General features: G+C 35.5%; 13 protein-coding genes and 1 long non-coding RNA gene across 16 annotated transcripts; 7 read left to right on the forward strand and 7 right to left on the reverse strand.

Moving 5' to 3' along the window:
• Positions 1 to 7,615: 7,615 nt before the first annotated feature.
• LOC145581730 (uncharacterized) lies at positions 7,616 to 12,746 on the reverse strand. Of its 2 annotated transcripts, XM_081638762.1 has the most exons (10): positions 12,511 to 12,746; positions 10,853 to 11,202; positions 10,729 to 10,762; positions 10,283 to 10,403; positions 10,182 to 10,216; positions 9,714 to 9,803; positions 8,891 to 8,953; positions 8,692 to 8,783; positions 8,542 to 8,589; positions 7,616 to 8,074 (listed from the first exon to the last, which is right to left on the reverse strand). In XM_081638762.1, exons 2-10 carry the CDS (start codon positions 11,173 to 11,175, stop codon positions 7,957 to 7,959), a joined length of 924 nt encoding a protein of 307 aa, XP_081494888.1. In that variant the 5' UTR covers positions 11,176 to 11,202; positions 12,511 to 12,746; the 3' UTR covers positions 7,616 to 7,956. The 2 variants fall into 2 exon arrangements, with proteins under 2 accessions (XP_081494888.1, XP_081494887.1); XM_081638761.1 differs by having other exon boundaries at positions 10,182 to 10,403.
• A 1,371-nt stretch (positions 12,747 to 14,117) lies between these two features.
• On the reverse strand, positions 14,118 to 19,924 carry LOC145582813 (CRS2-associated factor 2, chloroplastic-like). Its single transcript, XM_081639837.1, has 6 exons — positions 19,109 to 19,924; positions 18,426 to 18,553; positions 17,542 to 17,767; positions 16,640 to 16,767; positions 15,121 to 15,262; positions 14,118 to 14,719 (listed from the first exon to the last, which is right to left on the reverse strand). Exons 1-6 carry the CDS (start codon positions 19,833 to 19,835, stop codon positions 14,325 to 14,327), a joined length of 1,746 nt encoding a protein of 581 aa, XP_081495963.1. The 5' UTR covers positions 19,836 to 19,924; the 3' UTR covers positions 14,118 to 14,324.
• A 15,529-nt stretch (positions 19,925 to 35,453) lies between these two features.
• Positions 35,454 to 37,031, forward strand: LOC145580676 (axial regulator YABBY 4-like). The gene is made up of 6 exons (XM_081637802.1): positions 35,454 to 35,534; positions 35,749 to 35,883; positions 36,257 to 36,422; positions 36,541 to 36,589; positions 36,734 to 36,809; positions 36,930 to 37,031. The coding sequence occupies exons 1-6, from the start codon at positions 35,454 to 35,456 to the stop codon at positions 37,029 to 37,031; spliced, it is 609 nt and encodes a 202-aa protein (XP_081493928.1).
• A 4,399-nt stretch (positions 37,032 to 41,430) lies between these two features.
• LOC145581731 (uncharacterized) lies at positions 41,431 to 43,367 on the reverse strand. Its single transcript, XR_014099671.1, has 4 exons — positions 42,953 to 43,367; positions 42,496 to 42,601; positions 42,203 to 42,280; positions 41,431 to 41,791 (listed from the first exon to the last, which is right to left on the reverse strand). It is a non-coding gene; the product is annotated as an uncharacterized LOC145581731 (long non-coding RNA).
• A 12,316-nt stretch (positions 43,368 to 55,683) lies between these two features.
• LOC145580677 (uncharacterized) lies at positions 55,684 to 56,922 on the reverse strand. The gene has a single exon (XM_081637803.1). The coding sequence runs from the start codon at positions 56,920 to 56,922 to the stop codon at positions 55,684 to 55,686; it is 1,239 nt and encodes a 412-aa protein (XP_081493929.1).
• Positions 56,923 to 73,914: 16,992 nt separating this feature from the next.
• LOC145582814 (E3 ubiquitin-protein ligase BOI-like) lies at positions 73,915 to 79,277 on the forward strand. Of its 2 annotated transcripts, none has more exons than XM_081639839.1 (5): positions 73,915 to 74,195; positions 74,351 to 74,406; positions 75,861 to 76,047; positions 77,875 to 78,218; positions 78,483 to 79,277. In XM_081639839.1, exons 3-5 carry the CDS (start codon positions 75,939 to 75,941, stop codon positions 79,020 to 79,022), a joined length of 993 nt encoding a protein of 330 aa, XP_081495965.1. In that variant the 5' UTR covers positions 73,915 to 74,195; positions 74,351 to 74,406; positions 75,861 to 75,938; the 3' UTR covers positions 79,023 to 79,277. The 2 variants fall into 2 exon arrangements, with proteins under 2 accessions (XP_081495965.1, XP_081495964.1); XM_081639838.1 differs by having other exon boundaries at positions 73,922 to 74,195; positions 77,857 to 78,218.
• Positions 79,278 to 82,719: 3,442 nt separating this feature from the next.
• LOC145581732 (uncharacterized) lies at positions 82,720 to 84,440 on the forward strand. The gene is made up of 6 exons (XM_081638763.1): positions 82,720 to 82,842; positions 83,056 to 83,195; positions 83,319 to 83,427; positions 83,510 to 83,579; positions 83,981 to 84,043; positions 84,133 to 84,440. Exons 1-6 carry the CDS (start codon positions 82,751 to 82,753, stop codon positions 84,208 to 84,210), a joined length of 552 nt encoding a protein of 183 aa, XP_081494889.1. The 5' UTR covers positions 82,720 to 82,750; the 3' UTR covers positions 84,211 to 84,440.
• A 682-nt stretch (positions 84,441 to 85,122) lies between these two features.
• On the reverse strand, positions 85,123 to 87,055 carry LOC145581734 (DNA (cytosine-5)-methyltransferase DRM2-like). Its single transcript, XM_081638764.1, has 2 exons — positions 85,948 to 87,055; positions 85,123 to 85,856 (listed from the first exon to the last, which is right to left on the reverse strand). The coding sequence occupies exons 1-2, from the start codon at positions 86,782 to 86,784 to the stop codon at positions 85,413 to 85,415; spliced, it is 1,281 nt and encodes a 426-aa protein (XP_081494890.1). The 5' UTR covers positions 86,785 to 87,055; the 3' UTR covers positions 85,123 to 85,412.
• A 15,794-nt stretch (positions 87,056 to 102,849) lies between these two features.
• On the forward strand, positions 102,850 to 118,100 carry LOC145582816 (putative polygalacturonase At1g80170). The gene is made up of 14 exons (XM_081639841.1): positions 102,850 to 103,004; positions 104,362 to 104,689; positions 105,626 to 105,730; positions 105,838 to 105,885; positions 106,668 to 106,751; positions 111,439 to 111,609; positions 111,717 to 111,845; positions 111,990 to 112,160; positions 112,276 to 112,296; positions 112,548 to 112,755; positions 113,013 to 113,094; positions 113,214 to 113,322; positions 113,684 to 113,800; positions 117,494 to 118,100. The coding sequence occupies exons 2-14, from the start codon at positions 104,438 to 104,440 to the stop codon at positions 117,809 to 117,811; spliced, it is 1,815 nt and encodes a 604-aa protein (XP_081495967.1). The 5' UTR covers positions 102,850 to 103,004; positions 104,362 to 104,437; the 3' UTR covers positions 117,812 to 118,100.
• On the forward strand, positions 108,531 to 111,558 carry LOC145583403 (pentatricopeptide repeat-containing protein At3g13880-like). Its single transcript, XM_081640649.1, has 2 exons — positions 108,531 to 110,489; positions 111,431 to 111,558. Exon 1 carries the CDS (start codon positions 108,531 to 108,533, stop codon positions 110,481 to 110,483), a length of 1,953 nt encoding a protein of 650 aa, XP_081496775.1. The 3' UTR covers positions 110,484 to 110,489; positions 111,431 to 111,558.
• LOC145582815 (FT-interacting protein 1-like) lies at positions 114,119 to 117,487 on the reverse strand. The gene has a single exon (XM_081639840.1). It carries the CDS (start codon positions 116,613 to 116,615, stop codon positions 114,141 to 114,143), a length of 2,475 nt encoding a protein of 824 aa, XP_081495966.1. The 5' UTR covers positions 116,616 to 117,487; the 3' UTR covers positions 114,119 to 114,140.
• Positions 118,101 to 120,358: 2,258 nt separating the features above from the next.
• Positions 120,359 to 125,116, forward strand: LOC145580679 (uncharacterized). Its single transcript, XM_081637804.1, has 7 exons — positions 120,359 to 121,675; positions 121,781 to 122,078; positions 122,861 to 123,914; positions 124,050 to 124,263; positions 124,400 to 124,453; positions 124,495 to 124,704; positions 125,087 to 125,116. The coding sequence occupies exons 1-7, from the start codon at positions 120,359 to 120,361 to the stop codon at positions 125,114 to 125,116; spliced, it is 3,177 nt and encodes a 1,058-aa protein (XP_081493930.1).
• Positions 125,117 to 126,168: 1,052 nt separating this feature from the next.
• On the reverse strand, positions 126,169 to 128,026 carry LOC145580680 (putative receptor protein kinase ZmPK1). The gene is made up of 2 exons (XM_081637806.1): positions 127,271 to 128,026; positions 126,169 to 127,170 (listed from the first exon to the last, which is right to left on the reverse strand). The coding sequence occupies exons 1-2, from the start codon at positions 128,024 to 128,026 to the stop codon at positions 126,169 to 126,171; spliced, it is 1,758 nt and encodes a 585-aa protein (XP_081493932.1).
• Positions 128,027 to 139,416: 11,390 nt separating this feature from the next.
• LOC145582817 (polygalacturonase At1g48100-like) lies at positions 139,417 to 144,171 on the forward strand. Its single transcript, XM_081639842.1, has 7 exons — positions 139,417 to 140,073; positions 141,464 to 141,595; positions 141,782 to 142,012; positions 142,095 to 142,139; positions 142,248 to 142,455; positions 143,048 to 143,238; positions 143,483 to 144,171. The coding sequence occupies exons 1-7, from the start codon at positions 139,642 to 139,644 to the stop codon at positions 143,873 to 143,875; spliced, it is 1,632 nt and encodes a 543-aa protein (XP_081495968.1). The 5' UTR covers positions 139,417 to 139,641; the 3' UTR covers positions 143,876 to 144,171.
• Positions 144,172 to 144,179: the final 8 nt, after the last annotated feature.

Raw genomic sequence — 144,179 nt, forward strand, 5'->3', positions numbered from 1 at the left:
CATGCCAAACCTTAAAGTCATCAGTAAACTTCTGGTTTACTATAGCATATGATTCAATTGTATTGATTTTTGTATAGTACAAACCAGTGGAGAATGTAGGTAATTTCTCCATAATAAGTTTATTGCCTTGAGCTATACTCGTGATTTGAAGGAATTCATCATTTCCTTCACTAATTGTCTCAATATGGTATCCATTTTTTCGAATATCTTTAAAACTTAGTAAATTTCTTTGAGACTTAGGGGAGTATAATGCATCAATAATTTCCAATTTTGTTACCCTTGGCAATAAAACACTTGCTCTTCCGGAGCCTTCTATAATTTTTGTACTACCTGATATAGTACTCACATTAATTTCTTTCATCATCAATTGCGAAAAATATTTCTTATTCTTAAGTATGGTGTGAGTGGTAGCACTATCAACTAGACATAAATCTTCACCACTGGTTGATGATTGAGCTCCAAAAGAATTCATATTCTAATAGAATTAAAGGAACTAAAATAAGATTCACAATATTAAATAACTTAAATTAATAAATGATAATAATGAAATATCCGAAAACATAAAAATGTCCAAAAACATAAAATTGTCCAAAACAAATATCCCATAAAGCATAAAGTCATAGTACTATGATAAAATTATAAAATAAATGCAAGCTAATTAACAGAGTTTATTCGTCAGTGGATCATAATTTATTCAATTGTTTTCTTCAAGATTAGGTAAGAAATCAGCCGCTTCTAGGTGAGTTGTATCACCGCAATCAAAATCACCTTCGCCATCTTCATACACCAAATTTGTTTCCACTTTCTTTCCTTTCTGTTTGATTGATTGTTGATAAAGGTCTACTAGATGTTTTGGTGTACGACACACACGAGACCAATGGCCTTTTCCTCCACAACGATAGCATATATTTTCATTTTTATCCTTCTCATTCTTATTTCCATCTTTGTTGTCCCACTTCTGGTGGGAGTATGAGTTCCTAAAACGACCACCTCGACCACGACCATATCCACGTCCGCGGCCGCGACCACGACCTTGACCACGGCCTCGACCACGACTGCTGGCGTGATCTCTAGCCTTTTGCTCTTTCCCACTATGGGATGTCGCATTTGCTTCAAGGAATGGAGTAGAGCCAGTTGGCCGTGATTCATGATTTTTCATTAATAGTTCATTATTTTGCTCAGCTACAAGGAGACAAGATATCAATTCAGAATATTTTTTAAAGCCCTTTTCACGGTATTGTGTCTGCAGGACAACATTGTTTGCATGAAAAGTAGAGTATGTTTTTTCTAACATTTCTGCATCCGTGATTTTCTCTCCACATAATTTCAATTGTGATGTAATTCTAAACATGGCTGAGTTGTATTCACTCACAGACTTAAAGTCTTGTAATCTTAAATGTAACCAATCATAACGAGCTTTTGGTAATATCACAGTTTTCTGGTGGTCATACCTTTCCTTTAGATTACTCCAAAGGACTTGTGGGTCTTTAATAGTCAAGTACTCAGTCTTTAGGCCTTCATGAAGGTGATGGCGAAGGAATATCATAGCTTTAGCCTTATCTTGGCTAGTTGCAGTGTTGTTTTCTTTGATAGTGTCACCAAGTCCCTTTGCATTTAAATGTATTTCAGCATCTAACACCCAAGACAGATAGTTGTTTCCAGTAATATCAAGGGCAACAAATTCGAGTTTTGCAAGGTTTGACATGATTCACTGATATATAAAACAATATTATAAATTAGGAACTATGATATTATAATAAATATGTACTTCGCATATGCCAATTCAAGTTTTGATCAAAACAAAGTTCTAGCTAAGTATTGGCGTAAAAGATCTCAAATTTTGCAAGTTAATATTTGACAGTTATATAGCTATGTATATAAAAACTTTACCAAGAAGATAATTATACTATATATTCTATCTAGAGGGAATTAATGTTCATGAAACCACAACTAATTTAAGTTAGTTATCATAACAAACATACTAATATAATATACGAAGCATTATCTTTCTGATGGTTACCTAACTTATCATTCTAGTTGCCTAACTTATCATAATAGAACATAGCATCGTAAACATTCGACTCTAAAACTCAATACAGTAATATTGCAGGACCTATATTTCATCGTCAAACTTCAATACGAAACGAAAATTCCATGGGTATTTATTCAATAATGTTAGCTCATTAAAGTTTTTGGCTTAAAAAGAATTGACGTGTGATGGTCATTCAAGGTATAATAATTTACTCTGTATTAAACAATATGGAGAAAATGCATACTCTTTAATAATAGAATTATGGATTATAAACTTATAGCCTGAGAAAGAGTTCAATTCAAGAAGGGTCTGACTAATTTGTTAATTCATTAAAACACCAAATCCATAACTAATGGGTAATTGATATCATACAAAACATTGATCAAACATTATTAAGGAAATAAATTATATGTAAATTAAAAGATTTAATTAGTAATATTATCGAGCCATCGGTGTAAATAATTGGTGACGCAAAAATATAATTGATATTGATTAAATAAAATTAAATCACAAAAGATAATTAAGAGGTGATCGATAAAAGGTATGTGATCAAATAAACAAACAGAGAATTGCAAATACAAATATTGATATATGAAAACATATGACACGGGGTATATGATCACCAATATATAATCAAATTTATAGAATTGTAAAAGTATATACTATGATAGTCAAGAATGATCAAAACAAATAATCCTATGACAGCAAAATATAAGGCCAATAATTATGTCATTAATTTGATCAATCACAAAAGTAAGCGACATTATCCAAAACTATTGATTTAATGAGTTCAATTACCCAAATAAATAATAGTATTATGCAAAGAACTTGTAAAGAATAGTGACTCTATTAATGCAAACTATAGCACTAAAAAATCAATATAAGTTAGGCACGTTGAATCCTTGTGCATCAAAATTTACCAAACAAATTATCGGTTGTTATGAAGTATAACTTATTCAATCCAACTTGCATACATATTTATATATCTACACCGATCTGGGGAAATCAATTAATAATTATGCATAATTTGGAGTATATGCGTACCTTTGTTTATCCTTGATATATGACTATAATCAAATGCGTGTATTCGTATTGTATGCTCAATAGGCTAGAGTGGTGCTGATAACGTGTTAAATATAGAAGAGAATTATAGAGAAATATAGAGAGATAGAGAAATATATTTTACGTTGTGTTTATTCTTCCATACTGTACGGGATATATATACATGAATAATATCTAGAGTTTCATCAACGGATAAGATCAAATACCCAACTCTAGAGTATTCTAGATGGTACATGGGATAATAGTCATCCATATTTTAATATTTTCATAACAGTTAACTCTTAATTTATAGTATAAATTTATTTTCTAATATAAGTGAAAATAATAAAACGAATAAGTAAAGAAATGATGATGATAATTAGCTATTATAAATTATAATGCATGTTTGCTATGCTTGTCAGTTTGCCATGTGTAATAGATATAGAAATGCATGCATTATTATCTTACATTTGAATGTGCACCTAAATGGCTAAATATAGATAAAATCCATATTCTCTACATATTTATATTTTTTATTTAATACACAGCTCTATGATTTAAGAAAATCATGAAATAATTTAAAGTACTTCCTCCGTTCTTTTATTATTGCACCACTTGTCCTTTTAGAAAGTTTCACAAAAAAATTATTTGTGTTCAAACTATAAATACCCAATATACCCTTGCTTTTTTCACACTTAGGCCCTGTTTAGTTTGCCTTATATTTGCTTATCTAAACTTATCTGATTTGGTTTGGTCTGGTCTGATCTGATCTGATCTGAATGTCAAATTTGACCAAAATTTGACCTTAAAAATATCAGGTGGGGTCTTATTAGATTCATAATAATATGTATTTTTATTAATATGTGATTTTAAGAATTTTTTTTAATTACGAAACTAAAGATATTTAGCGATAAAAAATTGCAGATAAAACGATGATCTGATTTTAACTTATTTTTTCTGATATAATCTGATCTGAACTTATTTTTTCTGATCTGATCTGAACTGAACTTATTTTTTCTAAAATAAGTAAAAATAAGATGAACTAAATAAGACCTTACTTTTTAGTTTATTAATATATCATATGGACAATTTTGTATTTTTACCTTTCTCTCTCTTACTCTTTTTTCCACTAACAAGATATTTGTACCGACTCCTATGGTGTAATAATAAAAAAAAGGAAGGAAATGTATAATATAACTCATAATGTAACGTGGTTTGATGAATATCCAAAATATGAAAGGAAGAGAAAATGTCACTCGTGGGTCGCAAGGTGCCGATAACAAAAGGAGCTCCCTCGCGCAAAACGTGCAAAAACTCCCTTCTTAAACTGCAAACCTCCCATTCGTTTATTATCTCGTGCGCAATAGTTGATTTTTTTTTATATTTATTGCCATTTAATATCTACCATAATTAGAAATTGTCAAGACAACGTTAGTATATAGATGTACGAGTAATATACATAAATCATAAATTTGAAAATATAAAGTATACTTAGAAGCTTTCATAAATAATGACTTAGAATAGATATAACAAATTACTACTCCGTACTTCCCTCAAAAGAAAAAAAAAAAAAAAAAATACACTCCATATTACATAGTTGTTGTTTCTTGAGTTTGCACATAAGTAATTGAGAATGTTAATATCTAGGGATGAGCAAAAATTCCGGATACCCGAAATTAGAATTGAAATCGCAACCAGTTAGAAACCGATGGGTCTGAAATTGGAAATTGGACCCGGTGGTTCCAATTTCGGGTAATAATTTAAGGACCTGATTGCAACTGGTTTCAATTCCAATTCTCAATTTTTTGGAACCGGAACCGGTTGGGTACCCGGTTACCCAACCTACATTGAACTAAATATATTTTTAAAAAACAAAAATATGTCAATGTAACTAATTAGTAAAATTAAAAAAATAATATTACTATTTAACATAAATAAAACAGCTTAATGGATATAAAAATATAAAATACTAAACGCTAAAAGTGAAAATAAACCAATAAAATATTATGATTTGTATTACGAGTATATTTTAACACTTATGTATATAAGTGGGTACCCGGTGGAACCAATTCCAATTCCTAAATATTAGGACTTGGATGTACCGGTTCCAATTCCGGTTACAAATTTTAGGACCCAGTCCCAACCAATTCCAGGTCCAGATCCTAAAATTTTGATCGAGTACCTGATTTGCTCACCCCTAATAAAATTAAAAGATCGAATTCGCTTTGGAAAATATAGGTAGAACTTGCAGAGGCCATAACTCCGGATTGGGTGATTCTTGTGCCTAAACTCAAGGATTTATCAAGAGGAACAACATTTTGTGAAATAGTAAAATGGTAAAAATGAGCATAACTTTAAAGGTATACGGGCTGATTATTCTACGAAAAAAGTTAAGAAAAGTAAGAAAAAGTTTAGGGAAAGAAACTTAAGAGAAAATAAAATTATTATTATTATTATTATTATTATTATTATTATTATATATACATATCCGGTGAGAAGTTGTCCATATGTGAGAACACATACTTATATGGGAAATATCTAAAAATTTTAACATTAGAGTAAATATTAAGAAAATTTGCTTTATCAAATTTAAAATATTTGATTTAAAGTTTGAACATGTGAGTAAAAATTTAAAACACGAGTAAAATTTAGAACATACGAGTAAAAATTAAAACATATGCTTTAAATTCTAGAACATATTTAATGATTAATATGATATAATTTAATAATTATCATATCAAAAAATCTAAAGCATCATAATTTTTATTAACCGAAAATGATTAGCTTTGACTTGCACGATAAAAATATTGTAAAAAGCCCAACATATTTCAAAATAATTAATTAAAAATTTATTTCAAAAGATAAAATCACTTTGAAAATCAGAAAAATAATTTCTCCATACTTAATAGTTTAATAAAGTTTGGAATTTATTAGGTAATAAATTATAAAATTATACATTAATAAATTAAAATCCAAATATAATTAATAAGGCTATAAAATCCGAAAGACATAATAATAATTATATATACTCCAATATTTTGGCGTCTAAATTTGAATTCTTATTTTGATTATTATATTTAAACAATATAAAATCATTATAATACCCTTTTTAAATTAAAATAATTAAGAAATTAATTCTTAAAATTACGAGATATTACACCTACTTTTGATAGTAGGAAAATACATTTTTGAGTGATGAAAATATCTTTAAAAGCATACTGTCGACAATGTGGATTCAAATAATATAAACAAATTATATAACTATTATTCATAAATTAACAAATTACATGAAAATATAGGTTAATGCTAATCAATAAATGGTTAATGAGTTCTGAAATGATTGAAGTCATTGAGAGTTGTCCATGCATGTGTTTGGAATGTTGTATAATTGATAACTATTTTAAAACCGCTCATGGTGGAAGTGTCTACCATATAAAATACTCTCTCTATTGATATTTGATATTATATATATTTTTATTACCTTATTTCATACTGTTAACGATGGATTGAAATTTTCAATCGTTATAACTTAATATGAGATACATTTTGTATGCTAGAAGTTAATGGCTGTATATTTTTCTTTTTATTTTTTTTTATTTTAATGTACAAATATATATGCTATAAATAATATCATGTTACATCTAGACAGAGGATTAATAAGTTATAAAAATTTATAAACGGAGATCTTTAAAAATGTCATATTTTTTTCAAATACGGATATGTATACAAATAAAATATGAATAGGAGAAATGTCACGTCGAAAAGACACACAAGATATTACAAAATCGATCTTTAAAACCCATATTGTTATACAAATATTTCAAAAGCACTTGATTTTCTCTATTTTCCAAAATTATTGAGTATTATTATTGTGACATAAAAATTAAAAAGCTATAAACAATGTCATCAAATGTCTCAAAAGTATTCTACACGCCCTATAACTCTACAAGTATCAACATAAATAACTATACCCATATCACTGTATGATAGTCATTTGAAGTGTCAAAAACTTGTTAGGACATGTCCAATGAGTGACAATGTCTAATATGCGTCCAAGCGTCCATTATGCTCCCCAAATGATAAATGTATAGCATCATTTATATCACATTATATATAAAATTTATTTTTCTTATAGAAATTGGGTATAAATCACTAAGTCCATTGTGATACCAGATTTTCAATATATGACAACAAAGTGAAAAATAATTAAGAACCCCATAACGAATTCAAAATTTCCAATTTCCACTGAGTCTAAGCACAGTGACTGTCACTTTTGCCCGTACAAAGTTTAACATGCAATAATTCTGAAACTACTTATCACATCAATAATTTGACTATTATGTAAGTCATCAAGAGTAATAACAATAGAGTAATATAGCTCTTATTAGACTTGCAGACTTCTTCAACAACCAGCTGCCGGTAGTCAATTTCTGGACACTTGAAAACACAATACTAACTTGACTAATCAAATGCCCCGAGAAAGGTCATGAGGCTATGAAAGATGGCGCTTCTGAGGTGCTCATAAATAAGAAGTACAAGTCATTGAGAATGTTAAAATAAATTAATCTTGCTGCAATTAGTCTTGATACTACAAAAAAACTACTTGCTGCAATTAGTCTTAATACTTCAAAAAAAAAATATATTTAAAAACTGATACTTACAGCCAGTTTTAAGGGGGGGGGGGGGGGGAATAAAAATCGGCTTTACAGGGAGAGTAAATATGAATCAATGATACTATCAATAATGAAAACCTGACAAGGATGGAGAAATCAGATTTCGAGACTATCCATCTCAAGCGCACAGGCTGATTGGAGGAAAACTGTGTAATCACTCTTTACAGGGTGATGTATATTCTTGCACGAAATGGACAGAGCGAATTCTTATCACCTTATACCCTGATAGGACTCTGAAAATGATCTTGAAAGCCATAGGTGCTTTAATTTGACTATCAGAGCAAAGGCTCCAAAGCATGGGATGTGCAACAAACCCACTGCGGCATACCTGTACCACAGAAACATATGTTGATTAGCTCTAACCCAGTAACCCCAACCAATATGATGATGATAAAAAAGAGAAACTCTGTCATCCAATGCCACAAATGAATATTCAGGGCACTGAACAACTGTCAAAAATAAAATTCACTTAATCAAACTAAACTAAAGAAAAGAGCAGGCATCATTGACAATGATGCAATGAAATTCTAAATTTAGGAGATATTCAAGAATCCACTACTGAGCTTTCAATTCAGCTGCCTTGTTCTTTTCTAGCATAAAACAAGGTAATAACAACTTGCATAAATGGAAGATTCAAAAAAATGATGCTTGCAAACATTTTACTTAAAATACAAGTATACAACAGATAAGGCAAATGCAGTCAGCTTTGCATAAGCAAAGTAACCTTAACTCTCAATAAGCAAAGAGATAATTGAAGGGCAATAAGGCATTATGATATAGGTGGGAGCTAATTACCATATCGGAGCATATGGAGGTGACAAGTCCATGAATGGATAAGGCCACCTACAAAATGAAGAAATAAGTGATCAGAAGGTTTTTTTTTTTTTTTTTTTTTTTTCCACATAAATGAATTGTGAAAGACACCAAATAAAGGTGACAACTTACTTGAGGGAAACACAAGCATGGATTATCCATTGAACAACAACAAACACTCCGGTCCACAAGATAAAATAGGCAATCCGGAACATAGGGAACTTCTGAAAGATCAGAATTGGTAATCCAATTAAAGATGGCAACAAATGTATCCAATGTCTCTCAACCCCCAAGAAAACAACAAAGCTCTTAATAACAAGGTAGATCTTACCATGCAATTCAAAATTGAGTCCCCAAGAATGAGAACGTTGATAGAATGCAAGCTAACATCAAACTGCATTCAAATTAAGAAAGGCAATCAGAAGACCGGAAAAGAAATCCATGAATACATATTACATATCTGCATTCAATAAAATTGCGTTTAAAACTGTGCAACTGCGTACATCAGATAATTGGTTAATTAAAATTCCATACAAAGAATACGCTGATTTGTTTCCTTACGCTCTGCCCACTTTGTGCTCAATTTCACAACCTTACTTCCTCTTGGTTAAAAAAATTCCAATAATTGAGTTTGAGAAGAGCAAAATTCCTCAAGCTTTTCCAATCATTCAACATAATTAGTTATCTTAATTTTTTAATGCTCAATTTTGCAATTTACAATTACTAAAGCCTACAGTGTTTCACTAGGTACTTCTATTTGAGAAAAGAAACTCATACTGTCTGTTCATTTTGCTGAAACCCCCCTCCCCCCCCTAGTCCTACATTCATGATTCATCTATGTTAGTACGTTACTTAATCAACCCTTCAAAAGTATTGGACTACTAAAAACATCAATTTTCTCTAACAATACTTATCCATTTTAGACCTAGCTATATATGATGAGAAATATCAGATTGTTATTGTAGCATACATCCGCAGAAGGGCAGATACATAATTTCAAGACCATGCATGTGGTGCCTGTATCACTGTATGCGATTGCTATGTGAATATACAATTGGCACACCTTTACATATTGATATTGCAAAGAGTGCAGATATAGACATACAGTAATTAATGAAACAAGATACAGCAGAATCAATAGATTTTGCACTCACAAAAGCAAGTCTATAATCTTTGCCTGTTAGAAATGGGTAAATTAAGAGCCAAAATACAACATCAGTGAGCAGCACAGCACCTGCAGCTACCTGTGTAAAATGTATAAGAGAACAAGAAATTAGAAACGAGCTCCTTATAACTAATGCAGATGCACAATTGTATAGATGCAATCATGCAGATATTTTTTTTTCCCAAAATTGAATACAATAATGTAATCCAATAGTAGAAAAGTCTTCTCCGTATACAACAACCACTATCCAGCACAAATCCCACTTTAAGCAAGGCTTGGGAAGATACAGATGTACATAGTCTTGCCTCAAAATAATGTGTATTAATAGAGAAATCGTTCCCAAAAGAATCACTTGAATTTCTTTTCTATAGTAGATAAACAGTTAACGTAGAATACAATATTCTTGATTGAGGGGGGAAAAACTATAAGAAAATGATAAAATAGGAAACTGACTAACCTGGTACATGATTTGGAGAAGATAACCCGTACAACCTGCAACGTGGTGAACATGAACTTCTTGAATAATCAAGCTGTTTAACAAAGATGTGTTCGCACTACCTTCGAGCTTTGGAGCAACATTAGTTCCTTGCTCTGCATCAATATTCTGGGAAGCAGCCTTGGACTGACAATCTTCGCCACAATCACGCCAGCATCCATAAAGAGAGAATGCAGATGCAAACTATAAAGTCAAATCACAAAACCAACACAGGATGTAAACATTGGGAGAAGATCAATGCACCTTGAAAGAAGGGTTAATTGCATTCAGAGATATAATAATAAAGGTAAAGAAACAAGAAAAAATCTGCCTAAACAAGAAAAAAAGTTTCCTTCAAAATTGTTTCTTATGCAGGATTCAAGTTATTTTCTACTGGTAATGTGCTCTTACTGCCATCAAGGCTAAAGAAACCTTCAGTTTAGGAGTACATAAGAAAGTCTTTATGTAGATTTCTCTTTGCTAATAAGCTTTTTGGAAAGGTACTTGCGGTTGTTAGAGTAGAACATACCCCAAAGTATATGGTGGTCAGCGTAAAGGTCCATCTGTTCGTAGAAAAAAAAAAAAAAAAAAAAGAGCAATCAGCAGAAAGTATGAAATTCAATACAAAACAACAGAAAGTCACAAGAACTTACTGAGTGTAGTAGAAAAAGATTCCAGGCCCTTTGGCAATAGTGTTGCTAACGATCACTGCCAACAGCAAAACAAAAGCAAATAATCTAAAAGCAAGCAGAAAGGCAGGATGAATGCTTTTCAGACATGTTTTCCAGACTTCATCCTTGTATAGAACTCCAACTGGTATAATTCCGTATTCTCTCCTCTCATTGTCTAATTTCTTTTTGCCTTCATATTTCCATATAAGAAAAGTACTAAACACCGTGATGCCCAAGATATATAAAGCACAAATAAGAAACCTCCAGTTCAACCAATAACTAGGGTCTGTTGTATCAGTAGCCATGGTCTACTTGCCTAGTCGTTAACAAGCCTGCATAAGAAGGATCATTACTGTCGTAAGCTCTATATATACTTCATACATCATATCTATTTGCAAATATCTGTTTTAGGACAAGCAGTATAGTTCACGCAAGAACATAACATTACAAGAGATCGATTACATAATTGGTCCTATATATAGATTTAACTATAGTAACCTGATGATTAAATCATAGATTAAACTCCTTCCGTCTCAAAATACATGTCATGTAAACAAGACACACGTAGTCCAAATTTGATAGTTAGTGACTTAGTGTTACCAACAGTTCAGAAACAGTACAGTCAATGTTCGGTTCTGAGTTGAATTTGTCTGTTAATGAGCCAAGCTTGAGCTTAAAATAGTAGTTTGAATGTTTATAGAGCCAAACTCAAACTCTGCATTTAGCCTGAAAGCTCGTGAAAGTAAATAAATTATATATATTGTATGAGATTGTTAAACATATATTTTTAATCTCAAATAATTTCTTAATCATCATTTGAATACAAAGATAAAAGATACCAGGACTAAACCCACACGACACTACTATAAAGTCGAGTAACAACATTAGCATGTTTCAGCACCTACTGTTGGAACATGCTTAATTAAGCAAGCTCAAACTCGGAATATTCTTATTAAGCCAAGCTCGAACATGATTTTAAAGATTAACCTAGACTCTAGAGAGACAAGTGACAAATCACAAATCACAAATCACAAATGACAAGATTCTTAATTAAGCAGGCTCAAACTTGGAAAATCCTTATTAAGCCAAGCTCGAACATGATTTTAAAGTTTAATCTAGAGTGACAAGTGACAATTCACAAATGACAAGTAATTGTACATTGGCATTCAAACAACAAATTACTAAAAATGAAAAGAACAATAAAAACCTCGACCTAATTGTAGCATTTCTTGTGTAAGACAGTTGTATGATAAGACAACTAACAAATTTAGGGACGACTATATTAGAATATTACAGTACATAACACTTGTCTCATATAAGATTTTGCCAATACTGTCAAAATAAAAAATAGGATACTTAAAACTGTTATATTCGTATTAACGCCCCTAATAATGCGACTATATCGAAAATTACAAATGAATATACTCCAAAAATCTACTGTACTCTGTATCAAATAAACTAACCAAAACAGCGTTAGAATTAAAAGGAATAATAAATTTCACTACAATCAACCATTTTGAGCAAAAGATGAACAAATTAAATTCTGGGTTCTTCATAAAATCTCATATCAAAAAAGAAATCAATAGACAAAATAAAAAAAATTCACAAAAATAATGCTAAAACAAGAAATGAAAAAGTACCTGATTAGATAATTAATCTGAAAACACCAAATAAAAAGTGGGAATTCAGAGGATTTGGAGGAGAGAGAAAATCGGAAGATGAACAAGAAAAGTTAAGTGGATTGTTGGCAGTAACAAACAGTCTATCACACAATCACACCCCCAAATTCCCCCGCAATTTTTTTTTTTTTTTTTTTTTGGGTGATATTTTGGGGAGGAAAGAGAGAGAAAAGGCAAATGAAAATACACCAATGAAGGAGCCGTGGGTCTATTTTTGCAGCGTCTAAAAAGTTCACGTAATATCGACTTATTTTTGGTTTCTAGTGTCTCACAGAATCTTTGTATAACACGTGGAATTTATCATGAGGTGTAAATTATTGGTGTGCATTAAATTAAACTACCAAGAGTGTTTATTGTTTATTTTAATGTAAAAAAATACGGGTGTGGGTCGCAATTTGTAGTTCCATGTGGTTTAAAAATTGAGATATGGTTTTCAAAAATTATCAACCTGTGATTTGCGGTTTGGTGCAATTTCCAAAAGAAATTAGACAAAATTACACGCGGTTTGAGACTGTCAAACCGCAAACCGTTAAATCATTTCTAATAAATTATAAATATGATGTAATTTTGACTATTATATAATTAAAGGTTTTAAAAAAGAGTTTAATATTTGAATTATAAATTAATAATCACAAAATAAAATAAAAGTTTTTTTTTAAAATAAAGTTATAATTTTAAAACAATGTGGTTAAATCGCAAACCGCACTTGCAACAAAACGCAACCCTAATTTAAATCTGGGACACTTACATGTATTGCTTGGAAAGTTTATACTACAACCTCTATCAAAGAAAGACGTCAATTTTAATTGTACATTTTGCTGATTTTGGTTCATCTGATCATTCGAGAGAGAGCAAGGTTGAGTAAATAAGTCAATTAAACAACTTTGATTGAATTATGGACATTGTACAACCAATTACTCATATTTTACAGATAAGTCAAACTTCGTAAATTATTTGTTGGCGGTTGAGATTGTGAGCATGTGATAAACAGTTTATCTCATATGTTTGCTCAAAATCAAGTACCAATATCTCAAAATCCAAACCCAAATAGTGGGTCTTTCCTAGGATGGCTTGTTAAGGAGATTAAGGCCACCAGTATTGAGTTTGCTCATATTTTTAGGGAAGCTAATTGTTTAGCTCACGTTATGGCTCACCTTAGCCCGCTCAGGTACTCGAGTAGAGTGTGGGTAGGGGGTTGTCCAAGTGTGGTTGAGGAGGCTGTTGCTTTTGATTATTGCCTATTTGCCCAAGTATGAATGAATAATAATTAGTCCGTGTGCGGCTTTCTCAAAAAAAAAAAAATCCAAACCCAAATCCCAAAATCCGAGCCTCAACATTAAGAGTACCAAGCAGGGTTTCAAAAAAAAAAAAAAAAAAAAAAAAAAAAAAAAAAAAAAAAAAACTAAGCAGAATTTTGAAAGATAGCAACTTCAAAAATTAACACATCACTATTATGTCTGAAGGATAAACAACAAAAACACCCCTACTTGCATAAGCTTCAACTCTTCAAGCCTTCAACAACAATAGAGGAGGCCGTGGCCCAGCATTTTACTACAGAGCAAGCAATTTAAATAAACTTCTGTATTACTTGTTAATTTCTTTTGTTTTAGAAGTTATTTCACCAACAGTAATTACATAATCAGTAGTTTTTTCATTCATTATGTACAAATTGTTGTTTACAACCCAGTCTATGCACAAAATATAAGAGGACACTTACAATCTTACATTGGTATCACAGTATCAGATTTAGTGTAAAAATTTTAATCCCCACATAATTATAGATTTTGCCGATGCAATCTCTCTGCTATCAGATCAACTGATAACGAGCCTAGAGGGCCAGGTGATTCTGCCTCCTCAAATAGGTCATCTCCATAATCTTCGAACTCGTCGTCTTCATCATTGGAGTAATCATTAAATTCTTCATCGTCATTGAAGATCTCATCTTTGGCTTCCAAATTTGATAATTCACCTGCACCTGCATGGACTAGAGCAGGATACGAATGCTCAATTGCTTGTGTCATCCTATCAAATTCCTCCACCCTATCTAAAAGAGCATCAGGACCCAGATCAGTCTCGTCGAGTAAAACTGCCTTATTTGACTCTATTGCACGTTTCCATAGTGACATCATTCTTGGGCTTGAGATAACAGTTATAGGTTTGCCTGATTTTCCTGAACGTGAATAGAAACAGAAAAAATTGGTCAGTAAGTGCATCAGATCTGACAAACACTAGAATACAGCTCAACTAGAGACGCCTAGGAAAGACCTCTAACTAAACACAGCACTTGGGTGTAATTCATTTTTGTTGCCTACTTTGAGGCATCCAGCAACTATATTTTAACTTAATAAATCTATGTTACTTGGACACTGGTAAGTATGTCAGACATGTGAATGTGTCCAAGTGTCAGCTAGCTATGTAATGAAAATTACCCTTGTTAATCGTCTAAAATGCAGTGTGAAATGTCCATACCCCTGTTGGAGTGTGAGGATCCGACATGCACACTTGTGGTGATTTGAAAAGTCGATCAACATAAAATACAATCAAAATGATGGTAGTCTTAATCATACATACCTGAAGCACCAAAACCATTTACAGTAGCATCCAGGGTCAGCAAGGCTGTTGGAGTGTCCGGGTACATAGACTTCCAGTCGTGTCCCCTCCACATTAGTATCTGTTCATCATCAAAAGAAAGCAACACACAGGGAACCAACTCCTGTTGCACACACAGGAAGAATGTCACTCTCTGCCACTTTGCAGTTGATTTCATGTTTGCAACACAATATGGCCAAGTTCCGTCTTTTTATAATTGAGGACATATATATAGAGCCAATGACATATGACCATCACATAATCCATTTCACCAGCTATTAACCATTGCAAAGAGCTAAAGCAATTCAGAGAATCTTACATTTTCAAATTATGAATGCACAGTCAATTGAAGCCAGCCAGCATTATCATAATTATGCCATGTTTAGCAATAAAATTACACAGCGAGTAATTGACTGATAGAAGATGTCAGGACCAGAACAAGAAGGAACCTTTCTAAGCCTAAGTGAGTGGACAAAAGGGTTTTGAATAGATATGACAAGGGTTTAGGTCAACAGGATGCCTATGCATCTATAGCAGGAAAAAAATTGATCATATTTGTAATTGAGAGGGAAACCTGCCTACCTGATTGCCCGTTCCAGTCTCAATGTAAGGTTCATATTTGAAAGCAAGCATTTTGTTTACTTGGACAGTTGAAAAATTTACAAAACAAAAGACAACTAAAATGCAAGTTTTGGTTAGAAATTGCATTGACTAATATGTGACACCTGAATAAATATCATCTCTAGGACTTGAGAAAAAGTGGCCATTAACAGCAGATCCAAACTGTAGGCATAAGTTTTCATGATCAATCCCTAATTTGAGATAGAAAAGGGGGGGTGGGGGTGGGTTTGGCAGTCCAGTCCCAATAGAATCTGACCATGTCCCTCTGTTGCGGCAACAGCAAAGCTGTGATGTAATCCGTCTATACTAGTATACTACACTTGGTTCATATAAAGAAATTAGCTCCTTCATCTTTGCAAGTCTTATAAGGCTCAAAATTTCTTATTTGCAGTTATTGAACAGAAAGTGATACTAAGTTAGCCCTTCAAGTTAATAAGTCTGCCTTAATTCTATATAGAGAACAAAATCCTCTTAGCCTCTCTAAATCAATTTAGCACCAGCAGTACTTCCTGTATAACTGCAAGCTATATCAAAAACTTCAATGCAAAATTGGAAACTTTCAGCACTGCATTGCATAAAAGGAACTAACCCTCCACCAGAAAAGGAATTCACACATTCCAGGACTAACAAACATAAACCAAATGGGCAGGAGTAACTACAGGAAACCAGAACAAGAGGTGGTATTGAGAGGTAATAAAGATTTTTGAAGAAAACACATACTCCACTGGGGGTTTAGTTACTCTTATCCATTTACTTTAGAGATAGTATAAATAATGAGACCAGGAAACCGTAGCAATGGATTATAATGTTGATCAGCTTACTAGTGTAAGCGAAATCGTAAACTAAATGTGGCCATACTATAAGGAAGCTGTATACACACCATTAGTTTTGCCCCAATCTTCTTGTAGTCACTGGGTTCTAGTCCTCGGCAATCAACCTTAACAAGTTCACTTCCTTCAAAAGCTTCTCTCACTTCATTGACAAGGTTATTGTAGACTCCATTCTTTGCTGCAGCATAAGAAAGATATTTAGACACGCTACATTACACAAAACAAACTAAGATGATCCAAAGGGGATGGTAAATGAGCTTGGCTAAATGCAACAGGTGAAACTGCTCCCTCTTTTATATTCTGTAGTCCATCCAAACCTTTTGTAATAACTAGATAATAAAAATTAAAACTGCAGCACTACAACAGGGATTGTTAAAATTTGCAGTCAACACAAAAAATCACCAAATAGCCAAAGTATTTGACACATGAAACATGGGAGTAGACCATATTAAGAACAGCAGAAATCCAGAAAGCATGAGGCAAGTATCAGGATAAATGAGCTCAAAAAAAAAAAAAAAAAAAAAAAAAAAAAGCACGCCTGAAGCTAAACAAGTTGTTTACCAGACATCATTGTCTAGACAGCAGAACCTGACAATAAAATGAAACTGAACCAAATGTTGATTTATACATTGCCATTGGGTGTTCTACATCAAAAAGTAGTGGGTTAAAGTATATTTACAAAGACATTATAGATTTGTAGAATAGACAAGGACAGGGTAACCACAAATAATCACCATTTTGTATGCAGCAAACCAGGCAGATTAACAATGGGGTCACATGGACTCAATAGTGGGTACAGGAACGATAAAGAGGTGAAGACTGGAAAGTGAAGAATGAATAAACTATGTGATGTCGTGTCTCTTTAAGTATCAAGTCCCAAACATCAAAAGCGTCAAGATAAGAAGCAAATTAACTACAAATTAGATCAACAGTATGCAGAATCAAACATTACCTAGTTTACATATTGCCAGAAGGCTTTTTCCTTTTCGTCTAAACTCATCAGCCTCCTTTTTTGTCAAGCCTCCAGGAGCATCTTGAATAAGTTTCGGATAAACTGGGGTAGCTGGCTTCCAAAGCATTAAAGGGTATTGTGGGCGAGTGCGATAGTTATAATTCCGTCCACGAAACAGGTAAACTACACCACCGGCGCGATGTATAATCTTACCCCCTGTTCTCTCCTAACATTGTTAAGAACAGTCTGAGCATCAAGAAAATAAACTCATCTCAAACTGATTGCTACAGATACCTCGGTAACTATGCAAAAACGAACATCTAGTCCAGAGATTGTCCAAACTTTGGAATAAACTATTAGAAGATTTAGGACCTTATAGTTATAGACAAAAACTGATCATCTTAAAGTCTAACATACTCAACAATCCGGAATGTTGTAAGCTAATCATACAATATCTAACATTGGTAGTATATCATATGCTTATAGACCATAGCCTATCCACTTCATATAATAATGTAATGGTCTCCATGCCTCCCCCTCTTGTTTGTTCTTTTAAAAGAAGTTCATGCATGTATAATCCCATACTGCAAATCCTGATACTATCAACAGATACAAAAACTATGTACATAAACGTATCAATTCAATTCAGTAGAAACCTAAATAGGGTATATATGACGGTTAAAGCAGGATATTTTTATGAGGGCAAGTTGTTTCCTAACTCAAAAGAGGATAAGGTTGCAATTTTCAGCAGTATGATAAAATTCAATGATTGTCTAGAGATAGCTGAAAAACATACAAAATCAAAGGATACAATTCGTTAACTCAATTCAAATACAATGGATACCCGAGAATGAAGTGGGGACATGGAATTTCAAAGAACAAACCTCAAGACATTTGCAAACATTATCCATGTCAACAGTTGGGACACCTTTGCATTTCACTTTACAGACTCGCCGTCTCTTCCAATGAGTATGTACCAACTCCAACATATTGTGTGTCAATCCATCTCTTCCTAAAATAAGATTATACTTTAAAGTTTAGACAATTATCCATTGATGAGCAATATTTCATCAAAAATAACACAATATATCTAGTCTAGCTTAAAAACTTTAAAGTCCCACTAACAGCAACCCAACAGGCATCATACCCATTTCCTAACAAACCCAATTCAAATATGCCATATCTTCTCATTCACCACAGATTGCAACATTCTTCTTTACTTCCGACTATACACTTAAAATAAAATGGTCTAAATTATCATTCTAATTCGATTACCCATCGAAAATTCCCATACAATTAACTCATCACTAACAACTCCTTCACCTCCAAAGCTATCATAAATTCAAGAGTAACATCCACCTAAGAACTAATTTTTCAATAACCCACATAAAATCTTACCAGTTCATCAGGTAAATCAAGAAATATTCTCATTGTAGTAAAAGAAAAGGAAAACAACAAATTCATTATATCATACAAATGTAAAATTCAATAAAATGCAAAATTCAAAAAAAGTAAGCAATAATTAGATAAAATCAAAGATAATGGGGCATAAAATCTTCTGAATTACCAAGATTAACCTGACGATTATCCTTAAGAAGAGGTTGAACAAGAGCTTTTTTCTCAGCCCTAGACAAGGGTTCCCCAATAATCTCCTTCCTACTCATCACTTCTTTAGGAAAATCCCCAAATTTATAAGGACCAGGCATATCAACTCTCTTAACACCCTTCATACCAGGAGGAGGAGGATTAAAAGAATCAAACAAAGGAATCTTCTTATTCTTGTTCAACAATTTCTCAGCTTTTGTCTTCAATGGCGCTTTCCCAGTCCAAGGGCGCGGCATTGATGGTGGAGCAAATGGCAAAAAAGGCGGTTCTCGAATCGCCAATGGTTTCGCTTTTGGGGTTTCGGAATAGCTGAATTTGTACTCAAATGGAGCTCCGGGAAGATGGTAAGAAACCCCGGAATCCCCAATTACAACTGCTCTATCAATACCATTGTCATCATCAATGTTTTCGGTAGCGGTATCGGGTTCGGGGGAAGGAGGGGGGAGGATTATTGGGGTGGAGGATGAAATGGGTTTGAAGAATTTGGTTTTGTTGTGGGGGATTTTGGAGAAAGCAGGGTGATTTTTGGGTTTTGATTGGGTTTTTGGGAAATGGGGTTTTTGCTTTGGAGGGTATTTTGGGACTGGGATTGGTGGAGAGAAAGATGGCGGTGGTTGTGCGGTGGTTGGTGCGGTGGTTGGAAGAGGGGAGAAAGGGTTGTGGTTGGGAAGTGAAGCTAAGATTGCCATTGAAGAATCAAGATAGAAGTGTTGTTTGCTTCTGCCTTCTGAGGATATTGATATTTTTAGCGCCTTTTTTGTGGATTTGGGTAAGGAGGAAAGTGGTTTATAAGCTTTGGGTTTGTATGAGTACTAAATACTAATGTTGGGCTATTGTCCTAAACTTTTGGGTCTTTTTGGTCCCTTCATTTTGATTTGTGAAGATTCTAGAATTGTGTTGACGGTTTCTTATGGCGATTCATGTTATGTTACTTTCGTTGTGTTATTATAATCTTGGAATCTCACATTGGCAAACTAGACATATTGAAAGTGGGGGGAGGATAATATGGATTTTCAAACCTCAATGATCTAATAGGGATTGAACTTGCATTCTAAAGGTTAGACGGCATGATCTTTACTATAGGTATTAGTAATTGGCCGTATGATACCTTTCGGTACATGATGTGTATGGAATTATTTAATATACTCGGTGACTTCTTTAGGTATATTATTCGAGTAATTTGTGTTGGCTAACGAGGTTTGTGGCGCATTGAACATACCATATAACCATACACCATGCATAGTGTTTCTTTGTTTGTTTATATATAAGGAATTTGCGCCTGCAAACCAATTTTGTAGTGCAATGTGCATTACAAGTAGGTATTTACTACCTCCACAACTCTATTTTGTCACACACCCTATATGTGTTTGTAATGTATCACAATCCTTGTGTTGTTGTGCATATATGATTTTATCCAATCTTAGAGATTGATATCATCTCTCTTGTTAGATACTTTTGTGGTCAGTGATAAACTTGATTGCAAACTAACAAAGCTACAATGCTAGTAGAGCCAATTGTTAGTAACAAAAGGCCAAACTTGATCTAGTAAAGAAGAGCATCTTTGAACTATGAGGTTGGAGGTTTTAATCCCTACTAGTTAGAGACAATTTGAGGGAAGGAGGTTCCCTTACCTTCCCTCACTCTCTTAAATTGTCTAGTCCGTCAACTTAGACCGAGTTGACTGGTGAGGGTTGGAAAACTGGCTCAGCAGAACCCTTTTAAAAAAAAAAAAATCTTATATACCAAAAAAAAAGTGACAAAATAATGAGAAAAGAACAAATGATGTGACCACAAAATACATACAAATCCAAAAAATTGTCTCACATGAGATGCACGTGCAACAATAGACTTGGTTTTGCCTAGCAAAAATTGTAGGTAGTTGAGAATTAAATTTGGGGATAAATTTAAAAAATAGATAATAGAAAGAAACAGAAAGAACAAGACATAAAACAAGGTAAAAATAGAAGGTAAAAAATCAACTTGGGCCAATGGCAAATACCAGTAATAGATAAACTTAAAAAGCTTGCAATTTCTTCATTCATAAAAAAAGATAACCTACAAAACTTTCTCCAAATTTAATTAAGTAAACCAAAAACTTAAGAACAAAAGCAGAAGTGTTTATCCGTGTCATCATCACAGTATCAACACCTTGACACCACCACATATTTTGCACCACAAAGTCTTATATGTAGTTGGTCACACGGTGTGGCCAGTCATTATAGGGGTCACTTCGCTAGTGTAATGAAAGTCAGTGTTAAAAGGATTACTTCATCATTTTATAGAGTTACTCGGTCAGTGTTATAAGGGTTACTCAGTCGGTATTAAATGAGTTACTTAATCAATGTTATAGAGGTTACTTTAAATGGTCACACGGTGTGGCCGACCGCTCACAAGACAGGCTGATTTTGCACTAATTACATTATTTAATTAATTTTAAATCCTATAAAAGTTTATTAACCAGTAAAAAAAAAAGGGACCGTCAGCAAATAGAAGCGTTGACATCACCGACGTCGCGAGAGACACCTTAAACATTAACAAAAGTGTTGTCATCACGGCCCACAGAGCAACACCTTAACGACCACCACCTTGAACATCAGCAGAAGTACCGGCATCACGGCCGTCACGAGGAACACCTTGGGCATCAGCAACAGAATCGCCTTCAGTATCATCAGAAGTCATCAAAGGGCAAGACAAGATGACTTTCGCCTGCCGAACGACATACCAGGGACACCAAGATTTGCACCCACCAATGCACATGTACCATAGTGTCAAGTTTGGTCTTCATTGTAAGCATGGTGAATAAAACACTACATATCTAAGCCATCACTCCCATAAGCCTAATCGCTATTCCTGATATAGCTGTTATAGCAATGATATCCGCAACTGAAATCATATCTCCAATCTTCAACTTACGATTAGGAGCTAGAAACACAAGTTAATCAAAAAATTATCTAGGTTTAGAGAAATATTCCTCCGCCCTGTAGTCTCCGGTGGCGCGCCCGGTAGGACGCGAGAATAAAGAAAAATTATATATGAATAATCAAGCAACATATAATTATTAACAAATTATATATGAATTATTTGTAAATTAACAAATAGTTTTCGGATGATTATTATTTTAATTTTGCTTATGTGGCGATTGAATTTTTTACGGTTTAAAAGGATGGTTTTCTTAATTATATCCTATAATATTTAATTAACTTGTTATTACCGGTTAGAAAAGAATAATTATTATTTTTATGTAATTTAAAATGCAACAGAATATGACAATTTTTAGTTTTTATATTAAAAATCTAATAATTTATGATCGTTCACCAAATGTGCCGGATAACATTTTTCATAATGTAGACACCCATTTGTGTCTCCCCAAAACCAAACCCAGTGATGAATGCCTTTCACGTCGAACCATAATCGAATGAGGTGAAAGTGGTTGAAAGTCAAGTGTTGCGGTTTAGTTTTTATTAAATTCTTTTCTCTCTGTTTTTGAAAATAACTCTATTTATTTGAAAATAGCCAAACCAGTTTAGTTTGGTCCATGATTAAGGTCCAATAATAGTGTAGTTGGATGGAGCTCGAAAAGACCTTTCCAACGATATATTATAAGCCCAATTCCGATGAATATTGAGGAAGTTATGGCCAAAATACTAAACTGGGTCCGGTTAATTATTTACATACGGCCCAATGATTTAGAGGAGGGCCCAATGTTAATTATTATTCCTAAAATCATTAGGATTAATTATAATTTTCTGGAAGTTTCTAGAAATTTCTTTTTAATTCTAATATTATTAGATTTAATAATTATTTGTTTTAAATAGACTTTTATTTGGAGTAAAACATTATTTTATTATCTTAAAAAATACGTATTTTATCTTCTGTACGGATTCCGTAGATCAAGTTGATTAAAGATCGGATTCTGTGTGAAGAAAACGCGCTAATACAGGTTGTCGCCAAACGACAAGTCTGTCGCCATGCGACAGACCCTGTCGCCTCGCGACAGAGTCGATTCCTGGCGACAGCGTGTAGTTTTATTCCTTATCAAATTCTGTATTTTTCCGGACTATTTTCATTATAAATAGGGTCCCGAACTTCTGTTTTGAGATCATCAACTTTCATCAACTCTCATCATTAATTCTCTCTATTCTCTCTCTAAGCAATATAGCTTATTCTTTCTCTCTATTTCTAAACCAACCTTTTTACAAATAATATTCCGCATTCACAAGACTTAGAGTCTCTTAGCCAAGTTCGAAGTTGCCTTCGCCCTAGACGTGCGAGGTTTGATAACTTCTGAGGGTTTGGTCCAAAACTAGTCAAAACTTTATTTAATTTGATTTTGGTTTAATTCTTTAATTATTGTTTATTATTTTCATTGAAGTTTACTAACTTGTGTATTTTGTTATTAGAAAGAGGTACGAGGCTTCAAAGTAAGTAGATTAGCTTACTCCCTATTTCTTTCACAATGTAGAAAGCATGTTTATTATTATTCAATATTCCTAGTATCATGTTAGGATGTATTTGATTCCTAGTGTCATGTTAGGATGTTATTTTATGCTTTCTAGAATCATGTTTAGGATGCTTTTACTCTTTCTAATATCATGTTAGTACCATGTTAGGTTTAAAGCTTTGATCTTTATTGTTTAGTGACATGCTAGGATTTGTTATTAATCTTGTTAGTATCATGCCTAGGATCTTGCTATTATATTTAAGCTTTATTATTAACATGATATTATTATTATGATGCTTATGTTGCTTGATATATTTTATATTGTTATTGCTTGATCACACCTTTTATGATTGTTAAAGGGAATTTGTACTTGAAGTCACGCTTAATAAGATAATTAATAATTTTGTTTAGGCTAATGTGATTTTAACTCAAGTGATCGCCAATAATAGAATTATTTGTGCATTAATATTCAACCAACATAGATAAACAGGGTAGGTTTAATATGATGTTTGTATGTTATTCGAAAAGCGCGTATGAATACGAGCAGAACAAAGTAGAGGCCTATTTTATAGGGCGGGTCCTTTCTTTTGTAGATTGGATTCGTACCCTCATCCCCGGACCCTGTTTGGTTCAAGACCTTATGGAGTAGTTGATGGTCCTTTTGGATTATCTTTTGGGTTTACAAGTTCCTAAAACTTGTTGGCGACTCTTTTGCTCTCTTTTCCTTCCCTTTGGAACGCTGCCATGCTTAAATGTATGATCACGGTGGGGTTCAAGTTTGGGGTCATAATGCTTGAAATATTCCCTACACATAAGAAAAGATTTTTTTTTATTTTTTTCAAATAATTTAAATCCTAAATCATATATACTTTTTAATTCTAAAATAAAATGTGAATTTTATATCATTAATCAATTCTTATATGGCTTTATTTTTAAATTCTAAAATAAAATATAATTTTTTCATTATGTATATTATTTTCTTCGTTAGATATTTGGATAATTTTTTTAAGGTTGTTTTTATAAAATAATTTAAATCCTAAATCGTTATTCATGGATTTTTTGTTAACTTACGTGACACATAAAATTAAAGTAAAATTATATCTAATCTTATTCGTTAATTTTTCTAATGTGGCGATTGTTTGCACTTTTTTTTTATTATTTATTGATCTAGGCTATAAAGATTTTTTGTAATTGAATTATTAGTTTGTACATTATATTTAAATTCTCAATCACTATTCTTCGTTTTTTTATAATTACGTGACAATTGAATATAAATCCTTACATTTCATATATACAAAATTAAGCATATGCGATGTACGGGTTTCTATTAATAATTTAAATTTAACATTTAATTTTCAATCGTAATAACAAATATTAATACAAATTAATTTTTTTAATCTTATACAATTAAAATTAGGGAAATTTTCAATGGTAACCCCCAACTTGTGTACCACTAAAATGGTAACCCTCTTTATTTTTTATTATACAAAATGACCTCAATTAAAAATTTATTCTCACAAATAATCTTATTTTAATAAATAGGTTAGGTAAAATTAACTATGGTTATTTATTATTATTATTATTATTTTTAATGAAATACTAATATTAAAAAAAAAATAAAAATAAAAAAAAACCACTAGTCCACCACCAACCAACCCAGCCAACACCTCAACAACTTCCATCCTCACCTTCACCCAGCCACCACCAGACCTGACCCTAATCCAAACCCCGACAACCGCGCACCCCGAACCCTTCGACCTTGACCATCATGCGCCCAGAACCCTCCGACCTTGACCACCGCGCGCCCAGAACCCCCGACCTCGATTACCGCTCCGTTTCAGGCGAGGTGGTGGGGGATGGGTTACGGGATTCAGGCGAGGTGGTGGGGGATGGGTTACGACATTCAGGCAAGGGGTGAGGGATGGGTTACGAGTTTCAGGCGAGGGGGTTGGAGATGGGTTATGGTTTTCAGGTAATTAGGCGATGGGGGTTGGGGATGTGAGTTTCAAGCGGCGCTCAAGTTGGAAGAAAGGGTAAGGGCTGGGAGAAAGAGTCGGGGTAGGGGCTAGGGGTCGATTTAGGGTCGCTGGCGGTTGGGGGTGGGCGCCGGCGGGGAATCTGTGCCGAACGCCGACAGTGAAGGGGGAAGGGGAATGGATGGGCTGACCGGTGGAGTTGGTGCTGTGGGTGGCTGGTTGGTGGTTATTATTTTTTTAAAGGGTTTATTTTTATTTTTTTGAAAAAACCTTAACTATGGTTAATTTTAATGAAATAAGGTTATAATTAGGATAAATTTTTTAATTGAGGTCATTTTGTGAAATAAAAAAAAAAAAAAAAGAGGTCACCATTTCAGTGTTACACAAGTTAGGGGTTACCATTGAGAATTTCCCTTAAAATTAACACATATATAAGTGTTACCTATTTTGCAAATTTTCGTTTAAACAACAAAACAAACTAATTCTTGAAGAAAAAATAAAAAGAAAATAAACCGATTAACTTTTTTTAAATTGTATACACGAATAAATTGATGATTGACCTTCCACCATCATTTGTAAATCAATTGCATATTGTGTCAGTTAATGGATTGCATACTTAATCCCGCCCCTTGGTGGCGAGTGAATTTTTTAATTCTAAAATAAAATAAAAATCTTATTTTTAATTGGTCGAAATAATACCTTTGTTTATGTGGCGCGTCGAATGCTCTTTAAAAATGCCTACTTTATTTATATACTAGTACGTGCCCCCGGGCGTTTCCCCGGATACCCATTCTAGAGAGTGTACTTATTTGTGGCATGTTTAATAATAATAATAATAATTGTAGCATTAAATTTAGTAATACTTTTTAAAAAAATTATTAAAATCATTTTAAGTGAAAAAAATATTTGTAGACTAAAAAAAATTAATAATATATGGCCATATTAATAATTATAATTACGTGATTATTCTTATAGGAGTAAAACCCTATTGTTAATTGGATATTTATATTAAATGTAATATGTGGTGTTTTGTTATAAGTAAAATTCTTTTGTCAATAAAAAGATAATTTTTTTCTCAAAAGAATTATAAATTATTTTATGTAAATAAAATTCTTTTGTCAATAAAAAGATAATTTTTTTCTCAAAAGAATTATAAATTATTTTATGTATACTTTTTTATCCTAAACAAATATATCAAATCTAAGCTAACGTGACATCTAATCTAATCACAATAATATCTTTTTGTCGCGTACGTTACTCGACACTTAGCGAAAAACTGGAGTGCCAAGTGTCGTTGTCTCATACTCTGTCTGCGAGACCGACTTTATATATTAGTGATATGATATGACATAACAATAATCATCATCATATTCTCAAAGCATAATAATATTAGCAAAATCCTAAACATGATACTAACAAGATTAATTACAAATTCCAACATGTCGCTAAATAAAAATCAAAGCTTGAAAGAACAAAAAAAAAACAAAAAAAAAACAACGTAGGAGGCAATACGATTTAGGTAAAGTAGTTCATTTAAGAATATATATCTAACAAGACCATATAATTAAGTAAAACATAAATACGTAATAGTACAATCTAATATATATATATATATATATATATATATATATATATATATATATATATATATATATATATATATATATATATATATATATATATATATATATATATATATAAGGGAGGTTTTTTCCCGAGTTTTTAGAGAGCCACGTAGGATTTAATTTTTTCAGCGCGCCATATAGGATAATAAATTTTAGTGGTAGCCAATTAAATACGAGATTATTAATTTCTTTTAGAATTAAATAATTTAAAAGACACGTAAGCAAAATTGGCGAATGAGATTTTTCAATTTAAATTAATTAAATATAAAATATTATCTTTTGATATCAGGAATTTTACCTAAATGTATATAAAAAAATTATTTAAAAAATTCAAACAAATCGTGCATCGCACGGGTTTCATCTAGTAAATAATATTTACTACGTTATTGACATTATATTATCCTTGCTTGTATTTATCAACATACCTTACTAGCACAGACATTACTTATTTTGAATTTGATAAGATTTTATCCATTGTTAGAGATTGTTATCATCTCTCTTGTTAGATATATTTGTGGTCAGTGACAAACTTGATTGTAAATGTTTTAAGTGCTCCATTATATGTATTATACTACTACGTACATGATAATACAAACTAACAAAGCTACAATGAGGCAATTGATAGTGACAAAAGGCCAAACTTGGTCCAGTAAAAGGAAAGTACCTTTGAACCATGAGGTTGGAGGTTTAATTCCTACTCAAGTTAAAGACAATTTGAGGGAAGAAGGTTCCCTTACCTTCCCTCACTCTCTTAAATTGTCTAGTCCGTCAACTTGGACCAAGTTGATCCGTGAGGGAGAACTGGCTCGAAAAAACCTTTTTTCTAAAGGAGGAAAAAAAAGGGTGATAAAATAATGAGAAAAGAACAAATGATGTGACCACAAAATACAAGTCCAAAAAAATCAGACTGGTAAAAATATGTAATTTTTCGTCCCTCTAGGTTCTCCTTGGGAGGGTTTCTCTAGGTTCTCCTAGTTTTTCCTTTTTCTGGAAGGTTTTTGTTTTCTTTTTGTCGCTTTCTCTTCTTGTCTTTTCTCAATCATGGCTTCGAATTTGGAATCCAATGAGTGCAATACATCACAAATTCCACCTCATGGTGAAAATCCTGATCAAAATAAAGACCCCAAAGAAACGATTCTCTCTTTGGTAAAAAATTCGAATGAGGAAGTTGAAGAGGCAGTAGAGTGGGTTGTTGATGAAGAAGAGGAGGATGATGCTCGAATTGAACTGGGACTTGTAGGGAAGGTTTGGACGGATAGAAGCGTGAATGCTAAAGCTTTCATGACAACGATGCAAAACATTTGGCAACCAAAACACGGCCTGGACATCAGCAATATTGGCAAAAATCGTTTCATCTTCCAATTCCACTATTGGAAGGATAAGCGACGTGTTCTTGATGGTCAACCCTGGCACTTTGATAGGCACGCGATTGTCTTTGGAGAATTGGATGGTGTGGAAAAGCCCCTTGATGTGCAACTGGAGGATCTACCAATGTGGGTAAGAATCTACAACTTACCCTTAAAGGGTAGACTTAATATTGCGAATGTTGAATCAATTGGTAACAAAATCGGAAAATTTGTTAAAATGGATGATAATGGGCTTAGTGGAATAGACAAATCTATACGCCTCAAAATTCTGGCGAATGTCTCAAAACCTTTAGTTCAAAAGGTTAAAGTTAAAATGAGGGGTGGTAGTGAAGAGTTTTTTGAAGTTAAGTATGAAAACCCCCCCTCTTTTGCTATTGTTGTGGTCTTTTTGGCCATGGTGTAAAGGACTGTGACGAGTGCAAAGACGAAGACAACCTGAAATGTTCTTATGGTGCTTGGCTTAAAGCCTCTCCCTGGAAAATAAACAGAGATGACAGCCCTGCTTCAAATCTTAAAAAAGAAAATCATTGTGCTAGAAAACTTTTTGTTACAAAACCAAGAGAAAAAAATTCCTAAGGAGCTGAAGGAAAAGATAGGAGTTGTAATGGAAAAATTGACAAGCTGCTCCATATCAAAGAATCAGATGATGGGTGCCTGCAATGTGATGGGAAACAACATGAATCTTTCTTCGACTTTGGTGGACAATCGGGGTAATGCTTCCCCTTTGTTAGTGACTGAACCTCTGACTTCAATTGTCAATTCCTCTGAATTGCTTACTCAGGCTCAAGAAGGATGCTCTAAGGCCCTAGAACAAAATTACAAAAAACAGAAAAAATATAAGAGAATTATACGCAACTCCTCTATTCCTAGTGATCCATCCCCAATGTTGGCTGGTACTATCAGGAAAGTCAGAACTGATGAAAGAGAGACTGATGACCCGCTACAGATGGATGAGTCTCTTTGCATTAAGAAGAGAGTGTTGGAGGTGAATGACAAATCTCAAGCACAAAGTGGAAATGTGGCAAGCCCTACTTGGGCTCTCGGTGACCAATGAAGCACATCTTATCGTGGAACTGCCGAGGGTTGGGGAGTCCTCGGGCAGTCAATGCGCTCAGGCGGATTGTGATCACGGAAAATCCCAGTTTATTGTTCTTGCAAGAAACTAAGATGAGTAGTGTTGAGATGGAAAAAATAAAAAGAAAATTGAAATTTGCTAGCATGCTTGCTGTTGGGTGTGATGGTGGAGGTAGAAAAAGAAGTGGGGGTGTTGCGTTATTGTGGAATGATGATTGGAAGGTGAGCATCCAGTCTTTCTCCACTCATCATATTGATGCCTTAGTGAATGATGATGGCAAAGAGTGGAGATTTACTGGCTGCTATGGATACCCGAATGATGATAAAAAACATTTGACTGGCAATTTAATTGAAAGTCTCTTTAAGGATGATGGTGTTCCTTGGCTTGTTGGGGGTGATTTTAACTTGATGCTATGGTCTTCGGAAAAAAAAGGTGGTACCTCTTTCAACTACAATGAAGCTGCAATTTTGAGGAGGGCTGCGGATGTGTGCAATCTTTCTGACCTTGGTTTTGTGGGACACCAGTTTACGTGGAGTAATAATAGGGGAGATGATGATAATATTCAAGAGCGTCTTGATAGATTTTTCTCAACACAATGCTGGAAAGATATCTACCCGGGTGCTTTTGTGACTCACATGGAAAAAAGGAAATCTGATCACCTGCCCCTTCTTCTCTGTTTGAAGGATAGAGTCCACGCAACAAAAAAGAAAAAGCCAAGGAAAATGTTCAGATTTGAAGAAATGTGGTTAAGGGATGAGGGATGTGCTGATATCATTGGGAAAGGTTGGGAAGAGGGTGCAAGCATCACTGCAAACATTGCTCGTACTGCCAATAATCTGAAGTCTTGGAGCAAAAATACTTTTGGTAATACGGGGAAGGAGCTTAACGAATGCAAGCAGCAAATGGCAAGATTGATGGAGCTTGAACAAACTCACGATGTCATTAACCATATGCGTACTCTTGATGAGAGGATGGATGAGCTCGAGGAGAGAGAGGAGAGGTACTGGCGCCAAAGAAGCAGGCAAGATTGGTTAAAAGGGGGTGATAAAAATACCAAATTTTTTCACACCAAAACCAAGCAGCGGCTTAAGCGGAATAAAATTGATACGCTCAAGGATGATGCTGGCATTCTCTATGATGATGAGGACCAGATTGCGGAAGTATTGGTGCGCCATTTTGAGAATCTTTTTGGTTCTACTAATGCGGTGGAGATTGCCCCTGTCATTGACAAAGTCTCCCCTATTCTTTCGGAGGACATGATAAATATGCTCAATGCCCCCTTTCGAAGTGATGAAGTTGTTGAAGCTATCAAATTTATGCATCCTACGAAAGCTCCGTGCCCCGATGGTATGTGTGCAATTTTCTACCAAAAATTCTGGAATATTGTTGGAATTGATGTGATCGATAGAGTTTTAAAAATTTTGAACAATGGTGATAAAATTAGTTCTATAAATCAGACTTACATTGCTCTCATCCCGAAAAAGAAATTGTGTGAGTCTCCGGTCGATTTTAGACCAATCAGCTTATGTAATGTCCTCTACAAGATCGTGGCAAAGGTCCTTGCTAACAGATTAAAAAAGGTCCTCCCTGACATTATCCATGAGTCGCAGAGCGGTTTTGTTCCCGGAAGACTTATAACTGATAATATCCTTGTGGCTTATGAATGTTTTCATTATTTGAGGAAAAAGAAAACCGAGAAGAAAGGCTGCTTGGGTTTGAAATTGGATATGAGCAAGGCGTACGACAGAGTCGAGTGGACTTTTCTTGAGAATATAATGAGGAAATTGGGGTTTCCCGCTTCTTTTGTGGGCTCTGTCATGGCTTGTGTGAAGACTGCTTCTTTCTCTATCCTTGTCAATGGACAACCTTCTCGGGGTTTTCTTCCTTCCAGGGGTCTGCGTCAAGGGGATCCGCTTTCCCCCTTTTTGTTCATCTTATGTGCCGAGGGTTTGTCGACTCTTTTGAGGGATGCCGAAAGTAAAAATCAGATTCATGGTATCAAAATCGGGAAGCATGTGGAACCTATCTCTCATTTGTTCTTCGCGGATGACAGCCTCCTTTTCGTTAGAGCCAATGAGGAAGAAGTTGATAATGTGTTGGATATTCTCTCTACCTATGAAATTGCTTCAGGCCAGAAATTGAATATGGATAAGTCTGAGGTCTCGTTCAGCCGAAACGTTGAGCCAGAAAAACAAAATATCCTTCAATCGAAGTTATCTTTTAAAGCTGTCGAGAGTCATGAAAAATATCTTGGGCTTCCTACCTATCTTGGTAGCTCCAAGAAACGGGTCTTTTCCATCATTCAAGACCGGGTTTGGAAAAAATTGAAGGGGTGGAAGGAGGGTTTCTTGTCTCAAGCGGGTAGGGAAATTTTGATCAAAGCTGTTGCACAGGCTATTCCCACATATGCTATGCAATGTTTCAAGATCCCGGTTAGCATCTTAAATGAAATTGAACGCCTTTGCCGGAATTTTTTCTAGGGTCAACAAAAGGAGGAGCGCAAGATGGCATGGGTTGCTTGGGAGAAGACTTATCTGTCGAAAAAAGAGGGTGGTTTGGGGATGAGGAATTTACAAGCTTTCAACAAAGCAATGCTCGCTAAACAAGCTTGGCGAATTATGAACAATACTTCCTCGTTGATGGGGAAAATTATGAAACAAAAGTACTTCCCAAAGGGTGATCTCTTCTCTGCAAATTTAAGCTCTAACTCAAGCTACACTTGGAGATCAATCTTGTCTGCTAGAGATCTTGTCAAAAAGGGTGCTGTAAAAATTGTGGGAAGTGGTCATAATACTGATGTGTGGAATGACCCCTGGATTCCCACCCTCCCTGCTTTCAAGCCTATCACTGTGCCTTCTAGTGTGGAAAACAAACCTTGTGTGGTGAATGATCTTATTTGTGATGGTGAGTGGATTAAGGAAAAGCTGGATACTTTTTTTATTCAATGGGATGCTGAAGAAATTCTCAAAATTCCGATTGCTCGTTTTGGTGGTGAGGATGTTTGGGCTTGGCACTTTACTAAGAATGGGGAGTTTTCTGTTAAGAGTGCTTATCATGCTGAACTGAAGGAAAAAAAATAGAGATCTTGCTTCTGGTTCTGCTCCCCCCTGCTCTTCGATGTGGAACTGCCTCTGGAACGCAAAAATCCCCACAAAAATCAAATTGTTTGGCTGGAAAGTGTTGCACGATGGTGTTGCTGTCAGGGCTACCTTGCTCAAACGTGGTATGTGTGTTGATGAAATTTTCCCCTGCTGTGGTGACAGCCCTGAAACTTTATTGCACGCCCTTTTTCTTTGTAAGGATGCTAGCTTTATTTGGTATACATCCCCTTTGCGGCTGGTGTGTTCTGAATCAAGGATGCCTTCTCTCCTTGGCTGGTTTGCTTTTCTTTCTTCAAATTTTAAAGAGAAAAAGTGGTGGGACTTATTCTGGTGCATCCTATGGGGCATTTGGCTCAAAAGAAATGCCTTCCTGTTTGAGTGCAGAACCATTGTTGCGGAGAATGTTTTTGTGAAGGCCTCGAATTTAGTTGGTGAGTATGCTAAGGCTCTGGATGTGGTTGCTCCTTGTGTTGAGAATGGGTTGAAGATCAGTCATGTGTGGTCGCCTCCAAGAATGGGAATTTACAAAATCAATGCAAATGCTGCTGTTTTCAATGATAATACAGTTGGGTTTGGTGCAGTTATGAGAGATTGGATGGGGGATGTTATGGCTGCTACATGTGTTCTCAAGCCTGGCCGCTTTGATATTATTGTTGCGGAGGCATTGGCTGCGAGGCACGCTCTTCAGATTGCTCTTGAAGCTGGGCTGCTACACATTGCCTTGGAAGTGGATTGCCTTAACCTCTATCGTAAACTCAGCAATGGCACTCGTGATAATTCTCTGCTGGGAACGGTTGTGGGTGATATTCTGCATTTAGCAAAGCTCTGCTCCTCTATTTCTTTCACACACATTGGTAGAAAGGGGAATGTTGTGGCCCATAAGTTAGCTAATCTAAGTAGAGATTTCAATGAACTTAGAGTATGGATTGAGGAGGTTCCCTCCTGTTTAGTTGCTGATGTTAACCGTGATGTACCTTAATTTCTTCTATTAATAAATTTGGTACTTTGGGTCAAAAAAAAATAAAAATGCAAGTCCAAAAAATTGTCTCAGGTGAGATGCACGTGCAACGATAGACTTGTTTTTCCTAGCAAAAATTGTAGGTGGTTGAGAATTAAATTTGGGGTAAATTTCAAAAATAGATAATAGAAAGAAACACAAAGAACAAGACATAAAACAAGGTAAAAATAGAAGGTTAAAAATCAGCATGTTTCAAGTTTTCAACTCATTCATAGACTATGGTCAATTATGCAGGTATAACTGTATAAGTATAATATTTCTTTGTTCCATGTAAAGACAAATCCTAAGATACCTCCTTACTATTTTTGTACACATTTCTAGAAACTTCATCCCCCACTAAATAAGGTAAAAAATCATCTCACTAAACCCTAATTTAGAAATAATGACACAAAGATATAGGAGGCAGAAAACAACACTTAACAAAATAAGACATTGGTCCCATTTTTCCTTTAATTTCCTACCATCAAACCAACAACATTTTGGAAATCTCTCTTTTTTATGTGATGCCTACCAAGTGTGTGTCAATGTTTGGAAGTAAGTGTGTGACTTGAATTCAATGCATTTATCAGAACTCTAAGTGAGGTCAAAATTCTCATTTCGAGAGTGTACTTGCTTTTCAATCTAAGCAAGACTTCCAAAAATTTATGTGTTGGTTGAGTAAGAAATCTATGAATATAATGAAGTTCTCCAATAATTTGGTGTAATGGTTAGGAATGCAAGGCCGATCATTAATGTTACCTATGATGATTTTCTATAATAATTCTAGAAAAATTATATATTTTGATGAGTAACAATATAATCTTATGCACGGATCTAGATTTCTTGAAATAGATCCTCCCCTCCTCCTTTTTCATAAGTCATCCAAGTGTGTTATACCCTCTTTTTAGAGGGTTTGTACCTAGCTTTAATATTCAAATGTTCAATGATATAATAACTAATTTGCTAGTATAGCTTGCCATTTTACATGTCAAAGACTAATCGACTAGAGTCGTTTCTTCATTAATAAGACAAGTTTTTGCTCGTTGAATGTGGAAGATTGATCAACCACTGTCACTGCGAGTCTACTTTGGACATTCAGAGGGGCATACAATTATATTAAATAAGGCATATGTATGTATCAATATATGTACCAATCAAATTTGCGATGCTAGTGATTAAACTAGAGTATAAAAGGCCTCTAAAATAATCGAATGAGATTTTTGTGGTTAGAAGAAGTGTATGAGTATGTACATGTCCAAGTGATGAAAGGATGACAGTTCGATGATCCTTATACAAAGTATAACCATCAATTAATCCGCTCCTCTTATTAATTAGATCAACTAACCAAAAAGAAAGTTAGATTGCCTATAGATGACAATCTAACAAAAATTTGATAAAAGCTACCATATACATATAAGAATTATTACTAACAATTCACTGTCCTCCCAAGCTAAATTCTAAAAACACAGATTTTCATCATATAATAAATATAATGAAGGATTCATTTATATCCTAGGAATAAATTAAATTAATATGCATTATTAGCTACATAGATACTGTTATGTTTTAAGTCTTATAACACATGACTCACTTAAATGAAGTCTGTTGTTTTTTCTATATATATTATGCATATACTTGCTCCTACTCTTAGAACCCTAAAACCTACAATTTCATCCAACCCCGGCCCATTTTCTCTCTCTAAATTCTTGGCCTTCATCAAGAATAATGGCAACACTTAGTCGTTTATTTGATACTCAAGAACAAATTTGCTATGTCCAATGCAGTTTTTGCACCACCATCTTACTGGTAATCTTATGTTTCCAATGTTACTACGTACCAATCTTTCTGTATACATGCGTGGTTAAGTACTCCATCTATCTATCCTGAATAAAGATATTGTGACGTTTGTTGATAGTGAAATTTAAACTACTAATGTAACAATGTACTCATCCTTATTAGGTCCGGATTAGTCTATAAATCCGTATTTTAATTATTATTTCTTTTTTATCGTTTTGTGAAGGTGAGTGTGCCATATAGTAGCATGACAATGGTGGTGACAGTGAGGTGTGGTCATTGCACTGGTCTTCTCTCAGTCAACATGTTGAAAGCTTCCTTTGTTCCCCTCCATCTTTTTTCTGCCCTTAATCAAGATCAGGTAATAATTAAGTTTAATTCATTGATCAATTATTTCTTCCCATATAGTCATTATCTTAATAACCACATTTTTAATGTTTTTCCCTATTATTTATCACTCTTACAATATAATCTACTTTTGTTTCCTTTTATCACAAAATGGAAATTGTCCTCGCTAAAAGAAATAATAATAACAAATGTGCATCATGATTATGAAATACAATACATACTAAGTAAACTCGGTATTCTTGGATATTTGTTATTAGAAGATAGACCTCAAGTATTTTTTGTTCATCACAACATTATGATTGTCAATTTAACCTTTTTAAAATTATTGACATACAAATGCATGTGGTTTTATATAAATAAAAAGGTTATGCTTTAATTTTGCATAGGTGAACTTTAAGCATCAAGAGGAAGTGGATACATCAAAGGCGCATATGGACAGGCACAGTACTACTTTGTCCATATTACCCTCTTCGGAAGAAGATAATGACGATGAAGAGGAGGATGAAGAAGATGATGAAGATAGCATTGCGCTTGAACAAATTGTTAATAAACGTACGTATACACTTCAAATTTTATGTTCATTTATATGTTATTGAATTTTTCGCTTTAGTATCATGACCTACCGTGTTCATAATATGCAAATATTTTTGTTGTTTTAATTAAATGGCAGCTCCAGAGAAGAAAAGAAGGGCACCATCAGCTTATAACAAATTCATCAAGTACGTACGTAAATTTGACATTATTATTTATTCATAATTTTTCATTCAAACATCTATTAATTAATACTATACAATGTATAGAAAAATAAATCAATAAATATATAATATAACCTTAATAACTTATATGTTTATTTTGTATTATAGAGAAGAAATCAGGAGGTTGAAGGCTAGGAATCCTAACATGACTCATAAGGAAGCCTTTAGCACTGCTGCTAAAAATGTAAGCTTAAATTTGTCACCTTTTTTATTTGATTTATAATTTTATGATAAAGTGAACAAATTAAAATTTCATATGTCTATAGTACTTTTATTTTATTTTTCTTTGTTAATAATTTTGCAGTGGGCTCATTTCCCGTCGGTCCAACATGAAGTTGATCAAGATAATGGTAGCTATGAGAACAGCATGACACAAAACTTAGACGACGAAGATGAAGCTCATTGATCTAATTTGTTCTTTTTTCGTATTAACCGATCTTCCTTAGGGTTGAGTTCTTAGCAACTAATTTGAGACTGAAAATGGGAGCGTCTCAGTTCGATCGATCTAGAGGTTTTATGCATATGGTAGTATTTTAGCCCCGTGTGTGTATGTACGAGTTCTATTTAAGTGCTATTGTGTTTGATGAACGAACTATTAATGCGTTAATGAAATAGTAGTACTATTATTGTACTGTTTTATGATAAATTCATTAAAATTAATTAATTTATGATTTATTAAACTCAAAATTTCCTTCTCTGAATAATCTGACGTTGAAAATTTTCTGGCATGCATGTCGGACATTGTAGCTCTTTATTGATTGCATGATTTGTAGCATTATTATCATGAATTTCTATAAGTGTACGTAAGCTAATTTCCATGTTAAATTTATGGGACTACAAGATATAATTTCATATATTCTTCAACTATAAGAATGTCTCTATTATAAATTCTTCAATAAATTAATTGAACACTTCGATGAGTCTAATGTTATGGACAATAAATTCTGATTTATAACTACCATACCCCAATATCGGCAATTTGGATCATAGATCACCCCAATATGTTATATGTGTATTACTTTGTAAGTCAAAATATTTATTTTGTTGTGCGAATGAATCTCAAGGACAATACAAATTACTAATAGGAAATTTTGTGAAAAACTACCTATTATAGTCCAAAATTTGCGAGAAACTACTTATTAAAAAGAATGTTGTAATTGACTACCTAATTTTTGAAAAATGTTGTAATTTACTACCTTAGGCTGGAATATGAAGTTATACCAAAATTCTCCGGTGTTGATTTGGTCATGTGACCATCACGTAACACTTAATGACCCCTTTCTTTCCCAAATCAACGTGACCAAGTCAACACCGGAGAATTTTGGTATAACTTCATATTCCGGCCTAAGGTAGTAAATTACAACATTTTTCAAAAATTAGGTAGTCAATTACAACATTTTTTTTAATAGGTAGTTTCTCGCAAATTATGGACTATAATAGATAGTTTTTCACAAAATTTCCTTACTAATAATATATATGTAGTAGGGGAATTTGAACAGGTAACCTATTGTACACAACCCTCATTCTTAACCACTAGGTTATGGCATCATCATTGGTTTTATGTCAAAGTTATATTATGGACGCATGAATTTATAAGTTATAACAATATAAAATTCCTTAAGCAATTGATTTCCTAGATTTTTAACTCGTCAATATAACGAAACCAACTTTTTTAATAAGAATTTTAGTCATTTTGTTGGTGTGGGATGAAAAGAACTAAGAAATCATTGGTTGGTTTTCAATTCAGGCCAAAATGTCAAATTAGGTTTGTTTCTCTACATTATACGAGTACCCTTAGCTTGTTAGGTGACTAACAATTAGCCGAGTTAGGCAAACAGCCTCACAAATTATACAGGTGTATACTCTTATTGGACTCTGTAGTACTCTGTGACCTGTCTTAAGGGTTATTTTATTTTGAATTACATGTATATTGACGTCCTTCTTGGATTCCTATCAAGTCATAATCAAAGTTTTGTAAACATCACATTTCATTATTTATGGCACTTACTATATATGATGAGAGTATTTCTTAAAATAAAGTGAAAAACTTAGCTTGATCAAGTTGTACGTACTATTTCTAAGGTAAAAAATGAGAAAACTGACACATGAAAATGGCATTTCTGTTGGTAAAGGTTTTCAGGTCCATTTAGAAGGCAAAAGATTCAGTGAAAGAAAGCCCTCAAAGCTAAGCTAAGCTAAGCTAGTTGCATTCAATGATCTTATGCAGAGACAACCTCAAAATTGATCGAGACATCTCCAACTTATAACTTCAATTAATAATTAACTAGTTAGCTAAGATTATTATTGTAAAAATAAACAACAAAAAAATAAGGTGGAAAATGTTGAATCGAAGTTTTAGGAATTAAGAGTCACAATCAATTTGACCTTTCTAGTTAAATGCATGCTCTTGGAAATGGCTAGTTCTTGTTTTATCAATAATAATGTACAAAAATATAATTGATCTACTAATATCATACCAATTCTGTTACATATTATTTACAACTTTTGAATTTACAAATAATATGTAACGGAAGTAGTGTGTTACTTTTCTGCCGCTGGAACTTCTACAGTACTTGATATACATACATGCATAATCAAGACTTTAACTACTCTAGCCAAGAGTCTAATTTAACATGGTGATCGAAAGACAAGTGACCTGCCTTCAAGCTATTGTATCTATTGTACTAGAGATCAGACCTAAGAAAGATATAGATTCAAATTGGGGTGATTGAAAAGGACATGATGATCAATCAATGAATTGAAGAACTAGAAACATAAAGATGACTTATTCGATAATTTGATCATAATTATAAAGTTCATCATGATCAATAGATGATGGTAGGTCGGACAATTTTGTTAAGTGGAATCAACAATAATCTCACATTAACGTATAAGATAAAGAATTATATACATACATACATATATATATAGGGGGGATCCGGTAAGAACCCCTCCTTATATAAGAATTCTTTCTTATGTAAGAACACCTTATGTTCTAAATTTTTTCCTATATTCTAAATTTTTTTTTCAGCTTATGTTCTAAAATTCGTCCTATGTTCTAAATTTTTTTCTACTTATGTTCTAAAATTTTTCCTATATTCTAATTTTTTTTTTTAGCTTATGTTCTAAATTTATTCCTATGTTCTAATTATTTTTTCACCGTATATTCTAAATTTTTTCCTATGTTCTAAATTTTTGTTGGCTTATGTTCTAAATTTTTGCTATCTTCTAATTTTTTTTTCTATGTTCTAAATTTTTTCTGCTTATGTTCTAAATTTTTTTTCTATGTTCTAAATTTTTTTCTATAAATATGAACTCCTCAAAATTACAGAAATGTCATTACTAAAAGATCATTTTAGATGGTTAGATCAAAACTGATAAAGGGTTGAGATTGGTTCTTATATAAGATTGAGTTCTTATATAAACATATACTATATATATATATATATATATATATATATATATATATATATATATATATATATATATATATATATATATATATAAACATATACTATGTATGAAATAAATGAATTAAGGAGTATTTCATTGTGATTGATTAAAGTACTCATCACATGTAGTTTGATCTAATAAAACGTCTTATTAATATCCAATAATTGACGTACTCGAAACCTAACTCTAGCCTCAAATCAAAATTAAAACTGGAAAAATAATGATATCGAAAGCACGTTAATGTTTCTTTGATTTCTAGTTATACCTTCATTAGCTTCTTTTTTCAAGGATTTGTAAGTGAGCAATGATGAATAACTACTCCCATATAAGATATTTCATTTCTTATCATCTTATAATCCAATCCACTCGATATGTGCTTCATAATTTTCCCATTTAATAATTTTAAAACCTTCATCCACATAAAATCATAAGATTTAGGGTTGGCCAAGTGGAATGAAGTAAACCTAGTGCATATACTTAAATTATAATATCACAATATATGGCTCCACCTCTTACATCATATTCCCACCACACCTCATTACACCAAAGAACATATTCAGTTGTCAAATCTATCAAAAGTAATCTTCCCTGTTCCATCTTCACAAATAACCTTATTATTGGTCTATTTTTATAATTGAGCAAAATTTGTAAAATATAAGGACAAAATTAATTCTGCCCTTTATCTATTATTTTGAAGTATTTGAACCACGTTTATTTTATCTTTATCAAAATGTAATATAATTGACCAATTAAAATTCAAAGGAAGGTTCCTTTTCTTTGTTTTCTTTTCACAATAAGACGATAAACTCAACATTTGCATCTTCAATTTAGGTTAAGGTACATACTAATCTTTAATTGATTAGATATCAAAGGGTCCCAACATAGATCATTATAATAGATAAAAGGACAAAAATAGGCTAGGATTTCAGGTAGTTTCCTCGTCGACTTCATTTATGCCTTGATGATAGTCATATTTTAACATTTAGCAAACTAGTTAATTAAGACATTCCTAACGCTATCGATTTTCATCTATTATTAAAATAATAATTCTACTATTGAGTTACTTTTGAATCAGTTTTCTATCTTTCTTTTGGCTCGTCTTAATTAGTCTTATTAGAAATTAAGATAAATGAATAAAAAAAGACATATGAAGAGTTTAATTTGTAATGTAATAATGTATAAACACGAATCAACCTTGTAAAATGAAATTTCTAGTACATATGTAAAAGATTGAGAGATAAATCATGCATGTCTCAGTTCCTATATTTATGTGAATTATATCCAATCCATATACTTTCTCCGTTTCTTGTAAGTTTACACGTTTCTTTAATTACGTTTGCCAATGCACAAACTCAATCATTTATATCTTTAATTGGCGATAAGCAAAAATTATAAAAAGTTGATATTTGGAAAATATACATTGTGACGAATCTAACAATGTCTAATACGTACGCTAAGACAATCGAATTTTGTTATACATATTTCTGGTATATATATATATATATATATATATATATATATATATCATTGATCTTTTATAAGTACAATGAATTCATTAACAAGCTATGATCGTAGAGCTTTATCAATGTTGGTCGATCGAACTATATCAAACTATATATCTAGCTAGCTAGCTACTAAACTATATATGTAATATCTGTGATCACCTCCAATATCGCCTTCTTGTGAATCTTGGTGATTGTTGAACATGTCTATCTGAAATAAAAATAAATTAACAAAAAAGGAACCTCATTATTATTAGATGTATGATATACTCCTCCTAAAACATACAAGTAGATATCGATAGATATACGTATGGTACGATGAATGTTGAAAGCTAATTAATATAGACCACATCATACAACTAAAATGATTGGAGCGAGGTTGTTTGTTTATTTAAGCTAGAATTGAGTCAAAATGTCACAAATATCCTTTTTTTTTTCCACTCATATACTCGTAATAATTTAGAGTGACTTTGTTTGAAATAAATAAATTCTGTAATACAAATATGTATTGTTAAGGGCAATATCTAGTTATTTGATCGAATAGATAATATATAATTTACAAGTATTATTTTAGAACAGATCGAGTATTAAATTAATAACTAGGAAAATGTGAAGTGCTTACTTATGAGAGGAGTAGGAGAAACACCATGAAAATATGCTTGAAAAAAATTCCTGTTTTCTTTCAAAAGCTCCCTCCAAACTGCAAAATTGGAGCCAACAATATATAATACGAGTATTATTTATATGGCTCTACGTGCATGCCATGCATACAATAAACCAGAGAAATGAGTATTAATTTTTTATATAAAAAAAATTAAAATAATGTTTCATTAAGCAAAGTTATTAATGTCAAAATGAAAAGAATAACACTAATAATTAATGTATATATATAGTGATTAATAAAGAAGAACTAACCTGTAAGTGTAATTAGAGGCTTGATTTTTGCATGTTCTGCCAAAGCCTTAATACATTGGTCGCGGTCCATTTGAAGAAGCAAGCACCTTTCTATGAGGTGTTGAACCTGTATATATACATCAATAAAAGTGTATAATAACCATTAATTATAATAGTATTAATATATATATACTTCATGTAATGTTAATAAGGTTAGTTCTAACATAATAATTTCATCAAGATAAACGAACAATTAATTTAAGTTGTCATTGAGAATTTCCCTTATTACTGATTATAGCCTTGCCCGGGCCAGGTTAAGCTATGATGGGCAAGGCGCGCTTTTTCCTATATTCTCTTGGTTTTTACCTTCAAGATCAACCTCAACCAACCTAACTCTTAATCAACAAAACTGTTCTGATCTATTTCACCAAAGGGAAGATCAAATTAAAAAGGAATTTAGTCGAGTGAGGCGGCTTACCATCCTAATGTAGCTTTGTGGGTGGCAATGCAAACAAGGTTGGGAGTGATAGTGATGACGATGGTAATTATTATACATATTTCTATAACTCCAACCTTCAGAAATGGACAAGACACAATATCTTCAAAGAAGAATTAAATCAAATAATTCCTAAGAATAGAAGAGGAATATATAATCAATGAAATTTTTTATTCAAATGGAAACAAAAGAGAAGGAAAAAAAAATTTAAAAAGTGCAAGTTTTTTCTACAATATAAATATGGAGATAGAAAATATGAGGTGTATATATAAGTAGATCAAAGAAGCTAGTCTAAGATATTTCCTTAATTTGTAGTATACTATACTAGTGCATGATTTATATGATATGAGAATATATAATATATAGTTAGGTTAGCTGGTTAGGTGTATAATAGACTAATAGTAAGTCCTAAAGCCCCAAAAAATTGGAGGTGAGTGAGTGTTGTTTTATCCACAGATATCTAAGTGAAGGGCCAAAAAAGCACTTGAAATCCAAACTACGAGATTCACCTCATCTTTTTAAAGATAAGCTAACAAGTGAAGTAGGACTGAAAAAAAAAGAAGATTGTATGTCGCTCATGAATTGAATTGTTGATAGATAGATGTCTTCATATCTTAGTTGTTTCCGAGTACACCTATATTTATGTATTTTTAAAATCGATTTTTTTGCTCATTTTATCAATTTGAGCAAAACTGATTAAATAAGCAAAATTAAAAATAAAAAATACCCTTAGATACATCTAACTCTAGATAAGCCGAGAACAAGATCAGATAAGGTATAGTTGTCCTTTTATCTTAGGCCTTAGACATTGTGTTTATTTTCATAGATGATTGGGAGATAAAGACTAGTCCATCGTGGCTTACAATTCAACCACTGGACCAATCATACGGTGCACCTTGATCTTTTTTGGCTTAACATTTTTGGGGTATTGGGTCCCACCTCCTTAATTCTAAGTGTATAATATGCATGCAATGTATATAATTTATGGTCCCCTAATCTCATCATGTTTTATGTATAGGGTTGATTGATCAACGGTAATGATGTAATATAGAGCAGGTGGATTCATTAACTTTTTAGTGTAAGGTAATTAATACGTATATACAACTATACAAGTATTGGTTTTCTTCAATTCGAGACTCTCATCCTAGATAGATTATCATAGTACTCCATAATTTATCTCAAATTATGTAGGAATATGCCCTTAAATTGTGTGTGTGACAAATGATAGAAATAATATGATTATTACAAATTGTCATATTTTATGTTTAATAATGAGATGTTAGAGCTTATGATGATTTGAATTATATTAAGGTCTCATAATATATATTTTTTACTTTGTATGTATATATCTAACATCAATACTATAGATGTTAGAGTCGTGTTTCTTTTTAGTTTAGGCTTTTATTATTATTTTTTTTTATATATTTATTTTCTATATTTTTCTTTATCTTTCATCTATTAGTTTTTATTTCGCTGACATATGATAGAGAGACTTTTAATCTCTGAGATAGGGGTTTTTAAATACCCGTATTTAATCCCAAAAAAAACAATATAGACTTTTCTTTACATGTACTGTGACTTAAATGTGGCCAAATTGAATGTTGATAATATAGTGGTTCTTTTTTTTTTTTTTTTTTTTTTTTTAACCAATAGGCTGATGAAACCTTTTAAGAGACTTCTTAGAAAATTGTTATGGTGGTAGTTATGCACTTATGCATTTCTTGAAAGTTTTAACTCTTCATAATGGGCTCCTCCTTAGTCAATAATTTGACATTTCTACACATTTAAGTATTAAACTTCTTGTGTGGAAATAATTACTCTTGGTACAGTAGTATTTTGCAAGGAAGTTTTCCTTAGAAGATCCAGCTCATAACATAATGGATACATTTTTCATGTTCAACTCCAACAAATATATATATCTCAATGAAGTAGCTAGGCTCATGTCTAATGGAGTTTTGATTATATTGTCTTGTTTTATTCATCATTAGGGTCATTGCATACAATACCAGATATTAATCAGTTTTTAGATAATACTTTTTTAATTCGCTTAAATTTTCATTCTCTTCATTTCTACTCCCTAACTATTGATGTACTTAAATCCTGTAATTTTGTGATTCACGATAATTTGTTGATCTTTAACATACACTTGTTCGATCCTTAAAAAGTTTGATCTAACAAAATATGAAGACGGTAGCCACAAAATATGCAAGTCGTACCTTAAAAGTAAAGGATAATCTTTTACATGTGAATTTGTGATTCTCCAAGATTTATTAGTCAAAATGCATGCGTATACACATTGCATTACACTTTCCATTATTACACAAATAAAAATCATCAAATTGTGAGAATTGAGTGAAAGAGCATTATGCTGGTCCCACAATTGAGTAAATTGCTGTTGGGTGCAATTCTCACCATTTGGGCTGGAGTTCAGGACGTACCATCTCTAATGATTGGTCATATAATTAATTGGGCTCAGCCCATCATCTGAGGTATGTGAGTTGCACTGGGTCAAATTCACCATCCTCTAAGCCTCTGAGGTATGTGAGTTGCACTTGGTCAAATTCGTAAAAAATCTAATATCATATCATATAACTAATATATAAAGCCGGTCTCGCAGCCAAGCCACGAGATATCAACACTTGGCATTATAATATTTCGCCAAATGTCGCGCCATGTAGGCGATAAATAGGTATTATTGTGACACATATGATGATAAAGTTAGAGGTTTTGGATAAATTATTTAAGATAAAAATGTTGTATGGAGTTTAATTATCGTTGTAGTTCTAATATTTTATTTGTACAAAATTAATCGTAACTTTTAATAAATATCATTCATATAACTCGGTTTATTTCTATTATAAAATTCATTTTAAAAAGTTCTTTAAAATGAGATCAAAGTTATAATATATTTAATTTAGTTAAAAAAAATAATAGAGAATCAGTGAAAATAATTTTGGTTTGGTAAAAATAATTTCATTTCAGTAAAAATAATATAAGTTCAATAACAATAATTTCAAGTCAATAATAACATACATATCTATTTACAAACAAAACTACAAAAAGTACACTATGTTATTAAAACAAACATTTAAAAAAATCGGATGTATAATAAAATATTGTACATCCGTTATAAGTTTATCTTAAAATGATCAAAAGTTACCCTGATATGATATAAATATAAGTATTTATGTTGTATTGATAAAAGTTACCCTCTATTCAATAAAAGTTACCTCGATGTACAGTAACATTATTGAACTTAAATAAAAGAATTTGACATGTCTTGTATTTATATAAAGAATTTGACATGTCTTGTATTTATATGTACTTAGCGTTTTTGCTAACACATATTCCTACTTGTTTTTTATTCAAAAACTTTTGTATACATCCGATGTATAGTAATATTACTGTACATCGAGGTAACTTTTGTTGAATTTAGGATACTTTTATCCATAAAGCTTAAATAACTTTTATTTATATCAAGATAACTTATATATATTAAGTAACTTTCATTCATTATAGGGTAACATTATTCACTTTAAAGTAATTTTGAAGTGGATGTACAATATTGTACATCCGATTTTTTAAAAATGTTTTACGCCCTGTTTACCAATTTGGTAAACAGTCGTGATTTTAGGTGGTGTCTATGTGTTGCATCGTGCATTAGGAGTTCGGGATTAAGGGGAGTTTTCCCGAGTTCTTATAAAGAATTAAAATTTCTTAGCGCGTCATGTAAGATTATAAATTTTAATTGTATCCAATTAAATCAGAAATTTATATTTTCTTTTATAATTAAATAATTCAAATGCCATAGAAAATTAGCGAAGGAGGTTTTAAGTTTAAATTATTATATTTTGGGATTATAAATTTTATCTAAATATATAACAAATTTAATTATATAAATACAAAAAAAAAATATTTTAAAAAATACAAACAAACCGTATTTCGAACGTGTTTTATCCGGTATGAAATTAATTCAAAGTGTGAGTTACTGTTTAGGTATCAAGTAATTTGGGCTCAGCCCATCAGTGATGATATGATGCTAATTACACAAGGCCCATTTTACCCAAAAAGAAAGAAATTTATTCGGGCCCAAGTAAATTGCTCTGAACTGGCCTGACCAAAAGATTTTTACGAGTAGTATAATCAAATCATCAGTAAAACATCACATGATAATGATATGTACAAGATAAATTTGCATCTTGTTTTTAAAAAAAAAAAGAAAAGGATGAATTGCATCTAGCAAATATACACTCTCTCCATTTTAAATTAAAGTAAACGCCCCAATTTATTTTTATACTATTTATATACAACGTTTTAACTAATGTTTTTTCTCATACAAAATTAAACATAACCATTTAGATACTTGTTGAAATTGTCTCACTAATTGTGAGTCAAACTATGGTGTTGATAATTGTGTCTATATGCTAGTTACTTTGAAACCAAGAGAGTGATACATTAAATCAACTCAAGGAATCTCTTGTCATTGGGATATTGTTGTATTTCTCACACATATCATTCAATTAGTATTATATACTCCTGGATTACTATGGATCAAGTACTCCATACACAATATGTTTGAGTTATTTTGCCTACACTTTATGTTATTTTGCTTAAAAGTTGTGTTATTTTGTTACAACAATATGTTATTTAGTTCAACCTCAGCTCAAACTATTTTAATTAACATAAAATAACAATTACTTATTTAAAAATAACATATATATAAATTAAAATAATAAGAAGTTCACATCAAAATAACATTAATAGCGTTGAGATTCAGAGCATCTTGAAAAAAAATCGAACACTTCAAGAGGTACTAAATTTCTGAACATGAACACGTTTGAACCCTTAAATGGCTTCAAATCCACTGGTTTTTAGGAAACTCGGAAAATTGGAAGAAGAAAAGAGGAGAGAGAAAGTGTGTTTGACTTTGAGTTGGAGTAGCTAGAGGGAGAGGGAGTGAGTATGGGAGGTTGATTTCTATGAAACCCAAAAAATTAGAAGATAGGAGAGAGAAAGTGTGGTTTTTGGTTGGAGTAGCTTAGAGGAAGAGGGAGAGAGTGAGTTTGGGGGGAAGATGATTGAGAAAAGGGTAAAATAACATACATTTATTTAAAAATAACATATATAAAAATTGAAATAATAAAAAAGTTAACATTAAAATAACATGAATTTTATAAACTAGGAGTAAGATAGAAATTGCGCATATCATTAATCTATATAAGTAGTTAAGTAGCCTTTTTGAAAAATCATTTTTATAGCCTCGGATGATTTTTTTTTTTTTTTTTTATTCATCTAATTGTATTCTAAAAATTGATATATTTTGTGATCTCACATAAATCTTTATCCATAAATTGATTTTATGATAACATACCGTTTAAGTAATTAGACTTTATGTTTTCAAACGTCAAGTCATCAATTCAATTGTTATGAGCTTCTCAATAGCAAAGAAAGTACATATAATGGACTTCCCATGCAAGGCCCCTAATAAACTTTACCGTGTTGAAAATAAAGATATGCACAACATGAAGCATCTTATGATCTTATTATATAAATATTGAAATGAAAATGCGCATATCTTGTTGAAATATTGTCCACCTTAATCTTAATTTATAAAAAGAAATGCATGTCAAACAAAAAAAGTGAGAAAAAATGTTAATAAGTTGTTGCCTTGTTATTGGGTGCATAAATACTAAATTAATAAAATAATTAAGTAGGAATGTAGGATGGAATTGGTTTAATTGAAAGCACGGTACATAATTGGGTAGCTGTTCCAGCCTAATTGAAGCTTATCTACCTGTTTAATATATATACCTACTGGATTATTATTTGTGAGCACAAATCATCATTCCACCAAAAATTAAACTTTCATTAAATTAAGGAATCAATGCAATATTGTGGAACCAACAACTTGCTTTTTGATTATTTACGTTTCTCTACATGCCTACCTTAAGTGGTTAATAAGCATAATAGTCATGGAATGTGATTAAACCACTTCCGTTGGATTGCCTAATTTTGGGATGTGATCGGAAGCACTTACAATACACTCTTTCCAATTACAATTTTTTTTTTTTTTTTTTTTTTGATGCAAATGAGGTTCAGAGCCCATTTATTCAGATAAAAGCAAAACAATCAATTGCCGTGGCCAAGCCACTCCCAATAACATCATTCCTTAAAAGAATTTATTTCGATCGGAGGTACATCGAAATAAGTAACCCTTTTCTTCTTGGATGACCCTCATATTGGCAAGTTAATCCGCTAACTTATTCCCCTCCCTAAAACAAAAAAGAAAATTAATAGAATAATAATAATACTAAAGGGTCATTTGGTTAGGGGTATTCATCTAAAATAGGAATTAACTGCCTTGATTCCCTTTATTGTTGTTGTTGTTTTTTTGGCATTTTTTCCCATTCCCTTTACCCTCTCCATTACCCCAAATCATTCCAACTTGATTCCCCACCCCCCTTAGGTTTATCCATTCCCTTTCCATAACCATCACAACACTACCATACTCGGACCAACCACCACCATCCTACGACCCTACCCCCACCACCCAGCCACCCTTACTGCACCTCCACCGTCCATTGCAGGAGTTCCCTCGTCCCTCGTTGCCCTTCCCCTCCCCCACTCTCGCAAACAACCCCCCCCCCCCAAAAAAAAAAAAAAAAAAAACTCATCCCCTTTCTCGTAAAACGGTTGACCAGCCCTCTCCCCACCCTCAAAACCCTAGCTGGGAGTGGGGGAGAGGAGGGGTGGCGAGTGGTGTGGTGCGTGGCTGAGTAGTGGCTGGAGAAGGTAGGAAATAGGTATTGTGTGGTGGTGATGTGGTGGAGGAAGTGGTGGCTTGTTTCCCTTTGTTATTCAAAACAAATAACGTACAGAGTAAATTTGGGGAATTTCCATTCCATTATTTTTCTTTCCCTTTATTTATTCCATTTCGTTTACCCTTCGCGAACCAAATGGCCCCTATTGATAATCGATTAATTAGAGGCTTGGAACATTGTAATAATTTTCAATTATTCAGACATTTTTTAAAGATAATTAAACATATTAAATCTTTCTTCCTTAAAAAAAATATATTGAATCTTTACGTGTGGTAAAAAAATTATGTATACTTCATAACTGGGTGCAAGGTATACCAAAGGATCAATCAAAGCCTTAATCCCATAAGTGGTGTCGGGTACATAAACCAAATTTGATTATTCCGTGTAATCATCGACAAAGATCATCCTCCTCCATCCCTTACCAAAGGATAATTTGGCTAATTTCTACTCATTTAATATTTCTTTGTCTCATTTTGAAATCTTAAAATGAACAAAAAGGTACAAATAATAATAATAATAATAATAATAAACTACATTTGGATACATCTAACTTTATCTACACCCGGACGTATATAAAATTTTACTTTTCCCCTTTTTTATAGTTGCAATAATTTGACTTTTACACTATTCATGTATTTCACTTTTATTAGCTTTGATGATTTATAACTATCCAAAAATATAGTCATGTGGGATATTGTTATATTCATCTCGATTTATACTATTGTAATACCAAATGTTTACAATTTTTACATATTAATAATTAAAGATATTAACTATTAAAATCATGCATCGATAAGCATGAAAAGAGAACTGTTGCAACTAAATTAAAGAAACAGATGAGTATTAATCTCTATGGGTTATAGGCTATATAGCTATGCATAATTACATATTCGTGTTGTATATGAGAAGAGTCTAATTAGGGCTGCAAACGATCCGGGCCGAGCGGAGTTTTAGTCTGTTTGAGCTAAGCTTGATAAGAACTATTCGTGTTCGAACTATCTCGAGCTTGAACGAGCTTTTAAAAATCTTGTTCGAGCTGGGCTCGTTAAGAATTTGGCTTGTTCAAACTTTGTTCACAAACGTACTCGTTTGCATTTCGAGTTTAAGTTCGAGTTTGAACGGGTCTAAATCAGGCTTGAATGCTTGATTAAATAAACGAGCCTTAATTTATCATTTAAAAAAATGGTTTCTTTCAAATTTTAACATATCCATTTAATTTTATATAAGATGTTTATATTCTTTCTATAAAAAAAGGTAATAACGGAGTTTTCATTCTTTTACATGATGAAATAATTAGTACTTTTTACAAATATGTATGAATAAAAGATATATAAATTTTTCAAATTTTATTTGGGCGTGAAAAAACTAATAAATTGACTTAAACGAGCTATTCATGAACATTACCGAGTCGAACATGTTGTTGTTCGAGCTTTGTTCATTTATTTAACGAGCTTAAGATTTATGTTCAAGCTTGTTTGTTAGCTTAACAAACGAGTATTGACCGAGCTTATTCGCGAGTAGTTAAAGATGGGCATCGTGCCGTGCCTGGGTGGGGCTCATGCCGGGCCAAGTTTTGGCACGGCCTGCGGGCCAACTCAATTTTATTTTTTAAAAAACATATATATGTATATTAAAAAAAATTGATATATAATTTTTTTTTAACAACTTAAGTTTATATAAATAATTTTATTAATTTAAGTTTATGTTAATGTTAATATATTTTTTTTTGAACAACCTTAATTTAATTAAGTTTATATAAATAATTTATGTTTAAATTTATATAAACAATTTTATAAATTTAGCAAAAAACAATAATGTTTTGCTAATAATAATAATAATAATAATAATAATAATAATAATAATAATAATAATAATAATAAATACGTGTCTGGCGGGCCGCCGTGCCGTACCGGACCGTGTCGGGCCCGTGTCGGCACGACTCATGGCCATCTTTGCGAGTAGTTTACAAACGTATCCGCTTATTTACACGCCTAAGCCTAATATGTAGTACAATATTATTTTTTATTTTATATTATTTTATTAAAAAAGTGTTGGAAATCCGCCAAATGTGGGGCCCAGGTGCAACAAACTCGTCGTTTAGCTTACCCGCCAAAATTAACCCGCCAAAGATGAATAATGATAAAGGAGTCATAGTGGGGCCCTTAATTTGCCACTGCTTTAATTTGCACCTGCTGCACTTCTTGCCGTTTTAATTTTTTATTTTAAAATTAAAAGTCGACGTTTTGCTCCTTCACTTTCCACGAATCCTATTTTACAAGATTATTCATAAAATGAAAAATAAAAAAAAAAGATTAGGAAGTATATATTATTCAAATTTATAATGGAATATTTTCATCATGTAATAAAATGATAAATAAAGTTTAAAAGTGAAAAGGAAAAGTGAAAATTAGTCTTGTGTATTTACTAATTAGAGAATGAAATAGGAGGATAGTATGAATTTATAGAGATAATATAAATCTATTAAATTTTGATAGGCGGTCGCACACCTAACAAAAATAATACCTAACTAATCCTCCTAATTATGTAGTAGGGTAAGTCAGGGTCGATCCCATAGAGAGGTTGTTTAACAATCAACTTTTACTAATAACGAAACTAAATAAGAGATAGAATAATATATTAAATAACTATGACTACTCAAATATCAAATACGAATCAAATAATTAATAATAAAAAGATCTAGAATTAAGTATCACCACTAGCATAATCTACACAAGACAAATTCTTACCCCAATCAATCAATCATATGTTCATAAGGAAAAGTAATCCCTAGATAATACCAAAGGTTTCTCTCGAGTTATCAATGGCTTCCCTAATAACAATCAAGCATATTCTCATGGAATCATGCAAATTAGAGACATTAAGCACATTACTCTAACTTCCTAATCATCCATTCAACTATTTTCATGATGAACTTCAAACCCTTAATTGATCTATTCAAATCCGTTAAAACTCAATTCTCGTTGCGATTAAAACGAAGAAATAATAACAATACTTTTTTTTTTTTGAAAAACGATAGAGCAAATTTATTAAGAAGCATCTAAACCCACCAAAGTGATAATACTTTGGGGGAAAGAGTCAAGTCGTACATACTCGGAGTGATTAACCGTATCCCACCTAGCAACTAAATGGGCAACGGTATTACAAGAACGTTTTACATGAGTAATGACACAACTATCAAACCAAGCTCTATCAATCCTAATATCATCGTAGATAACAAATAAAGGGGTAAGACCTCCACTATTTGCATTCACCTGCTTGACCACATTTACCGAGTCGCATTCGATCCAAATGGACTTGTAACCCAATCTCCTCGCCAATCTCAAAGCATATAGGACAGCCATCGCTTCTATGTATTCCGGTTGTGATCCGTAGGCTCTCTTCGTTGCAGCACATACGAGAACACCCTCAGCATTACGCCCCACCACACCAAGTCCTGCAATCCCCGAACTAGGAACATGAGCATCCGTGTTAAATTTAACACACCCAGGGGAAGGAGGCATCCACCTATCACATCTAATAATGCTAGTTGGACCCACAGCCCTCATTATAACCTTACTTGCGTAAGAGTTATAGTCCTGCACCAATTTACAGAACCCTGCTGCCAGCATCACGAAATTGGGTCTCACGTCTCCAAATATCAGTAGATTCCTGCATCTCCACGAAGCCCACATCAGCACATCCATAGAGCATAACACCACAGGTGTGTATTTGCGCATAAGCCAGTCCCATCGAGCCACAAAAGAGTCATTTGGTGCATCAACCAGGTTAGCCTTTAGATCACTATGTTCCCATATCTCTTTTGCAGCCTCACATTCAAAGAGAGTATGTATGATTGACTCCTCCATAGCCCCACAAAATTGACACGAGCTCTCATTCACAATGTGGCGGTAATGAAGCCTTGCTTTGACTGCCAAATTCCCCTTCACGGCGCTCCAAATAAAGTGTTGGAGTTTTGGAGGACCACGGATCTTCCAAACTGAGCTCCAGACATCTTCACCAATATCATCATGCTGCCCCTCCACACTGCCCATTCTCGCCAGCCAATAGCCCGAACGAACGGCATAAACTCCAGATTTTGTCCCCCCCCAATACCTCCAGTCTGCACACAAGTTCGTTGGCAGGGGAGTAGCTAGAATTGCATTACACCATTCCAACCCTACTATATTTTCTATCTTAACAACATCCCACCCACTTCTATCATCATGCATCAGATCACACACCTTCCTACTACCACCCCCATCGACCAAGTTAGGAATATTGCAGATTTTACCATCAACTAGCAGCCACGAGTCAGCCCATATATCAATATCTAATCCGTTTCCCACTCTCCACACCAGCCCATCCCTTAACAAACCCTTCGCCCCCCACATACTCCTCCAAGAGAAACTAGGATCAAAACCCCTATTTGCTTCAAGAATTGACGAATTCTTAAAGTATTTTGCCTTCAAAATCTTATGGAGCAAAGTTGACTCGTTAGTGTATAGCCGCCAAAGTTGCTTAGCTAGGAGAGCTTGGTTGAAACACTTCAAATCTCTAAAGTTCATACCCCCTTTAGCCTTCGGTAAACAAAGCTTTTCCCAATTTTGCCAGTGCATCTTCTTCACATCTTCCCTCGACCCCCACCAAAATTTACACAAAAGAGTGTGGATTTCGTCAATTAATCCGTCCGGAACTTTGAAAATGCTCATCATATATGTTGGAATAGCTTGAGCCACGGCCTTAATGAGAACTTCCTTTCCCGGCCTCGACATCAGTCTCTCCTTCCACCCATTCACCTTTTTCCAAATCCTCTCTTTCAAGCAGGTAAAAATAGCCTTTTTGGACTTACCAATTATCGTTGGTAAACCCAAATATTTTTCATGTCTTTCCACCTCTCTAACACCAAGAGTCTCAATAATCAAATTCCTCCTTTCCGCCGAAACACATTTACTGAAAGCCACCTCTGTCTTATCAAGATTGACTTTCTGACCAGACGCTCTTTCATACACTCTGATAATATTAGCAATTTTCGAGCATTCCTGCAGAGTAGCTTTAGCAAAAAGTATACTGTCATCGGCAAAGAACAAATGAGAGACCCTAGGAGCGGCCCTACAAATTTTTACCCCATGGATTTTTTTCTCCCTAGCCGCTTTCGAAATCAGACCTGAAAAAGCATCAGCACACAACAAAAATAGATACGGGGAGATAGGATCACCCTGTCTGAGGCCTCTAGAAGGAATAACCTTCCCAGATATGTCACCATTCACTTTAAAAGAAAAGGAGACACTCGAAATACATTTCATGACCCTCTCAATCCATCGTCCCCCAAACCCCATTTTTTCCATAACCTTCTCCAAAAAAAACCCATTCAACCCTATCATATGCTTTACTCATGTCTAGTTTCAAAGCCACTGAACCATGTCTCCCCTCCCCTTTTCTTTTCATATAATGGAAGATCTCAAAAGCAATTAGTGCATTATCAGTAATCAAACGCCCCGGAACAAAAGCACTCTGATTGACCGATATAATATCATTCAACAAAGGTTTCAATTTATTCGCCAAAGTCTTAGATATTATTTTATAGATCACATTGCAACAACTAATCGGTCTATACTCAGTCAAAAATTTCGGATCGTTGCATTTTGGAATGAGCACAATGCAAGTCTGATTTATTTCAGATATGTCAACAGAGCCACTCCACCAATTTTTGACAAGAGTAATAATATCAGGACTAACAATATGCCAAAATTTTTGAAAAAATAGAGCATGCATACCATCAGTTCCTGGTGCTTTGTTCGGATGCATTTGAAAAAGTGCTTCTTTAATTTCATCTGCACTCGGCTCCAACTCAAGGGCAACGTTCATCTCGTCAGTCACTAGTTTATCGATCCCCTATAGTGCTTCCTCAATCCCTGATGGCTGACCCGAGGAAAACAGGTGCGAAAAATACTCCGCAACCATCCCTTTCACCCGGCTGTCATCCGAAACCCAATTGCCATCTTGATCCGTCAACCCCTCAATCCTATTCTTCTTGCGTCTCTGGCTAGCCTTGCGGTGAAAATAAGCAGTATTCTTATCACCATCGCGCATTTCATTAGCACGAGACCTTGCATACCAATAGCTCTCCTCAAGTCTTCGAAGCTCACCCATCTCCCCAGAAATTCTTTCACAATTCGCTAACATGGAGGCATCAACATGACCAGCCTGTTCAGTTCGCAACTCCTCTTCCAGCTTCTTCAATTTTTTCTTGGTATCCCCAAAAGCCTTCGATGCCCATTTTTTCAGATCACTCGCACAAAGTGCTATCCTCATATGAGGAGCTAGGCCCTCACTGTTTTGCCACGAGCTCGACACCACATTATTGCAGTCATCCCTGGAAAGCCACAAACTCTCGAAGCGAAATAACTTCCCTTTCCTACCCCTCTCATAGTAATTGATGTTATCGAGCAAAATAGGGGAGTGATCTGACTCTTCCCTCACCAAGTGTTGCACAGAATAATTCGGAAATAACTCACACCACGCAACATCACCAAGAAACCTATCGAGTCGTTCCCGCACAACAGTATCGACTGTTTTCCCACGTTGCCAAGTAAAAATACTACCCTTGTACCCCAGATCCTTCAAACCACAATCATCAATCGCACCCCAGAAAGCATCCATCAAAGACTCACGCCTAACCACACCTCCCTCCTTCTCCCTCATGCTAACAATTTCGTTGAAATCACCAAACATGATACAAGGCAAAGAACAATCATTTTTGAGGTTTCTCATCATCTCCCACGTCTTATGTTTATTTTCCGTCTCGGGCCAACCATAGATCCCAATAGCTCTCCACCAAGGAACCCCATCCGGATTACAAATATCCACAGCAAAATGGTGAGTAGAATAGGACACCGTGTTCACCCTAACACTCCTCCACCAAAATCCAATGCCCCCCGACCTTCCGTTACTACTAAGGCAAATACCACTATCAAAACCACACCGCCTTTTAATTCTTTCTAATCTACCATCATCAATCATCGTCTCCATCAAGAACACTACATCCGGCCTCTCCCTCCAACACAAGTCTCGGAGGGTCCTTTCCGCCCAAAGGTTGCCAAGCCCTTGAGCATTCCAGCTTAATATTTTCATTGCTCTTCGAGGGAGTGGACACCACCACTTCCCTCTACTTGGATGTTTCTGTCCCCAGAAATATCAATGTCCATCTTTTTCTTCTTATCAACTGGTTCCTTTAGATTCTCACTCCCCATGCTTCTTTTCTTATTTTTAGTCAACTCCTCATGATTACTGCACCCTTCCAACACAACACCCACCCCACTATAACCTTCCTCCATTCTCTCCAACCTTCTCCAGGTCTTCAGATTCTTCTTTTTTTCCCCCTCCCCCCTATTTTGTTTCTCACCAACAAAACCCCCCTCTCCCTCTGACCTGTTCACTGACCTCCCCAACTCAGACCCCCCACCAGCAGCATATAAATCCCTTCCCATGTCCCTCTTTACACCCGTATTGTCACTAAAAACCTCTTCGCACACCTCCCCCACCATCGGACCATCATTATTCAGCACAAAAGATTCTGGTACATTTTCCACCCCCTCAACTCCCTGTATGACCATAGCAACTTGAGAGGCACTCTTAGTACGAAGCACGTTCCTGTTATTTTGAGTATCAAACACAAGAGCAAGAGTAGCTTCCCTCGGTTTCGGCTGACCAACCACGTCATCCACCTTCTCCTTCATAAAATGTAACCTCCTAGCAGCTCCAATTGGTCCAAGCTTGACAGATTTTGACTTCATATTGAGAGAGCACTGAGCGCTCCGTTCCCCCTCAAATTTCTCAATCCAAGACCTCTCCTTCTCACGATCAGCATAGGTTTTTTGCTGCGGTTTCATTGGTGAAGCTCGCATCCACGCTCCATATTGATAGATTATCTCCCTACCTTCCTCCCTCCCTTCTTCCCTTGCAACGCAATCCCTATCAATATGATCAAGTTTCCCACAGAAAAAACAAAAGTCCCCAAGTCTTTCATACTTGATGTCTATCCACTTCGGTTTCGAGCACCCCACCGAGATAAACAAACCCCTTCTCAAAGGTTTATTTACATTTACACGCACCTTAATCCGCATAACCTCACCCCACCCCAAAGGATTAGAGTCATCAAACTCCAGAAAACCCCCAAGGGATTCACCAATATCATACATAACAGATTTATTCCTCTTATTAAAAGGCACATCCAATAAACGAACCCACATAGGGGAATGTTCAAAATGCACCTCTGAAGGTTGCTCCCCGCCTTGGATTTCCTTCAGAAGTAAAAGTTTGCCATCAAAGAACCATGGACTGCCATCAATTATACGCTTCTTGTCCACCTCCTTAAAAAACTGGAACACAAAGATGTTAGTACCCACTGAGTTGATCACAATGTTATCTTGGAGACGCCAAACAAAATTCAGCGTGCTCTTCATCGCTTCGGCACTAAAAGTCTTCCCAGTCAATAGTTTACCCACAAGAGCAAGGTGCAATTGTTCATCCACCCCAACTCCATCACCAGAATCGTTCGAGGCACCAATTATAGCATTCTCCTCTTCTGTAAGGGTAAATTTCTCCCACTCCTTTAATAATTCGTCACCCATCACACAAAAGATAGCACATAAACACTTCGCAAAAACAGAATTGGCACACAAAGCAAGAGAAAACAGAGAAAAAGCACGGAAAAAGAGGACGCACGGACGAGAAAGACGACAAACCCTAATACGAGGGACGACTACACCCTAGCACGAGGGACTACTTGTGTGACAACCATAGAAATAATAACAATACTAATTATCTCTAATCTAGTATTGGCATAAGCACAATCAATTAAACATGAAGCCATGAACAATATAAATAATTAATTGAGAATTTGAAAGAACAAATCAAGTATCAATCATGGCTAGGGTTAAACCTAACCCTAGAATAATAATCTACTCTAACATAGTAAAAGAAACAAACATAAAATAAAAAGAAGAAGAAAATATAATACTTGAATAAAATAAATCTAGAGAGAAAATTAGGGTTCTAAACTAATGGGGCTAATGGGATTATGAAAATAAAAGCTAAGGTGTATTTATAATAAAGCTAGGAGTTTAGATAGAATCAGGAAACTAATTCGGGCTAAATCGTCCAAGAATTGTCCACACATGGATGTGCCTTGTTCACTAGTCCATACACGGACGTGTAAGCATAGGGCACGACCGTGTGTCTCGTTGCTGCACGCGTAGCTCTTTCTAAAACGGTCATAACTTGAGTTCTAGAGCTTTGTTTGAGGTGTGTGATATATCTTTGGAAAACTCTTGAAGTCTACTTTCCAATGCAATTTGAATCACTCCAATATCATTTGTACATAAAAAATAGTGGACGAGACTCATAATCATTAAGTTTTTCATCAACGCCTTTGCTTCTTTCTATCCTTATTTCCTCTTGAAGATATGATTTGAGATCCTTGAGCGAGATAGCTTCATACTCCATGATTATTATACTCAAAATTAGCCAACCATAATCTATTTGCATCTAAATCACCTAAGCAAATAAATCATCTAAATCATCAAAACACACAAACCGAGAGTAGTAGAGCATAACCTAAGCAAATAATGTAAAAATACAGCTTAGACCTCTAAATCCATAACCAATTGAATGCAGATAAGCACCTAAAATGTGTACAAATTAAGACCTATCAAATTTCAATAGGAAAAATAAGTATTACTCCTTATAATTTTTTATTTTTTTAAAGAAAGAAAAAATACTAGGCCCTACTCAGTCCAATTTTTTTAAAAAATAATATTCTGTAAAAATAATTTATGTTCAATAAAATTAATTTCAGTTCAATAAAAATTGTTTCAGTTCAGCAAAAATTAGTAACTCTAAAGAAGAAATATATAATAAAGAAATAGTAAAAAAATAATTTCACTACAACAAAAATAATTTCAGTTCAATAAAAATAATTCAGTTTTGAAAAAATAATTTTAGTTCAATAAAAATAATTCCATTTCAACAAAAATAAAAGGAAGTGAACAAGAGCCTTACTCCTATAACCTTAGAGATTAAAAGAGAAGAGAGATAATAAGTCTTGTTACATAAATGATTTAAAAATAATTTAAAATTCATTTAGGAATAGAAATCTTTGTTCTTTTTGTAAAACTACTTTGCGTAGAAACATAATCCTTCCACTTCAGAGCATTTCGAAGAATTTTCCAAGAATGTAAATAAATAAATTTTTTTTTTCTTGTTTTCACTTTTGCTAGTAAAAAAGTTTTGGGCATTACTAATGATTTGGTCATCGTCATTGCCACTTGGGTGACCAATTTTAATCTGTATATAACACCCATTGAACTTGCTAACCTCAGGACACATTTTATACCAGTGATTTGTGGCTTGCTCAATGGTTATTGGAGGGCCTTCCTTTCTCCAATTGTTATAATACTCTACAAGATTTTTCTAATAATCCGTCTTACTTGATTGGTGCCTTTGATAGAATCAGTTGTGAAATCTATCCAATTATTACATAAATTTTCATCCATGTATTGAGTCCAAGAAAGCTTCTCTGTCGACTTACTAGTAGCTTGTGCATTTACCTCTTGTATATTATCACTTTGAGGAGTGTGAGACTCCATTTGAGACCTTTGGAGTGATGTTACTTGGTGCATATTAGAGGCCCCTACACATCCTCTTCTTGTAGCATCATGAACCACATTAGATTTACTTGAAAATGGAGGTTGAGGATAGTAGCTGAACATGTTGTCTTGCAAATTAGGCATTGTAGTATTGGGATAATAGTAGCCAGGGTGGTAGTGTGTTTGAGGGTAGGAATTTTCGGAGGTGAAATTTCCACTATTTGCTGAATTTCCCAAACCAAAATATTTGACTAAATGGATTATCCGTATCATCCATCTAAATTTTTTTACGAGGAACTAATCGTAGTTATGAAAGTATTTATAGATTATGTTTTTATGAAATAATATACTGGTTGTATTCTTAAGTTTAAAAAAACTTATTTATAGATGCATTAGCTAATAATTCAAAGTTAAATATGGTTACCAAATATTGTACGTTGGCTAAAATTATGGCAAAATCTTTTATTGACAAAGTCTAATTTGTTATTATATAAAGTAATTAAAAATTTTAAATTTAAAAAAATTTCAATGAAAAATACCTATAATCTTGTAAAATATAGGTACAAGTGAATTTGTACGAGTGAATGTTAGTCCATTTTAAAAAAAAAAGAATAAAAATGTCTACATATTTCCTCCATTTTTATTTTATTGCACCATTAGGACTTTTACACTATTTACTTAATCTTCTTTGACCATCATTTGTGATTTATACATTAGGAAAAATGTAACACCCCGACCCCAAACAGATTAGGGAGGGGCCTATTGTCACGAAATGCGCATCGAGGGCCAACAACTGTCCCCACAGACCAACACGAGTCCTTCCGACGCATTTTGTCCTCACTCATGCGCACCCCGAGAAAACTTCCCAGGAGGTCACCCATCCCAAGACTACTCCCAGCCAAGCACGCTTACCTATGGAGTATTCTTAGCATATAAGCTCCCTAAAAGGAAGATGCATCTTGTTGATATGAGTAGTATATCAAACTCCTTTAAAGCAATCATGAGGGGTATTACAAAAAATATAGTCATGTGGGATCTAGTTAGATTCGTATCGAACTCTACTTTTCAAATATCAAATTTTTATAATTTTTACAAAAGTATAATTGAAGATATTGATAGCTAAAGTAATGCACTGGCATAAAATCCCTTATGGTGCAATAAAAAAAAGAACGGAGGAAGTATAAGCTAGGATAAAGATTAGTCAATATCAGCTACATATATGTCAGTTGAGACTTGAGATAAAGATGAAAATTATATTTTAAAATGTATTTTTTTTAGAAAAAGAATAAAAATTAAAATAAAATAAAATAAAAAAAGATGTTGCATTATCTTTTTATATAACAATTGTAGATAACGTATAATGGACAATTAACCGTGTCCCCACTCTCCAAAATTTTAAAATAATTTATAAATCCTGAAAATTTTCAAACAGTGTATCTTAACTTAGCGGTACTTCTCAGTTGAGCAGGTATTTCAATAGTGCTCCAATGGTCAAGCAACACTTTTATTATTTTTCATAATTGCAAGCAGGTCCTTAAAAACATCATTGGAGATGCTCTAAGTAATCATAAAAAGAAAAATTAAGTATGATTACTTAGAATAATTATCAATTATCATCATGAAAATCATACTTAAAATCGTAATTATTGTAAAGGAGGGTTAGTTTAAATAAAGGAGGGAAAGTAAAGAAGGAAAAAAAAAAGAGGGAGTTTTTTAAGTTAAAAAAGCCAAAAATAGATTAGGATTAATGTTTGTTTAACGGAGTGGTTACTGTAGATGAGTGTCTGAAACCTTGGGTGTACCTCTAATAAATAATAGTTAAGTAGGTGTACAATTGATAAACGCTCGAACCTTGGGTGCACTATTGATAATTTTTCTTATTTTATTTTTGTCAAATTTTTTAATTATAAAATAAAAGGTAAATCATACCAATGATTACATTGGTTAATAAAAATAAACGGTTGTGATCTAATTTTATACAAGAAAATTTTAGATTTTAACACCAGACTAAAACCCAAAATTGGTTTTAACACACCCATAAAAAAAATTATTTTAACACCAGACAAATTATAAAAAAAAAATGGATTATACCACCACTTAACTGATTCTGTTTAGGAATTCGTTAAGTGGGGCCATGAAGCCATGTGTTGCTTTATTATTGGCCAAAAAAAGAAAAAAATTAAAAAAAAAAAACCAAAAACAACCGAGCCACCCCAGCCCCACCACTGCCACCTTCTTCTCTACCTTGACCCACAGCCACCGACCCACCACCTCCCCCTCCCTCACTGACCAACCTAAACCCATCCCCACCCTTTTCCCGCAGCCCTAAACCACCCCAAAACCATCTAACTACAACCGTCGTTCCCCAAGAATGGCCACAAATTCGGCCATTAATGGTCGAAATAGGTCGGTTAAGGCCACTCAGCCCCAAAACTGGTTGATTTCAGCCATTAATGGCCAAATTTGTGGCCGTTTTGGGGAAGGAGGGTTGCGGTATAGGGTTTCAACCATTAGTGGTTAGGTGGTTTTAGGGCGGATTAGGGCTGTAGAGGGGGAGGGTTTAGGTGTGTCGAGTAAGGGAGGGGGAGGGGATGCGCTGGCGTTTGGCCGGCGGCTGCGTTGGGTGAAGGTGGCGGTGGTGGGGCTGGGTAGATTTAGGATTTTTTTTTTTCCTTTTTTTTATTTTATTTTTTAAAAACAAGATGGTGACATGTGTCACTATGGACCCCACTTAGCGGTTTTTTGGACGGAGACTGTTAAATGGTGGTAAAATCCATTTTTTAAAAATTTGTCTGCTATTAAAATAATTTTTTTTTATGAGGGGTGTTAAAAACCATTTTTGGGTTTTCTTCTGGTGTTAAAATATAATATTTCCTTTATACAATGGCCGCAATTTAATTGTGGCCATTTGAAAATTGTCCATAAAAGAAATAAGAGCAAGATTAGCGGAGTCTTATCTTAACACTTTAATCCATTGTCACATTAATTATTAAAATATAGGTTATTTTTTTAGTTTATAATTATGATAAGACTCCTTAAGACTCGATCAGATTTACTTCTTTATTCCTCAAATTCATTTTTTTTATGTATAAATCAAATTATTAATGTTTTTTAAAAATAAAAAAAAAGTTAATTAAGTGTTAAGTTGAGTCATGAAAATTCAAGACTTCATTTCAGATTTTGTTAAGACCAAACTTCATAAATGCTTTAAAAATATAAGGGTTTTGTTTGGGCCAAGTCCATTGTCCTAAGCCCATTGACCTGGAATTACGAAAATATCCCTTCATGATCCAGCCCATCATTAGTCATTGTAAAGTACAAATTTACCCCTGATCTGTCCAACTAAGTACAAATTCGGCCATCTGAAAGTACAACTATAAATAGCTCTCCAATCATTAATGATGATAACTTTTTCCTAATTCCCTCTCCTTCTCTCTCTACTTTCTCCCTCTAAAGCACTGTCTCTACTTTCTCTTTCTAGAAAGTACATTCGCTGACTTAAGCATTGGAGGGGCTTTCCCAGGTCACACCCCCAGGGCAGTTAACCTTCTCTCTTTTGCAGAAGCTCTCAAACTTCAAGGCGGAGCCAAAGGACACTTGGACATTCATTGGACTTAGCCTCTAGGACATCTTGATATTATTACCCTAACCCCGAGGAGTATTCTGTTTCCAGAAACAGGTCTTATCTAAAGACTACAAAATTAGAAAATGATGATGTCACCTATAGTCTTAAGACGTAGGGCAATGTAAAAGTAAGTATTTTTTAGATAAATGGGTGAAGACAAAAGATGGGTAAAACTTATGAAAACGAAGAGAGTATTTGATGATAATTTTTTTTTTTTTTTTGTGTTCCACCTAATTACCCGTTGGGCTAATCCAAATTCGGGATCAATTATGGGTGGTTAGGTTCAATCCCCTCTCAATTGTTATTGGGTGGAGTCGAATACACGGTCATCCCTACCAAGTGTAATACCAATTACCACTACAACAATAGCTAATTGGTATTTGATAATAATTGCAACAATGGAAAGTGAATGCAACAATGGAAAGTGAATGCAAATATGAAATCACTCTAAGATCCAAATAATAAAAGTCCAAGCAAAAGTGACATAATTGGCATATGACATGAATTTGGGCAGGTCCAAAATGAACATATTCTCTTTGAGTCTTTCTCCATGTCAAGAATGTGTATTCTTAGTTTGTATTGATTGTTAATTCGGTATATATATACAACCTAAGCCAAGGGCCTAAACTTAGCCCGTTAAACTAAATACAATAAATTATATACAGGCTTAACACCCCCCCCTCAAGTTGGAGCATGCAAATCACAAATGCCCAACTTGCCAAGTAAATACAAAAATTGTTGCTTGCTCAATGCCTTAGTGAAAATGTCCGCTAATTGATCCGTGGTCTTCACATACGATGGTCTAATAATCCCGTCTTGAATTGCATCCCGAACATAATGACAATCAACCTCTATATGCTTAGTACGCTCATGAAAGACCGGATTCTGCGCAATATACAACGCAGACTGACTATCACAAAATAAACTCATCGCTTGAGGATGCGAGACTCCTAAACTGTCAAGAAGAGCCTTCAACCATTTCAACTCTTCAGTGGCCTTAGACATCGTACGGTGCTCAGATTTTGCAGAAGATTTAGCAACGGTATCCTGCTTCTTAGTCTTCCAAGAAATAGGAGAATTGCCAAGAAACACCAAATAACCTGTAATCGATCGTCTCGTAAGAGGGCAACTAGCCCAATTCGCGTCACACCAACCTGTCAACTATAAGTCACAATCTGAGCGCAATAGAATTCCCTGACCTGGACAACCCTTCAAGTAGCGCGCCGTTCGTAGAGCGGCCTCCCAATGATCATGACGGGGTTGATGCATAAATTGGGACAAAATATGGACTGTGTATGCCAAATCAGGTCTAGTGAAAGACAAATAGATCAAACGACCAACAAGACGCCGATACATCTCGGGGTCATGATAAAAGGGGCCTTTGATTTTGCCAGAGTATGGTTTTTCTCAATAGGAGTACCTGTCGGGCGTGCCCCTAATAATCCGGACTCTGCAATAATATCAAGAGTGTATTTCCGTTGGCACAAGAATATGCCTTCCGGACTACGAGCAACCTCAATACCCAGAAAATATTTCAACACACCCAAATCTTTCATATGAAAGCAATCACTCAAATACGCCTTAAAAGCAGAAATCGCAGAAGTAGAATTGCCAGAAATCAATAAATCATCAACATACACCAGAACACTAAGATGGACATTCCCTTGATTCAGAGTAAATAGAGAATAATCAGAGTACGACTGTGTAAAGCCATACCTTTTGAGTGAACCGGCTAGTTTGGCAAACCAACAACGAGGTGCCTGACGTAGACCATAGAGTGACTTTTGAAGACGAAATACCATTCCTGGTTTGCTACAATGAAACCCGGGAGGTGGCTTCATGTATACCTCCTCATCAAGGTCACCATGGAGAAAAGCATTATGAACGTCCATTTGATGCAATTCCCAGTTCTTTGCAGCAGCTACAGCTAAGAAAGTCCGAACTGTGACCATTTTAGCCACGGGAGCGAACGTATCATTATAGTCAATGCCTTCAACCTGATGGTTACCAAATATGACAAGACGAGCCTTCAATCGTTCAACAGTGCCATCAGAATTATACTTGATTTTATAAACCCATCTGCAACCAAGAGCCTTTTTCCCTGGTGGTAACACTTCCATTACCCAAGTTTGATTATCTTCCAATGTTGTAATCTCTTTTTGCATTGCATCTCGCCACCCTGCATCTGTCATAGCCTCTTTGAAATTACGGGGCTCAGTGCCTGCAATTACAGCTGCAAGAAATATACGGTGTCGTAGGGAAAAATTGTCACAATTCACATAATGTGCTATAGGATAAGGAGTACCTGAGGAGCATGGAGTAGGTGAACTAGGAGGACTCGTCACTTGTACAGTATGTGCCACATAATCTTTATGCCAACCCGGTGGACATCGCACACGACCCCCACGATCAATGTCAAGAGAGAGGGAAGAGCCACCCTCGCCACTGCCCTCGCTGCCACCAGCAGCGGCTGCTGCCCTGCTGCCACCGTCGCTGCCAGCAGCAGGGTCTGTCCCCTGCCCGAAGCTGCTGCCTGCTGCAGCGTTACTCTGCTGCCCAGAGCTGCTGCCTGCCACATCGTGGCTGTGCAAGGCAGAGCCCTCCGCAAGCTGGCTGCGGCCACTGGCGCCTGTCGCAGGAAGGCCGTGGTCCGTACTGCCAGCAGCAACAGGGTCTGTGGTGCCATGTTGTGAGTCTCGGCTAGCTTCACTTACCTCTAAAACCGCCTTTAAATCATCCAAAAAATCAAATTCGACACCCTCATAACCAACATTCGTATTATCCATTACAACATTCTTTTCGGAGCCAACATTCAACTCCTTATCACAAGAAAATGGGAATTCGTTCTCAAAAAACTTCACATCATGAGACACAAAAATCTCACCCGTCTCAAGATCATATAATTTCCAACCCCTTTTTCCGTGAGGGCAGCCTAAAAACACACACTTTCGACTTCTAGGTGCAAATTTATCCCCCTTGGATTTTTGATTATGGGCAAAGCAAAGAGAGCCAAAAACACGTAACTCATCAAACATAGGTTCTGTACCAAATAAAACCTCATATGGTGTTTTGTTTTGTAGCAAACGAGAAGGAGTTCGATTAATCAAATAAACCGCCCCAAGAACACACTCTCCCCAAAAACCAATAGGCAAATTCCCTTGAAACATTAAAGCCCGCCCCACATTCAAAATATGTTGATGCTTACGCTCAACACGACCATTTTGTTGGGGAGTCCCAACACACGAAGTCTGAAAAATAATTCCCTGTTCTTTAAAGTATGGAAGCATGCAATTGAATTCAGTACCATTATCACTTCTCACCAATTTGACAGACACACCAAATTGACGGTCAACCATAGCAAAAAAGGAACAAAATGCGGAATAAACTTCTGTTTTTGAATTTAATAAATAAACCCATACACCTCTTGAATAATCATCAACTAGAGTCAAAAAATAATGTGCACCACAAGTGGAAGGAGTTTTATACGACCCCCATAAATCACAATGAATCAATTCAAAAATGCGAGTTGCTTTACTATCACTAGTAGGAAAACTATCCCTATGTTGTTTAGCTTGCTGACACACAATACAAGCTTTATTCAAACTTTTCTTAGTAGAACTACTACGAAGAGGAGGAATCAACTTAACCACTCTTTCCGACGGATGCCCGAGTCTTCTATGCCACAGCTCAAAATCTGACACCGAAGTAGCTTGAACCGCACATACTGTAGGAATTCGCCGAAAATAATAGAGTCCCTCCTTTCGTTCACCGGCTCCAATCAGGCTCCCCGAACGTTGGTCCTGTATAGCACATAAAGAGTCAGTGAATCGTACAAAACATTTAGAGGAATCAATCATTTTTGACACCGATATTAAATTGCATTGTAAATTAGGAACAAAAAGAACATGTTCCAAAATTTTGTCGGTCAAAATGACTCGACCCTCTTTCAAAGCAATAGCTTGTTCTCCATTTGGTAGACCCACGGGGCACGGTGATATCAAACGAGCATCTACCAAGCAAGAATCATTCCCGATGACATGATGAGATGCCCCCGTATCAATTATCCAATTAGTCACAAGCTCACCTTGCATTCGCTCCTGTTGAAGAGTAGCCATATTCAGCAAAACCCGAATATCTTCGGGTTTGAGGTCACTCAGGGACACATTGTCCCCACCTGCGGAAGCTGCCCCTGTCACTGCATTGGCGCGAACAGTAGCAGGCCTCCCCGAACCACCATCAGAGGCAGCAGCCTTGGCACGAGCAGAATTACCCCCGGTAGTTCCCTCCTTCTTGCGCTTCAACTCATACTACTACTCAGGATAACCATGAAGAACAAAACACCCCTCGTTGTCATGTCCTGTTTTCTTGCAATGTGAGCAAAATAGTTTCGATTTATCCCGCCTATCCGGGATTCCCTTCAAGCGAGCTGCAGAAATGGCAAACACGTGAGCATCTTTCACCTGTTCTCTGTCAGCCCTCTGATGGGCGTTAGAACGGTCGCTCATTCCACACTCAATCAAACACATTTATTAACAAACACCTTACAAACCAAACATAATGACAAGTAAGAGTTCAGTCCACAAGGAACGGGATATGGTTGCTAAAGATCTTAACACTAAAGCTAATTCGAAGTCAATGGTGAATTGGGGTTCGTCAAGTAGACAAACAAACTATGGTTCTAAATCAATGGATTAAAGACACTAGGGAATGGGATCCACTCAACCAAGGCAATTAGGCAAACGGGGAGTAAAATAGACAAGATATAGCAAGGACTATATGTAAAATCAACCTCATGCAATTAGAAAAAAACTCACACTACTAAACTTAGATTCCTCATTAGTCTAGCAATAGATGATACATAATCAAATTGCAATAAGTAATGACATACTCAATTTACACTTCCATGTCAAATTAGGCATATCATGCTATCAAGCTCCTAAGTCAAGGGTAGCTAATCCTATCATGAAGAACTAACAAGCAATCTCATATAATCAATTTAATTGCAATACAAACATCAATGTTTCTCCCACATTTGCATAACTAACCCAAAAGGTTGAGCTTCACCCAACCCCTAGCAAGAAGACTACTCACAACTCATGTTTATCAACATGCAATCAACAATTAGGGTTCTAACTACTTCAATAATTGGGGAAAAGTGGTTAACAATTGAAATAACTATCATCCAATAACAAATTACCAAGAACTAAGAAGATTTAAATAACATGCAAATACCAAATAAAAACTGAAATTAAGTAGAAAAAGGTTGGAGAAATTACTAATTGAAGCTTCAAATGTTGAATACAAATTGCCAAACCTGGAGAATAATTCTTGAATTTCACTAATACAATGATTTGATTTGATGAAAACTAAGCTAAATTAATTAAAAGGAATGTTCAAACTAAGAGAGGTTTCTGAAAACTAGGCTACTGTTCTGCTGTCTCTAAATGAGCTAAGGGGGAAGTATTTATACTCCCCGAAACACATAGGGAAATCCGTCAAAAGAAAACGGATTCCCAGCGAGGAGCGCCCGCTCCACAATGAGGAGCGCCCGCTCCTAAGCTAGGAGCGCCCGCTCCTTTCGGCTGCACGCCCTCTCCAGATGCTTCATTGAAAAGTCAGATTTGAAAGTGACAGGGAGGAGCGCCCGGCTCCTCAAATGATGCACGCCCGCTCCCCTGTTCCACAGCATAGGCAGAATTTAACATCAAAGGGAGGAGCACCCGCTCCTGGTCAGGAGCACGCCCGCTCCTGACAGACTCTGAATTTGGGCAGATTGTAGCTAAAGTCGAGGAGCGCCCGCTCCAGGTGAGGTGCACGCCCGCTCCCCTGGAGCGCCCTCTCCAATCTTTAATTCTCTTGTCTTAAACACAAATCATGCACCGAAAGCTTGCCAAATTGAGTCCATAGACCTGCAAAACGTGGACAAACACAAACCAAGAGGGGGAAAGCCAAGACAAAACATTTTCATTCAAAATTGGGTTAGAAAGAGGGAAAATGATCGCAAAATCGGGTTTAAATTAACACAATAAGTGGTCAAATAAACCACTTATCACCCTCCCCTTAACAAAGCCATGCGATTCCTCCTCCTGAAGGAGTGCTTGATATGCACGGTTTAGATCAACCATAGGCTGCTGTGATAACAAATTCGTACGCACCACAACATATTTCGAATCATCAATTCCACACAAAAATTGATGGAGTATCTCCTCCTCTCTGTCAGCCGCAAGTTTACCCACAACATCACACGAGCACTTCCCACATTCGCAGCCACAGAGAGGTTTAATTCGGGTCAAATCATCAAACAAGCACATGAGCGTTGTATAATAATCTTCAATCGACATATTTTCAGTTTGCCGACAATCGGTAATCTTCGACCTAAGTTGCTGCAACCTCGGTCCATTGGAGACACAATACCTCTGTTCTAAATAAGCCCAAAGACGTTGAGCCTCATCAAAGAAGGGCAGAGATGCTGCTAGTTTAGGTTCCATAGAGCGCAATATCCATGAAACGAGCATTGAATGGACTGTTTCCCAATCCAATAATTTATTCTTTTCAGTTGGCTTCGTGATTGTTCCATCGACGAATCCAAATTTTCGACGAGATCGAAGAGACAATGTAATTGCCCTCGACCAAGCCAGGTTATTGTCGCCTTTCAAGACCACGTGAGTGATCAAATTTCCTGGTTGATCTCCAGCACCAAGATAGAAAGGAGATGAAGGATCGAGTTTCCCTTCGTCCATGGATGCTCTGTTCTGTGAACGATCGTGGAGAGGAAAGAAAAATTCGGTGTTTTAGGGTTTGTATTTAGTTAGGCTTTGATACCATGTCAAGAATGTGTATTCTTAGTTTGTATTGATTGTTAATTCGGTATATATATACAACCTAAGCCAAGGGCCTAAACTTAGCCCGTTAAACTAAATACAATAAATTATATACGGGCTTAACACTCCATAATCTTAGTTGGATGCAACTGACTTTTATTAGTCATAAAAAATCATACCACATGTACATAACCCACCTTGTTAAGTTCTTAGCCACTCACTAATCTCCCCTATTAACTTTACCCACGTTATTATCGTGCTTACTCGAATCCGTTCCACTATCTCCCACCTAAAAAATTAATTAAAAATAACTAAAACATTTTTTTAAACAAAATTGTTTATTTTATTTTCATGACGTGAAAGACGGAAATACCCTTTTAAGTATAAGTCAAAACAAGACGACAACAAGCAAGTGGAAAAAAAAATAACCTTGGGAAGTTGGGAGTGGAGATATAGGGGTATATTTGTGAAATCACTTTTAAATAAATAAATGATGATTATAGAAAATTCAAAAGGCATTTTTTTTTTTAAAAAAAAAGGTAGAAAAAGACGAAAAAATTGGTGGGAAAACGAGAAGGGAGGGAAGATGAGAAGGAGGGTGGGCAGCGTGATGACTGATGTGAGTAGTTAATGGCTGATGAACGCGATTCCTGAATTTTGCCGATGGTGGGTCCTACCTTTTCCAAAATCAAACAATTTTCTTAATTTTTGAGATTTTAATTAAATAAATCAATAAATAAATTTTTTCATCATTTTAAAAGAATGATCTAGGATTATTATGAATCTTTAAATCTAGAGAGTTGCTTGTCGAGTATTTGGATTTTTGGGATGAACAATTAGGGGGGAATCATCTAGACTTTAGTAATCTACTCGAAATCGATAATGTATAAGGAAAACTTTGTATAAGAGCTTGTTATTTAGTTGAAAACAAAATGCGAAAATGGGAGAATTCAAAATACATAAAAATTTTCATTTCTTATAAAACATTAAACATGCCCTTGGTAATTAATTTCTCACAGATTGTAAATCCTTAATATCAACCAAACAAGAAATGAAAAATCATATGAAGTTTACTATCTCCATATTTTTATAAGTGTTACGCTTTAAATTTATTCACTATTGACGTAATGATTTTGACTTGACTCATTAACTAATTCATAAAATACAAATGTTGTTGTATACTCTATATATATATATATATATATATATATATATATATATATATATATATATATATATATATATATATATATATATATATATATATATATATATATGAATTCGTCATAATGTATACTTACATACTACGGAGTATTAATTTCATAATAAATTTTACTAACATATAATTGGAAAAACAATAGTCAAAGTCGTGTCTCAACAGTCAACATGTGTTTGTTACTCTAAGGCCTTGTTTAATTCAACTTATTTTTTACGTATTTCAGAAAAAATAAGTTTAGATAAAAATGAGAGGGTTTTTCTAGTCCCCTCTAGGGTTTCTATCTCGGGAGGGTTTTTCTAGTCTCAATTGCTAGATTTTTTTCTACTTTTTTGAAGGTTTTCCTTCACTCTTCTCATTTTTTCTATTTCTCTTTCATCTCTTTTCTTCAGGTGTCTTTTGTGAATCTTTACAGGGGCTTCAATCGGTGTTTTTACCGATATTAAGCCCCAAAAAACTTATTAATTGCTTCAGATGAAGTTTTTTCTAAGGCGATCGTTGATCGAATCTATGACGTATTTGTACTTGTGTTGGAATTCTAATTTTCCTAAGAATTGTTTGGAAGTGCCGTTTGGCTATATGTCATTAATGAAATAATTTTTCTTATAGTAAAAAAAAAAAAGTTAGATCAGAAAAAATAAGATCATATCATCGCTTAATGTGCAGTTTTTTATTGCTAAATATCTTTATTTTCATAATGAAATAAATTATAAAAATTACATATTTATAAAAACACATTATTACGAATCTTACAAGACCCTACTTGATACATTTTTTCCTTATAGATTATCGTACACTTTACGATGTGTTTAGATTAAAAGAAATAGAGGGAAATGAAGGGAAGGGAAATAGAGAGATGAAATATCTTTCATTTGGATAATAAATGAGGAAGGAAGAGAATTGGAGAGGAGAGAAATGGAGAGATTAAATTGTAGTAAATTGATCTCTCGAACAATGGAGAGATTTGGAAGGAAAATTCACCATTCTTCTCTCCCCTTCTCTTCTCATCCCTCCCCTTTTGTTCCTCCCCTCCTTCTTTACCCAAACACATTATTAAGGCCACAGTTTGGTTAAATATGACAATCAAACCAGATCAGATAAGCAAAAATAAGGTGCAATAAACAAGCCCTAAGTGTAACACTTAAAAAACACAAAAGAAATATGTAAGAATGCATAGATAAAACAAATTTGTTTAGCCAAGTGATAAACTTGGCTTTTCTCATTAAAATTATCAAGGAAACCTTAGCTTATTTATTTATTTTTTTTATTTTTTATTTTAACACTACTCATATGATTCCAATTCTTAATCAATAAATTTCAAGAAATTTAATATTATTGTTACTCATGAAAGGCCCCATGTGGGAAAATGTTTTCAAAATGGAAACAACATAAAAGACCTAAAAAAGTATGCAAACCGATCAATCAGAAAACTCACCTTCATTTCAAGCAAAAAAGAACTAAAAAACATTAAGTATAACTATTTTCCGTACACAATTTATTTATTTATTTATTTTGACAGAATATACACAACTTTTTAACTTAACGATAACATACCTAAACTAATTCGTATTTATTATTTTTTTAATTAAAAAAATTCTCAAAAGAAAAAGTTTACCGAGTCATCTACATAATTCATGAAATTCACATCTGGTCTATACCGACTATTCTACTCATTTATCATCATGTAGTTTGTGTACCAACTAATAATATTTTTTTGTTAGTGTATTTTATTTTGTATGCTAAATTCAAAAGAAAGAATTGAGTTTGCGTAAAACCAGTAGCATTACCCAACACACAACGGCAACACAAGCACGAGTACCTGCACCACCTCCCACCCCTTTTCTTTCTTCCACACTCTCAATTATTCTCATTTTCTCTCTCCACACCTTAAAATTCCCACAAATTCATTTCCCCCCCTTTTTTTTTTTTCCTTTTTCTTTTTTCCATAATTTGTTGTCCCCCCATTTTTTCTTTCATTTTTCTGGGTGCATAATTTATGAGCTCTCCTATCTTATTTACAGCATTTCACGCTTCTTCTTGATCAATTTTCTCTCTCCTTTATCTTTCTGTAAATAATTTCATACCCATTTTTCCAGGTTTGTGATTTTCTAGCTCATTTTAACTACTTATGTTATTTGTTGATTTGATTTTTCTGGGTAAAGATTTAATTTTTCTGGGATGAAGCTCATTTTTTTAATTTTTTATTTCTGGGGGTGTGCCCTAATTTTGTTGATATGTATTGAATTGGCAGGATCTGTTCTTGGCTTTTCTGCTGAAGTTGAATTCAAAGGAGATTAATTATTAAAGGTAATCAATTTATTTTATTGTTATTTTAAAAATAAACTAATTTCTTCTTATCCCTGCTTTTGATGAGCTTGTTTATCTATGTTTGTGATTATATTTTAAGGGAATCTAGGGATTTTATTTTAAATTTTTTTTTTTGGTTGATTTGGGATGGTAAATTGGTTCATGTTCAGTGTTGACTAACAGAAGCTGGGATTTTTTTTAGGGTTCATCTAATTATTTAAATTTTTTTTTTTTTTGAAAGTTCATCTAATTACCTTATCTATCTTGATTTTAGCTGTTTCTTCATTTTAGGGTATATTTGAAGTGATGAGTATCTGCGTACACGTGTGTTGATTCTTGTATCACAATTCATGATAGATTTTCTCCCTTTTTAAGCTGATGTTGTGTATATCTTCATATCTTGCCTTATATGTGGTCAATCCTGTATATGTGAAAATTATAAGGATATGGATGAAAGGGATAATGGATGAGTTTTGTAGGAGGAACTAGATGTAGAGAGGGAAAGACCATCTTGATGTTGGTTGATTTGCAATCAATTTGGGTGGCTTTGCTTGTGTTTAGGAGATCGAATGATCATCTTCGTGACTTGATTGCTGTGTTAAGCAACACTCTGACATCTTAGTGATAGGAAGTTCATATAGTTGGCCACCAATTTGATATCAAGGCATTAGCAGCTTCCCCTGGAACCTGGCGATCCTTTGTTTTGTTTGGTCCCCCAACCAACCCCCCCCCCCCCCCCCCCCGGCTTTTATTTTGGGTTGGATAGAGGAGGTTCAGGGTTAAACCATTTTCTGCCGGGTGGTGCCTCCCTCTCTTTGGTGCGCAGGATTATGGACTAACTTCGTGTCTTAAGTGAAGATATGATTTGCTGAAGCTGTAAATTTGTTTGCACGAAAGGTTGAGGGAGGGAATAAGTCTAGTTACAGTGCATACATGCTAGGAATCCACATCTGTCATGTGTCATTTAAGCATCTTTACCGGATTTAAATCTGTGAGAGTATCTTTCGGGTTTGTGACTCCTTAGGATTTTCTATCATGTGACTGACTGCTTAACCACTTCAATTAGTGTTTACACATATACATGTATGATTTACCATTTCATGTTTGTTCATATGGTCTGGAGATGCTGACAAAATTAACTAATGGAAGTATTGGCGTATGGCACTTGTTTCTAGTAATACTTTTGCCTGACCCTTGCATGCATTACATGCTTTGCAAACTTGAATCAATCCGCAAAACCTTGTCATTCCTTTACTCAATTCATATTTGATCTATCTCATGATAGGATTTTCAATGATACTCTCTTATTTGGCTAAGGCTTAGTATTATCTTGCTTGACTCAACCCACACATCCTCCCTGTAGCTAGTGATGTGTTGGAAGGTTGTTTGAAATTATTTATGATAGCAATCTTGAATTTATACTAACATGTGCATTTTTGTATAAAATTATTCAGGAGTTGCTTGTTTGTGAAAACATTTGGGAAGGAAGAAGCCTGTAAAATTAAGCTGAAATTGCACAATAATTAATCAAAATGTATGGAGGTAACAACAACAATCATGCGCTTCCCATGTTTCTGGATGATAATCGTTTTCAGCTGAATACTAATGCACCAAACCACCAACTTCAGCTCTTTGGGAATTGTAAGTACTGATATTATTTTCCCAAGCCCCTCACTCCTGCATTCATCACATTTACTTTACTCTGAGCTGTTCCATTCGGTTTCTTTGCCATTTCCCGTGGGTTGAATATATTTAAGGATTAGATTTCTGACTGCTTTTAAAGATTTGGAGAAGGAAAGGGTTAGTTGGGTATCGGAAATAAAGTAATTGAAAGTTTGACGTGATAGACTTCTCCAGCCTCAAGTCTTAGTATTTGGAGTTTGGTTTGCATGAGTGGATAATGACTCAGTTCCTTTTTACACTTAAGGTCCTTCAGAATGACAGAAACAGGAAGGCTTGTTTGCTTTTGTATCTTCATTTGTTTTATCATCTCAACTCTAGTTGCATGAAATGGGATTGTCTAAGAAGCATGACGGTTTGGTTATGTTAAATGGTATGATACGTTCTAAGGTTTAACACTTTTAGTGTATGTGTCCAAGTTATCTTTAAGTTCTTGAGATAATGTTACAAACTTAAGAGTTAAGAGAAAGAAAGAAGTGGACAAAGTCTCAACCAGTGTTGGGAATGTACTGTCTGAACACGTGTACTAGTACGCTAGAAACACACTTTTTGGGGTTTGTTGAATTTTCACCCTTGTTGGGTCAGCTCAACCGATTTTAACAATAATTAAGACAATAACTGGGCCAGTTCAACCAATTTTCACACTTGTTGAATTCCTTGAAAATTCTGTTAAGATGATAAGAGAGGAAAAAAAACCATGTTCAGTTAGCTAGTTGGAGGTTTGGGCTTGTCGTGTCGTCATGCTTGTGCATTCTTTGGTATATGCATGTGGCATATCTGGAAGTTTGACTACAAAAATCCACCCCTCTGCTTGCTGTAAACTTGTCAATTCTTCAGCTTACATTTCTTGTTTACTTTCTTTACTTTCAGCTTACATTTCTTGTTTACTTTCTTTACTTTTCATCAGCTATCAAACTTTCCTCTCTTCCATCTGTTTCCCCTCAGTAGCAGCCACAATAGTTTCCGTCCCTCGTCATGGATGAGTATATCTTGTTTTTAGTGATCGAAGTTGATCTTGGAGGTTCATAATCATAAACATGCAATTTAGCTCAGCTTGTTCAAAAACAGCAGATTCGTCGCTGTCCAGTCTAACAGCCGATGATATGATTCCCATAAGTTTCAGAATTAGGCTATGTCAACCTATTTGTCAATATGTCAGAACACCTAAACAGGTAATTAGAGCAAAGCTTTTAACCTCACTGAAGTTTAACCTGAAGAAAACAAGAAAAGTAGTTTGCTTTATTTACTTTTTATTTATGCTTGATGTTGCCTATTGGATGCCTTGGAAGTTGGAACTTTGTTAAGTAACCGAAAACAACAAGGGTTCGGTTACATTTTCTAACTGCTATAGATGAAGGTAGCAGATGAAAATGAGATATTATCAATGATGGACCGAGAGGGGGCAAAGTTGATACACCTTCCTTATTGTATGTTACATTTACTCACTAGTCATCATGATAAATAGCTTGTAAAATATTTGTTCAGAAGGTTCACATTATGGGCTTTAGTTACTTGGTCTGCTGCCTAACATATGGTCTTGGCTACCTTGCTCTCGCATGAAAGAGTGCTTATGGAATTTGGGCTGTACAGATTGCTGTATCTTCTTAAATATATTTTTATCTATATTTTCTCTGTGGTTCACAAATCCAACCGTACTGACAATTTCATTGTTGTTAATAGTTCACCTGATTGGATTTTGAGTTGCATACATATTGATTATCTTTCTGCTGAGGCTCAACTTATTTGTCTTCTCACTTGAATTCCTGACAGTACCCGTCGGATGTACAGTTGACCCAGTAAATTATTTTGGGAATGACCACAATTCATCTATTCTCCGGCCAAACAAACGAGTTAGAGAGGCTGATGATCTTGCAAGGCAACAGAAGCTCCAGATCTCATTGAATTATAACCTCTGCCAGGATGAAGTTGATTGTTCAGCTAGCATTCCAAACCATAATCCAGTATCAACTGGGCTAAGGCTTTCATATGATGATGATGAGCCCAACTCATCTGTCACTTCTGCTAGTGGAAGTATGACAGCAACACCCTCCGTCCTCATGTCACTTGGTGACAATATAAGGAGTGAGCTTGAACGGCAAAAGGAAGAGTTTGATCAGTACATCAAAATTCAGGTATAATCATCCATCTACATCAAATTGTTAAATTCATGTTTGGCATAGCAATGACTACCATGCTGGTCTCTGATTCTTTTCCCTTTATGTTGAATATTATTAAATAGATTTTTAGTACGTTTAATTCAGCGGACTTTTAATTTCCTTTCAAGGGAAGTTTTATTTTTGCTTTTGCTCACCAACTACAGTCATAGATTTAGATATATTCCCATTAGCATAGGAATACAGAATTGCTAAACATTTACCATTTTGACATTTGAGCAGCAAGAGCAATTAGCAAAGGGTGTTAGAGACATGAAGCAAAGACACATGGCCTCATTTTTAAACACTATAGAGGATGGCATAAGCAAGAAGCTTCGAGAAAAGGAGACGGAGTTGGAAACTATAAACCGTAAGAACAGAGAACTTATGGAGCGAATAAAGCAGGTGGCAACAGATGCACATAATTGGCATTACCGAGCCAAGTACAATGAGTCTATGGTTAATATCCTCAAAAACAATCTTCAGAATGCAATTTCTCAAGGTGCTGACCAAGGGAAGGAAGGGTTTGGAGACAGTGAGGTTGATGATGCAACTTCTTACATTGACCCGACTAATTACCTCACGGTGGCAGGACGGGGAAAATCCATTGCAGGACCCAGTACCGAGCATTTGTCCTGCAGAGCTTGCCGAACCCGAGAGGTGTCTATGTTATTGATGCCATGTAGGCACCTGTGTGTGTGCAAGGAATGTGATGGATTCATTAGTGTCTGCCCAGTCTGCAATATCCCTAAAAGTGCTAGTGTGGAGGTATACTTGTCTTAACATCAGCTGTCCAATGATATCATGTAGTTTTCCTTGTATGTCTTACCGAGATGTATACTTACTCGAAATACCAATTGCTGATGAAAATGAGACTGTCACTCAGTCATCTGCATTTGTTATGAAGAGTGTTTGATAAATGAAATTCAAACCTAAAAATGTGCACATATGAAACTGCTCGTTTTTAACCCAATGAAAAGGCCTTTCACAAGCATTTGTGTGTATGTACTTCATCGTTCAGGGTGTTTCAGCTGCTGATATTGTTGGCTGTGTTACTAGGTTCCCAGCTGCAACTGTCAAGTATATATCTCGGTGTGAACTGTCAAATGTACTAATGTAGCCATATTATGGATTAACTTCCATGTTTTACAAACACTCTTTTAACTCAGAAATGTAAGAATTTTTTGTGAAGGATATGACATAATTTTATTACAATACTCTATATTATTAAGTAAGCCTCAATTTATCTTCATGATAAACAAATACCGGAATCATGTTTATCTTGTGTTGTTTTTGTAGATAAATTAATAAAGTATCTCATCTAGCATGACAATTAAGATCTGTGGGGCTTACATTTCATTACCTAGATGAAATTTGATAAACATGGGCTGACATTTAATTACCTAAATGAAATTAGATAAACATTTTTTCTTTATCACGGATATAAACTTGTATTTTCTCCTTCAATTATTCTAAAGTTCTCTTCATTACATACATACTAGTAGAGCATCTAATTTAGTAAAATGGAAGATCAAAGGCGTGAAAAGTTAAACCATGACATGTTTAAAACGGCTTAAACTTGTATTTCCTTGATTTGCTTAATCTCAAGGGAAGTAGCTAATTTAATCCATAATACTTTTTCTCTTCAGTAGATGACAGTATAGCCATGTTTTGCAAACAATGGTTTTTTGCTGTATCCATAATCTTTGTGGTTGAAGCCTTGAAGGGTGTGTTCTGAAGTCATGTATCTTGCTTGGATCTTTTAGATCAGCCGGTACTACCACAGTATAGTATGTTTTCGGTTGAAATAATATCCTCCACAGGTTTCGAGCTTAGCCAATGAAGAAACTAGATTAACACAGACGAAATTTTCTAGTTAACATTGCCATGGAGCCGTATGTCACATGCAGATGCCAATAACCCAGCAGATCCATGGAGTTGCTTTCCAAGAATAGGATGTGGTTTAGGCATGTGAGCATTTTCTTCTGATTTTATAGGTCATGTTACTTACTCTGGTTCAATCTCAAGTGTCTAGCATAGATATATTTCCAATTTTTTGAAAAATATCAAGCTAAATTTTTGTTAACTACAAATGCCAGTGACAAGTTTCAAATAAACACAAAGCATATTACAAGTTTACAACCAAGGTTCAAAGTAATAACAGCAACAAAACAACCAACAATGGTCAAAAGTCAAGACAACCAACAAAACAAGTCACTAAATCCAAAAACAGCAGTCTTCGAAGTAAAAAAAAAAAAGCAAAACATGAAAGCACCAGAAAGATAGGGAGACTAGTAAACTGCTGCTTGAAGACGAGAGTGAGAACAATCTTCTTTGCTTGGTGAAACTTAAATGCTAGTGACCTTATATTCTAAAATTGTTCAATAATTAGAGAAGTAGCTACTAATTCAATCCAAAATACTTCCTATCAGCAGGTCCATCAAACACAAAATTCGCCATCTCACGAAATTTTTCCTTGATGTCTCTGGTATAAGTCTCTGGGGGCAAAGGGTAAGTTCTGAAGTCGTTAACTTTCTTAGACTGCGCTTGAGACACAACCAAAGTTGCCACAGTAAGAGCTCCAGTCTCCTCCTCAATTGACTCAGTATTCTTCACACTGATAAACCATTCTCGGTTGAGGTAATCCTCCACTTGTTTCAGTATAGCCATTGTCTGACTAGCTCGGCAGCATATTTGATCAACACACAGACGAAGTTTCCTAGTCACTGCATCAGTACTGAAGTCATTCCAAAAATCATTATGGAACACAAATCCCAGCTTAACCTCTAAACATCGTAACCCTTAGTAACATGAAACAATATAATAGTCACGTTAATAGTGTAATTTGACTAGTAACGAGACAATGAAGCTAAGGCAAATGGATATAAACATTACATAGTTGAAGATTTTCCAAAAGAGTATTTGAAGCAAAGATGCCTTGGATGAGGGAAATAATCCTCGGGTTGGAGGCGTAATGAAAGACTAAAAGCCTTGGTGATGAGCACTTGGCCTTGATCATTGACAATACGAACATCGGTCTGATGAACATTTACCACAACACTTTTATTTATAAGGTTTCCTTTGGGATTCATTGTGACTATCATTCGTATATTGTAAATTTGTCATGTGTAAATGTGTAATATATACAAGTAGTTGACTAAGGGTGAGGAAGATGAAAAGATTAATTAGTTCAAAAACTGGGTAGCATGCTTAATTAGTACTCCACTTGGGGAGTTACGTTGATGTTAGTTTTTAAGTAAGTGAAAACCTTTTCTCTTCTCAATGATCAACAAGAGAAACATTGGATAAGGACGCATACTTAGGACTTTAGGAGGAATTGAATTTATAGCTCCTTGCTTTAGACTCTACAAAGATGTAACCCTAAATAACTACACGGTTAATAAATGAGGACAAATTTAGAATGACTACAATAATATTGTACGGAGTACCTATGTAATCTTTCAATCTTAACCTTTAAAATTTGGTACTCATTAAATCTTAATCATTGATATAATTGATTAGGAGTAATTTTTATTTTTTATAAACATAAACATTTTTTTTTTTTTTTTTTTTTTTGAGATTTAGTGATAATAATGTGAAAAGCTAAACGTCGTCCTCGAATATTTAACTAACGCCTGCAAAATAAACTAAAATTACAAATTTACCCTTTTTTAATCAAAAAAAATTACCCCATCAATTTACCCCCCTCTTCATACTACCCACCACTACCACCTCTTCATACTAACCACCACCACCACCTCCTCCTCCTCTTTTAACCACCAACTCCTTACCTCCGGTTTCACGATCTACACAGTCGCTGTAATGACAAGTAAGGACAAAGGGAAGTCGGTCGCCGACGGAGAAAATCTTTTTTTTTTTTTTCCTAAATTCGCGGCAAACGCCTAGATTTTTCGGACGTCCTAGTATTTTACCTGCGTAAGTATGTTATTGAAAGAGCCTTTTTTGGGTATTAAGAGTTATTTGGGTGACTTTGAACTTATACCATTTGTATTTGGGTCTTAGAAAAGCCTACTTTGAAGGGTTTTACTGATGCCTTTCAGTCATTGAAGTTACCAGCTCTATTTCTACATAAGAAATAGAATGAGGATGAAGCAACATGCTTGGCTATAAAACAGTGACTTCCACAAGGACTAGCTTTGGTGCCTTGGTGGAAGCACCCCCCCCCCCCCCCCCGGCGGATAAATATTCAGCTGTTTTGTCGTTGCTGTTCTTCTTTGGACTAGAACTTTGTCTAGTATGTCAATACAATGGGGTTTGAAGGGTTTTCTGCGTGCACCTAGATATTACTGTAGCTCTAGTATCTGTCACTCGTATCGTTTATGACCAACAACCAGTATACAACTTGGAACTTGATTGGATCTTTTATGTATGGATTTCAGATGCTATTTTGGTATGTAGTGTCAAGTGTCCTTATAGCCAACCTTGTTAAGTGGAAAGATTTGGCCTAGTTGTTTGGTAAGCTATTAGCCAATTACCTAAATTCTAAATATATGCAATGCAGTTGTAAACCTATGGATGCGGAAGAGTGTGAGGCATTTACCGATGTCTACTGGATCAAATTTCACATGATCAGCAATGCCAGGTAATTAAGTTGGCTTGTTTTTGTGTTCCAAGCTTTTAAATAGCAATTTGGGTGGGCAAAATTTGCGACTATTTGATTGAATTAAAGGAATATCGAATATTAAACTTTGTGCATGAAGATACTAAATTGTTCACAATATAATATTCTATACTCCGTAACACAATTGATGAAGGAATGAAGTTAGTAATCACGGTTGCTTGTTACATTGTTTAGGTTTGCAAAAAGAAAACTAGATGAGTCTGTTTTCCTTGGAAATCGGCTGCAGGTGTCATATGCTACTGAGTACGAGACTCTGTCTGACACAAAGGAGAAGTTGGAAGGCAGGAGAAAGGAGGTTCTGGGACGATTGAAGTGTAAGTAATCACTTATCTTAGAATTAACTTAATAAGTCCCAAAGTATTTTGAGGTTTTTTTTTCTTTTTCTTTTCATGTTTATCTATTAAATTTGAAATCTATATTATTTGGTGTAATTCCAGCAGGAAGATCTAGAGGTCATGAAATGCAGAGTATAGGTGTTAGTAACCCTCCCTTGTTACACGGATCTCCCTCACAAGTATCTCAACAATTAGACATAAAGCAAGGATGGTATGCTATTTTACTTAGTTATGTATTCCATTGAGCAATTTCGAGAGGTCATTGGAGTTTATTTCAATCTAATTTCATGTAGTTACCCCAAAGAAATGGATCAACTTTTTAAGGTAGATCCTTCGTTAATCACCAGGGTGTCCTCTGATCAGGTAATTTATCTACACTAACAATATTCTTTTTATGTTATGAATATATGAGAACAAATTGAAGCTAGACTAGTGATATTCATTTCCACTTCCTGTACCTTTTGCTCTAGTGTTTGCATTATACCCTTGTGCTGATTTGACAAAATATTTGAAGTGATGAACTGCTTTCATTTTGTTACTATAATCTTCTTTGACTCTAACACCCCCTTCTAAATAAAACCTGGGATCTAATGGATTTTACCTTTCGTTTTTTTTCTTCGCGTCACCTTCCTCACATTATTACTTGTATTTCTTTGTGACTACTTCATTTGTTCATTTATTGTAGTATTAGAAATTATTGAGATGATATTTTTTCTTGATTAATAAATGTATAACCTTGGATGTATATTTTGTATCACTGTTAGGATTATTTCCCATCCCAGTCAATGAATGAAGCAGTTAGAAGGGTGAGAGAGAAGCTCGATAAGGTGAGAGTATTCTGCAACTCTAATTTGCCTTGTCTTGCTAAATTTGCCCCAAGAGCTGGCTGTCTAATCTTCCTATGCCCTTGTTTCAGATAGAATCAACTTCTTCAAATATGCAATCTGGCCAGGCTTCAAAGAAAATGCGAGTAGATAATAGAAGGAGGATATGACTGCCCTCTTTTTCTGTCTTATGCAGTTTGTCAATTGGTCGAGTCTCCTGTAAATTAGACAGTCCTCTGATATTCTGAAGTGCTGGTTTTTTACTGAGTAATGATTTGGTGGATGTTAGGCCGTGTAAATTTTGATTTATACATGTAATGACACATTTTTAAATGAGAAATTTCGTAGTTCATCTATATTTTTGAATCCTGGTTTATTGGTTGATAAAATTTAGTACCAACGCCCAAGGAGTAGTGAGTTTTATCTACTCCGTATCTGGCAAAACACATTTTCTTATTACTCTGCCTTTGGCATCTCGTGTAAGTACGTCTCATAATATTTTAGGAGTACCTATTATTCCTAGGTACATCATGGTGCATGCAAGTAATTTATTTCACCTTGATGAAAGCATGTATAATGAAAATTAGCTACTATATAAGGAGAATATAAATGATGAATTTTTTTTAAAAAATTTTTGCTCGAGTCTAGTCCTACGCTTAGTCTCAAACGGCATTTCATCTTAAAACTTCAACTGATGATGTATCTATTGCCAAGAGTTGATTAAAACGTCTTAACTTCGTATCAATGGAGAAAACAGTGTAACAGGCTTCATAATTTTGCATGAGAGGAAGCTTCAAGTTCTTTTTTTTGTGAAATAAGAGGAAGCTTCATGTTGATGAAAGCTTGACAGGCATGTTTTCATCAACTTAAAATACTTGTAGCTAGACTATAACATGATAAGCTTTAAAAAAAAGTAATTTTATGTATCAGCTAAATTTGGTAGCTTTTTATGGCTTAATTGAAAAATACTCTCTTAGCTAAGCATTTGTTTTTCCAGTCAAGTTCATGAGCAAACTTTGGGCTAACCTTTAGAAAACAGAATCATGAACAAAATATGAATGTGACCAGCTGCAAAATCAATATGCAAAATAATCACCTGTTTCTGTTGCTGTCTCAAGTAACAATACAAGAAAGATTGTTTCCAAATATTTAGAGTAAAATCTCTAAAAAATCAACTAAACACTGAGATTGAATCAGGTCCTTGAGGCAGTATTTTACCTGTTTCTGTTGTATAATGCCTATGCAATAGCATGCATAATAAATTGCTTAAGTTTGTCATTTGGTGTATGGTTAAACCTACAGAAGTCCTCAGATTTTCTATTTGTAAGCCAGTGAATTTGACAGGGATAAAAGCTGGTTGTTAAGCTGCTAACTACAGGAAAGCTGCTCTTCTTTTCATTGACATTCTGACATAATCGAGGATGCGGTAGTAATGATAGAAGAGAGAGGAGTGTTCTCCCTGGAGCCCATCTCTGGTCCTCCGGTTGCCACCAGCCAAGTTGTTGCACGGGCTTCCACCTATCACAAGATCAAATCCATTGAGCTCTTCAATCCACTGATCCATCATTTTATTATCAATTGTTTGAACATCATCAACATGGATCAGTCTACCCTCTTGCTCTGTCTCTGACCACCACTGCCTGAGTATGTCCTGGCTCACATTGGAAATCTCCACTGACACGACATTCTTCAACGGGATCCCAAGTCTGTAGAGGGCAATTTCTGCTCCACCAATGCCAGAGAAAAGCGAAAGAACATTCATGCCACTTGGATACATGGCCTTCAGAACTGAGAGTTGGTAGGCAACAGTGTCGATCTGAAACAAATACTCAAAACTTTACTAGAGTAATACAAGTATTATCCTGAGCATATACAAGAAAGATGACATCTGATAAAAATTTGCTGACCTGAAAGGAGTTACCCAGGGTTTTGTATCTGTCAGTCCGGCTAACACCTCTAGTGTAAAATCTTGGGAATCCAAGCAACATCTCCATGTCTTCAGGTTCAAGGACTGCCACTCTGTTCTTTCCAACCCACACCAAGTTCCATTTCTTGCATTGCTCGATAACAAACTTTTTATCAGTTTCAGAAGGTTCGCCAGATTCAACCCTCTTCCTAATTCTCTCAGTCAATTGAGCACTCCCAATGCAAGTTAAAAGACAATTCAGCTTTGTTCTCTTATCCCATGATGGCCACCACTTCTTTGTTTCAGGTATTGCTTCATGAATTGTCTTTGGTGGAATAGGAAGTAAAGGCTGTCGGTTTGTGATGGGGAGGTTATGAATGTACCCTCTTTTCCTTGCAGCTGCAGAAAAGTGTATGGAGTCCACAAACTCAGGCTCAATGTCGTACAGGAACCGGGAGATTTGATCCCAAACCCCCTTTGGAGTACAAGCCACATTCTCATAAAAAAAATACGGGGGGCCTAAAGCCTCATCAGGTAGTATCCTACTGGTTCTGACAGCAGGGCACCCTGGAAGCCCAAACCCCATCATCTGTTTGAAACTTCTTTCCTCCATCATTCTTTCTGGTACTGGTTGCTTTTTAGGCCTCTGGATGACCTGAACAGATTTTCTTTTTCTGTCCATCTGAGGTTTCTCAACTTGTCGACTACGGTCAGGGAATTCTGTTGCATCAGCAACTTTCGCCATTTCAGCAGCACAGATAAAATCGGCCAATTCTTCAATGGATGCATCATAACCTGAATAGAAAGTAGCTCTAATTAATGACATAATGATGTACATGTTAAGTACTTCATCCTTCTCTCTTTGATTGATGCACTTTCTCTAGAGTCATCCCTATTTACTTTACGATTTCTTTTCATCCATAATTCTCTTACTTCACTTCACTTCATTTTGATGGTTATTGCTCAATTAGGTAACAAATGAGCAAAAAATAACCTTGGGTGCACAAGTGCATATAAAAATTTTCATCACTTGGACCAATCCACTAACAATAATAAGAAAGTTACATAACTACTCACTAACTATAATTAGATAAATATTCCACTACTACTCTTTTCTTTCCATTTACTATAGAAACACATACCAAGGAAAATAAATAGAGTAATGTAATTAGGTACATATGTATTAGCCTATGTAAATGTGCAGCCTAGCCTTTGTATATGTGCACCGTATTTACTACCTTGTGTAATGCTTCCCTAGGTACTTTGTATATATTATACCTTACTATGCAATGAGAAGTCAAGGAACATATTCCTACATGGTATCAGACTAGGTCTAGATCCCCTCTCTTCTCTGTCTCTTCGACTTCCTGCTTCTTCTCTTCTCTTCTCTTCTTCTTCTTCTTATTCTGTCTCTTTTTGCGGCTGCCATGGCCGAAGATCCTCCCAAAACCTCTCCTAATCCTCATGTTCTTGCTGCCATCAACATCCGCAGCGTAATTCCTATTACACTGGAGTTCACAAAAGTCCAATACTCCACTTGGGCTGAATTGTTCAAAATCCATGCTCGTGCTCACGATGTCATTCACCATATTATCCCTCCTGAAGAGAAGGAAGAGCCTGCTGATACCGCTCTATGGTCCCGCCTTGATGCCATAGTGCTTCAATGGATTTATGGCACAATTTCTGCCGATTTAATGACGACAATCTTGGAACCCAACTCTACAGCACAACAAGCATGGGAGCGCCTACAGGATATATTCCAAGACAACAAGAGTTCTCGCGCCGTTCAATTGGAGGCTTCTTTCTCCAACATCGAGATGAAAAACTTTCCCGATGTCTCTTCCTATTGCCAACAAGTAAAGATGATTGCAGACCAATTAGCCAATGTCGACGCCCCGGTTAACAATCAGCGACTGGTTCTCACCTTAATTCGCGGCCTCCCTAGGTCCTATGATGGTGTTGCGGCCATCATTCAACAATCCAACCCTCTGCCTTCTTTCTACAAGGCACGATCTATGCTAAGTTTGGAAGAATCTCGCATCGCCTCCCAAGCTGCTAGCGACGCAATCACCGCTGGCTCCGCCTTGCTCGCCACCGGCAATAATTCGGGGTCCTACCATGAGGACAACTCTTCACATTATGAAAATAATTCCCGCTCCAACAATCGCGGAAACAGGGGAGGTGGCCGCAACCACCACGGTGGCCGGAACCGTGGCGGTGGTGGTCGCGGCAGAGGCCGGAACACCAACAACAACCGCAGCAACCACCAACCTCAACGTGGCAGTCAAGGTGGGCAGCACTGGGCACCGTGGCAGCAGCGACAATCATACCCTCCCTGGGCTCAATGGACAGCCCAGCAATGGGCCTTGCCACCGTGCCCCTATCCTACTTCTCCGTAGGCCAGACCTATTGGGCCTCGTCAACAAGGAGTGTTGGGTCCAAGACCTCAACAACAACAAGCTTATTCTGCCCAAGCTCCCTCAAATACAGAATATGCAGCCACTGACATTGATAGTGCTTTACACACACTCTCCCTCACGCCACCGGACGACGGGTGGTACATGGACACCGGCGCCACTTCCCACATGACATCTCAGGTACACTCTCATCCTATTTTAATTTGAGCAATCAACATAACATCATTGTTGGTAATGGACACACTATTCCCTCCCCTCCCCCCACCCTCCCTTCTCCCTAAATAATGTTCTTCATGCTCCCAACCTCATTAAAAATCTGATTTCGGTTAGAAAATTTACTTGTGATAATTGGGTTTCCGTTGAGTTTGACCCGTTTGGTTTTTCTGTGAAGGACCTATCGACGGGAACAACTCGTATGCGATGTGATAGCACCGGTGACCTCTACCCCATCTCCACCTCCACTGCTCTTGCCACCACTCCATCCGCTCTCGCTGCCCTCTCCTCATCCATATGGCACGCCCGCCTTGGTCACCCCGGCAACAATATTTTAAGTACTCTTAGGAAAAACAATTTTGTGGATTGTAAGAGAATTGTAACTTCTTCTATTTGCTCATCATGCCCCTTAGGCAAACTTGTACAATTGCCATTTTTTGATTCTCACTCTAGCACTTGTATGCCTTTTGACATAGTCCATAGTGATCTTTGGACATCCCCTAAAGTGAGTTCCGGGGGGCATCTTTATTATGTTTTATTTTTGGATGATTTTAGTAATTTTTTGTGGACTTTTCCTATATGCAAAAAATCTCAAGTGCACTCTTTTTTCCTTCAATTTCGTGCTTATGCTAAAACACAATTTGAACGTGAAATCAAGTGTTTTCAATGTGATAATGGAAAAGAGTATGACAATGACCCATTTCGCAAATTTTGTGAACAAAATGGTATGATGTTCCGTTTTTCGTGCCCCCACACCTCCTCTCAAAATGGCAAGGCGGAAAGAAAAATCCGAACCATAAACAACATCGTCCGCACCCTCTTAGCTCACTCCTCCATGCCTCCCTCCTTTTGGCATCATGCTCTCCAAATGGCCACCTACATTCACAACATACTTCCTTCTAAAACCATAGCTTACAATTCTCCGACCAAAATCCTATATAACAAAGATCCCTCATACTCTCACCTTAGGATTTTCGGTTGTCTTTGTTACCCTCTCTTCCCTTCCACCTCCATAAATAAATTACAAGCTCGCTCCACCCCGTGTGTGTTTTTAGGATACCCACCTAATCATCGTGGCTACAAATGCTACGATATGTCATCTCACAAAATTTTCATCTCCCGGCATGTCATATTTGATGAGACACAATTCCCATTTGCAAAGATTCACACACCTACTGCTCACTCTTACGATTTTCTTGATCATGGGCTGCCTCCCCCTCTTTTACATGATCTGTGCACCTCTCCCCTACTGCCAAGGCCCAAGACACACCTCAGGCCCAAACTCACACCCCACCTTCCCCAGCCCACACGTACTCCCCCCATCTCAATCATTTGGCATCTCCTACTCCCTCCCCTCCTCACTCTACAGATCCGCCTATTTCCCCTCAAAGTGGGCCGAGTCCATCCCCTCCCATTCGGCCCAACAGTGCAGCCCAGCCTGCCCATGTTCAAAATCCAAGCCTTTCCCCTCAAATGTCCACACGCAGTTCTCACGGAATATTCAAACCCAAGAAATTATTCAATCTTCATACTGCCTCATCTCCATCTCTTCTCCCTCGCAATCCTATCACCGCTCTCTCCGACCCAAATTGGAATAGTGCCATGTTTGACGAATATAACGCTCTAATTAAAAATAGGACATGGGAGTTGGTGCCTCGACCACCCAATGTAAATGTGATTCCTTGTATGTGGCTATTTCGCCACAAGAAAAATGCTAATGGTGATTTTGAGCGGCATAAAGCCCGTCTTGTTGTTAATGGCAGGAACCAGCAAATTGGAGTGGATTGTGATGAAACATTTAGCCCGGTAGTGAAACCGGCTACTATCCGAACGGTTCTTAGCATCGCCTTGTCCAAGTCATGGTCGATACATCAAATGGACGTCAAAAATGCCTTTCTCAATGGTGAATTAGAAGAAACCGTTTACATGCACCAACCACCCGGCCTCCGAGACAAAACCAAACCATCTCATGTGTGCCTTCTCAACAAGGCTCTATACGGCCTTAAGCAAGCACCTCGTGCTTGGTACCGTAGGTTTGCAACATTTGTGTCCACCATCGGGTTTCTCCACAGCAAATCCGACCACTCATTGTTCATATATTGCCATGGAAAGAAGGTTGCCTATATACTGCTCTATGTCGACGACATAATTCTCACAGCTTCTTCTCCTACCCTCCGCAATTCGATCATGGAAAAATTAAAAGCTGAATTTGCAATGAAGGATCTCGGCTTGCTGAATTCTTTCCTGGGTATCTCAGTCACACATCACCCAAACGGCTTTATTTTATCCCAAAAATCATATGCGGAGGACATCATTTCTAGAGCGAACATGTCATCGTGTAAACCTTCATCCACCCCGGTCGACTCCAAGGCCAAGCTCAGCGCCAATTCGGGTCCCCCTGTCAGTGACCCAACTCTTTACCGAAGCTTAGCCGGTGCTCTCCAATACCTCACCTTCACTCGGCCCGACATATCCTATGCGGTTCAACAAATTTGCTTGTATATGCACGATCCCCGCCGAGAGCATATGCAAGCTCTCCGTCGAATAATCCGATACATACAAGGCACATTGAAGCTCGGACTCCACCTATATCCCTCGTCAATTTCAAGTCTAATATCTTACACCGACGCCGATTGGGGTGGCTGCCCCGACACTAGGCGTTCAACCTCGGGATATTGTGTCTATCTTGGGGATAATCTCATCTCATGGTCAGCCAAGCGCCAACCAACTCTCTCCCGATCTAGTGCTGAAGCGGAGTACCGCGGTGTGGCCAATGTTGTGGCCGAGTCGTGTTGGTTGAGGAATCTGCTGCTGGAACTTCGCTGCCCCATTCGAAAGGCCACGGTGGTCTACTGTGACAACGTAAGCGCTGTGTATCTCTCCGAAAATCCTGTCCAACATCAAAGGACAAAACACATCGAAATGGACATCCATTTCGTTAGAGAAAAAGTCAGCCGTGGCCAAGTGCGAGTCCTTCACGTCCCATCCCGCTACCAAATTGCTGATATATTCACTAAGGGGCTGCCACAAATACTCTTCGAAGACTTCCGAACCAGCCTTAGCGTTCGCTTACCTCCCGCTACGACTGCGGGGGTGTATTAGCCTATGTAAATGTGCAGCCTAGCCTTTGTATATGTGCACCGTATTTACTACCTTGTGTAATGCTTCCCTAGGTACTTTGTATATATTATACCTTACTATGCAATGAGAAGTCAAGGAACATATTCCTACAATATGATTACTTATAAAAAAGATAAAGTGTAATAAGAAAAGTGACCAAAAAGTGGTGCTAGTAATTTTTTTTTTTTTTTTTTTTTTTTTTGCAAAATTAGAATAAAGTAAAAGTAGGAAGAAATTCATGAAACAATCCTAAACAGGAAGTGAGAAGAACTTCATGTTGAGAAGGGATTATTACCACATAATAAAATTATATGTAAAAGTTTAATTTTTTAGGGTCGATTAAATTTGCTTAAAACGTCAAAGTATGTCTACCAAATAGAGACAAAAGGAATTAAAAAAAAAAAAGTTATTAAAAACTAGTGTAAATGTAATCTTAACTTGTGATGGTCCAGTAAAAAAAAAATAAGCAAAAATAAGATATATTCCGAAAACCAATCTCAAACAAGACATCAAAATTATACTATAGTTCACTAACCACATCTCTCTATAGAAATTAGAACATCCTCAAGGTTGTAACCCATATCAACCATTATTGATATGGTCTTGTCTTTGTAATCAGCATCTCTTCTTTTTTCCTACAAGACAAAACCAATTATCAGACTTTCAAATCTTTAAATCAAAAGGCACGACAATTAATAGCTTCACTTATTAAAACTAGGGCTTGGAAGAAAAGAATGACCAGAGAAACTTGTGGAGAATATCCTTTGGTTGATTGGACCTAGGGGAAAGGAAACCTTTCTTTGGTCTGAACACTGAATGAAGTTTCACCTATCTTGAGAGGATCATTCAAACCTCTCGTGTTGTCGATAGGCATTTCAGGTTTCGGAGCGCTTGCAGACATTCATAATGCTAAACTATTACAAATTAGCAAATTGAAGAAACCAGATTCAAGTTCACAAAACTATTACTAAAGACATCTATGACTCTCATATAGTTTCCACCAGACATGCAAAGAAAATTTGGTTGAAAAAATTATTTAATGGCGATGCTCAAATGGAACAAGGCCGAGTTCTTAATCTCAAGGAGCAAACAATTTGAGTGCCCCGTTATACCTTATGCATGAATCAAGCAAGACAGTGGCACTAGCCATCTTGATAGAGTAGCAAGAAGAATTCCTATTAGGCCAGAAGGGAAGCCTACACCTTAAGAGAATGGGCCTCCAGCAATTTAAAAGCATTGATATTATTACTTTTTGAGGGTACAAAAAGAGCTAACAAAGATACTATGAGCAACAATCTTAAACATAACAACTAAATTGCTGGAGTACAAATAGCATAAAACAATTATATGGATTCCAGATTTCCAGACAACTGTGTAACTATATACCTCTGCCTCTCCACAAGAACTATCACAGTCCGAAAAGTCATTTAAAAAGTCCTCATTTACATAAGTGGGTGACTTTGGCTTGAAAGAACCAATATCTTCTCCAAGAGAGTCTTCAAGAACCTGCATTTAAGTATCCCATAACCAAGTCAATGGCTATTCAATGACTATGAATCCTGTTATCATGATTCAGGTATATAGCATTATACTGACAAACTAATTGAGCCTCTAAACATAATAAACAGGCATTGCCAAACAGGAAAAACAACTTTTAGGCAAAATAGGACCTGTGTTTCCAATTTCAGAATTGTTGTCAATTACCACAAATGCCATTTATATCAAACTCTAAAATCAATGGAATTTAACTTACCGGGTATGTCAATAAACTGTTGAGTATTGCTTCATCATTGTCCTCACCTTGAAGATAATGTAATATAGCAAATTAAGCTTCATTCAAACCACGCAAAACAAGGATGGAGGATTCATCTCATCCAGGAAAAAAATAAAACTAAAATAACATACAAAAAGGGGCCAAATGAAAGTAGTATTAAAATGAGCAAGCATCACCATTTTCCTTTATTGCTCGGATCACCAATTTCTCCTCAAAGCCCATCGAAACAAAATAGTCAACTTTCTTGGAGTTGTAATTGGAAGAACCAGATGATGAGGCATTGTCTACGCAGTCAACAGGAGAATCCTGCTCATAAGCTATGTCCTTTATATTTCATCGTAGGACAAGAAACACATTAGTTAGTACCAGTTTTACAAACCAAATCCATTAGAATGTGTTCTTTAACAAATATATTGCTATCGTCCTTTACTGCTTCTTACTTACTTAGATTATTATGTAAAAATTCAACTAAGATAAAATATGAACCCATCATGTCTAGCTGAAAATGCAACAAAAGTTACCAATAAAGGTTCCAAGTAAACTACTTACTTTATCATCAAGTGTGGCCTGCAAAAACTGCAATTCAAGCTCATCATCGGTATCCAAATCAGCTTCATAGTTTATTGGACTATATATATCAGGATCCTGGGGATAACATATTGAGAAAAGAACACGTGATTAACTACGGAATTTCCATGTTCTAATGTTAGACATATCCTTCTTGGTCTGTTTAAAATATTAACATGAATTTGAAACATAAAGCTCTGAAGAAGTCTGTGTGGACAAACCATAGGCACAGTAAAAACTTTAAGCAATAAAAACTATCAATCTCAATTGTAAAAAAGTAAAAGAGCACAAAAGAAAATAAGGATTCAGAAGAACATTGAGCAATAGAAACTATCAATCTCAATCAGTATAGTAAATCAACCTTTTTCTAAAATATAATTGTCTAAGCAATGTATTTAGTTTGGGTAAAATTGATGATTAGCAAATAGTAAAGTCCAACACATTTAAGTCGATCTTCTTTTATCCCAAGTATCGCCAAATACTAAGAACCAGATGCATGAGTGCACGATTACAAGAACAATTGTTAAAGTTTATAATCCATAGTCACGAAATTGGAGCTTGAGGATGCATACAAACATATTAATAAAGAACATGGAAAATTATCATGGAACAAAGTCTCAAAAAACTCATCAGCAAGAAAACCCAACAAACATATAAGCAAATAGAAGTTTTAAGGAGGAACACGCACAGCTATCATAAGTTGTTTCCCTTTGTCGGACTTATCGTACAAATTCTGAGGCTCCATATCAACTGTAAGTCCAAACATAAGAAAATTTCAGTAAAAAAAGTTATACAAAGAATTAAGTTAAGAGCACTCATTATACTCATTTGAAAAACAAAATTAAGTTCAAAACATAGCCTATCAACATAAGTACATAACAATACAATATCTGTTACTATATGCTTCTATAGCTCAATCAGAGCAAGTTTGGTAATTCCAATGAAATCAAAAGCTTAATATTTAACTAGCAAATAATTAATACGCCAATACTATTTACTACCTCCGCTCCATAAAGTTCAAATTTATACCCACTTACTATATGGATTTCACAAAGTATCCTATATACAACATACTCTGATTTTTTTTAGTTGCAACTTTGGGGTAATATTCCAAAGTTGCAACTAATAAAAATCGGAGGTAGTACAAATTTCACATTTGAATCTTAGTCAAATCTAGACACAGCACAAGTAACAGACATTATTTCCTGCATATGAAGATGCAAAATTGCACAAAAGAATTACAATCAAATCCAAATTTTTTTTTTCTTTTTTTTAAAAGTTGTATTTTAAGGTACAAAATATGAAGCACATTTCCCCAAAAATCAAACAAAATTACACCAAAATAGTGCTGAAGGCCAAGGGTTACCGGTTTATGCAGCATTACTCCAACACCGAAATACAACTGAGGGTTTCAAGACAGGGCAAAATTTTTAAAAATACAGAATTTCACATTTTTTCACCCTTTTTTTCACAAACATTTCGAAAAAACAACTCAAAAAATCATTCAAAATATATCATGATCATTGACGTTTCAGAAATGCGAGAAAATTAACCAAAAAAAAAAATTACTTCAACCCCTTAAACCCAACACACAGAAAAGGTGGGTTAAAAAAAAAATCTCCTAATTCAACCCAAAAATCACCAAAAAACGAGAAAAAAACATACGAGGACATAAATTTCAAACCAAAAAAAACCATATGAGGAACTTTGATTTTTACCAATCCATAAAATAAATATTTCAACAAACCCATTATATAAGAATAATCGAACTACACGGTAGTTATCAGAGTTGGGGTTTCAGAAATTTCAGAGAAAAAAACAAAAACAAAAAAAAAAAAAAAAAAAAAAAACACAAACGTATGATTTCATGGTGTAATGAAAAAAGCGCAAATTCATAGAAAAAAGCAAATACCTGAACTTTGTTAATGGGTTTGATTGTGGTGATGGAAATTCTGAAAGAGAAACGGCAAATTCAGAGAAAAAGTTGGCAGAAAAAAACGTCAGAAATTAGAGAGAGAAAGCAGAGAAATGTGAGCAAAATACACAGCAGAGTGTAAGCACCAAAAAGAGTAGAGAAGAATAGGAGGAAAGGTAGTCAAGGTACACTGTTTCTGATACGCCAATATGGCCAAAATAACAACAATATAGAAGGGGAAGGAGGGAAAGATCAAAAATATGGACATGAGTTAGACTGTAGAGGGGCATTTTGGTCATTTTGCAAAGTTGAGTCTTTAAAACTCTTTTTTTGAGGGATGGTATGGTCAATTCATATTACCTAAAATAGAAATTTCTGAATTTACCCTTACTTATGTCTAGAATGATCTAATACATCACTTTAACCGACACGTAAATTTAAAAAGGAATAATGAATGGAGTTAAATATTACTTCGTATGTAAGTGGGATTTGTTTAGAAAATTATAAGGCATACTCCGTATTAGAAAAAAAAAAATGGAGTAACATAAGTATTTCGCACTATCTTAGTCCTTCTGTTGTATGCTTTTTCACGCATACGTTTCTAGCCCTTCATATAAAATTTTAAATGAATCTCATGTGATAGTGTTTATATAGACTACAAGGTAAGTTCATTTATTTCTTCATTTTGTAGATTTGACAGATAAGTGGATAGGATTTTTATTTCTCTATTGCGCAACAAGTGCCTTTTCACAATATCTTGTGCGCTTTATTTTTATCGTTTTGATAATATTTCAAATGAAATTCATGTGAATGTACTTGTATATATTGCGTGATTATGTTAATTTTTTAAATTAAAAATATGACATTATAAGATGGGTAATTGGGTATGATTCTATTAGATTGGACAACATGAGCTGAGGTGTTAAGCATAACCGTTGAGATTGTGGCAGATTGTTTAGAGTGCAATAAATCACTGTTACCTCTTACCTTCATTGAACCCGATAAATAATTAAATAGTTTCTTTCTCCGTTTTTTTTTATTTGCAACGCACTTTCAACACACACTCTAAAGAATTAAATGATTAGGTAAATTAAACAGACAAATTTAATCAAAATATTTTATACATGTAATATCTAACCCTTCTCTATTATATTCTTATCTAACCCTTCTCTATTATATTCTTATCTAACCCTTCTCTATTCTTGGTGTTAAAGTTATTTTGATAAAATCGTCAGTTTACCTCATCTAATCATCTCCTAAAAAAACTCGTCTAAATAATGTGTTGCAAATAAAGAAACAAAGCAAGTATGAAATAAACAATAGCATGAAATTGCCCTCATATATGTCTCAAATATAGTTATCTTAATCATCTGCTTTATGTTTATTTCAGATGCAGCCTTTTTATGGTTTTCAGTCTAAATTTCTGACCGTTCATATAAAGTTAAAATAAATCTCATGTGATTGTGTTTATATAGATAGGTTGAATATGCATGTTGAATTATTGAGGATTTTGGGCAATAAACACCAACTAATCTTCTCATTTCACTAATAGTCATCTACTGCCTTTTTTTTTTTTTTTTTTTTTTTTTTTTAAGTTTTACACTTTGATCATCCACATATTTTAGACAATTTAATCAACTTAAATGAAATAAGAAGTAAGTGGGGTAGTTAGAGTATTAAAAAATATTTAATGTTTTTGACAAATTAATTTGGGGTTTTTGAATTGAAATTAGGGTTTTTGTAATCATTTTGGGGAGTTGATTGTGGTGACAGCATGTGCGATTCATATTTCTTAATTTTAACTAATGACGAACAAAATTAAGATTGCAATTTTATATTTGTTTTTTTTTTTGATATTTTGCAAGGTACCAATATCTAGGTCGTGCAAGATCTATATGTATTAAGGAGAATCTAAGATGCAGATTTCAGGCATGCAAATTCTATGATCCATATAACAGAAGTGACAATTTCAGAATCTAATTTTTCAAGAAGAAAGAGGGGAAAGAAAGAACTAGTGAGGAATCTAATAAGAATTAATTTTGGGGAAGAATTTTAATGGGTGAACATCACTTGTGAGAATTGAAGAAGAATAGAGTTGAACTGAAAGAACAGAGAAGGGAAAATCGAGTGAAGGAAGGAAAAGAGGGAAAATGAAGGGAAGAATGTTTATGAGGCCCACCATGACGTTACACATGAGTGATTGGATAATCTAGTGGGAACTTTTTTATAAAATGGGGTGGTTAAGAAAAAAGTGGTTATTATTAAACCGAGAAAAATAGTTGGTGATAATTGCTAAGAAATTCTTAGGCCTCGTTTGATTGCATTTAGGAAATAGAAACTCATGGGAAATTATAATTCACGGGAAGTTAATATTCCTAGGAAAGGGTAAAATCAAGTTTGGTTGATATGAAGGAAATTGAATTTACCATGGATTAATTTCCTATGTTTTGTTTGGTTAAACTTATGTATTTCTCATGTATTATGAATACCTTAACTATTTGGAAAAATTGTCACCATTAATCTCAACTTTGCCTCGTCCGCCAATAATAATCCCTACTATCGTTTATTCACCATCACTCCCAAATTTGTATGGGATTAATTTATATTGCACCAAAATGACTTGAAACCGGTTGAAGAGGTAAATTTTTGCTTACTTGTGATTAGTTGCACACGTGTCACATCATGATAGGTTAAAATTAAAAAAAAAAACCACAGCCACTTCCACCATAACCACCACCACCTCCCCTTCCCTCCACCTCCTCCTTTAGTGTCACTCGCAAAATCGCCAAAGGGGTGGTCGAAATTCGCCGGAGAAGGCAGCGAAGTGTACGGATTCGACGGGGAATAGGAGAGTTGAAACGGAGGAGGAAGGGGGCGAAAACGGAGGGAGGAAGGGGGTGAATCGGAGGTGGATAGTGGTGAGATCGGAGGGGGAAGGGGAGCACGCAGTTCTCCGGCCAGTTCCGACCCACCCCCTGCTGGAAACAACTCGTAGGGGCAGCCCTGCTACCTGAATGACAGGGGCTGCCTCCTGTCTGTTCTGGCAGTGGCTGCTTCTTGCCGGAAATAGGATGGTTTGCCTCGTGCCGGAAACGGCAGGGGCTGCCGCTTGCCGGAGCCCGAAGGTGGCAGGGCTGCCACCTTGTGTGAGGTTTTTTTTTTTAAAAAAAAAATTTCTGACCTATCACGTGTTGACACGTGTCTGGTAACTTGCAATATTAGGTTAGATTACCGGTTGGGTGCAATAGAAATTAATCTCATACAAAGTTAGGAGTGATAGTGAATAAACGAAAGTTGGGATTAATATTGGTGGACGAGGCAAAGTTGGGATTAATGGTGGCAATTTTTCCTAACTATTTTTGTATAAATAAATATATTTTCCAATTTTTTGAGGGTAAAATTGTAATTTTATTTAAAAATACATTAGGGAATTTTGATTGACCAAGGGTGTGGGAATTAAATTCCTATGTTTTGGAGGAAATTTCATTTACCAAGGAAATTCAACTTCCCCCATATATATATGTCAACCAAACAACTATGCATATACTCACTTCCCATGATTTTCTATTTCCACCATTAATGAAGTGTAAACAAACAAGGCCTTATTTGTCAATATGACACATAAAATGAATTTACATTTTTTTTAGAGATGACAACAATGAGTGTCTTTTCACAATATCCCGTGCACTTTAATTTTTTTAACGTTCATATAAAATTGCGTATTTTGATAAATCATACATGGATATGATTTTTATTAGATTGCAGTAGACAACATGGGCTGATGAGATGTTTAGGGTGCGACAAGTCATTGTAAGTTTGTACCGTCTTACCTTCATTAAACATAGTGAATAATTTAAAAAGCGTGAAATAAGCTGAAGCCTAAAATTACTCTTATGTATGTTAAGAATATGACTATGTTAATCATTTGCTTTTTGCTTGCTTTAATTTGGATGTTTTTTCACGATTTTCAATAATGTGCATTTATAATTGTGTAAAGTTTAAAATGAATTTCATGTGATTGTGTTATATAGGCTAAAGGCTAATATAAGACCACCCTTTATTGGAGGGTTCGGTTCAAACTTTTTTAAGTACGTAAAATTGCTACAAGTTGGTCATCATGTAAAAGCAGTTCGGTCCTAAAAAAATATATCCTTAACATTTTTTTACACCCTCTGTTCAATATATATATATGTTTGACACATTTGGAATCATTTGTTTAAATTAGGAAAATTTGATTCTAATAATCCAACCTTTGTGCGGTCTAATTTTATTAATTCGACCTTTTGATTATTCCACAATAATCCAAGCTTTGGGGGGTATTCCATTCTATTAGGCCAAGGTGACTTGCTACCTATTCTTGGGGTATTGTTTTTCTTTTTTTTTTTCCATTTTTTTTATTAAGTTAGAAAAGTTGAAAATGATTTAAAAAATATATATACCAGCCCTTCCTTCCCCGGTTCCCCTATTGATTCCGGCACAGTTGAATCCCCGTCTGACAACCCCTCCTATTCCCGGCCATTCCCTCCCCCCCTCCCTTGACCTCCCATTTCCGGCCAACCTTTCCCCCTTCCCCTCTCTTTTCGCCGTTTCAGCTTGCCCTAACCACGGCTCACCGCACACCAAAATTCCAAACCAATCAAAACCCATAATTTTTGATGAAATCATCGAGTTCTTACGGAATTTCCACTCTTGATCTTGCAAAACCCTAATCAAATTAGGGGTAAATTATAGGGTTTTGAAGATCGAAGATTTCTTGCAAACGGTTGGAAATTGAAACAGAGAGAGAAAGAAAGAATAAGAAGGATTTGGGAAGAAAGAATTTAAAAATAAATCGACGATAAGGTAGGAGTTTGCGATAGTTTCGATTGTGGGTCGGGGTTTCTGGATTCGAGGGTCGGGGTTCAACAGAGGGTCGGGTTTTTGGGTTCGGTTTGGTGTTTCTGGGTTTCGACTGGTGTGGTGGCTGGGGGGGGGGGGTGGGGTTCCTTGTTGCTGAAGGTGGAGGTGGAGGTCTGGTGGGTGGAGGTTTGGCCGGAAAAGGGAGCCATTCATGGAGGTGTGGAAGGGAGGAAGAAGATGAAGAGGAAAGGGATGAAAAAAAGGGAATTTTTTTTTTAAAAAAATCAAAAATATATTTTGGACAAATGAAAATGCGACACGTGGTAAGTGACTTATTATTATATGTTAAGTGACCTGCTTGGCCTAATAGAATAGAACAACCCCTAAAGCTTGAATTATTGTAGAATAATTAAAAGGTTGAATTAATAAAATTAGACCGCGCAAAGGTTGAATTATTAGAATCAAATTTTCCTTTAAATTAAGGCAAGGAAAAATTCTTAGAATAAATTACATTGGAACCATTAAAATACATTGGAACCATTTTATTTTTAAATAAGTTACATTGGGAACATTAAAATACATTGGGAGTATTTGGGAGTTTAGGACTATCTAGTTTTTGGTTGGGAGACTTCGGAGTTGGGATCATTAATGCTTTAGATTGAGACCAAGCCCTTAAAATGAGAATAATATATATGGGAAAATAAAGAGAATATGTGAGGATTAAAATAGAAAGTGGATTGTATATTTTGAAACACTCAATATAGAAAATAAAATATTCTCTATGTGTTTTTTTAACGGATTTTTCACCATATACCCTTAGTAATTTTTTTATTCACCATGTATCCATAAAAATTTTTAAATTCACCATATACCCACGAGTTTTCAGAAAATTCACCAAATTTCCATAATGACTAACGACAGTTAACCCCGTTAGTCATTAATGTTAATTAGGCCACGTGGCAGCCTATTATTGATTTTCCCTTCATATTACTACCTTTGGATCATATTATATGCAACTTTGGAATTTTTTATATCTCATAAATAATACTCCAAAGTTGTATATAATACGACCCGGAGGTAGTATTATATTAAATTAATTATTAAAAAACTTGAAAATAAAAATTAAAAAAAAAAAACCTCCGCCCGCAGCCAGCGTCGCCCCTCCCCCTGCCGTCACCCTCCCTCCCCTTATCCCGTCGCCGCCCTTTCTCCTTCGTAGAACCACTTTCCCCACAACCCTAAAATCCCTCCTCCACTCGAAAAACACCTCTATCCCCTCCAGACGGCGCCCAAACCCCCATCCTCTGCCAGCGAAACTAATTTGCCCATCTTCACCCCCTTAAACCACCATCCTCGACACCCTAAAACCCCAAAATCGAATTCCCTAAAATTTCGATTTTAGGGTTTTTTTTTTAATTTGGGGTTTTAGCATGGTGGTTCTGGGGGTGGAGATGGCAGGGGAGGGGGTGGATTTTACGTTGTCCCCGCCTCGCCCCGCCCCCCCCCCCCCCCCCCCCCCCCGCCCCATTTTGTACCTGCCTCATTCCCACCTCAACCCACATTTATATATTTTTAAAAACAAAAATATATACTTTTATACTATTTTTATAAAAAAAATGATGTAAAATGAAATAGTAGATATAAAAATTTGTAATACACTAATATTATAACAAAAAAAGTGTGTAATATTGACAATCATTTTTTTTTAATTTATATTAATTATGTTGGATTGTGAATTGGGAGCTGGGGATTAGGCGAGTCTTAGGTGGAGATTAAGTAGGGATGGATATCCAAGTGGGGGATGGGGTGGGGCGGGATGATTTTGTAATTGTACTCGCCTAGGCAGGAATGGGGATGAATTTTAGACCCGCCACGGAGATGGGATGAAAATTTTAGGTGAGGATGAGATGAGAAGGCCAACATCCACTCCGTCCAGCCCCGCCCCGTTAATATCCCTAATCCGGAGTACATGAAGAGCGGTGTGCCGGTCCTACTTTAATCAAAATTCACAAAGGGCAACTCCCGCAAAATTTGATAAATTGAGGGGTCTCCTACTCATAAAACTGCGATTTTTTTTCTAAAATTAAAAATCCGATAAGGCCCTTCGACCTTCAAATTTTATTAATTCGATTCTTCATTCCAACAGAAAACTTTGGAGGGGCTGGAATTGTAAGAATCAAGAAATTTTCAATTATTACTCAAATTTTTATCTTGTAAGAATAATTATACTTTTTTTTTTTTTTTTTTTTTTTTCTTTCAATTTTCAGCTTCTTGTTTTTTGAGAAAGTTTGTAAATTTAATCGAGATGATATGTCAATTGTAATTTTCATTGTGTACAACTATGTTAATGAGAGTGAATTTCGTAGAGTTTTTCATTTTCGTTGTTTGATATAGTCTGAATTATTGATCATTTTATTGGGATTTATTTTTTTGATGTATGATTTTGTGGGTGCTTTTGTTTGGATAATCTTCTGATATTGGCTCAAGTATGATTGGTATGTTGTGAAGTATGATTGATATGTTGTGTAATATGAATTTGTTCCTGGGTTTGATTTATATGTTGATGTTTTTGCGTTTTTTTTTAGCAAGTGATCTTTTTAAGATCTTTGCTTTACAAGTTTATGTGAATTTGTTTGTGTTGATTCCACTTTATACCCTTTCGGGTGTTTTGTAATTATGTTAAAATCATTGCAATTTGTACTTTATGTAGTGTAAGAGATGTTCCATGTTATTGTAATGATGAGATGAATTAGTGTGGATCCATGTAAGCTCTTGTATGATGTGGATCAGGTTGATGTATGATCAGGTTGGTAGAATTTCCGAGTTTCGAGTTGATGTTCATTGATTATAAGTATAATTATCTGTACAGTTCTAAGGATATGTTCCCTTCACCTTGCATGCTGCTCTTTTCAGCTTTTCAATTGAGGCTGTACCGAATTGAGTAATTGATGCTGCAATATTATTGGAAGTGCTTGTTGTTTTATGGTTGAATGGACTAGTATAATATTGCTGTGATTGCTATAATATGTATGAGAATAATGATTAGTTTCTGATTATTATGGTGGTGCTTGATACATTAAATAAAGGGGCGTTTGTTTCATTTAAGTCGAGTGCAGGGATTGATTAATCAACTTAGCTTGTTATTATAGCAAATTGGAACAAACAAGTCCCTTTTGTGCGTTTAATCTGGTTTCCTATCGATGATTTTCGTGACATGATGCTCCTCCATGTTGTTTTGGTAAACTTCAGTTGTTTGACATCCAGATCACAACATTAAATCAGGCTCATTTGCCTACTACATATGAATCCTCCTGAATAATGTTTATTAAACTCTGAGTTGTGTAGGAGAGAAAAGTGATTAAGATTAGAATATTGTGGCCGTGAGAGTCAATATTACGACTATCAAATAAGTTGAAGAGTGTGTAAAACAGTACCAATTTGTTCAGTCTTTACCCTGATTTTGACAAGGTCACCTGTGTTAACTAAAGCATGCTTGTTTATTCTGTTCACCAAGTGTTTTTTCATCAGTTTCTCATTATCATTAATCTAATAGAACTTTGCTTCTTTAAGATTTCTACTGTAGGTTTTCTGGGAACTTCATACTCGGTTAAGAATTGGGAATTTTTGCTGTGCTCGCAAGGTGGATATGGGATCCGAAGGACCTAAGAATATCACATTTCATGTTACTGGTTTCAAGAAATTTCAAGGAGTGACAGAGAATCCAACGGAAGCCATTGTCAGTAGTTTGAATGAGTATGTCTCAAAAAATGGCCTTCCTACAGGGGTGCAACTTGCAAGTTGCACAATTCTTGAGACAGCTGGTGAGGGGGCGAGACCAGCACTTTATGAATTGTTTGAGAAAGGTGCCTCAAATCCGGACAATGAATCAGTTGTGTGGGTGAGTCTTCATTTGCATAAACTTTCTATGCAGCTATATTGGGTTACCTCATAAACTTGCAGTATAATTTGTGCAGCTACATTGAATAAAAGAAGCAAAGCCGAAATTTTGGATTCTGTAATTGGTATATCATGGCATTCATGAGTATGTTGCTGACATCCGATTGTCTAATTGAGTTGTGAAGATGATATCTTTGTGCTTGTTAAAGTAATTTTTTTTTTTTTTTTTTTTTTTTTTTTTTTTTTCACACAAAAAAATATTATAGCAATTCAAGAAATGGAGACAATGAGTGACTACAAATTTTTTTATTCCATCCAAAAAGTATTGCCTACCCTGATATTTGTGACTTGCTCTATTTTTCAAAGTGGGATGAAGGAAAATTACTTGTCAAGTTGATGTAAATACATGACCATAATAGCAACAAATTATGGAATTTCACTAATGATGCTGTTATAATACAAGTTTTGAAACAAAATTGTCAACTCGTTCCTAATTTTAGTGAGAATCGCCTGTTCCTCTGTCTTAGTTTTGGCATTGTTTCCTGCTTCCCGAGTCACAAACTTGTCATTAGAAGTTTTGACAGTGTTGAGTAAATAGGTACTTGTTCTTGTAAATCCTATAATAACTTCTACACGAATGACCTGTTATCATGGTATTGAATTCTTTTCAATAGTGGTTTGCTTATTAGAAAGGATATGAAGCTTATGAATTTACGTGAGAATGAGGTATTTGATCGTAAGGGATGGAGGAGGAAGATTTTTGTGGATGACTATACAGAATAATCACTTTTGGTTCATGTAGCCGACCCCACTTATGAGATTAAAGATATGATTGATTGATTGAGTGGTTTGCTTATTAGTCCCCTGTTTTTGAAGACACTATCACTGTATTGACTTGGATATATCATGTCATTGACTTATTGGCTGCTGTCTCCAGGTTCATTTGGGAGTGAATAGTGGTGCCCAAAAGTTTGCCATTGAATGTCAAGCATTCAATGAAGCAACTTTTCGCTGTCCTGATGAGCTCGGGTGGCAACCACAGGTTGATTAGATTTTTTTCCCTTCCTTATTCTTTCTCTTCTTCTGTTATAAGCTATGTAGCTTTGTTTATATTCAAGTTATAAATCGTTATCCTTTTTTTTTTTTCAGCAAGTACCAATAGTCCCCGACGATGCAGAAATATCTAATACGAGACAGGTAATTGCCAACGTTTAATATATTAATATGCTTTGTCACATTCTTATTTTATGTTTCTAATATGGTAATATGGTTTTGACATGTGTTCATATTTCCTCGTGATTCATGTTATATGCCATTACAAAGAAAAAGGTTGTTTTAAGGATTAGCTGGAAAAAGATGACCCAGCTTTTTTTTCATCTTAGGCAGTTTGATTTCATATTGCTATGTGAAAGCTTAAAAGCTTGTTTATCAGGTTTATTATAAATCACTGTTGCAGTATGAAAGATGAAGATACTTTTAAGTATTGATCTATTTCTTACTAGAACTTGACCTTGCATTGTGATTGCCCTTTGAATCATGGAGGACCGCAGGAGGGGAACATGGTATGTAGGTACATGAAAACCTTGGGTCCGGGTAATATAAATGGGGTTCCGTACAATCTCTTAAATATAGGCCCTTTTTTCATAGTTCCAAAATAATGGCCATTGTGCCCTTGTTTAAAGATGGCCAATCCATGCGTCGTGTACTATGGATCAGCCCTCAGAGCGGACAGAAATGCTGGGCTGAGCAACATTGGATATTGTAGGATATTTATACTTTTTAGTTGTAAAGAGAGTCACAAAACGCAAATGACGTAGACATGCTTTAAATACCACTTGCTAACTATCTAAGGTAGCTAGTACGATATTGTAGGATATATGATTGACACAATTCATTAATATCAAATTTTAAGTTGCATGAAAACTTTCCCCTAACATATCTTATTTGTTTCCTTGCATTGGATGATAACTACTATGAAGACTACGTGCTCAGCGGATTCTATTCTTAGTTTCCTAAAGAAGAAAGGCTTCAACGTGATGAAGTCAGATGATGCTGGTCGTTTTGTATGTAATTACGTGTACTATCACTCTCTCCGATTTGCAGAAGCTAGAGGCCACAAGTCTCTTTTCGTGCATGTTCCCCTTTTCTCTAAGATCGATAAAGAAACACAAATGTGTTTTGTTACCTCCCTCCTCGGGGCTATTGCAGCTACATGGTGATACTCATCAATACAAAGCTCCTAGAAAAGAGTGTTTTTTTTTTTTTTTTAGTTAGGCTTGGATTAATGTTGTATACTAGTGTGCCGATATTCATGTTGATTCAGCAAAAGAGCTGTAATACTATGTATGTGATAATTATTCTTTGCCTCGCTTGCTGCTTGTTAGCAATGGAATTGAAGTTTCTCTTTACATTGATCAAGGGATTTTGCATCAAAATTAGTTGAGTTATTTGATAGGCAAAAGTGCAACTGTTTGTCCTTAAAAGTTAGCATTCTTTGTTTCAGAAACACTTAGAACAGGTTTTAGTTAGCAAAAAACTTGTATATACAGAATTGCAAATTTACTCATATTTGTGAAATGAATGGACTTTGTTAAAGGGAGACTTTTATGTGAATATAGGATGGCAATAATGATGTTCACGGCCGGACATCACAGTGATAAAACCTGTCATGTACGAATACACTTGTTGAATACGAGACTTGTTAATCTTACTTGATTTTAACTTTTAATCTAATACATTTTTAGAAGTTTTCATGCTTGTATTACCTTTCACTACTGTTTGTGTTTGGCTACTTTAAGTTGTTATCCAATTGCAAAGGCCACCCAAAAATAAAGGTGAAGGCAAAATGAGAGATAGAAAGATAAGGTTTGTTGGTCAAATAGGTTGCTTGTGTTTGTGCTATGGTGGTAGGAGTTATGAAAGAGAAACTGATGTTTATTCCTAACTTAATTCTTAAGAAATTAACATCAAATCTTTGTCGTTGACAAGTTACCCAATAGATCAATCGTTTTTGTGTTTTATAAACTACGTACAATAGTCATAGTCAGTAATGTGGCCATGGGAGTAGGGACCTTTAAGGTCTTTCATTACTATACAAATTTGTTACTATTTTTACAATTTATGACCATTTACCAAACGTGTCATGACTCATGAGAGTAAATGATTGATTGAGGCTATTTAAGTGCTCTAAAACAAGAGTTAAGGCACCCGAAAAGAAAGAAAAATAAATACCTCAATCTGCCTTTTGAGGTTCAATGGTTGGTCCGGTTCCACTAATTAGACTCTTAAGAGACTTAAGAGTGATTAAATCATTTTATTTCAAAATCAGAATAAGGTTGTTTAATAAAATCACACATCGATCTTTCTTAAACATGTTTGGTTTATGTTTAATGTTCGATATATGATGATATACCTGGCAATCAACTAAAATACTCGCCTTGTCCATAAATACTCGTTATAATTGTATTTGATTTTAAATGTGCTGATGTACCAAAAATAAAAAAAACGTATTAAGTGATATTTTGTAAGTCGTTATAGATCCAATACAAAGTACGAAGTATACATTTTTGTAAATATAATCTGAAATAAGTTTTATTATAGACCTATAGTACCATACTAAATGCTTCGTATGTAATAATATACTTAATAATGGTAAAAGAAAAAAATCCCAAAAAAATATTCACACCTTGTTACCACTAGGAATCAAACAAGAAAAAACAATAGTACACATTTTCCTCCATTTTAATCAAGTTTTTGATAATAAGAGGTTAGTTAAATTTTGTTTTAGAGCCTTAAAAGGAAAAAAATTACTCATGTCTGTTAATTGTACAAGTATAAATTAAATGCCCAAATTATTGGGAGTTTTATGCCGGAAAATCCCTGCAATTTTCCGGCGCTTGCATCTTGATTCCTACTATAAGACTGACACTTCTGAGCTTATCTTCTTAAACAATCGTGATATAGACAATCACATCAGATCAGGGTCTTTAGCCTCTGCCCACCAACTGTTCGATGAAATGTCTCTGAGAGATGTTGTTTCTTGGAACTTGCTGATTTCTGGGTACAAACGCTATGGAATGCCAGGGAAAGCTTTTGAATTGTATTCTGAAATGGTATTTCAGGGTTTTAGTGAAAGCCCATCAACATTTTCCTCTGTTATGAGCATTTGTAGCAATAATGGGTTTTATTTTGAGGGAATTCAAGTACATTGTAGAGTGATTTCACTTGGGTTTTGTGGGAATTTGTATATTGGGGGTTCAATTGTGGACCTTTATATGCAATCAGGGTTTGTTGATGATGGGTTGAAATTTTTGGATGAGATGCCTGAAAGGAATGATGGTATTTGGAATTCGGTTTTTCGTGGATTTTGTAAATTGGGTTTGTGGAATGAGGTTATAAGGCAGTATTCTAGAGTAAAATTTGATGGGGTTGTGTTGAATGATCTTATGGTATGTTATTTGCTTCAGGGCTGTTGTAATGGAAACTTTGTAATTCAAGGGGAACAGTTGCACTGTCATGCTCTCAAGGCTGGGCTGGTTGAATCGAATCACTTCGTAGCTAATGCATTGGTGGATTTTTACTCAGTTTGTGGGACTCTGAGTGAAGCTATGAAATCATTTGATGTTCTTCCTTATAATGCTGTGATTTCGTGGAATTCAATTGTTTCTGCATATGCTAATAGTGGGGTGTTGTTTGATGCACTTGAATGTTTTGTGCGGATGCAGTATTGGAGTATGAAACCATCTGTTCGTTCGCTTGTTGCGCTCTTGAATTTGTGCAGCAAAAGTGGGAATCTTGTTGTGGGAAGACAGTTGCATTGTTTTGCTCTAAAATTGGGTTTTGATTGTGGAAGCATCCATGTTCAGTCGGCTCTTATTGATATGTATGGAAAATGTTACGAGATTGAGAGTTCATTTAATATATACAAGGAATGCTTTTCTAAAACCAGGGAGTGCTGCAATGCTCTTTTGACATCTCTGTTACATTGTACTTGTGCTGAAGAGGTGGTTGAGTTGTTTAAATTCATGGTTGATGAGGGGATTGAATTAGATGAATTATCCTTGTCCACTGCACTGAAAGCATTGTCAGGATCTTCTTTTGTGAGCTTAACAAGCTGCACATTGCTTCATTCTCTTGCTATAAAAAATGGATTAGAATCTCATATTGTGATTTCATGTTCACTAATTGATATGTATTCCAAATTAGGCCAGGTTGATCATTCACGCAGGATATTTGAGGGTTTACATTCACCCAATGTTGTCTCCTTTACATCAATTATAAATGGGTATGCCTGGAATGGATTAGGAAGAGAGTGCCTAAAATTGCTCGAAACGATGTTCCAAAAGGGTTTGAAACCAGATAGGGTGACATTCTTGTGTGTCTTGACAGGGTGTAATCATTCAGGTTTAGTAGAGGAAGGAAGACGGGTTTTTGAGTCCATGAAATCACCCCATGGTATTGAACCAGATCAGAGGCATTATTCATGCATGGTTGATCTCTTAGGACGTGCTGGGTTGGTATATGAAGCGGAAGAATTGTTGAAGTTGTCTTTTGTAAAGGATGCTTCTTTCATGTGGAGCTCACTGCTGAGAAGTTGCAGGATGCACAAGAATGAAGTTGTTGGACAAAGGGTTGCAAAACGTTTGATGGAGCTTGAACCCGAAAATTCTGGAGCGTGTCTGCAAGTTTCAAACTTTTATCATGAAGTTGGAGATTCTGAATTGTCCATGCATTACAGAGAGATTAGAATGGCAAGACATTTGGTTAGGGAGATTGGTCACAGCATTATCGTTTGAATTGTGGTAATGTCACAGAATAGGCCATGAATCTTATTGCAAAATGTTCATATTTAAATAGTACAGGATTAGGATATTTTATTTTTGAGCTGCATTTTTTATGAAAAAATTACCTGCATTTTGATGAGCCTGGACCAATTATCCTTCTAGAAAAGGAAAGGATTTTGGCTTCAAGACTTGGGCAGTCTGGAAAGTATCATCTAGAAGCTGTTCTAGTATGGAAGAGTACAGATTAATTATATAGTTGACCATAACTTATTCTTGATTTATCTATTTCTGGTTTTATGGCGTGTCTGATCCTTTTGTATCACTCAGATCTTTACAGTTGTTGGGTGATCTGCCTGATGATGCCAAAAACTATTACTCCTTCCGTCCCTAATTTATAGGCCGCATTTGATTGGGTTATTTATAAGGATTCAAGCTACAATACCATCATTGCTGTTATTATTATTTTTTTTTTGTTATTATTTTATAGTTATACATTTCCACTACACCAATGTTGCCATTCTTAAAAAATTAGCTAATGGTTTTATCATGGGTAATATGGGAAAATTTGAAATTACATTTTTTAAATCTATTATTGGAAGGTCTATAATAGAAATGCATATACGGTGCTAGTCTGCTAGTTGGAGGAGTTCATGAGCTTTTTTGACTGGTGAAACTAAGGTCTACTGGTTTAAGAGTAAAGCAAAGATATGTAAAAGATTTTTCACTTATACTTGAAGTGTAGGCATGGAGAAAGTGTTGGCTCTTCATCTACTTTCAAGCCAAGCCAGATTTTCATAAATCACTTAATTTTGAATGCTAATCTTGCATATAAATGCAAACCCAGTGTCTGCTCAAAAATTATCCTACTCTAATTTTCTAATCCTGCAAAAACTCACAGATTATGGAATTATTCTATGTTCTTTTCCTTAGCTTATTAATAACAGCTCATGGGATTGCAGAATATGAGGTACATGACAAAATTGCTATGCTTGGAGAACTCGAAAGCTTTGACATATATGAAGAAGATGAAATAGAAGCTTTTGAAATGCCTTCATGGACCAGTACGAATGCTGGACATGTTCTTGTGAATGTCGATAGCTTTGGTGCTAATGGAGATGGGAATTCTGATGATACCCAGGTAATCCTGATGCAGCATGAACTTCATTGATTGATAAATCTTATACCTGCATGTGTAAGTTCTGACAATGCAGCTAAACTTGTATTTTTCTATGAAAATATTTTCAGGCCTTTGTTGGTGCATGGAAGCAGGCCTGTTCTTCACAAAAAGCAGTCCTCTTAGTTCCTGAAGGGCGTCGTTATCTTGTTAACGCAACAAAATTTGAAGGACCGTGTGCAGGCAGATTAGTTATCCAGGTAAGTTTTTATCCAGAAATGTCAATATGTCTACGCTCCAATTCAATCTAGCTGTGATGTCTGCTATGTTGATGTGAACCCCATAGAATGTAACTATTTCTGATGAGAGTTTTTTTTGGGTACTGTTGTGTGCTTGGTGTGCAGGTTGATGGCACAATAGTTGCACCAGGAGAGCCCAAGGACTGGGATCCAAAATTTTCCCGGACTTGGTTGAATTTTCACAACTTAACAAGTGTTATTTTCCAAGGCAAAGGGGTGATTGATGGATCTGGCAGTAAATGGTGGGCTGCATCCTGCAAAAAAAACAAGACCAATGTAAGTAACTCTTTGTCATCATCTGATTTTTGTATTACTGACTGATAAATTTGATTGTATTGATAAGTATGTACTAATCCATCTGTCTGTTTTGTCAATTTTCTTGATCCTGCAGCCATGCAAAGGAGCACCAACAGTACGTATCCCTTATCGGCCTTATGTTGGACTATATGCATTTTTAATTATTTATTTTGCATGGATTGTGGGTTGGTTCTAAAATACTCTATTTGTGTGATTCTGGAAATATCTAGATTTGATTGTCATGTTGTATGATGGGGTTGGTGAATTTGCGGTTTTGTTAAGCAAATTATTTGTAGATCATAATTATCGGAATCTAAAGGATGCAACAAGCTGATAAGTTATTTTTTTTTTTTTTTTTTGCTGAAGGCATTGACAATAGATTCAAGCTCTGCTATAAGGGTAAAGGGTCTGACTATCCAGAACAGCCAACAAATGCACTTTGTTATTGCCCGTTCCAATTCTGTGCGAGTATCCAATGTGCTAGTTTCTTCCCCAGAAGACAGTCCTAACACTGATGGAATACATATCACTGAATCAACAAATGTTGCTCTCCTCGACTGTAAAATCGGAACAGGTATTTTGCAACTTTGAGCAGCTCCATCCTTAAATGTTGCTATAATCTGAACCTTTTACAAATGAATACTTGGGACAATAAGAGGATTCATATTGTATTGTGTCCTTTAGTTTAAGACTCAAAGCAGTGCTCTATAACCTACATTAAATATACAAAGAAAGTGTGCACCATGTTAAATATGCACCAAAAAAGTTATTTGATTCAGGCATGTTAAGACTGCTAACTAGCTAAATTTTGTGCTGACACTTGTACACTAGGGGATGATTGTGTTTCAATCGTCAATGCCAGTTCAGCTATCAAGATGAAGAAGATTTATTGCGGTCCTGGACATGGAATTAGGTATTTCTTTCAATTATTAGATGTTCTAAGTTCTCTAACAAGTTAATCATTGCCTCTGTGATGTGACCTCTTAAATCTTGGCGTATTCTGTAATTCACTAATCTGATTTGCTACTGCAGCATAGGAAGCCTGGGCAAGGATAATTCAACTGGCATTGTCACAAAAGTTGTTCTAAGTGGTGCATTTATAAAGGGTGCAAGTAATGGACTCAGAATTAAGACTTGGCAGGTAAGCATTGAAAAATCAGATGTCATTCCCCCCCCCCCCCCCCCCCCCCTCCCCCCTCCCTTCCCTTCTCAAACAATGGAACAGATAATTAAGAAAACGATTATTTCAAAGAGCTGACTTACTGTGCTGGAGTAACATGACATTGCTGCGTGTATACAGTAGAAGTAGGGCTGCATGCATTCCTTCTCTCTCAATTTTTTAATTGTTTTATAAATCCTTGCTCTAAAAATTGAATTTATTTTTAAGTTAAAATCTATTTGTTCGAGCTCTGGTACTATTATTTTTTAAATCTACCTTTTGATTCTTCCTTTGAGTTTAAATTATCAGAACTTGAATCTCTCTTCTTGCCTTCTTCATGCAGGGAGGATCTGGTTATGTCAAAGCAATACGCTTTGAAAATGTGATGATGGAAGACGTTGCAAATCCTATAATCATCGATCAATTCTATTGCGATTCTCCCAATCCTTGTGGAAACCAGGTAAATTTAAGGTGTCCATTTTTTATTTGATGTTCAGCTAGAAATATGGTTGTTTCCTGTTTACGTAAACTGGTTTCAAGTGTCTTCCATACAAAAAACAAAGTTCTTTCTAGTTTCTTGTCTAAAAAACAGAATATTAGATAATCCTAGACGTCATTTTCAGAAGTAGGGCTAAGGTTTTGCCTCTCTTGTTAAGAGAAAAAAAATATGTATGCAATATAACTTGAAACGTGAAATATACTTTTTATATTCAGCAAATATATAAAACTTTGATAAGAAGTAAAAATGGAAAAGACATTGAAACTACAGATGTGTCAATCAATTGACTAGCACCTATTGCTTAGAGCAAGCTGTCAGCTCGAGAAGGCAATCTCTTGAAAAAGTTGTTAGGAACAGAAGGCAGCTTGCTTCTGAACTTCGGGTGCCTCAGTGTGTACAGCCCTGCTACTAGAGAAATTACTCTGAATGGAGTCACATAAAGAAGCACAGCTGCAGAAAGGGAGAACATTATATATAAGCTAGTCGCTCTTGGATCCCGCCAGCTTAGCAGGGACTGGAATCTCTCCCCTTGAGTCGCTAAGTCACCCACCACTGTCTGAATTCTTCCAGCCACACTTCTAAGCCGATCATACCTCATCCTAATGATTTCATGTGGCCTTGAAGTAGGAAATGTGTCAAATTCTTCATCAAGTTCATCTGGATGTACTGCTTCTGCCCATGAAAGTTTGATATCCATATGGGGTGGGTTACGTGGGCGGAACCTGTAGTTCCATAGACCAATAAAAAACATGTAGAGGCACATAGTTGGTAGTATCAACTCTGGGTACCATATCAATATTAAGAAGAGAATGTGAACTAGGACTGTAGTAATAGGGTTTTTCCAATGGCAAACATCACCAAACCACCGGCTTATTGATATTGTGCCTGACAAAATTGCCATGATTCTGAAGAAATTAGCTTTGCTTCTTCGCATACTCCACAGGTGGGAATCCACATCTAACATGTATTCCACCACCTCCTTTCTCAATGGCGGTTCAGCTCTGCCTAGTCTTGCTGCCACTATGTTCATGGCTTGGAATCTAAGGCTGTCTATTTGGTTTACTGTGAAAGGGTAGAGGTAATGCATTTTAGGGAGCAAGGGATGGCCATACATGTAAATCATGTTGGCCAAGGATAAGCTGGTGAATCTAACTGCTAGCTGGAGTTCTCCCATCTTCTTCACCCCACCTGGATGCAGAACAAGGAGAGGATAGGAATTTGCATAAACACGATGAGACTCGAGTGTGGATAGTCTAATTCTTACCTTTCCAATTCGTGAATCTCTGGCTGAACTACCAGCATTACCCTGCTTTTCAGATCCGCCCAAGTGGCAATTGTCAAATACTCCCAATGTTATTACTGTACATGGGTCATAAACTTCCCATGTGTATTGCTCATTCCATTTAGGAGCAAAAGAATCCAGAATCGTTCTGGTCCGAACCCATTTCTGACCATATTTTGCCACACAGTATGCATCTGTGGTGCCTCTGCCGTCCTTTGTCTTCATGGGAAGAAGACCTTGAGCACCTAAAACACCCATTTCCAAAATTCCGACTGGTGGCTTCCAAAGTTGACGTGCTGTTGGGCGCGTGTCACTGACATACATTGTTGACTCATCCAATACATGGTACCCACCCTCAAGGCAGACTCTGAGGTGCACCCTGCTGGAAAATTTCTGTTCCATCCTCCTGTCAGATTCCAAGACTCCAAATCCGAATTTCTCCAGGTTGAACCAACGAGAATGAACTGGTCTGTGGTCTAGCCGCTTCTCAAAGATGTTGACTGGTAGCATTATCTTGCCTAGCACATCATCTTTTGCTGGATGAACACGATCCTCAACAGTGAGGACTAGCTGCTCCTCAAAGGGCTCGGCAACTACAAAAACCAGATCTTCATTCCAAAGCGGATTCATGGTGTGTGGTGGACTTATCTTAGTCCGCAAAACTTGGTTGCCAACTTGTATTTTCACAAGAAGCTCTGGAGCTCTGCTCCTATCATTTGGAATCACATCCTGAGCTTCTATCACATTCACTCTCAGGTACCATAATTTTGGGGTCATGTAGACTTTTGAACGAATGCTAAATAACCCTTCTCCCTGAACAAAAGCTGTTTCTGTGTGCCATGCCTCTGGAAAGGCTTCATCAGCTTGCGTGCCCATCCAAACAGCCAGCATTACCTCCCCCATTACCTTCCCCTGTCCTCTTCGATCTTCCAGCCTGTACCATTGAGGTGCCAATGGGCTATCAGGTGGGACCCTCGTTGGGACCTCACTTAGGTCAAACACCACCCTCCCTATGTACTCATCCCTCCCCACCATCTCTCGTTCCTTTAAAAAGACTTCCAATGTTGATGCTTGGATACGGTCTTTTGAGAAAGCAAAAACTTGATTCCACTCTGGATTCCTTTTATTCTCTAAATGCTTGGTTCGCCCTTTATAGTTCCCTAGCTTGACTTCTACATAAGGATCACAGCTTCCAGTGACACCACTCTGGGGAAGATCTTTGGCTTTCACCACTCGAACATAAAGGTAGTATGTTTGCTCAACAAGATCATAAGTACTACTGAATTTCTCTCCACTATTCATCCATGCTCGTCCACCATAGCCTCCTCCATTGGGCCACCGCTCTCCCAGCTGAGGGTCAGCTTCTTTTAGCTTGTAGTCATTGTCATGGCTGACAGAGCCTCGTTGTTCGTGGCTGACAGGATCTCGTTGTTCGTGGCCAACAGAGCCTCGTTGTTCATGGCCAACAGAGCCTCGTTGTCTGATGCGGATCATAGCTGTTGAAAGGGTTTTTTGGGATTGGGAGATGGTTTATTTGGTGTCAGGATAGTTTACTCTGAAACAAAGGAAGTAGTGGATTGGTTTTATGGTCTTACAATAGGCAACGATTCAGAATGAGTTTCTACTGTGGAAAAAGTGATGATTTTTTTTTTCCCCCTACACAGTTATTACCTGCTGTACATTTGTAGATGTTATCAATGGATGGTTTGCAGTGGGATTTGATTTCACTTAGATGGAAGTGTAGCAACTGGCTGTAAGTGAGGTTGGTATATTCTGGGAAATATTTGGTTTGGCTTCTCGGGCAATGAAAACTAACTTTCAGTAGTGTTCTAGCTGGTACTTTGTGTGTTAGATTGTGGGTGGGGATGATTCTTAGCTCCAGCTTCATGGTCTTTTTACTCTCTTGTTGCACCTGAAAGAAGCTATAAAAGAATCAGTTCTGCCCAAGAAATCTGTAACTCAATTCACAAGCAAGGAAGTTATGCCTTAGAAAGGGCAACTTAAGCAAAGAATCTCAAGGGCTGTAGTGTTACCCTTCCCTCTCTACTAAGACAGCAGTCCTGCTCTGATAAGTGAACAGAACAGCGGTTCGGTCAAGAATCCACGTGCTATTAATTTAAGCTCTTAGATATTGATTAATTTAACAATGGTAAAACTTTTTTTAGTTATTCCAGGGAATGGGAAATTTGCTTGTTTGCTTCTTTCTTCTTTATATTGAAGGCCGAAAAGGTAGCCATTCCAATGGCAGTAGTAGTCTAATGATGTGTCTTTCCTTTTCTCTGTCTTTCTTTCTTACCTTTCCCCTTTCTCATTGTGATCACATGATCAATTACCTAATCATTTTCTTGATTTCTCTTTTTCCTCCTTTTCAGTCGACTGCTGTGCAAATAAGTCAGGTGATGTACCGGAATATTACTGGAACTACGAATAGCAAGCAAGCCATGAAGTTTGCTTGCAGCGACACAGTTCCTTGCAAGAACATTGTCCTCACGAACATTGACTTGCACCGGATGGATGGCACAACAGAGACATACTGCAACTCTGTCACTGGTTTTGGCTTCGGAACAATCAACCCCCCTGCTGATTGCCTTACCTCCAGTGACAAAGATTATTCCAGTTATGATGATGACATGAGAATTTCCCAGCTTGGGGAATCAATAGAAGATCACTTAGTTCATACAGAGCTGTGATTTTGCATCATATTATAGGTACAAAGTATAACACTTTAGTATTGAGTTTGTTAAATACTCAAATGGAATTTTAAATGTAGTATACGTACTTTAGGGAAGGGTGTCACTTCAGACTTGGTGAGTTCCAGGTCTAAAATTTTAACTTTTCCTATTTTCTTTTTTCTAAGTTGAATTGTAATGATGCAATAGAAATATCTCATTGATAAATGATTATTTGTTACTATAGAAAGATTGTGTAATTTGCATTTTTTAAAAATTATTTAGTAAGAATTGGAAGTACCCCGTGCAACCGTAGCACAATTTATGTACAAACTTTTATGTTTTCCCAAATTATTTCACAAAACCCTTATATTTATCAAGGGTTGTGAGAGTTGTGACGATACATGTAATAGTTGTAATCAATAATATTCATGTCTAATAAAATGTGTTAAGATTTCAGTTTGGTGTATGTGACTCGACCACTCGAGGCTAGTCGGGTCAGGTTATTCATTTCGGTTAACAAGAGCCACCAAAAGTGGCTGTCTAACTGAAAGGAGTAGGAGACTAGGAGGTGAAGTAGGATGATGCCTTTGCTTAAAGAGGAGGCAAGGTACAACTAGTTATTTAATCTTATTAGAATGGAAACTCATTACTTCCAACTTTCTTCCACACTATATTAAAAAGGGGCTATATTTTCTAATATAACTATACAAAGTTCACTTAAACTTAATTTATCAATTTATTTGTTATACTTTCTTAAGTTAGGTGAGGTTGGGACTTGGGAGTGTGAAAGAGAAACTGAGAAACACCCAACTTGGTAACTCTATGCAAGGAAATTGAAAAGTGTCCATTGACAAAAACGCGAAGTATAACTTTAATAGCATTCACTTTGGTGGGGTAGCTTATTTTCTCTCTCCAATTTAATTATTCCAGATAATATTCCACTGACTTGAGTTACTATTAAAAGTCATTCATTTACTTTTTTCATAATGGTGAGCTAGCTCACTACAATTAAAAAAATTGTTTTCTGTTAATTTTGGACAAAAAAATTAAATGAAAATACAAAAATTTACCATTTGTCGTCTTCTTGTTTGTCACTGGGCTCGTGTGCCGAGGTTGTCAGTGACTTGGAAGAGGGAGGAGCCTCAATGCCTCACCCCATGAGTCAACTTTCACAATGGTGAGTAAAGATGGGCATCGTGCCGTGCCGGGCCACCGCGGGCCGTGCCTGGGGGTGGCTCGTGTTGGGCCGTGCCGTGCCTAGTTTCTGGCGGGCCGTGCCGTGCCACCTTTTGGCACACCCCAGCCCACGTGCCGGGCAGCGGGCCGCCCCGGTTTTTTCTTTTTTTTTTTATTATAAATAAAAAAATCGATATATATTTGTCTTGAAAAATGAGTATATTTAAATAATTTTATTAATTTATGTTTACGTTTTTGTATTATTATATTACTCCGTATTATTTAGCAAAAAGCAACAATGCATATAATTAAAAAATTTACGAGTGCGATAAGCCGATAACACAAAAATTGATGAATAACTTATTTTATTATATGTCGCGTGCCGTGCTGGACTGTGTCTGGCCGTGCCACGTGCCATGCTGGTGGCCGTGCCACGGGCCGAGTTATCGTGCCGCCCGCCGTGCCCGTGCCTATTTTAAAAAATTTTGTTCACGGCACGGCCCACGAGTGGGCCACCGTGTCGTGCCACTAGCGGGCTCGTGCTGGGCCATGCCAGTTTCGTGCTGGGCTCGTGCCGCCCGCGTGCCGGCACGGCTCATGTCCACCTCTAATGGTGAGCTAGCTCAAAATAGGAGAGAAAGTATTGTGGGTAGGGTCTTGAGTCACCCACTGTGGGTGCTCTTATATCATTTCACAATTCCCCTCTTTAATAGGTTATATTATATAATAATAGGTGTACATGACTTTCTATGATATTAACCTCCTCTCATAACAACACTTACAAGCTAGAATTGAAGGGAGCCTCAATTCATCTCAATTATAAACTAAATTCGTTTATCAAGAGGAAAAATTATAAATAAATCAACAAAATGTTCAATTAGCATACTATTCTTGTAATTATATCAGTAATTGTGGGGTCTATATTTAATAAATACTTATTGATTTATTTACAATTGTATCAATTGATAAACAAAACACGTTTAGCAAGGGTGATAAACTTTAATTTTTTTCATAATTTTGCTACCAAATGAGAAATGAATAAGTCATTTAACCGTATAACACTTGTTACCCCGATGAGAATGCATCTAACACTCTCTATGTTGGACTATATTCTATGTATAGCTAATGGGCCGGTGTAATGTTCCGCCCTAATCACTTAGGTTGTATATATATGTGTATATGCTAAATACAAAAGACAACTCTCTATTCTCTCTATTCTCTCTAAATTGACATGGTATCGGAGCTAAAATCAATCTAAAACCCTAAACCCTAAATTTCTCTCTAATCTCTAATCATCTCTACTGATCACTACTTTAATCTCTAATTTCTAAACTCTGAAATTTTTTTTTCTTTCTCTTTTCTATATCACTGCTTGCTTGATCGACTACTATGGAGGACGGCAAAATTGATCCATCTTCCCCCTTCTACCTTGGCGCCGGAGACCAACCTGGTAACCTCATTACCCATGTGGTTTTGAAGCCCGACAACTACCTCGCGTGGTCTAGGGCGATTACTCTGTCCCTGAAATCCCGAAGAAAATACGGCTTCCTTGATGGCACGATTAATAAACCACCAGAGAAGAAGAAACTCCTTGACTGGGATACCGTAAACTCTATGCTTGTGTCTTGGATTTTGCGTTCTATTGACCCCAAACTTGCGGCTTCAATCCCTTACTTTGAGGAGGCAAAGAAACTTTGGGACTATTTGGAGAAGCGATTTTGTGAGGCTAGTGGTCTTCGCCTCCAACAATTGCGGACTACGATTGCTAATTGCAAACAATCAAACACTATGACAGTAGAGGATTATTATACTACTTTGATGGGGTATTTTGATGATCTCCTTCGTCTCAAACCACCACATGGGTGTACTTGCGGCAATTGTACTTGTGATGTTGCTGCGAAATACGAATCGGATCGGGAAGAGGAAAAATTGCATCAGTTCTTGATTGGAATTGATGATGACAAATATTCCTTGGTCCGTACGAACCTCCTTTCACAGCAGCCCCCTACGAATCTTGAACGTGCCTATCAAGCTTTTCTACAGGAGGAACGTTCTCGAAATATTTCTAGGGAGCGTGCCTCCTCTGATAAAACAGAGGCACATGTTTTTGCTCTGCCTCAAGATCGTCGTCCTTACCAAGCTGCTCCTCGTGTTGACAAGACAAAGCTTTATTGTACTCACTGTAAACGTGCTGGACACGAGAATGCTGGGTGCTTCATGCTCCATGGGTATCCCGATTGGTGGATTGAAAAGTATGGCAAGAAAGGGGGGGCTGCCGCGTCTGGTCAGCAGGGCTCTACGCCCAGCAGGGCTGCTGCCCAACATCACTCTGCTGCTCCCTTCTCCGCTGCTGCTGCTGCTTCTTCCAAACCCACGGCTAAGGCTAATGCCGTGGGTGCTCTAGGTACTGCTGCTCCTCTGCCCTCGCAAGATACTCTCTCGGCATTGGCAGAGCTTCAACCGGAACAAGTTCGTCTTCTTCTAGCCATGGCTAATAATCGTCAACAAGATACGATGACGGGTGAGTATCTTTCATTGTCTTGGATCATCGACACCAACGCTTCACATCATGTTACCGGGGCCGAATCTAGTTTAATGGATGTCAAATACATTTCTCCTTGCCTTGTCGGTCTTCCGGATGGTAGTCAAGCCATAGCAACAAAGGAGGGCCGAGTGGTTTTAGATGATGGAATAATTCTTGAAAACGTGTTATACGTTCCCAAATTAAATTGCAATTTAATTTCCGTCTCTAAAATGATTGATGACTCTACATGTTGTGTACAATTCACTAACTCTTTATGTGCTATACAGGACCAACTCTCGGGGAGCCTGATTGGAGGCGGTGAACGGATAGATGGACTCTACTATTTCCGGCGACTTCCTAAAGTATGTGCGGTGTCAAGTTCGGCGGTTTCGACATTCGAGTTATGGCATCGTCGTATGGGGCATCCGTCGGATAAGATTGTCAAGTTAGTTCCTGCTGTTAGTTCTAGTTCTAGTAGCAAATTTTTGAATAAAGCATGTGATGTTTGTCCTCAAGCTAAACAATCTAGAGATAGCTTTCCTAATAGTGATAGTAGAGCTAGCCGAATTTTTGAGATGATTCACTGTGATTTATGGGGGTCATATAAGACACCTTCTACTTGAGGTGCTCACTATTTCTTAACTATTGTTGATGATTTTTCGAGAGGTGTTTGGGTCTATTTATTAAATAACAAAACTGAAGTTTATTCTTCCTTTTGTTCCTTCTTTGCTATGGTGAAATGTCAATTTGATGTTAATGTTAAATGTGTACGGAGTGATAATGGAACCGAATTCAAACACATGCTTCCGTATTTTAATGATAATGGCATTCTTTTTCAAACCTCTTGTGTTGGCACCCCTCAACAAAATGGGCGGGTAGAGCGTAAACATCAACATATTTTAAATGTGAGTCGTGCACTTATGTTTCAAGGCAATTTGTCGATTGATCTTTGGGGTGAATGTGTTCTAGGAGCGGTTTATTTAATTAATCGCACTCCCTCTACTTTATTAGCCAACAAAACTCCTTATGACCTTCTATTTGGCAAAGAACCTAATTATGATGAGTTGCGTGTTTTTGGGTGCCTTTGTTTTGCTCATAACCAAAAAGCAAAAGGTGATAAGTGTGCTCCACGGAGTAGAAAGTGTGTGTTTGTGGGCTATCCTAATGGCAAGAAGGGTTGGAAGTTGTATGATTTAGATACCGGTGAAATATTTGTCTCACGTGATGTTAAATTTTTTGAGAATGAATTTCCGTTTGTTAAAAGGGATGAGCCGGTTTCTACTCATGAAAAAGTCGACGAAATATCTCACGAAAATGTTGGAGTGGATAATGATTTTTTGGATGACTTGGAATATATATTTTGGAAGTGGGTGAGGGGTCTTTAGTGCCCGAAAATCAGCCCCCCACCCCTGCTCATGCTGCTGACCACACGTCTGCCAGGGACAGCCAACACCGCAGGCCACCTGCGGTTCCTGCCAGGGACAGCAGCCCTCCCCGCAAGCCACCTGCGGCTGCTGCTGCTTCCTCCTCTTCCGAGGCTGCTCCTACTGTGACAGCAGCGCCACACTCGGACAGCAGCACCACGGCTCCTCATGTGGCTGCTCCGAGCTCTTCTACTACTCCTACATTGGACCTAGCCCGTGATCAAAGGCCTAGGCATGCTCCGGGTTGGCATTGGGACTATGTCGCACATACTATTTCTCTTGACAGTTCATCTATCCCTCCATGTTCACCGTCTACTCTGTGCTCCTCAGGTACTCCTTATCCTTTAGCACATTTTGTGAATTGTAATAATTTTTCTGTGCGCCATCGTGTGTTTATTGCAGCTGTGGATTCGATGGTTGAGCCTCGTAACTTTAATGAGGCTATGAAGCATGAGGGGTGGAGGGAGGCCATGCAACAGGAAATTACCGCTCTTGAGAAAAATAAGACATGGGTGATGGAGGAGTTACCTCCGGGTAAGAAGGCATTGGGGTGTCGTTGGGTGTACAAGGTCAAGCTTAATTCCGATGGCACTATTGAAAGATTGAAGGCTCGTCTTGTTATATTTGGTAATCATCAGGTTGAAGGGATCGATTATAACGAGACTTTTGCTCCTGTGGCAAAAATGGTTACTGTTCGTGCTTTTCTTGCGGTGGCTTCTGCGAAAAATTGGGAATTGCACCAAATGGATGTTCATAATGCATTTCTGCATGGTGACCTCGATGAGGAGGTGTATATGAAGCTACCACCTGGTTTTCATGGTTCTCAGTCTGGGTTGGTTTGTCGTCTTCTCAAGTCCTTATATGGGTTACGGCAAGCACCTCGTTGTTGGTTTTCTAAGTTGGCCTCTTCTCTGAAAAGGTACGGTTTTATTCAATCGTACTCTGATTACTCACTCTTTACTCTGCAATCTGGGGCTATTCAACTTAGTGTTCTGGTGTATGTTGATGATTTAATTATTTCTGGGAATGATTCTTCTGCAATTTCTTCATTCAAATCTTATTTGAGTGATTGTTTTCATATGAAAGATTTGGGTGTGTTGAAATATTTTCTTGGTATTGAGGTTGCCCGTAGTTCGGAGGGCATATTTTTATGCCAACGGAAATATACCCTTGATATTATTGCAGAGACTGGTTTGCTAGGGGCGCGTCCTGCAGGTACTCCTATTGAGCAGAATCATACTCTTGCTAAATCAAAGTCCTCTCTCTTTTCTGATCCTGAAATGTATCGTCGTCTTGTGGGTCGCTTGATCTATTTATCTTTCACGAGGCCTGATCTGGCTTATGCGGTTCATATTCTGTCTCAATTCATGCAACAACCGCGTCAGGATCATTGGGAGGCCGCACTACGTACGGTGCGTTACTTGAAGGGATGTCCGGGTCAGGGAATCCTTTTGAGCTCTGAGTGTGATCTTCATCTTACAGGTTGGTGTGACTCGGATTGGGCTAGTTGTCCTCTCACGAGACGATCTATTTCTGGTTGGTTGGTGTTTCTTGGTGCTTCCCCTATATCTTGGAAGACTAAGAAGCAGGACACTGTGGCTAAGTCCTCTGCTGAGGCCGAATTTCGTTCTATGTCTAAAACCACTGATGAGTTGAAGTGGTTGAAGGCTTTACTTCTGAGTTTGGGTGTCGCGCATCCCCGCGCCATGAGTTTATTTTGTGATAGTCAATCTGCATTGTATATTGCGCGGAATCCGGTCTTTCATGAGCGTACTAAGCATATTGAGGTTGATTGTTATTATCTCCGTGATGCGATTCATGCATTGAACAAGCAACAATTCATGTATTTACTTGGCAAGTTGGGCATTTGTGATTTGCATGCTCCAACTTGAGGGGGGGTGTTGGACTATATTCTATGTATAGCTAATGGGCCGGTGTAATGTTCCGCCCTAATCACTTAGGTTGTATATATATGTGTATATGCTAAATACAAAAGACAACTCTCTATTCTCTCTAAATTGACACTCTAAGCATTTACATCCTCAATTGGTCAATTCCAATGGACAAGTTGGCAAGAAGAACCTACCATCAAGTGTAGAATACCAATTTCTTGTAAGAAAGGCAAACAGAACTTTGCTTGTATTTTACTTACTCATTCTTGTATGGTAGATAATGAGAGGAGCCCATGCTGGACCCTAGAAATTTGGAGCACCTACATAGAGAGGGCTCCATGCTAGTTCATTTTGGTTACTAGTTTTGGCTCATTGTTATCTAACATACTAGTCGACATCCTAATACTACGCCTGTTGTTATTATTGTTGTGCTGCAAATATGTTGTGGCGTTGTGCGCATATGATCGACTTGTCCATATTGGTGAAAATGAGAGTATAGCCACACATTATGAGTTAGGGGAGTTAACACTCCTATCATCAGTTGAGCTTGTTACTAAACTTACTATGGTACGCGATTGAACTCGATTTTCTACTTGATCTTCACGTGCGTGTCTAGAACAACTTTTATGGATGCCTCGCTCTAAGCAGGGAATTAAAATTAAAAACTATAACATGGTTAGAGTGAAAACTTTATGTACTTCATCTGTCCCTTAAAGATTACTCTAATATCTTTTTTGGATATAGGAAAAAAATTGGCCCACTTTCATTTTAGTTAGAATGAACCCACTACATTTATACTTCATATACCACCCCACATACTCAAACAAATCTTTAAGGGACAAAGGGAATACAATATGTAGTATTTTGTAAGTTCATATATTGTAATAGTAAGGCCATCAAATCAAGAGCCCAAGGGCTTAATCTGGAACCCTAGGCCTTTAATTGATGAAACATAATCTGAGTTCTAAAATGAAATTCTTATTCATATACATAGACGTAGTAGAAGTGTAACAGTTATATTTTACATGTAACATATCCAAAACCAAAAAAACAAAAAATGATGCACTAAAATTCTTAACATATATGGATTAAACTAAGAAAATGCCAAAGAAAATTAATTATAATCAGTCTTTCTTTTTAATAATATGGGTATGTACATAATAATTAGGTTTAGGGTATGGAATGATCACCTTGGAGAATCTCAACCACCTGACTCATAGTTGGCCTTGCATCTTTGTCATCCTTCACACACTGCAAAGCTACTAAAGTCAGGGTCTGCATCTGCACAGCATTGTAGTTGCCTTCCATCATTGGGTCCGCGATTTCTTCAACCCATGCCTCCAACGTTGGTACCTCGATCTATTTCTCCCTTACCCATGTCACAACATCAACAATGCCAGGGTTTTCACCTGTTACTATCTCTAACAAAACAACCCCAAAACTGTAAACATCAACCTTAGAAGTTATAGATAGGTTGGTAACCCATTCTGGAGCCATGTACCCTCTTGTTCCTCTAATCCTTGAGAAACTCGAATGACTTGCTCCAGTTCGATTCATCAACTTTGACAAACCAAAATCAGCAACCTTTGGATGAAAATTTTCGTCTAACAAGATGTTTTGGGGCTTGATGTCGCAATGCAGGATCCACTCCAAGCATTCCTCATGCAGATAAGCTAAGCCTCTTGCAGTTCCCAGAGCAATCTCATACCGCCTTTCCCAACTCAAAGAAGTCTTGGATAGCTTCTCTGCTAGTGATTTGTTTTCCATGTACTCTAACACCAACAACCTTTGCCTTCCTTGAGCACAATATCCCCAAATATCAATTAGGTTCATGTGGTTGAGTCTCCCTATGGTGCTTACCTCTGCTAAAAACTCTGCATCGCCTTGATCACTACCATCTACAAGCTTCTTGATTGCGGCAACTCTTCCATCTTCCAACTTACCTTTGTAAACAACTCCATACGATCCTGTCCCAATCTCTTCTCGAAAATTTTTAGTTGCCTTTTTTAACTCATCATGGGAAAACCTCTTGAAGCCAAATATGGCATCATAATCTTGTGTTACCTTGCTTGAGTCATGTTGACCCTTAAATAGAAAGCACCACACCATTAGAACACAAATTATTTCTGCAATTCCAATTCCAACAGCAAACCAAAGCAAGATTTTCAATAGCCCTCCTTCATCCTTTGTCCGATAATCTCTTTGCAGCTGGATCGTTGTATCACCTGCATCACAATAGAGCTTTGACTGATCTTCAGTTGTGCTATTTGGAGATAAAATAGAAGCACTGATGTTCTTGGGAACTTTGAGATACAGAGTGCCATGAAAATAAGGTGCTTGATATCCATTGAGCAGAAGCACCTTTGGGTAACAGTTAAACGTGTTGTGTTCAAACTTGAACAAGAAAGCCTTGCAGTCTGGTGACTGTAAACAAAGGTTTCGGCAGCCATCCAACGTGTACTTTAGATAGGTGCATAAGATCATAGCCATAAAATTCTACATTAGAGAAACCAATGAAATCAACCTGGCTTATATTATTAGGAATTTCAAATTCTGGCTCACACCCATGCATCCAATTTGAATGATCTTTAAGCTTGAAACCTGGTAAACAAGTACATTTCCTTCCAAAGTAAGGTGAATACTTGCACAAGTTGTTAGGTCCACATAAACCATTCACATTACATTGCTTAATGAAAGCTTCCCATGTAACAAACCACTGACCATTGTCTTCTAAACTGTACATCCTCAAATTACCATCAAAATCAAGAGTTAGCCTTCTCTGAGGCCCCATTCCATAATCGATGGCATTGAAATGCAGATCATCAGATGATTGAAAATGACCATTAGAATCAAAATTAGCAACTCGACTATCATTGAACGTGGTCCTACCTGCCTCCCAGCTAACTTGGCCAATATCAGGCCAATAAACACTAGATATCCCCATTCTGTCATCAAAGAGTAACCTTAAAACATTGTCATTATCAAAGTAAAGTTTGTAGAAACCAGAAGAATAGTTTGTTTGGCTTCTATAGGAGATCAAGGTGAGCTCCCGGGTGAGATATTGGTTTGCAAGTAAAGTGTTGGTTGGAAATTTAAAGCTTTGCCAAAGGATGGCTTGTGATGAGTTTTTAAGAACAAGGTTACCCGAGTCAAGAAGCTGTAGAATTGAGCTTCCAAATGTGTTGGATGACCATACAGTGATTCGGCCAGCATCCATGAGTTTGAGATTGCCATCTTTCTAGAGCTTAAGCCTGGAAAATTTGCCGTTCACTGGTTGATCTCGATTTGCCATCCAAACAACAGCTTTGTCAACAGAATTTTTGAACCAGATAGCAAAGCAAAATGCATTGTTACCAACAGGATAAAACCCTGCAGAGAAAACACTGTTTGGGGAAGTTAACATGTCATTTGGATTCTCTACAGAAAGAGATGAACCCTTACTTAAAGAGTTTCCATTTGTACTAAGTATGGGGATAGGGGCAATGAGAAGGATTACAAAGATGATAATTAATGTTTTCATCATTGCTAGGTCTCATAGAAGGATATATGAAGGACATGGTAATGCATTATAGGCCAAATAAGAGAAATTCTAGTGTCATGAAAAAATAGATTAGACTAGAAACTAGGAAGTCAATCCCTTTGTCGGATAAAATTACCCAGCTTCTTCTGTATAGAATACTTTTCTCAACCTCCGTAATAAAGAATATGACATGAGTTTACAAAAGACTCCTTAAAATAGATGGGCCATTACTACTTCTTCCTCTTGCGAACCCAAAAGAAGTCTCATATTCTATGTTACTCGGACTTGGGTATTCATATCCGACACGGGAACGTGTTTAAGTGTCCGACTCGGCTATTTTGTGAAAAATTTCTATGATTTTGAACTAAAATAAAGTGTCCAAGTGTCATACCTATGTTCGAGTGTTGAGGTCCAACACGGGTACTTGAGGTAAAATGAAGAGTCCAAATAACATAGCTCATATTAATCACAAACTTTTATTATTTCAGAATATGACTACTAATTCCGGACAACACGATTAACAAAATATAACTAAGGACCACCACACTTTTTCCGACTCTAACATTAACAAATTCAAAGGCAATACAAACCCTAATTGCACAATATCTCAACTGATTACTCAGTATAAAACATATCAAATTTTCAGCTTATCACCCCTGATGTGTAATACCAGTTAACCTTATCATTTTGACCACAAACTTATATATTGATTTTAGACCATCTAAGAATCTTCAGACTTGAACCATTCAATAATTTCATCTTGCATTTATGTCTGATTAGCAAAGTTTTTTAAAGTTCACAAGTTGAAGCACATATTCTTACTAAACCCTGAGATACGTAATCGCGTAAACATCCTAACAAAGATTTTTAAAAGAGTATGACTTTGTGTGCTACAAAATGAGCATGAACCCCGAAATTTATTTGGTACAAACTTGAATTTTCTTTGTGGAGTAGTCATTCTCATACACTAAAGTACTAAACACGTCAACGCATGTCATTTTTCTGGTGTAGGTAACTTCATATACTCCGTAGTTCTTACTTAGTACTTTCGTGACAGAATTTGTTCTTAAGGTCTTTCTCAACTGAGGTAAAACAAGTGAACCTGCGCACAAGGCACACGCACACAATTGTTTGGGTCATCAACTAAGATATATCACTATGGTGTGATCCTTTTAGTCATAGATGTAGAAAGGAGTAATAATAAGCTTTACTAGCCCATATGATACTCAAGGTCAACTTCAAAAAAAAAAAGTAAGAGAGTTACGCAATTCAAAGGTAAGCTCAAAATATTAAGTAATAGCTCAAATACCCTATATATGTTATCTTTACTGAATGGTCAATTGGTCATTCTATCTTTCAAACAAAATGAAAGATCAAATCGTTTGTATGACTGACATACAACAAAATTTTGTATACTCTCTCTGTCCCAGTTTACTTGCAACATTTTAACTGAACACGCTTGTCGATGTACATGTTTAACCGTTGATATATTTTATTATATATTTAAATAAGTTATAAAAAGCTTATATTAAGAAACTATACATTAAAATATATCCAACAACATTTTACATGATTACATTGACTTTCATATAATACCTAAAAAAGATGGTCAAAGTGAGATGTGTAAATAGTGCAAAAAGTCAAACCGTTGCGAGTAATTTGGGATGGAGGGAGTATGATAGTTCAAACAATATAAGACTTCATTTTTTTTTTCAAATAGCTAAAGTGTTAAGCCTATATAAGGAGTAGCAGACCAAACTTAACATATTATACTACTCACATGTATAGCTTTTTCACTTGACACATTTACTGAAATCAATGAAAAACAGAGTGACTTCATTTTAAAACACAAGTGATTGGGACCATATTACAACACATGAAATATATACAAATCGGAATTCAGAAATACAGTTAACACCTAAAAAGGCAAAAGGCCAATGATGTTCCTGGCTCAAATTCACATAAATATTATGGCAGGAGAAGCAAAGAGATCATGCAAGTCAAAAGTGTAACAGAGATTATGTTCTCAAAGCATAAATTTAGTGAAATGTGAATGACATAATTCTGAACCTCAAACTTGGATCCGTGAATTCTTAGGAAAAAAACAGCCTATAACTTGTAGGTCATTCAACACTGTCAATGTCCCTCTATTTTATGTTCTAAAGAATAAATAATAAATTACAAACAAATACCTCTTTGTCTCTCTATATAACTACGTACGTGCACCAATAGAATTCATACAAATAGGAGGAAAATAATAAAATTAATAATGAAAGAGAATTATTAGAGAGAAAACAAATTTATCTTATTTGATTTTGGTACTGAATATTCACATGGCTAACATTCAAAATCAAATAATAGTAAGCTAGAATAAATCCCCCTTGGAAGCTTTTTACTTGTGCTTTCTCTTTTTTAACACAATCTAACTCCAATTTCAAAGATGATCCGTGAACTAACTTTGTCCCTCTTTGTTTTTATTTATTTTCTTGTTTCTTTGTTACTGTTTGAGCTGAGATGTATTAAAGTAAGAATGTTAAATAATGTCTAAAACAATGATGAATGTTGTTCTCTTTAAAACAACTTCAGTTTCACTATAATCACAAACACTATGATGTTATAATGGTGGGTCATAAAAATAAGTTGGGGGTTATACCTATCAATAAGAAAAATAATAATTGCAATAAATAGGCCGATTTGTAGAACTCCATTAAAAAAAAAAACAAATATATAGTATAACCTTAGAAGTGTAGATGTTAACTAGCTAGCTGAAGTGAGGCGTAATAGATAATGCCAATGAAACAAATGTTATCTATATCACTATTCTTTGTAACAGCCAAAAAAAAAAAATCTAACGACTCATGTGTAAATTATGGGATTAACACCACCTTAAGTATATTTTAGAAAATTTTTATATTTTCTCTAATGGTAACAGAGTATAGTTTTGTCTCTTGTCAAGAATTGAGAAAAAAAGTAGAAAAATAAACAAGTTACAAAAGCGAAACGTACGAAACGTATTCATTAATTTGTAGGATCATAATTTGAGTACACTTTTAAAGATCAAAATCAGTATCATTTGGAAGGATTTCACAACATGTATTTATTTATACAAAATGCCAATTTTAATAAAAAATGAGCGCTCTTTGACTCTTTGTTTTCTCTTTAATTCTACCCAACGACGACCTACAAATACCAGCCGCCGCATGAAAATTTATCTTCTCACCTCTACGTACTTGCAACAAATTTATTTACACATAATTTTAGAAAAGTTTAAAGAAAAAATTTCTTTGCACAAGTAGACCAAGTTCAAAATATTATACTTCAAAGTATGTTGATTAATGGTAGAGAGAACATTTTATTCAAAGAAATGTGAAAATGTACGGGGACTATGAAAAGAGAAGAAAATTAAAAATAACCAAGCTAGGTAAACAACTACAATGGTTGGTTAATTCATTTAATAGCTTGGCATGCCACATCATTTTCTTAAGGTATAACAGTTCTAGCTAGTTTTTGCTCCAATGGTTAAGCTAGTTGTAAATTATTTTATTTTTAAATTAATAATAATTTCTATCTAATAAATATTTACCAAACTAATTTGCTTGCCAAAGCTAATCATCAAGATTTGCAACAATGGCATAACTATTAGCTTAATATTTTTAATATTTGCAAGTTAGTCCCTTTTCTCAACCATTGGAGTTGCTCTTGTTGCTTTTAGGGACTAGCTTGCAATTTAATAATTTTCAAGCTAATAGCCAAACCATTGGAGAATAACTTAATAATTAGCCTGGCCAAGCTAATACCAAGCAAATTAGAGCATTTCCAATGGTAAGCTACAAGAGCTTGTTGCTTACCTTGATACATCAAAATTTTGACCTAGTATATCATTAAGCTACAAGGTGCTCCAATGGTGATAAATAGAATGTTGTAGCTTGAATAAATAAATAAATAATATAAGTGGATGAAATGTTCTTTGAAAAATCAAGCAACATAGCTTGTTTGAGCAACGTTGCTTGATGTAGCTACATCAATATCGTCACTCCAATGGTAAGCTACATGCTTACAATTATATTTAATTTGCAAGTAAGTCCTTTTTGTAAACCATTGGAAATGCTCTTAGCTTAGAAATTAATTGTCTTTAATAGAAAACTAACTATTTAAAAAATAAAGCTGAAAAATTTAAATGCTAATTAGCTTAACCATTGTGGTATAAATTAGCTAGAAGGAAGAATAACTTTGCAATCCTAGGTGGCATGGCAAGCTAATTGTCAATTGCTCTTAAGATGAGGGGAAAAAAAATCAATGTAAAGGAATGTACAAACTTTTAAAAAAATCGGGTGTACAATAATTATTGTACATCCATTATAAAGATAGCCTAAAATAATCAAAAGTTATCCCTGGAATGAATAAAAGTTATCCCAATATGCATAAAAGTAATCTAATACAAATAAAAATTATCTATCCTTTATTGGTAAAGAATCACATTTTAAATGACTAAAATTCAATTATTAGTTTGGTGTTTAGAGAGCCACAAGGGCGGGGGTGAGAATCGATCTCAGGATCTCCTATAATCGGAGGGAAGCCTAACCACTTGAGTTATCCTTCAATCTCAAATTCAATTATTAGTGATTAAATGTAATTTTAATTATCTTTATAAAACTTTTCTTGTTGTCTATTTATATAAAAATCGTATTATGTTTAAAGTTGCTAAAAAAAGACAAAAAGTTGTACACTAATATCAGTGTAAACAGGGTATATACAAAAGTTATTCAAAGGAATGATGCACTTATTTAAAAACGGTGGAATAAAATAAGTGATGCACGTACTTAATCAAAAACGAAGACGGAGTGAAGTCATTGCCAAAATAAAAAGTGTTGCAAGTATTCAAATAGAACAAAAAAAACAAAGTAGTGCAAGAATTTAAAAACGAAGAAGGTATATTTACTCTTCCATTAATTAAGTAATGAAACAAGGGTTTAATTTGGTGATGGTAACTGAATATCACAAGATGATCAAGACATCTCTAGGAATAACAACTTTATGTCAATGTCTGCGTTTGAAGAAGGTAACAAGTGTGATGAATGCCACATGCATGTGAACTATCAAACAAAGGATTGCAATTGACCTCAAATCCAAAGAAAGGAAGCATGATATTCAACATATAGAATTGAGTTGGATTACTTTGGAACATTTGGTGTCCCTTTTCACATTAATTGGATGTAACTAGATTAACAATTCATAACTAACAACAAAGGAAGATACAACGGTGATAAATATACCTAAGGTGGGGTCCGCTAGCTAGATTGAGGCCAGGCAACAATAATAATGATATGGAGAACATAATTAGTTAATTACCAACATTATGAAGAAGTACAAAATTGAATCATTATGGTTTGGATGCTACCAAGTAATAATTTTGGTTGGTACATTATACAGAACTACATATAAATCATCTCTACATCTGAAATTATTTCGTTTTTTTACAAAATTAGTGGGTTTGGGATGAATATAAGAGGTCATCTCTCATTATGTTTCAATTTTTTTTTGTGAGAAGAAGATATTTTAAATGTGTTGAGTACTTGGGTTTGAGATAGATTGGCCTTATTCCTTAATTGAGTTTAATCCCACCATCTTATTATTAGTAAATTTAGTAATAAAGCATGTGAACAGGGTTATCTAATTTGTAAATAAAATTTATCAATTGAGTAAGCAGACGTGTAAGATAATTGGTCAATTTTATTGCTCGTGTTGTCTTCTAAAGATTACATGCCATCAAGTAAATAAGGGGATACAATCTCAAAATTTCACTTGCCATTCCTAAATTTTCATTAACATAGTTTTTTTTTTTTTTTTCTCTTCAATAGTCATCCGTGTACAACCTCGAGCTTCGTTTTTTACTGACTTTAACGTGCTTCGTTATTTCGTGCCATATTGTGCTTTTTCCAAATAAAGGCTACTCAAACCGACCCACAACTCAACACACATAATAACATGTCATGTCATGCCTACAATGTGAATGTGTCGTGTTTTTTACATATTGTGTCATCTCGTGCCTCGAGCCTGTCCGACCCAATGACATATAGCTAAAACCCCTACATAAAATTCTCAATTAAGTGATGCCAAATAGCTTTGGATTGGTGGTAGTGAGGTAATCATTAGTCATGAGAAAGGTAGAGGTCTCAAGTTCTAAGTTTATTAGATTACAAGCCTTGTCTTACTATTAAATGCCCAAATGCGTTTTAAACTCTTTTTTTAATCCACCATTGAGCAAAACATACGAAGACTAAGAGGTTATAGGTTCTAAGTTTATAGGCTTCACATTATAATTGGATGCACAAATGCATTATAAACTCACTTCTCTTTTACATTAGTCCTTCATACAAAAAAATCTGACTCCGTCATTGAGCAAAACATAACAAAAAAAACATATGGCTCCACCATTGATCAAAACTTACAAAGGCTAAATACAGAAGGAACTTAGTAACATTTTAGACCTAACATTGGATGATAGCCAAGAGTTGTGGATTATGCATCAATCCAAATACTCTTAAGACTCATCATCTTCATCTTCATCTTCAACTTGAACCACCCACAACACACCCCTAATAAGAAAGAGGATATAGTAGGAAATACAAACCTCATAAAATCCATATGATTTCTTTGGACCCAATGAAGGATGAAATAATGTCATTGTGTGTCTAGTGCATGCCTTTCAAGGCATATCATAATAAGGACATGATATCTTAAAAGCTTTCCTTCAACAACCAATTCCCTAACCACAAGGAAACACATTTCACTTCCATCTACAGTTTTACAATTAATAATAATAATACAAGCTCAGGAACAGAGTAAATAAAAGGCAACGCATTCCTCCAATCATCTCTCTTTAACACCCTCCCATTAAAGATCACGAGAGGGACCCCAAAGTTCACGAGCATGTGATCCCACAAAAAGACGGCTCTCTAAGTCACATCTTCATATATTCCATTATTTCCTTTCTGGAATTTTACATTACATTATTCTTTTATGATGGTCATACATTCATTTTTTTTTTTTTTCAACGATTCTATCCGTGATACTCTACTTGGTAAAACTAGGATATGCTTTGTATTATAGGGTTCCTTGCTACCTAAATTGGGTAAATAACTAAATATAATAATACACACGCTACATAACAATGTGTGGGTGTTAACTAGCCTAACAAATGTGTGGTCGTGTGGATGTTAACCAATCTAATTGGTAAAATATACTCCGTATATATGTAATCGGTACCCAATTACATCAAATCGTGTATGCTTTATGGCTCCCTATAGACCAAAAAGAAAAATCATAATATATAGTTATGGACAATGACTAAATGAGAGATTGTTGCCTTGTTGGAAGAAGACCTGATTGCTACCTCCATGTTAAAATCTCTTGAGCTACCAACCTCACAGTACTACACCATCATTTCTGCTTTAAAGTATCAGTTTACAATTATTATATTGCAATGTTCTCTTAGATTTACGCTTACATTACCACCTTATTGACTAACTTAGTAGAGAATTCAAATAATCAAATCTCAGAGGATCGGACTCAGATTTTTATACGTCCTTAGCGCCTTACACTTAACTTTGACATCACATTTTAATTCTCTTGCCTAATTTTTATCAACAAGGACATAGGCAATCACAAAAGGCAATGATATAGACAAAACTCATTACCCATAATTCACAAAATAAGTGAGTTGGTGTCTTTTGCAATAACATGAGAGACTAAAACTATAAAAATTTCACTTTCAATGCCAGGTAAAGAGGGAAAATATTCTTTCCATAATTTTCTCACTGTCTAAAAGGAACAAGTTGCAAACATAAAGGCTAAAGTCATGGCCCTATTTCAAGCATATACCAGTAACAGTTTTAGTAAATGAACACTCAGTCCTTACTTGTGGATACAGGATGTTGCTTTTAAGACCATAATGAGAGCAACAACAAACTATAGAATGAATCATTAAAGCTCCGAAAACTATTAACTTGATCGAATTAAACCAAATTGCCAATCAAGAAGATATGAATAATCTAATACACGTAACAAATTACCAATCAAGAAGATATGAATAATCTAAAGTATACAATACACCTAAGAAAGCCTGCATCAACTAAAGCCTCAGTGTGGTTATCTAAATAGATAATGTATGAATGTGCAGTCGATAGTAGAGATGTGTACAACACAAATGCTCATACTTTGTACGCACTTGCACATAATTCATTCTAATTGCTAGATATTCGAGTCTCAATAATTCGCAAGTGACAATATGATAAGTTGATAACTATCACAACCAAGACCTTGATGTCTAGAGATGAAAGTATGGGGAAGAAAACAAGCTTGCCAAGGCAAATTATCTGTCAGCTAGAAGTAGCAATCACTACTATATCAGGAGGCACGTAAGATTATAAGATGCTAAATCCTTTGTTTACTAGTCAATTTCTGGAGTAAAAAATTTGATAAATCAGGTCTATTATGTACTTGTGCAAGTTGTCGCATTTTTTCTTGCTTGATACCAAAACTCAACATGCTTGCAGTTAGAACTGATGAATTCTTTAAAATATGTTTGAATAATATATGCACCTAAAGTCTGCACCTGACATAATATGCTGTGCTCCGAGCTAGAATATAGAAATCTTCTAATGCCCTTGTTTAAAATAAAAAATTATAAAAATTTTGTAATTCTTATTCATGTCATCTCTATGGTAACAATAATTGATGGTAATGAATTATTATTGATAATTTCACACTGGCATTCACACTCATGCAGTTCCTTTACAGATACTAATTAACTGTGTAATCCCACAACTTACGCACATAAAGACAGAAGAAGTAATTTTTGATACTACGGAGTAATATTGCCTACATGTGATTGGAAGCTCTTTGATCGTACAAGCAATGCACAAAAAGGTGTCAATACACAGTTGATCTACTGACTACTGGTGGAGAGGTGGTTGAGTTCATCATATGTCCCCTAACCCTGGCATACGTTTGACAAGTCTCAACTTTTATGTTAAACTTTCAAATAACTCCCAAGTCCCAATATTCGGGTTCCTTGACCTTCTAATATGTATGGACATTCGACACTTCATTTTCATTTTAGATCAAAAAAACAAGAACATAGTTCATACTAATAGCTGAGTACGACAATTGGACCCCACACACCAAACCCGAGTTTGTGTAACATTATAGCTCTACTCTACAACTTCGTATCAATAAAGGTGGCCAAAGTGGTTTGATTTTTATACTCAGGGGCCTTTATGACTCACTTTGGTGCTTCATTTAGGGGATGCCTTAATTTTTGTTGGGGTTGCTATATTGTACTAAAGCTTTTCTGGTATTTTCCGGAATTACTGATTTCAGTTTTTCTAATTTTGAATTTGTAGCTTGAAAACCTGGCTTCTGTGATTCAGCCATTAAGAAACATTAAGAGTGGTCTTCAACAGCTGCTATTCAGCAACTTACTCCAAAATGATGATTAATTGATTACAACATATTAATAGCACATAGTCCATATGACATCACTGACATTCTGAAAAGTGAAATATTTGTTTTATGCATTGCGTTCTCCACTCTCCACAGTACTACAAAAATAGAGCATTCTCTGTTATAACAAACCAGGTAAAGCTCAAAACAATGGGCTATTTTGGCTGCTGTGTAACAGTATTTTTAAATCATGGAACTATTCTGATCCCAAGCGCAGTAATTACTATGTGTAGAACATGTTTTGCCAAGATCAGACAGTAGCTGTTGTTAATCAAAGTCATAAATTGTACAACTAATAGCATATTTTCAGCCTAATCCCTTTGACACGTACTGAAACATCTGAGTAGCTAAAGGAAGGGAAATCAACCTGTAGTTCTAATAAGTGTTTAACACAAACTATCCATCTCTCTAAACTATAATCAACACTTAAATGTTGTATCTTTATTTAAGCTTAAAATTGCACTTAAAATAGTCTGCATTATCGTTTAGATATACTTAAATGAAATACTTGATGTAACTATCTAATCAACATGCTAGCAAATTACACTACTAATTGAACCTACTGCCTGTGAAAGCTGCTAATTCGATACTAATAATTTCTTCCAATAATATGAGCTAAAACCCTTAATGTATCGTTAATAAAGTTCTCCGTCTAACATTTTAAACGTTCTTGGGGAGGTTCCATAGGAATTAATCTTGAGAAAATTGTTACTAAATCATGCAAATTATAAGAAAATACCAAAGCTTAAAGAGTATTAAAAACTTGACTTACAGATACTCTGGCCCCGTATTTGCTGTTGGTTGAGAAGACAAAGTACATAAACTCTTGCCCGTGAATGTTGCATGTGATCAATAGAGAGCTGTTACAATCAGAGCCCTTGAAAACTTATAGCCATATGATGATATCCAGTCACGTGCACTCATTGGCATTTAAAACCACTAGAAAAGTGGAAAATATATCCTAAACCATGGAAATAAAAAATAACAGGGGAGATTAAGAATTTGAGGCAGCACCTATTAACTTTACATCAAAAAATATTGTGATAAATCAATCAAGATACTGCAGCGTATTATGCATAATCATTTTCATTATGAAATACAGAAGATGAAAACACATAGAGAAATGTTGAAGCAAAACGGGCATACTCTTTGCCCCATAATAAATTTTATATTAATGCAATGTCACATCTTAATAATAATTGTATTGCACATAAAATTGGAAACAAGGACAATATCTTAAGCTGTAAACAATATCAATTTTATAAACATATCATGATCATTATGCTTACATAAAATATTTCACGAGAATGCTAATGCAAAGTGCTTAGCCTAGCTGAGATTTGTATAAAATCAAGGATTATTATATTAGAATTTAGAAATCAGTATCAAGTATCAACAACTGGATGATTCACATGCAAACAAGAAAGCGACATATGTCAAGCATTTGAGGGCCATTGCAAAATTATCCCAAAAAAATTTTAAAATAAATAATTAAATTTATGAAGAATGATGTTGAAAAAGCTAGTAGCTTTGAAGAATTGAGGAGAGGAATAAAACAAATATGGCTTGCCTTATGGAAAGATTGGCTCGTGTATGCATAGTCTTCTGTTGCTATAAAATTCCCCTGTTATAAAAACCACAACCACCTCTGCTTCTAGTTATCAGAAGAAACACCTGCTCTGTGTCTCTCTCTTTCTCTTCTCCCCATCCCTCCTCCCATACAGCCTCTCTCTCTCTCTCTCTCTCTCTCTCTCTCTCTCTCTCTCTCTCTCTCCCCTCCCCATTATTTGTGCTATAAAATCACAAAAATGAGTAGTTTAGACTTCAAAAATCTCACATTAATGCTACTCACTGTTATACTCCTTTGGTCTACAAATTTTGATATATGCAATGCTAGAAGAGACAGACATTGGAGACATAGTAGACCTCTTTCAGCCTCATTACTAAAGAAAAAAAGTAAAAGTCATGGATATCACAGCCCCAATCACCACCACAGCAGTAAACCAAAATCAAAACCGCATTCTCCACCAAAGCTGAGTCCGGGAAAAGATACACCGTCACCATTGCCTCCACCAGTTCACAAAGCTCCATACCATAAAGGGTCGCCTCCTAAAACCAAGTCCCCACCAAATCCTACACCAATAGTGGAAGTTCCGTCACCCGAACCAGAGACAGGTTCCAGTATTTTCAGTGTGCTAAATTATGGAGCAAAGGGTGATGGTACTACTGATGACACTAAGGTAAAATTTTAAATTCCACAATAACTCACTTTGTTTAGATTTTAGCCACTCAGCATAACAACTCAGTCCAAATGTGAGTACTTGAAAGATGAATTTAAAATAAACAGCTAGAACAGGGAAACATGAGAAATTTCAATGACAAAGTGATCTATTTAGAATAAAAATCTAGAACAGAGAAAAACTCTAAAGACACTGATAATTTGGAACAGAGCATAGACGACCAGGTGTCTAGATTAGTTATACACTTAAAAAAAATAGTGAATAATGCAGATAAATAAAATCGTATTGGTTTTTGTATACAGGGACTCCTAAAGAGCAGAACTAGATTCAGTTTCAATACTTCAGTGGGCAGAACACAATGTCTATTCTGTTTTCCTAAAGCTGTCAACAACAGGGAATTTTAACAATTTTCATTAAAACTTCCCTTGAAAAAAATATAAAATAAAAAAAAAAATCATTAAAAAATCAATTATAACTATTTATTCATGTAAAATGTATTTTCGGTGCAAATTTATCCCTGTTTGTATAACTATTGCCATTATGCACAATACAGAATGCCTAATAGGTAAAACAGAGTATCATTTGTAAGTTATATTAGAAATAATGATGATTGATATCACTTTGTATATTTAAACAATACAGAGTAAAAGTTCAATGATTAAAAAGTAAAAAATCACAATTACAAATAAATATTTCTCCAAAAAAAAAATGCATAGATAACTTTACCTCCATAATGACAATACTTTTGTTGCTAAGACCCTTCATAGGAACCTATTACCTCGGTTTCTCCACAAATGCATCACCTTTGACTTTTTACTCTTTAGGTATATATATTCTAACTTTGATCATGTTTAGTTACTTACATGAAATGATAAATGTCATAATTTTTTATTTGTTGTTAGGATATTCACAATGCATATTTTCAAAAAAAATTATCAAAATTCTATAATTTTTACTAATATGTAATTTTTAAATCAATACATGGATGTAAAAAAGTCAAAAATAATGCATCTATTGAAATACAAAGATAGCAGGAAGTACTAATATAGCAAACAAAAACTTAAGTGTAGTTTAATAAGGTAGTTGATTAAGTTTACTGCAAAACAGTCAGTCATGTTCCTCGAAAATAGTGAAAACTATAGGTCACTCAGCTTTTTTGAAGGTGGAGAGGAGAGGAGGGCCAAAGAAAAAAGGACAAGGTTAATAAAGTAAGGGAAAAAATTTCTAGTTACGGCAGTTAGGCTATAGATTCCAGCAATTATTATATGCGCAAATGCACAAACTGCCACACGAGAACCAACCATAAAGTTTTATTTTTAAAGAAATATTTTACGGATACACTGAATGTATTAATGCTTACTTGTGTATGTTCTGTTATTGTGCACTGCAGGCATTCGAAGCTGCGTGGGCAGCGGCTTGTAAAGTTCAATCATCAACGATGTTGATTCCATCAGGATATCAGTTCCTTTTGGGACCCATTTCATTCTCTGGTCCTTACTGCCAACGAAACATTATATTTCAGGTAATCACTAACAACTTAACAATGTTCTCTTTTTTATTTTAATTCATTGGCGAGGTATTGCACTATTGCAGGTTATGACGAATGTATAAGCAACACTATAGAACAGACACTTAAGTTTAAAGTTTAAAGTAATAATCTGTAGGAGTTGACGAGTTGTACTAACCTGGCTTCTTAAATATGCTCCAGCTTGACGGGACTATCATTGCTCCAACAAGTCCTAGCGCTTGGAAAGCTAATCTGATGTGGTGGATGGACTTCACAAAGCTGGTAGGACTTACCATACAGGGGAAGGGCGTAATCGATGGAAGTGGCTCTGTTTGGTGGACTGACGCTCCATATGATGATCCAGAAAAAGATCATGAATTGCAAATTATAAACCCATTAAATGACACGGTCTTAACAAGGCCCCCAATGCCGGTAATTATATAAACTCTTTCAATCTCTGCCCCAATCAGGTTTATAGTCCATCAAAACTGACTGTATGCTGACCTTGTTATAGGAGAGAAATGAGCTCAGTGGAAAAATGCCTAGTAACAAGCCAACGGTAATGACCAAATTATTTACTTCGTATTTCTAAGTACTTTGTATAAAATAATAATTCTGCAATTTAGGATCACCAGATTCTCCTAACTCCATCTCTCATGTTGCACAGGCGCTAAGATTTTATGGCAGCATTAATGTGACAGTCACAGGGATCAGAATTCAGAATAGTCCTCAGTGTCATCTCAAGTTTGACAATTGCGATGGAGTCTTGGTTTATTCTTTTAGTGTCTCGTCACCAGGTGACAGTCCTAATACTGATGGAATCCACCTCCAAAATTCCAAAGATGTGCTCATTCACTCTAGCAGCCTTGCCTGTGGTAAATTTACTATTCTGGATCAATAGTAGCTCCATCACAACTATTTACTATTACTAGCCAAAATTTGATCAAGAAAACTAAACCTATTAATTATAGAGAAAACTTAGCATTTAGAAAATAAGCAAATGGGATACATGGGGTTAAATCTGAGAGTTACCTCCAAATTACCAACCTGGCAATGGAGTTCAACCATTAGTCCATTGTCACCTAGCAAGCGCCATCTTCCATATAAAATATGTTCTAGCCTTCTGGGGCTACAACCACCTACAGCCATGTATCAAAAAAACAATTGTCACCACTCACCACCACTACATCCATAGGGATAGGATGCCAATGAATACTGGACCACGACAATAAACCCACAAAAAAAAAATAAAAAAATAAAAAAAAAAAAAAAAAAAAATAAAAAAGAAGATGTCATCTGCTAGAACATTATAATTGGTCCTTTTGCCCAACCAAAGTCCATGAACAATTGCCATAAAAGTTTTAGATAGCTCAAACAAGAAAAGTAATTCTAGTTACTTTAAAACTAAATATGAAACAGGTTCACGTGGTAAATTGGCTGTATCTAACGACGAACAACTGAATGCAGGTGATGATTGTATATCCATACAAACAGGATGTTCGAATGTATACATCCACAGTGTAAATTGTGGACCTGGACATGGCATTAGTATTGGAAGTCTTGGAAAATTTAACACTAAAGCCTGTGTCTCGAATGTCACTGTCCGAGACGTAAACATACAAGGCACAATGACTGGAGTTCGCATAAAGACATGGCAGGTAAAAATTACATTTACACAATTGTTGAGTAATTTTGTACTATTTCTAAAGGACTTGTACTCTTAAATTTCGGAGACAACCAGCTTCGAAAAAGTTAAATCCAATTTAATCAACTTTCAATAATAATCAAGTGAAGAGAACAGGGCTTCTCAAACAAGGCTCAAGACTCAAAAATGGAAAAGAAAGACCATCACCATATGCAAAGAAAATTAATCTATATGCCTCTGGCTGCTGTATTTTGCAGGGTGGTTCGGGATCTGTGCAAGGCGTATCATTTTCAAACATTCAAGTTAGTGAAGTTCAGCTTCCGATTGTAATCGACCAATATTATTGTGACAAAAGCACATGCAAGAATCAAACAACAGCGGTTGCTGTATCAGGTGTCACATATCAAAATATAAAAGGCACATACACAGTAAAGCCTGTACATTTGGCATGCAGTGATGAGCTACCATGCACAGACATATCATTAAATACCATACAACTAAAGCCACTAAAAACACGTTATCACTTGTACGATCCATACTGCTGGCAATCATTTGGTGAGCTTATGGCTCCGATTGTCCCTCCACTTGGTTGTTTACAGATAGGAAAGCCATTGAAGAATAGGGTTCAGACTGATTATGATATATGTTGAGGACATCATAGCTGCTCTTAAAGTACTCCAATTTTCCTTTTGTGGTCAGTCAGATGATTGTTTGTTCTGACCTTTTTCACACTATTGGCTAGATAGCTGAAGAGTATATAACTATATAGATTAAATTTAGTAGGTTAGAACCCTACTTAGTAGGGCTATATCAGTTACATTCCAGTGTGATTATAACTTACCAGGAATTGTCATTTTATTTGGGCATTATCCCAGTGTAAGATATTACATAAAGCTTGATATAGATGTTTTATAAATAATACAAAAGACCAGTAAATATCTGCCTACACTTTCT

Source organism: Chenopodium album, chromosome 15 (genome assembly GCF_948465745.1).
Source record: "Chenopodium album chromosome 15, dcCheAlbu1.1, whole genome shotgun sequence".
Lineage (NCBI taxonomy): Eukaryota > Viridiplantae > Streptophyta > Magnoliopsida > Caryophyllales > Amaranthaceae > Chenopodium > Chenopodium album.

Bases quoted from the DNA above. Each gene is read 5' to 3' on its own strand.
- LOC145581732 (XM_081638763.1), top strand. From the start codon at position 82,751: ATGCAATGCAGTTGTAAACCTATGGATGCGGAAGAGTGTGAGGCATTT. The intron at 82,843-83,055 runs GTAATTAAGTTG...TACATTGTTTAG, and splicing joins CACATGATCAGCAATGCCAG to GTTTGCAAAAAGAAAACTAG. The intron at 83,580-83,980 runs GTAATTTATCTA...TATCACTGTTAG, and splicing joins CCAGGGTGTCCTCTGATCAG to GATTATTTCCCATCCCAGTC.
- LOC145582816 (XM_081639841.1), top strand. From the start codon at position 104,438: ATGGGATCCGAAGGACCTAAGAATATCACATTTCATGTTACTGGTTTC. The intron at 104,690-105,625 runs GTGAGTCTTCAT...TGCTGTCTCCAG, and splicing joins ACAATGAATCAGTTGTGTGG to GTTCATTTGGGAGTGAATAG. The intron at 105,886-106,667 runs GTAATTGCCAAC...ACTACTATGAAG, and splicing joins AAATATCTAATACGAGACAG to ACTACGTGCTCAGCGGATTC.
- LOC145580679 (XM_081637804.1), top strand. From the start codon at position 120,359: ATGGAGGACGGCAAAATTGATCCATCTTCCCCCTTCTACCTTGGCGCC. The intron at 123,915-124,049 runs GTATGTTGATGA...GGTTGCCCGTAG, and splicing joins ATTCAACTTAGTGTTCTGGT to TTCGGAGGGCATATTTTTAT. The intron at 124,705-125,086 runs GTTGATTGTTAT...CTTGTATGGTAG, and splicing joins AGCGTACTAAGCATATTGAG to ATAATGAGAGGAGCCCATGC.
- LOC145580676 (XM_081637802.1), top strand. From the start codon at position 35,454: ATGGCAACACTTAGTCGTTTATTTGATACTCAAGAACAAATTTGCTAT. The intron at 35,535-35,748 runs GTAATCTTATGT...CGTTTTGTGAAG, and splicing joins TTTGCACCACCATCTTACTG to GTGAGTGTGCCATATAGTAG. The intron at 36,810-36,929 runs GTAAGCTTAAAT...ATAATTTTGCAG, and splicing joins TTAGCACTGCTGCTAAAAAT to TGGGCTCATTTCCCGTCGGT.
- LOC145582815 (XM_081639840.1), bottom strand. From the start codon at position 116,615: ATGATCCGCATCAGACAACGAGGCTCTGTTGGCCATGAACAACGAGGC.
- LOC145580677 (XM_081637803.1), bottom strand. From the start codon at position 56,922: ATGAAAATATTAAGCTGGAATGCTCAAGGGCTTGGCAACCTTTGGGCG.
- LOC145582817 (XM_081639842.1), top strand. From the start codon at position 139,642: ATGAGTAGTTTAGACTTCAAAAATCTCACATTAATGCTACTCACTGTT. The intron at 142,140-142,247 runs GTAATGACCAAA...CATGTTGCACAG, and splicing joins TGCCTAGTAACAAGCCAACG to GCGCTAAGATTTTATGGCAG. The intron at 142,456-143,047 runs GTAAATTTACTA...AACTGAATGCAG, and splicing joins CTCTAGCAGCCTTGCCTGTG to GTGATGATTGTATATCCATA.
- LOC145581730 (XM_081638761.1), bottom strand. From the start codon at position 11,175: ATGGCTACTGATACAACAGACCCTAGTTATTGGTTGAACTGGAGGTTT. The intron at 9,804-10,181 runs GTTAGTCAGTTT...CATTTTACACAG, and splicing joins TTCTCCAAATCATGTACCAG to GTAGCTGCAGGTGCTGTGCT. The intron at 8,954-9,713 runs GTGAGTGCAAAA...ATTTGAATGCAG, and splicing joins AAGATTATAGACTTGCTTTT to TTTGATGTTAGCTTGCATTC.
- LOC145581734 (XM_081638764.1), bottom strand. From the start codon at position 86,784: ATGTACATCATTATGTCATTAATTAGAGCTACTTTCTATTCAGGTTAT. The intron at 85,857-85,947 runs GTCAGCAAATTT...TATTTGTTTCAG, and splicing joins CCCTGGGTAACTCCTTTCAG to ATCGACACTGTTGCCTACCA.
- LOC145583403 (XM_081640649.1), top strand. From the start codon at position 108,531: ATGCCCAAATTATTGGGAGTTTTATGCCGGAAAATCCCTGCAATTTTC.
- LOC145582813 (XM_081639837.1), bottom strand. From the start codon at position 19,835: ATGGCAATCTTAGCTTCACTTCCCAACCACAACCCTTTCTCCCCTCTT. The intron at 15,263-16,639 runs GTGTGTATACAG...TGTGTGCAACAG, and splicing joins AGATTGGGGCAAAACTAATG to GAGTTGGTTCCCTGTGTGTT. The intron at 14,720-15,120 runs GTATGTATGATT...ATTCACGTTCAG, and splicing joins AAATGGTTTTGGTGCTTCAG to GAAAATCAGGCAAACCTATA.
- LOC145580680 (XM_081637806.1), bottom strand. From the start codon at position 128,026: ATGGATGCTGGCCGAATCACTGTATGGTCATCCAACACATTTGGAAGC. The intron at 127,171-127,270 runs GTACACGTTGGA...TGTTACCCAAAG, and splicing joins ATCTTATGCACCTATCTAAA to GTGCTTCTGCTCAATGGATA.
- LOC145582814 (XM_081639838.1), top strand. From the start codon at position 75,939: ATGTATGGAGGTAACAACAACAATCATGCGCTTCCCATGTTTCTGGAT. The intron at 76,048-77,856 runs GTAAGTACTGAT...AATTCCTGACAG, and splicing joins ACTTCAGCTCTTTGGGAATT to TACCCGTCGGATGTACAGTT. The intron at 78,219-78,482 runs GTATAATCATCC...ACATTTGAGCAG, and splicing joins ATCAGTACATCAAAATTCAG to CAAGAGCAATTAGCAAAGGG.